Here is a 135,573-nt window from a genome sequence, read left to right on the forward strand (position 1 = left end):
TGTATGCAGACTGCATCCAGGGCTGCTCATCTGTACCTAACCACAGGTAATCGATCGATGTGCTATTACATGAAGACAGCTGCAGAGCCTCTCAGGCTGTCATTGATTTGTACCGGCTGAGCGGTCACAGCTGAATTTAAACACCACATGCTCTTATCTGGGTGGTGTATGACCATGAACGGCTGTTTAAATTAGCCCTTTTTCTTTAGAAAGCCTGGCACAACCCAAGTAGAAAGGATTCTCCCTTGCGAGCATGCTGTAGAGAAGGGCCCTTGCTCTGTGTGGAAGCAGCGGTCTCATTGCAGAGGTCCTGCACAACTCCTGAGTCAAATGGAGAGCGCTGCAATCAGAAAAGCTCATGCTTTGATTAGGAACTGTAACGCCGTGTACACGCGATCATTTTTCGGCATTAAAAAAAAACGAAATTTTTTAAAACGTCATTTAAAATGATCGTGTGTGGGCTTCACATCTTTTTTCGGCTTCTGAACATGCTGCATTTTTTCATGTCGTATTTCAAAATGTCGTTTTTTGTGTTGTAAAAAATGATCGTGTGTGGGCAAAAACGACGTTTTAAACCCGCGCATGCTCAGAAGCAAGTTATGAGACGGAAGCGCTCGTTCTGGTAAAACTACCGTTCATAATGGAGTAAGCACATTCATCACGCTGTAACAGACAGAAAAGCGCAAATCGTCTTTTACTAACACGGAATCAGCTAAAGCAGCCCAAAGGCAAATGGAACTTCCCCTTTATAGTGCCGTAGTACGTGTTGTACGTCACCGCGCTTTGCTAGATCATTTTTCAAAAACGATGGTGTGTGGGCAACATAGTTTTTAATGATGAAGTTGGAAAAACTTTGTTTTTTGGACATGCTGAAAAATTACATTTTTTTTTAATGCCGAAAAACGATCGTGTGTACGCGGCAAAGGGTCTACTATAGTGCCGTTGTACGTCACTTTGCTTTGCTAGATCATTTTTCAAAAACGATGGTGTGTGGGCAACATCGTGTTTAATGATGAAGTTGGAAAAATTTAGTTTTTTGGACATGCTGAAAAATAAAAAAATTTAATGCCGAAAAACGATCGTGTGTACGCGGCATAAGGGTCTTCTAACACAATTGAGACTGATGTACAGCGCAGTCCCAATACAGAGGCAAAAAGTCTTGTACCCTATCATTCGAGTTCTCATCAATGTGTTGGAGTGACGTGCAATGAAAAGTGCAGGATGATACAATCAAGGACGTCACTGTGCTATGGCCAGCAGAATGTAAATGTCACTTTGTGACTGGAAGGAATTGACAGTAGTGTTCCTAAACAGGTCTCTAGGGGCCAATGGCAGGGCTGCCACCGGGGGGGGGGGGGCAACTCATACAGCTGTAAAGGACACAAGTTGGCACCTCCCCTTTGTTTTACACTGACAAACTGGCTCTGGAGTCCCAGCCTCATGCTGGCCTCTGCTGTCAATTATTGGTTGCTAAGACTGCCTGGCATCCTAGCAACCAAGCGCATGAATTCACAGGCTCTGGTAGAGGAGGATATAACTTCCTATTGCCTGCTATCGCATACTGGTGCTCCCCCTCCTGGCTTCTGCCTTCCGTTCTCAGCAGCAGGACGGAACCGGAACTCTGATGAGGGGGACCCTCGGAGCACTCACTGAGTGCAGGAGATTGGTGGGCCTCAGAGGAGTGATGCTCGGCAGAGAGGCAGGCACTGCGGAATATTATATTAAGTTGTAAGAGTGTTCATATAAAAGTGGGTGCACTGAAGGACTCGGTGGGACGGCCAGTGGGTGGATTTGGTGGGACGGCCAGTGGGTAGACCTTGGGCAATGTTGGTGGTCAGATGAGATGGACAGATTTTTCTCATCGGGCTGTGGCTACTTCAGAGCAAACTGTAGTACTTTGTACATCTCTTTTTGTTTTGATGTACTGTGCTGATTTAAAGGGGTTGTAAAGGTAAAAAAAAAAATTCCTAAATGGCTTCCTTTACCTTAGTGCAGTCCTCCTTCACTTACCTCATCCTTCCATTTTTCTTTTAAATGTCCTTATTTCTTCTGAGAAATCCTCACTTCCTGTTCTTCTGTCTGTAACTCCACACAGTAATGCAAGGCTTTCTCCCCGGTGTGGAGTGTCGTGCTCGCCCCCTTCCCTGGAATACAGGAGAGTCAGGACGCTCTCTAAGGCCCTGTACACACGACCAAACAGTCCGCTGAAAACGGTCCGCCGGACCGTTTTCAGCGGACAGTCGTTTGCCCGATTTCTGTTTGATGTGTGTACTCACCATCAAACAGAAATCCGCGCGTACACAATACGCGGTGACGTGGCCGCGCCGCCGCCACGATTAAATACTTCCACGCATGCGTCGAATCACTTCGACGCATGCGAGGGCTTGGGGCCGAGCGGACATGTCCGGTGAGTCTGTACAGACGACCGAACATGTCCGACGGACAGGCTTCCAGCGGACATATTTCTTAGAATGCTAAGAAACATTTGTCCGCTGGAAAACGGTCGGCTGGACAAATGTCCGCTGGAAACCTGTCCGCTCGGCCGTACACACGACCGAACTTATCTGCTGAAACTGGTCCGCGGACAAGTATCAGCGGACAGATCCGGTCGTGTGTACGGGCCCTAACACACAGCTATTTTCTCTATCTGCAATGTAGAGAGCGTCCTGACTCTCCTGTAGTCCAGGGGAGGGGGCGAGCACGATACTCCACACCAGAGAGAAAGCCTTGCATTACTGTGTGTAGTTACAGACAGAAGAACAGAAAGGAAGCGATTTAGGAAAAAAAAATGTTACTTTTTTTTACCTTTACAACCCCTTTAGCCCTGGTTCACACTGGGCTGCGGGAGTGAAGCCGTGCAAGTTCAGCTGAACTCACACGATTTCACTCCCGCTGGCAGTCCCGATTTCGGGAAATCGCATAAAGTAGTACAGGAACTACTTTTTGAAATTGTTGCAGCGCCACAGATGCGGCGTTGCACCGATTAGGACGGTGTCATTGCCGACAATTGCCGCCGATTTGAGATGTGATTTGGCATGTGAAATCGCATCTCAAATCGTACCCAGTGTGAACCTGGGCTTAAAGTGAAAGTTCAGTACGGCTTTAAAGTGGATCTCCACCCTAATTACAACATTGCTTCATTGAGACTTGCGCTATATACAATCCTAAAAACTGATGTTTTGATTTAGTAAATACGTACAGTATCTGTACATTGCTGAGGCTTCCGGTCTGTATCCTTGCGGGAGATTGACGGGCATTGCGTCACTTCCCGTTCGATGCTGTGCACTGTGGGAGCTTCTCTCCATAGCTCCCTGTCTTCACTGCGCAGCCGTGATATCAAATCTCGCGCTATTTGCCGTTGTCATAGCAACACTGACGCTCCCCCCTCTCCTCCCCGTTGCTTGTGCGCATGCGCGAGATCGAGCGGTGGATGCTGGGACATCAGCATCCACCCGAACAAGGAAGTGCCTGCTTGTGGGCTTATGCCCACAGTAAAAATGGCAAATGATCAGAACGGGGAATATAACTACATATTTAGCACAGAATGGCAACGGAGCGGCCGCGGAAAAAAAGAGTTTAAACAATAACTGGCATTCACCATTTAAATGGCCCTTAAAAAAAAAATAGTTTTTCCGTGGGAGATCCGCTTTAAGAGAGTCTGCAATGGCAGCATTCATATGCTTCTCTGTACAGGAATCGTGAACATAAAAAAAATGCATTCTCGCTATGGAAAGTGTGAATGGGGCCTAAAACCCTCACCACAGTGCTGCACCTGTCTGCATTGCACGCGGTGATGGTGCAGCCCTATTTAGGTGCATGGGTTGTGGGTTTTAGTTTGAGTGATGTCAGGCAACTCATTCTTCATGAGCAGTTCATCAGGAATCGGTCATAATTTGAACAATACAAGGCCAGCTTTATCGTACCGTTATGTTTTTGTTGCAGTAACCCAAAGCACTGTAATGGGCTACATGCTTTAGTGCAGTGTCCTAATTATAGGGCTGCTGTGTATTGGCAACCAGTCAAATAAATGGGTTGCCCTAACACAAGTTAAAGGATAAATTCATGTTTGGAACATGTTACACCCATATTTTAGGGTGCTCCCCTCACCACCCCCAGCTGAGCACCCTTCTATACATTGACATTCTCCAGCTTTGTAAAAGAAAAGCCTGTACAGAGATCTGTTCATGAAAGCTGTAGGACTTTCTAGGGGAAAGAAATAATACATGCACATTTTTTTTTTTTACTGCACAAAATATGTGCATTTATAATTTTTTCCCTAAAGGTGAATTGGCCTTTATCACGCCCCATAACATGCGTCAGGCCTGATAGGAATGGGCCCTAAGAGAAAATAGATCCTTTACACACAATGTTTGTTCTCACCCTGAGTCATAGGTTTTTAGCTGTGACCTTCAGGGATGATTCTGTAGGATAGCTAGCAGTTCAATATCACTAAATACCTTCATGAGAATTTACTAAGGTGTCCTTTTATGAAGCAGTGAATTCTATTCACTGCTTCGTTTTCCGGCATTCACAGTGAAGATTTTTCTCCTCTGTGTGCCTGTTTATGAAGCGGAGAAGATCGCTTCACCCTCGGAGGAGTGAAGTGATCTTCCAACGCTTCAAACACTGGAGAACGGCCCCTGATACTGGAATCTCGTGAGACTTTACGAGATTACGGTACCAGAAATTCACAAAAAAAACGAGATGTCAGTTTATTGAGCAGTGATAAATTATCACAGCTCATTACATTGACAGACCGCGTGGTTAATGTAAATAAAATAACGAGTCCCCCTTCAGGCTGGGTTCACACTTGTCCGACAAACGGTCCTACATTGGGAGCTCATGTCGCATGACGTGTGAAAATCAATGTTTCCCTATGAGAGCCGTCTTAACTGGTCCGACACAAGTCGGTCCGACTTTGAAAATGCTCCCTGTATTTCTTTGGTCCTACATTGATTCTACTTCAGCCCATTGAATATCATTGAAGTCGGACCAAAGTAGGAGCCTTGTCCTAACCATCCGACTTTTGACATCCGACATGTGATTACAGCAGCAGTAAAAGTAATTTGTCTCACTCTGGGATTGTTTTGATTGGTCAAAGAACAAGTCAGACTATCACAAAGTCGGATCAAAGTAGTATGCTGTTCATGAAAGTGGGATGGATGTCTGACCAATGTAGGATCAATGTAGGACTGATGTCGTAGAGCAAGTAGGATGAAAGTAGTACTGCTGTCCTGTAGTATAGTGTGAACCCAGCCTCAAAATATATACACGTATACACACACATTGTGTATATATATATATATATATATATGTACACATTATATATATATATATATATATATATGTATACACATAAATATTACAGGGGGACATGGTTACAGTGTTGGGGGTCAGAACGAGGTAGAAGGAAGTTAAAAATGCTCCTCCTTCCTCTTCAGAACCCCGGGGATTCCCTCTTCACTCCCCGCTTCACCAGCTCTGAGATGGTAAATCTGGGAGTGTGAATTCTGACAGAGATCGCCAGTGAAGTGCTCAGATCACAGCTTCATAAACTGTCCGTTACTGTGTCAGTCTATGAGACTTCTCTGTGTGAAGAGATAATCAGCGGGAGAACAAATTCAAACACTTCTCCCCCCGATTATCTCTGTTTCATAAACTGTTTATGGGCTGTGATCAGTGGTGATCCCTGGGATCACCGCTGTTCACTGCTTCATAAACGGACACCTAAGACTGAAGTAGACAGAATCTGGAGCAGCGTCTAGCTTTCATAATCAAAGTTTAACCACTTTAAACCGTGTGAGAACGGGAAAGACGCATATTGGAGAGATACGATTGCTGCACATCCCGAAAATGGACAATGTAGGAAAATTCCCCCAAGGGGCTTTGTAAAACCACTTTAAACCGGGCCAATTATGACATTTCTCACATGCAAGATCAGTGGCGGCTGGTGGTCATTTTTTTGAGGGGGTGGAAAACGGTGCACCCTCCCCGGTTGGTTGGGTCCGGAGCACCAATCTATGGCGGGCATCACAGGCGGCTTCCCCTTTCCCTAATCTCCGTGGGCATCATGACAGCTTCCATCTCCTTCCTCCTCCTCGGGGGCCAATCAAACGCTTTTGCTTTCGGCCAATTTGGAAACAGGTCTCAGACCCGCTTCATGATTGGCGGAGAGGAGATTCAGTGTGAAAATAGAAAATATTCATACACTGTTGCCACACAACTGGGTGGGCTCGGTTTGCAGTGCCCAGAGCCCACCCTATTTTGAAGCCTATTAGAGCCTCTGGCTGTAATCACATGCCCCCCCCCCCCCTCTTATTGGAATTAATGCATCTCGCGTCCTGCATGGGGGCCAGATGCCCTTAATGAAAAAAAAATATGCATTTGTTTGCTAGAAAATTACTTATAACCCCCAAACAACATATATTATCTGAAATTGAAGTCCATAGGGAATAAATAGAAGGATGCTGCAATTTTTTATTTATTTTTTGTCACTCATTTTCAGGGCAAATACACTTTGGTAAATGTTAGTTCACGCAAACATTATAAAATACCTAATTTTTTGGTAAAATAAAAGAGATGATGTTATACCGAGTACATAGATGCCTAACATGTCATTCTTTAAAATACTATGTGCCCATGGAACAGCAACAGATTATAGTAGCTAAAAATCTCCAAAGGCACTTCTTTAAAAGCTCTGAGGCCCCGTACACACGGTCGGTTTGGTCCGATGAGAATGAACCGAAGTTCATTTTCATCAGACCAAACCGACCGTGTGTATAGGCTATCGGTCTGGTTTCCTTTGGTCCAAAATTTTAAAACATGCTTCAAAACTGAAACGATGGAAAAGAAAAGCATCGGTTCAAAACCCGCGCATGCTCAGAATCAAGTCGACACATGCTTGGAAGCATTGAACTTCGTTTTATTCAGCACGTCGTGTGTTTGACGTCACCGCGTTCTGACCCGATCGGATTTTGGACTGATGGTGTGTACACATATCAGGCCGTACGGCCACTTCAGAGGTGAACCGATAAAAACGGTCCGATGGGCCAGTCTCATCGGTTTGGTCCGACCGTGTGTACGCGGCCTTACAGGTTATCAGTTTAGAGCAGGGATCCTCAAACTATGGCCCTCCAGCTGTTGTAGAACTACACATCCCATGAGGCATTGTAACACTGACATTCGCAGACATGACTAGGCATGATGGGAAATGTAGTTCCTGAACAACTGGGGGGCCTTGGTTTGAAGACCCATGGTTTAGAGTTACACAAGGGGTCTGGCACTAGAATTCTAGTGGTTCAATGGTCAGCTTTTATTTATTTATGTAAAACTGTTATCCCAACAGTAACAAAACTGTTGCCGTAACTGCTTATAAAGTGTTAGATTAAGTCTGGCTTCAATTTGTAAGTGTATTTAAATCTGCTAGTGCAGCCAACATTCCTGTCCCACCCAGACTGACAATGTTGTCCAAAGGTGTCTCTGTTGCTCCTTCATCCAGCATGTAGGTACACTAAGGCTCCATTCACAACTGAACGCGGCGTATTGTACTGCGATTTGCCGCGACAAATTGCGGCGTTTTGTCCCGCGATTTGCCGCGACAAAACGCAGCGTTTTTTACCGCGGTTTTCGCTGGAGGGGTGATTTACACATTGTCGGCTATGGCCTTACGCCGAAGCCGCCTGAAAAAAAAAGGGTCAGGGACTTGTTTTGAGCTTCAGGTGTTCGGCGTGGAGATGTGAACCATCTCCATAGCTGACAATGTTAAATCACCCCTCCAGCGTATTTCAGGCTGCAATAGCTTCGGGCGTCGGGCGTAAAAACGCCTAGGTGTGAATGGAGCCTAATACAGAACGTGTCTCAGGTCACTATGTGAAAACAGGTAAAAAAGCCTACAAAAGAAAACAAATGCAGCCAACACATCTAATGATTGGTAAACTGCAATAAATACAATTTTTGGTTGTGTATTTAGTTGTATTAACTGACCCCCCCCCCCTTTCCTTATGTATGTTTAGAGAATAGCTCGTGCACACTAGGTAAAACAGTTTGTTGTATAAGCGGGTGCTATATTGTAAACTTTGAGATAAATCCTTTCACTTTGCAGGCCTTTTTCATGTGAGAAATAAGAGGTCATACATGGGAGATCACATAACCAATTCATCCTACCTGTATATCGTCCAGATGCTGGGAACTGGCAGATAATATGAAGAACATACAGATGTCTGAGGACTGCCGTTTGGCAGCAATATTATGTTATTCTGTGAAACCTCCATAAAACCGGGAAGATTCCACTCTCCGCATAGACCTGGCTGGAATGTAGTCTGCAGACAACAGTGACGGGAATGAAAAGTATTTTTAATGCAATCAACAGCATATGGGAGGCAACGCTGTATCTTAGCCTAAGCCAACAAGGCCCAGGCCTAGGGCAGCATTTTGCAGGGGGGCAGTATGAAGAGAGTCCCCTTCGGGTTATTAGATGGACTGGGCCGCAAGACAAATCGGTCTGGTGCCCCCATAAAGCGGCCGCACTACTGCCGGTATGATGGTGCAGACACAAGGGATACAGACATGGTCACCTATATCTGGCAGATACCGTATTTATCTAGGTATAGCGTGCACTGGCGTATAGCGCGCACCCAGTTTAAATGTCCCTCTTCGGTGTCTTGCCCGGCGTCCATCGGCGGCCTTGTCTGGTCCGGCGTCCGTCTTCGGCCCTCGTGGTGTCCTCCCCGCTTCTCCCGTGCTGTCTCCGAGGGCCGCCGACGACATATACCAAGCGCAGTACACTCGGCCACGCTCGGCTCCTCTCGCAGGGTGTGACCGCGAGCGGAGCTGAGCATAGCCGAGTGTACACGAGTGTACTGCGCTCGGTATATGTCGGCGGCGGCACTTAGACAGGGGATTGGCGTATAACGCGCACCCACGATTTCCCCCTGTTTTTAAGGGGAAAAAAGTGCGCGTTATACCGCTCCATGCTTTAGAGAGATGCACACAGACAGACAACCAAATTAGGAGAGAGTAGATCGCACACAGATTATAGGATGAGGCCTACTACAAACATACACCCAACATTATAAAAAGGATGAGTAGCATCCAGTAGGGTAGTTAGTGTAGGTCCTGCCCTAGAAGAGTCTACCTTGCCGTGGTGGGCAGGCTTGGAATCTCTTGGTCAAAAGTGTGTCAGTGAATGGGCGAGAGGATCACTAGATCTTCACTTCTGGCCAATTGGTTTTCCCAAACGACTCTTGGTTTATTTAGAGCAGGGCCATCTTAATGCAAGGGCACTCCTGGACACTTCCCAGGGATCCCAGGTACATGGGGGCCCCACAATCATTTTGCATTACTTGCCAACTGTTCCAGATTTGCTGGGACAGTCATGCTTTTTACTAAACTGTGCCAATATGGTGGTGTCCTGGGAAGCATCCCAGAACCTATACTGTGCCCTCCTGATCCCAGTATTGTGCCCTCCTGACCCCCCCCCCCCCCCCCTGTACTGTGCCCTTCTGCATTCCCCCCTGTACCTTGCCCTTTGTGTTGACTAGTCTTTGATTTATGGAATGTTTTCCTTTTGTAAAATCGATTTTATTCAAAGTACTAATGAATATATGATTATTTCTATCAACTATTTATACTTTATTTTTTTAAATTAGGTGTGCAAATTGGGGCCCATGATGCTATTAAGATGGCCCTGATTCAGAGTATATATAGTTGGAAAAGGAAAAAATGTGTATAGATCCATAATTCTACTTTCATAAAACGCACAATAAAAATTTGGTATATTTACATTTGAATTGCTTCTTCTTTTATTTAATCCTTTCATGACCACTTGGATGTATGGGCCACATTTGTAAGGCTGGAAGGGGCTCTGTGGCTACTTCTTCCACTTTTGGTGTGTGTAGGGATGTGTAATAGGTGTTTATGTATTTACGGTGTCCTAACCATGTATATATATATATATATATATATATATATATATATATATATATATATATATGTACTGACAAGCCCCTTATGTGACAGTAGTGACAACAAGGTCCTCTGAATGGAGACATCGGGGATCTTCTAGCTTCACCCCAAGAACAGGATATACAATTAAATCCTATAATGAAACATTCCCCTTAACTAGGAAAAGATATCAAGTTCTCAGGGAATTTTATACACATTTTTAATAAATATTATATTCCTACACATTCTCCTCACAAAATATATAGGGAATGCTTTCCTGTTATCCAGGGCTAGAGGATCTGCTATATTCAGAAGGAGTGTTTTTCTGCCCTCACAATCTATACTTTAGTATTAAGCCTTTCTCCAGTCTCCAATATAATTGTAAAATTCTCAATTTTAAAATCTCTTGCTTCCTGAAGTGACTGTAAAGCTTTACAATTTTTTCATTAAAATAATAAACGTGTTATACTTATCTGCTCTGCGTAATGGTTTTCACAGAGCAGCCCTGTTCCTCCTCTTCTCAGGTCTGCCGTCGGCGCTCCTGGCTCCTCCCCTTGCCTGCTATGGGGCACTTGTGCGTGCTTGATCCGGACACTTTAATTATAGTTGGGATTCAGGAATAAGACTATTTTTTTTCTATTTAGGTAATTATTAGATCTTGCATATGATAAATATTGCATTCTTATAAACATCAAGCATTTGGAGCTTTAGGCTGATTTTCACATTTCCCAAATTTTCGAACCTTAGATTAAAAAAGTCAATTTCACTCTTCTGCCTCCCTCCTTATCAATGGTTCTCAACCTGGGGGTTAGGACCCCCTCTGGGGTCAAATGATTATTTGCCAGGGGTCACCAAATCCTGGGCTGTTCCTGAAGCCCACACTGCTCACCCATCCTTTTCTCGGCCGTCCAGCTGGGCTGTTCCTGGAGCCTGTGGCAGCCCACTCAGCCCCTTCGCAGTCACCCATTTAGTTCACAGCATGGCTGGGGGGCAGAGACTAGAGGTCAGCTGACTGGTGAGGAATGTGAAGTGGGAGGGGCTGAAGGAGATCCTATCTCCTGATTTCGGCATAGGTGTCACTGCTATGAGACACCACAAAGCCAGAGACACAGTGAAGCCGGAGATACAGATGACCTTGATCAAGAGCACCTAAGTTGGCTGATCAGAACTCCCACCAGCACTGCCACTCATCCCATTCCCCCCACCAGCACTGCCACTCATCCCATTCCCCCCACCAGCACTGCCACTCATCCCATTCCCCCCACCAAGGAGTAATAGAAGGAATAAAAATAGAGAATACATTGAAGGGGGAGGAACAAAAGAAAAAGGGAGAGAAAGAACAAGACAGCTAGAGAGAGGGATGGGGAAAAAAACAAGAAATTAGGATGGAGAGAGAAAAAGGGGAAAGAAAAGAGAAGAAAGAGTGGCACATCCTAAAATGTACCATAAGGGGGTTTAATATTGGTCTCCACAACTTGGAAAATTTTATTAAGGGGTCACGGCACTAGAAAGGTTGAGAACCACTGCTCTATATGGTTCTCTTTAAGGATACAGTTAGGTTTAAGGATAAGTTCACCTTCTGTAACATTTTATATGTTAAACCCATATTCGGGTTCCCGCATTCCCCTGATCCCCTCTTTTGACAGCGAGCGATGGATCTTCTCCCCCTGCTCGCTGTCACTATCTAAAAAAAAACAGGACTGCGTGGGGCTCCGCCTGACCAGCCGCATTATGTATTCAGTGTTCTACGAATGTGAAAACTACAAGTATCGTCATCCTTTTCGGTTGAGCGCTCTTGTTTTTAGGCTTTTTTCCTTTATTTTCACCTGGTGATGAGGCAAGTAACACACGTCCTGTCTTTGGGTGTCTCCACTCTGGGTGGATGAGCAATGTGCTCACCTTGGACACCAGCTAGGGATTTTTACAGGGGGGGGGGGGGTTGAAGACATTATAAGTAGACCTTGCATTATATTTTAAGGTCCAATTTATTTAGAGATGGTTTTGTAAACGATTGTAGACAACCTCCACTTATGCAGTAAAATAGCCATAAATCCCATGTGTCCAGCCTCCTAATCGTGGTCACCTATGCAGGGCTCTCTGATTAGGTTGTGAATAAGCTATCAAAGGGGACTACATTTTTAGCCATTAATTTTTCATTACTAAGGCGTTAAATATTTAGTCATGTTTTAACCTTATGGAAGCTTAGCACAAGAGACTTCCATGACTGGGCTATAGTTTGCCTGGTGCACTGAATATAAAACCAATGATTTTTGCCATATTTCGTTGGATATCTATCATTGTTTTTTTGTTTTTTTTAAGTGGGCCTTGATAGGGTCTTTACGTAGATTACAATTCAAGAGTAATTCGGTAAAATACAAAAAAATGCAGCGCTGAAAATAAATAGTAAAAAGACCGTGATGTCTATGTTCAACATTCACTAGTATGAATGTAAAAAAATGAATCCATAAAATAAAAAGTGGTATCAAATATTATGGTGAAAGCACTATAGACCTTATTAAAAAGGCAGTGACTATATATGCATGAGTCCACAAAATTATACGTGAAAATGAAAGTCCATATACATAAACGTGGAAAAAATTTGAAATCATCAATGAGAGATCATAGTAACAAGACACCCACGGTGATTCTATTGGAATGTGATGATAGTGATAACACCCGCCACCAACAGGAGGCTTACCGGATGCGGTGGACCCAAGTGAGCTTATACCCAAAGGGTCAAATAGGCTTGTAAGCAGTGCAGATGAGATGGTACAGGAACACACCAATGCAAACGGACAACAAACAGCGATAGGATCTTCGCTTGGTATCAGGTGAAGAGGATACCTCAGCTAGGAGATGGCTCATACAGTGGGAAGAGCTTGCCCAAATTATGTGGAGGAAAACGAAAGGCACATAGCGTGATACCGTAAAAACAGAAACGTTTATTTATCGGTTAAAAACACTTACAATTTAGTGGATAAAAAAAGGACATCAATGTTTGTAAAGTGCATGGCAGCAGTAGAGTCCCGACATGTTTCGCTACAACTAGCATCGTCTGGGGTGAAACCCTACTGATGCCGCCATGCTTAAATTTGAAATCTGACCTCCTTGGAAACACACCCCTAGGGGATCATCCAATGGGAATGCACTTCCGGGTCGCCTCAGTAATCGTATATTGTTTGAGTGTGTAATAAACAAAACATATAGATTCTGTATTGCAATGAATATTAATGTTATTTGAGACCAATTTGTTAATTAAAATGCACTAACCTGGTCTGTTTGAAAATTGAGACAAACAGTCCATATTAATCCGGTGTAGTGGAATCACATAATATGATCGCATGTGAATCCAGGCTGGAGATCGGGGCCAATGGGATCAGTCAAGGTCACTATGTGAGGGACGTGGATCAATAGTTGATTCGATCGCTGTTACACATCCAGCCGGCATTTGGGTCACATGACCACGCTGAACGAAGGCGCATAAACAAACCGTCATACGACGCGCCGTTCTGCTCATTCGCTCAGCGTTACACAACCCGATAGAGTGACGTATGTGATGGGCGTGTTCTCACTGGTTCATAATGCGTGCATGCGTGTGCGCGTATACGTGCGTTGCGCTCCGCGTTAGACTGGATACAGTGCGCTGCGCTCCACTGTGCGTTCCGGGATACGGAAACAAACAAACAGCCCGGGCAGCCACAGATAATGTATATACGATAAAACAGGGAATAAACGCAGAAGTGACATGAAATTAAACTATCACTAAGACAGTAAAGTGTGTTGGAATAAAAATGTGTATATTTATTTACATACATAAAAATTGTAGAAGTGACTCATTTATTCAATAATAGGAGTCACATTGAGAGGCCAGAATACCAATGGGAAATTGTATATTGGCTATGAATGTCAATAAGCATCCACATTTGTAAAGGCATGACTAATGACCCCTAGAAAAAATAGTGTAAAACATATAGGGGATATGTTATAAAAAGGGGAGAAAATGAACATTGAATTTCCCCAATCCATTGGGTCTATGTCCAATTGGAAAATTTCATGTCTGAGCGTGTAAAACTACAAGGCCCAGGAAATGACACTCCCCTGAACAATCCCCTAGGCAAACTATAAAATTGAACGATAATATCTATGAACATATTGAGATTAATACAATACATACTGTTAAAAGTATACATAAAAATCTAAAACACTGATAAAACAAGTGTGAATGAAAGAAAAGAAATAAATATTGTCTAATGGGAACATACTATATGGACATAATAATATGTCTCAAATGGAACTGATGTATTAAAAAATTATAAAGCAGTAAATGAATGGTAGATAGGGACATCTGTGTATTTCCTAGGATTTGTTAATGAAAGAGTTGATGTCCCACTCTACATTAAGGCCCAATGGTGTGTGTGTGCCCAATTCGTATATCCAGAAAGTTTCGAGTTGAGACACCCCACGGGTTTTTGGACTACCTCTCCATGGCGCCACAAATTGATCTATAATGAGAAATTGTGTGCCAGTGGGGTTCTGGGCATGATATTTTTTGTAATGCCTGGGTACAGTATGGTAAATGTCACCGGCTAAAATAAGGGCTATATGCTCAGCAACTCTTACAGAGAATTTCCGGATAGTGCGGCCAACGTATTGCTGGCCACACGGACAAGTGATGAGGTACACAACGTACTTAGTTGAACAGGTACAAAACTGTTTAATAGGGTAAACTTTCCCGGTTGTTGTGGACCGAAACTCAAGGTTCTTAGTCCTGCCTGAGATGTTATACCTACATACCGTGCACCTCTTACAAGGATGGTAACCAACTAACTGGAAAAAGAAAGAAGGACGTATAGGGGGGTTGATAATATTCGGGGCTATTTTACTTTGGAGTGACGGTGCACCCCTGAATATAACTTTGGCTCGTTCGGGTAGAACGGACCCCAAAACTCGGTCATTTCTCAATATGTTCCAATGTTTGGAAACAATGGATTTGACCAGTTTATGTTGCATGGAGAAAGACGTGAGCAATGCCCATTTGAAACTCTCATCTTGTTCTCTTTTTGGTTTGGCCTCCAGTAGGGAACTTCTATCTACTTCAAGCGAAGATTTAAGAGCCAGTTCTATGTTGGCAGGATCATATCCTTTATCAATGAACCTGTGTTTGAGGATGTTAGCCTGTGTAGAAAAAGTGTCTAAATCTGTACAGTTCCTTCTCAACCTGAGGAACTGACTTCGGGGTATAGAGTTCAGCCATGACGGATGATGGCAGCTATCAATTGAAATGAAGCTGTTACGGTCAGTTTTTTTGAAAAATGTTTTAAACTGAAACCGGTTGTTTACAATGTTGATCTCCAGATCTAGAAATTGAATAGTATTTGAGCTGGCAGTATGGGTAAGAGAAATCCCCCTGTCATTGTTGTTCAAATGACTCATAAAAATCTCTAGTGTTTCCAAGCTACCATCCCATAGGAGGAGGATGTCGTCAATATACCTCGCCCAGAACACCAGTGAAGTGGTATTATAGGCATAGACGACATCCTCCTCCCATTTGGCCATGAACAAATTAGCGAGGCTTGGGGCGTATTTAGCCCCCATAGCCACGCCTCTTTGTTGTAAATAAAATTGTTCATTAAACCAAAAATAACTATGTTTGGTGGCAAATTTTAACAATTCCATGATATAATCTGTCTGGAATGTGGCTAATGTCTGATCTTTCTTTAAAAAATAATGTAGGGCTTCAAAACCTGTATCATGAGGGATGCACGTATAAAGTGACGCTACATCAGCTGTCACCATAATATAATTACCCTTTATTTCAACACTGTCCAATTTGTTTATGGTTGCCCTTGTATCTCGAAGATAGGAGGGAGTGCGTTGTACCAAGGGTTGTAAATAATTGTCAATGTAACGACCCACCCTGGAAGTAACAGAGTCGATCCCACTTAAAATGGGTCGACCAGGTGGGTGTACAGGGTCTTTATGGACCTTAGGAAGATAATATATGGTCGGTATCCTAGGGACCGTGGGAACTAAATATTTCTTTTCTTTTAAATTTAAAATCTTTCTTTCAAAACCACTATCTACTAGTGTTTGTAGCTCTGCTTTAAACCGGGATGTAGGATTGGCGGCCAATTTGGAATAAGTATTGGGCTCATCCAATAATCGGAACATCTCGGTTTCATAGTCGGATTTATCGAGGATGACTATGCCACCCCCTTTGTCCGCGGGACGGATAATAATGTCCTTGTTTTGACATAGGGATTTAAAACCGACACTAGACATCGGATGATTAGAATTACGTCTATCTGGTATCTCTGCTAGATCTTTCAAAACAAGATCTTTGAAAATATTAACTGCGGCTGCGGCTGGAACAGATGGATTAAACAATGAAGGGTTCCTCAACCCTGAATGTACTGTGCCAGAGGTAGCCGCTCTAGGTTCATTTATGATGGGGTTAGTAATTAGGTATCTTTGTATGTTAATTTTACGGATGTATTTTTGGATGTCAATGAAAGTCCCAAATTTGTCTAAACGTTTCGGAGGGGCAAATTTGAGGCCCTTATCCAAGACAGATAATTCATCCTGTGTGAAAACTTTAGTACTCAGATTAAAAACCCCTTGTCCTTTTATGTTCGTCTTCGTTTTCCGCTTCTGAACTCTCTTACCCCCTCGGGTACCTCTCTTAGATCGGAACCCCTTACATTTGTAACTTGGTCCTCGTGAAAATCCCGTTCAACATAGGTATCACGATGGGTAGGGGTGAAACTGCGATTAGATGGTTCGTGATGATCCCAGCTACGATTATAGTAGCTGTCATTACGCACCTCACCCAAAGGAGAAAACCTATTGTGAACAGGGATATGTTGGAACCCATAGTAGGGGGAGGGGTCTCTATAGGGACCTTGTCTCTCCCTATGTCTTGCGGGGGAAGGTCCATACAGTCTATCGTCATAGTTATAATGAGGATAAGATTGATGGGAATTGCCTCTGGATTGTCCTCTATTTCCTCTATTGCCTCTGGATCTACCCCTACCTCGATGGGGCTGACCAGAGACGCGAGGGGAAGAGTATTGAACCCTGGGTTGAGAAGAATGTGATTCAACCGCCCGGGACACCTGCATAGATGGTGCCCTTAGAGTACTTGTTGTGTTCTGACCAGTAGAAGGGCCTACATTCGAATTGGGAGCAATACTAGAGGAAGATGCTGAGACTGGAGTTGAGTCCATATCTGTACTAAATGATGTTGAAAAAAGTTTTTGCCAGTTGAAAACAGTATGATTTCTATAATCACCAGCATCCCTGGCATACTTTTTGTGTTTTTTTAACTTTTGGTCTCTGTCTTCTTTTTCCAAAAAAGACTGAAGGCTGGTTGAGAGGGAGATGTACTCTAGGGATTTCTTGTGTGAAAGCAATTTCTCTTTAAGTTCTTTTATCTCTTTATCAAGAGCAACCAATCTAGTCTTCTTTTTAGAGAGTAAGACCCCTAAAAATGCTATACCAGCATCATTGAAATACTTAAACCAGGAGTCTATTTCTAGATCTCCCTGTTGCGGTTGGACCTCCCACCTGAGACTCCTTGGTACCATTCGGTCAGTAATATACTGGTCCAAGAATACAAGGTCCCATTGGAGGTGCAACTCAGATGACATAACGTTTTTAAGTCTGGTGAACAAACCTCCTATCTCTGAGTCATTTCCTGTAATAGTGAACACCCCATCAGTGTCCACGGTACGGGAAGCTCTATATTCAAATATATCCATATGAAGATGTGTGCTCAGAGAAATAGATAGCAGCAAAAATAAAATCACAAAACAAGCAAGAAAAAAATAAAAAATAAATCTGCGCTATCAGGGTAACAAGCAGCTACATACAATCCAGTGAAACCAAGGAAAGAAATACAGACAAAATACAAAAAAATGCAGCGCTGAAAATAAATAGTAAAAAGACCGTGATGTCTATGTTCAACATTCACTAGTATGAATGTAAAAAAATGAATCCATAAAATAAAAAGTGGTATCAAATATTATGGTGAAAGCACTATAGACCTTATTAAAAAGGCACTGACTATATATGCATGAGTCCACAAAATTATACGTGAAAATGAAAGTCCATATACATAAACGTGGAAAAAATTTGAAATCATCAATGAGAGATCATAGTAACAAGACACCCACGGTGATTCTATTGGAATGTGATGATAGTGATAACACCCGCCACCAACAGGAGGCTTACCGGATGCGGTGGACCCAAGTGAGCTTATACCCAAAGGGTCAAATAGGCTTGTAAGCAGTGCAGATGAGATGGTACAGGAACACACCAATGCAAACGGACAACAAACAGCGATAGGATCTTCGCTTGGTATCAGGTGAAGAGGATACCTCAGCTAGGAGATGGCTCATACAGTGGGAAGAGCTTGCCCAAATTATGTGGAGGAAAACGAAAGGCACATAGCGTGATACCGTAAAAACAGAAACGTTTATTTATCGGTTAAAAACACTTACAATTTAGTGGATAAAAAAAGGACATCAATGTTTGTAAAGTGCATGGCAGCAGTAGAGTCCCGACATGTTTCGCTACAACTAGCATCGTCTGGGGTGAAACCCTACTGATGCCGCCATGCTTAAATTTGAAATCTGACCTCCTTGGAAACACACCCCTAGGGGATCATCCAATGGGAATGCACTTCCGGGTCGCCTCAGTAATCGTATATTGTTTGAGTGTGTAATAAACAAAACATATAGATTCTGTATTGCAATGAATATTAATGTTATTTGAGACCAATTTGTTAATTAAAATGCACTAACCTGGTCTGTTTGAAAATTGAGACAAACAGTCCATATTAATCCGGTGTAGTGGAATCACATAATATGATCGCATGTGAATCCAGGCTGGAGATCGGGGCCAATGGGATCAGTCAAGGTCACTATGTGAGGGACGTGGATCAATAGTTGATTCGATCGCTGTTACACATCCAGCCGGCATTTGGGTCACATGACCACGCTGAACGAAGGCGCATAAACAAACCGTCATACGACGCGCCGTTCTGCTCATTCGCTCAGCGTTACACAACCCGATAGAGTGACGTATGTGATGGGCGTGTTCTCACTGGTTCATAATGCGTGCATGCGTGTGCGCGTATACGTGCGTTGCGCTCCGCGTTAGACTGGATACAGTGCGCTGCGCTCCACTGTGCGTTCCGGGATACGGAAACAAACAAACAGCCCGGGCAGCCACAGATAATGTATATACGATAAAACAGGGAATAAACGCAGAAGTGACATGAAATTAAACTATCACTAAGACAGTAAAGTGTGTTGGAATAAAAATGTGTATATTTATTTACATACATAAAAATTGTAGAAGTGACTCATTTATTCAATAATAGGAGTCACATTGAGAGGCCAGAATACCAATGGGAAATTGTATATTGGCTATGAATGTCAATAAGCATCCACATTTGTAAAGGCATGACTAATGACCCCTAGAAAAAATAGTGTAAAACATATAGGGGATATGTTATAAAAAGGGGAGAAAATGAACATTGAATTTCCCCAATCCATTGGGTCTATGTCCAATTGGAAAATTTCATGTCTGAGCGTGTAAAACTACAAGGCCCAGGAAATGACACTCCCCTGAACAATCCCCTAGGCAAACTATAAAATTGAACGATAATATCTATGAACATATTGAGATTAATACAATACATACTGTTAAAAGTATACATAAAAATCTAAAACACTGATAAAACAAGTGTGAATGAAAGAAAAGAAATAAATATTGTCTAATGGGAACATACTATATGGACATAATAATATGTCTCAAATGGAACTGATGTATTAAAAAATTATAAAGCAGTAAATGAATGGTAGATAGGGACATCTGTGTATTTCCTAGGATTTGTTAATGAAAGAGTTGATGTCCCACTCTACATTAAGGCCCAATGGTGTGTGTGTGCCCAATTCGTATATCCAGAAAGTTTCGAGTTGAGACACCCCACGGGTTTTTGGACTACCTCTCCATGGCGCCACAAATTGATCTATAATGAGAAATTGTGTGCCAGTGGGGTTCTGGGCATGATATTTTTTGTAATGCCTGGGTACAGTATGGTAAATGTCACCGGCTAAAATAAGGGCTATATGCTCAGCAACTCTTACAGAGAATTTCCGGATAGTGCGGCCAACGTATTGCTGGCCACACGGACAAGTGATGAGGTACACAACGTACTTAGTTGAACAGGTACAAAACTGTTTAATAGGGTAAACTTTCCCGGTTGTTGTGGACCGAAACTCAAGGTTCTTAGTCCTGCCTGAGATGTTATACCTACATACCGTGCACCTCTTACAAGGATGGTAACCAACTAACTGGAAAAAGAAAGAAGGACGTATAGGGGGGTTGATAATATTCGGGGCTATTTTACTTTGGAGTGACGGTGCACCCCTGAATATAACTTTGGCTCGTTCGGGTAGAACGGACCCCAAAACTCGGTCATTTCTCAATATGTTCCAATGTTTGGAAACAATGGATTTGACCAGTTTATGTTGCATGGAGAAAGACGTGAGCAATGCCCATTTGAAACTCTCATCTTGTTCTCTTTTTGGTTTGGCCTCCAGTAGGGAACTTCTATCTACTTCAAGCGAAGATTTAAGAGCCAGTTCTATGTTGGCAGGATCATATCCTTTATCAATGAACCTGTGTTTGAGGATGTTAGCCTGTGTAGAAAAAGTGTCTAAATCTGTACAGTTCCTTCTCAACCTGAGGAACTGACTTCGGGGTATAGAGTTCAGCCATGACGGATGATGGCAGCTATCAATTGAAATGAAGCTGTTACGGTCAGTTTTTTTGAAAAATGTTTTAAACTGAAACCGGTTGTTTACAATGTTGATCTCCAGATCTAGAAATTGAATAGTATTTGAGCTGGCAGTATGGGTAAGAGAAATCCCCCTGTCATTGTTGTTCAAATGACTCATAAAAATCTCTAGTGTTTCCAAGCTACCATCCCATAGGAGGAGGATGTCGTCAATATACCTCGCCCAGAACACCAGTGAAGTGGTATTATAGGCATAGACGACATCCTCCTCCCATTTGGCCATGAACAAATTAGCGAGGCTTGGGGCGTATTTAGCCCCCATAGCCACGCCTCTTTGTTGTAAATAAAATTGTTCATTAAACCAAAAATAACTATGTTTGGTGGCAAATTTTAACAATTCCATGATATAATCTGTCTGGAATGTGGCTAATGTCTGATCTTTCTTTAAAAAATAATGTAGGGCTTCAAAACCTGTATCATGAGGGATGCACGTATAAAGTGACGCTACATCAGCTGTCACCATAATATAATTACCCTTTATTTCAACACTGTCCAATTTGTTTATGGTTGCCCTTGTATCTCGAAGATAGGAGGGAGTGCGTTGTACCAAGGGTTGTAAATAATTGTCAATGTAACGACCCACCCTGGAAGTAACAGAGTCGATCCCACTTAAAATGGGTCGACCAGGTGGGTGTACAGGGTCTTTATGGACCTTAGGAAGATAATATATGGTCGGTATCCTAGGGACCGTGGGAACTAAATATTTCTTTTCTTTTAAATTTAAAATCTTTCTTTCAAAACCACTATCTACTAGTGTTTGTAGCTCTGCTTTAAACCGGGATGTAGGATTGGCGGCCAATTTGGAATAAGTATTGGGCTCATCCAATAATCGGAACATCTCGGTTTCATAGTCGGATTTATCGAGGATGACTATGCCACCCCCTTTGTCCGCGGGACGGATAATAATGTCCTTGTTTTGACATAGGGATTTAAAACCGACACTAGACATCGGATGATTAGAATTACGTCTATCTGGTATCTCTGCTAGATCTTTCAAAACAAGATCTTTGAAAATATTAACTGCGGCTGCGGCTGGAACAGATGGATTAAACAATGAAGGGTTCCTCAACCCTGAATGTACTGTGCCAGAGGTAGCCGCTCTAGGTTCATTTATGATGGGGTTAGTAATTAGGTATCTTTGTATGTTAATTTTACGGATGTATTTTTGGATGTCAATGAAAGTCCCAAATTTGTCTAAACGTTTCGGAGGGGCAAATTTGAGGCCCTTATCCAAGACAGATAATTCATCCTGTGTGAAAACTTTAGTACTCAGATTAAAAACCCCTTGTCCTTTTATGTTCGTCTTCGTTTTCCGCTTCTGAACTCTCTTACCCCCTCGGGTACCTTAGATGGTTCGTGATGATCCCAGCTACGTAGCTGGGATCATCACGAACCATCTAATCGCAGTTTCACCCCTACCCATCGTGATACCTATGTTGAACGGGATTTTCACGAGGACCAAGTTACAAATGTAAGGGGTTCCGATCTAAGAGAGGTACCCGAGGGGGTAAGAGAGTTCAGAAGCGGAAAACGAAGATGAACATAAAAGGACAAGGGGTTTTTAATCTGAGTACTAAAGTTTTCACACAGGATGAATTATCTGTCTTGGATAAGGGCCTCAAATTTGCCCCTCCGAAACGTTTAGACAAATTTGGGACTTTCATTGACATCCAAAAATACATCCGTAAAATTAACATACAAAGATACCTAATTACTAACCCCATCATAAATGAACCTAGAGCGGCTACCTCTGGCACAGTACATTCAGGGTTGAGGAACCCTTCATTGTTTAATCCATCTGTTCCAGCCGCAGCCGCAGTTAATATTTTCAAAGATCTTGTTTTGAAAGATCTAGCAGAGATACCAGATAGACGTAATTCTAATCATCCGATGTCTAGTGTCGGTTTTAAATCCCTATGTCAAAACAAGGACATTATTATCCGTCCCGCGGACAAAGGGGGTGGCATAGTCATCCTCGATAAATCCGACTATGAAACCGAGATGTTCCGATTATTGGATGAGCCCAATACTTATTCCAAATTGGCCGCCAATCCTACATCCCGGTTTAAAGCAGAGCTACAAACACTAGTAGATAGTGGTTTTGAAAGAAAGATTTTAAATTTAAAAGAAAAGAAATATTTAGTTCCCACGGTCCCTAGGATACCGACCATATATTATCTTCCTAAGGTCCATAAAGACCCTGTACACCCACCTGGTCGACCCATTTTAAGTGGGATCGACTCTGTTACTTCCAGGGTGGGTCGTTACATTGACAATTATTTACAACCCTTGGTACAACGCACTCCCTCCTATCTTCGAGATACAAGGGCAACCATAAACAAATTGGACAGTGTTGAAATAAAGGGTAATTATATTATGGTGACAGCTGATGTAGCGTCACTTTATACGTGCATCCCTCATGATACAGGTTTTGAAGCTGTACATTATTTTTTAAAGAAAGATCAGACATTAGCCACATTCCAGACAGATTATATCATGGAATTGTTAAAATTTGCCACCAAACATAGTTATTTTTGGTTTAATGAACAATTTTATTTACAACAAAGAGGCGTGGCTATGGGGGCTAAATACGCCCCAAGCCTCGCTAATTTGTTCATGGCCAAATGGGAGGAGGATGTCGTCTATGCCTATAATACCACTTCACTGGTGTTCTGGGCGAGGTATATTGACGACATCCTCCTCCTATGGGATGGTAGCTTGGAAACACTAGAGATTTTTATGAGTCATTTGAACAACAATGACAGGGGGATTTCTCTTACCCATACTGCCAGCTCAAATACTATTCAATTTCTAGATCTGGAGATCAACATTGTAAACAACCGGTTTCAGTTTAAAATTTTTTTCAAAAAAACTGACCGTAACAGCTTCATTTCAATTGATAGCTGCCATCATCCGTCATGGCTGAACTCTATACCCCGAAGTCAGTTCCTCAGGTTGAGAAGGAACTGTACAGATTTAGACACTTTTTCTACACAGGCTAACATCCTCAAACACAGGTTCATTGATAAAGGATATGATCCTGCCAACATAGAACTGGCTCTTAAATCTTCGCTTGAAGTAGATAGAAGTTCCCTACTGGAGGTCAAACCAAAAAGAGAACAAGATGAGAGTTTCAAATGGGCATTGCTCACGTCTTTCTCCATGCAACATAAACTGGTCAAATCCATTGTTTCCAAACATTGGAACATATTGAGAAATGACCGAGTTTTGGGGTCCGTTCTACCCGAACGAGCCAAAGTTATATTCAGGGGTGCACCGTCACTCCAAAGTAAAATAGCCCCGAATATTATCAACCCCCCTATACGTCCTTCTTTCTTTTTCCAGTTAGTTGGTTACCATCCTTGTAAGAGGTGCACGGTATGTAGGTATAACATCTCAGGCAGGACTAAGAACCTTGAGTTTCGGTCCACAACAACCGGGAAAGTTTACCCTATTAAACAGTTTTGTACCTGTTCAACTAAGTACGTTGTGTACCTCATCACTTGTCCGTGTGGCCAGCAATACGTTGGCCGCACTATCCGGAAATTCTCTGTAAGAGTTGCTGAGCATATAGCCCTTATTTTAGCCGGTGACATTTACCATACTGTACCCAGGCATTACAAAAAATATCATGCCCAGAACCCCACTGGCACACAATTTCTCATTATAGATCAATTTGTGGCGCCATGGAGAGGTAGTCCAAAAACCCGTGGGGTGTCTCAACTCGAAACTTTCTGGATATACGAATTGGGCACACACACACCATTGGGCCTTAATGTAGAGTGGGACATCAACTCTTTCATTAACAAATCCTAGGAAATACACAGATGTCCCTATCTACCATTCATTTACTGCTTTATAATTTTTTAATACATCAGTTCCATTTGAGACATATTATTATGTCCATATAGTATGTTCCCATTAGACAATATTTATTTCTTTTCTTTCATTCACACTTGTTTTATCAGTGTTTTAGATTTTTATGTATACTTTTAACAGTATGTATTGTATTAATCTCAATATGTTCATAGATATTATCGTTCAATTTTATAGTTTGCCTAGGGGATTGTTCAGGGGAGTGTCATTTCCTGGGCCTTGTAGTTTTACACGCTCAGACATGAAATTTTCCAATTGGACATAGACCCAATGGATTGGGGAAATTCAATGTTCATTTTCTCCCCTTTTTATAACATATCCCCTATATGTTTTACACTATTTTTTCTAGGGGTCATTAGTCATGCCTTTACAAATGTGGATGCTTATTGACATTCATAGCCAATATACAATTTCCCATTGGTATTCTGGCCTCTCAATGTGACTCCTATTATTGAATAAATGAGTCACTTCTACAATTTTTATGTATGTAAATAAATATACACATTTTTATTCCAACACACTTTACTGTCTTAGTGATAGTTTAATTTCATGTCACTTCTGCGTTTATTCCCTGTTTTATCGTATATACATTATCTGTGGCTGCCCGGGCTGTTTGTTTGTTTCCGTATCCCGGAACGCACAGTGGAGCGCAGCGCACTGTATCCAGTCTAACGCGGAGCGCAACGCACGTATACGCGCACACGCATGCACGCATTATGAACCAGTGAGAACACGCCCATCACATACGTCACTCTATCGGGTTGTGTAACGCTGAGCGAATGAGCAGAACGGCGCGTCGTATGACGGTTTGTTTATGCGCCTTCGTTCAGCGTGGTCATGTGACCCAAATGCCGGCTGGATGTGTAACAGCGATCGAATCAACTATTGATCCACGTCCCTCACATAGTGACCTTGACTGATCCCATTGGCCCCGATCTCCAGCCTGGATTCACATGCGATCATATTATGTGATTCCACTACACCGGATTAATATGGACTGTTTGTCTCAATTTTCAAACAGACCAGGTTAGTGCATTTTAATTAACAAATTGGTCTCAAATAACATTAATATTCATTGCAATACAGAATCTATATGTTTTGTTTATTACACACTCAAACAATATACGATTACTGAGGCGACCCGGAAGTGCATTCCCATTGGATGATCCCCTAGGGGTGTGTTTCCAAGGAGGTCAGATTTCAAATTTAAGCATGGCGGCATCAGTAGGGTTTCACCCCAGACGATGCTAGTTGTAGCGAAACATGTCGGGACTCTACTGCTGCCATGCACTTTACAAACATTGATGTCCTTTTTTTATCCACTAAATTGTAAGTGTTTTTAACCGATAAATAAACGTTTCTGTTTTTACGGTATCACGCTATGTGCCTTTCGTTTTCCTCCACATAATTTGGGCAAGCTCTTCCCACTGTATGAGCCATCTCCTAGCTGAGGTATCCTCTTCACCTGATACCAAGCGAAGATCCTATCGCTGTTTGTTGTCCGTTTGCATTGGTGTGTTCCTGTACCATCTCATCTGCACTGCTTACAAGCCTATTTGACCCTTTGGGTATAAGCTCACTTGGGTCCACCGCATCCGGTAAGCCTCCTGTTGGTGGCGGGTGTTATCACTATCATCACATTCCAATAGAATCACCGTGGGTGTCTTGTTACTATGATCTCTCATTGATGATTTCAAATTTTTTCCACGTTTATGTATATGGACTTTCATTTTCACGTATAATTTTTGTGGACTCATGCATATATAGTCACTGCCTTTTTAATAAGGTCTATAGTGCTTTCACCATAATATTTGATACCACTTTTTATTTTATGGATTCATTTTTTTACATTCATACTAGTGAATGTTGAACATAGACATCACGGTCTTTTTACTATTTATTTTCAGCGCTGCATTTTTTTGTATTTTGTCTGTATTTCTTTCCTTGGTTTCACTGGATTGTATGTAGCTGCTTGTTACCCTGATAGCGCAGATTTATTTTTTATTTTTTTCAAGAGTAATTCGGTAGAAATTAGAAATACAAAGAGTTTCAAAGAGTGTTCCCTTACCTCCTCTTCTGGAATCCAATGCCGGTGACTTGTCCTTAAGGTTCCCCTAACGTGAAAGTTCCTCAAGGACTGCGCAGGCGCAAACTTGCCGACGGAAATCTCCGAACCACGCCCGGCATCCAGGCTCATTCTTTAACATCCCCGTGGATTGGAGGATGTTAAAAAAAGAGCCAGGAGGCCGAGCGAGCGTAGCGAGCCGTCCGAGCGAAGCGAGGACGTGAGGCCGACTGGCCACTTTCCTCGAAATCCACGTCGGCCTGGATGCCGGCCAAGGTTCGGAGATTTCCGTTGGCAAGTTTGCGCCTGCGCAGTCCTTAAAAGGAACTTTCTCGTTAGCCGGAACCATATCGGCAGATCAGATTGCGCCTGCGCAGGAACTTTCACATTAGCCGGAACCAGCTCGGCAGATCACCGGTGCTGTCTGGTTCTTCTCTTCTCGGGGTGCCCTCTCAGCAAGCGTGGCACACAGACACTCACAGCACCAGTAAGTCCTGGCCTTGAGGGGTAAGGACTCAGGTAAGTGTTTAGGAGGCAGGGGTTGACAGGTAGTGGGTCTTTTTTTTTTTTTTTTTTTACTTTAAAGTGATACTAAACACTGGCACTGTAATTATTGTAATAAAACAAAAAAATTACTTTAAGTACCTTTTTCCTAATCAATATACAGCTCTGTCCCAGCCTGTCTGCAGGAAAGATAAGCAGGACGCTTCCTAATGACGGCCTTTTCTATTGGCTGAAACGCATCGAGGCTTGATCGCATTATCATCATCACCCGCCCGAGGAATCAATCCAGGGAACCGAGCCAAAACTGCAATTTAGCGGTATCCAGTGAATGCCGGCTGGATTATTTCCCTTTAATACACACATGCTAAACACACCGGGTGCTAGGCTATAGGCACCAGAGCATGTGAGTGTACCTATGTTCGTTTGTTGTATTTTAATAAAAAAAAAAAAAAATTTTGCTATGGACTCCCCCCTCTATAATTTTTCTCCTTACCATTGGACGAGCAGCTGTAGTATGGCCGGCACCATCTAGGGGTTTCATTCCCCACTAAGCGCAAGTGACCACACTAGATATAGGTGGTCAACATGTAGGGTGAGTTTACATCCATGTGGGGTACCTGGTCTGATCACTGTGATCACTAAGCAGTGGACCACCGATTTGTCCATTTGGAATATAAGCACAAGTACTTTCTTTCACAATTGTGGGAATTTACTGGTATATATATTTATTTGTATTTCTGATCCATTTTTTGTTAATTTGGATTATTCATTCTCTACAAGCTAGCGAGGTCTCAGGGAATCCCTGCTAAAAATTATTATATATGTAGCTCATGGTACATTAGTAAGATCAGTAAGTTGTAGATATTCAAATAAAATAGCGATATAAACAATAAAACACTAATAGTGGCGCTTCGTCGATAGTCCCTGCAATTGACGGGCATTTATGTGTCAACCAAACAAGTTTTATTGTAGTTTTTATATATATTGTAGTTTTTTGCAAGCGCCACTACACCCACCCCTTATTTTAATATACTGTATATACTCAAGTATAACCCGAGGCATCTACACAAGGCACAAATAAACTGGGAAAACGTATCGACTCGAATATAAGTCTAGGGTGGGAAATTCAGCAGCTACTGTAAGTGGAAAAGAGGGTCAACAATGCCCATCTGCAGCCTCACTGTGCCCATTTACAGCCTCACTGTGCCCATCTGCAGCCTCACTGTGCCCATCTGCAGCCTTACTGTGCCCATCTGCAGCCTTACTGTGCACATCTGCAGCCTCACTGTGTCCATCTGCAGCCTCACTGTGCCCATCTGGAGCCTCACTGTGCCCATCTGGAGCCTCACTGTGCCCATCTGCTGCCTCATGTATCTTTGATCTCCCGCTGTGTCATGCAACTGCAGTGGGCGGCCGTTCACTGTAACAAAGCCCTGCCAACTCCTCATGATAGACGAAACACTGATTCAGTTTCCCAGCATTGTTATGAGGCCCCGTACACGCGACCGAGTTTCTCGGCAGAATTCAGCCAGAAACTCGGTCGGAGCTGGATTCTGCCGAGAAACTCGGTCGTGTGTACACTTTTCAGCGAGGAAGCCGACGAGGAACTTGATGTGTTTGGCACGTCGAGTTCCTCAGACGTGTGTACGGGGCCTCAGTGTTTAGTGTTCCATCTATCACCAACGAAGAGGAGTCCCACTCCCATAAGAGTTTACATTCACCAGAGATATAAATTTAACACGCCTTTGTTTATAGTGCTGTCCAATCAATCTCTCCTGGTTCACCCTCATCCAAAGAGATGCTGAAGCTTTATTCATATTAAACAGATTGTACCCAGTGGCTATAAAGAAGGCTGACCCTACCATTCAGAAATCAGTTTGAGAAAGGACATTGTGAAACAAATTGCAATTTCTTCAGAAGTGCAACCTAAAATTGGTATGGTCCTTGCCGTGTTTTATAAGGCTGGGTTCACACTAGTGCAAATTGGATGTGGTTTCTCCGCGTGCAAATTTGATGTGGTTTCTCCGCGTGCAAATTGGATGTGGTTTCCCCGCATCCAATTCGCATGACAGGAGATTGTGATCAGCTCTCTATGGAGACGGTTCACATATCGACAGGGTGGCTCCAGAGCAGCTTGCACAGGAATCCTGTGTATCTTTGGCGCTGTTTCAGGGCTGAATTCAGGCAAAAACACTTGTTTTACATCTCTTTATATTTACTAGAATATATTTCCTCACAATAGATTGGCCTAGAGATACACAAACTAGGACAGTCCACCCAGCAGCTGTAAATAGATAAGAGTATATTAGCTCCCAGGCTAAGCCGCGTACACACGATCATTTTTCGGGTTGTAAAAAACGAAGGACCAGATTCACAAAAGAGATACGACGGCGCATATATTTTTTATAGAATATTGGCATTTTCGGTATATTATTAGCACCCACATAGTTCTATCACTATTCTTTTTAGGACTTTTCCAATAACATTGAGAGAGTGGACTGTGGCCTTGACTCCTACATGCATGTGTCGTCAGTTTGGCTAATTAAATGTCCGGAGCCCACGAACTCAGAAAAAAGACCGGATAAAGATGGAAGCCCTGTCAGCAGTGGCAGCACGCTATTGGAGGGCTTTTTTTTTAGGGTAAGCCTTTCATAATGTGCTAGCATGCAACGCATACTAGCACATTATGCTCCTAAAGCGGTGTTCCAGCCTGGGGGAAAAAATGTCAACAGCTTCAAATACTATAGCTGCTCACTTTTAATATAAGGACACTTTCCTGTCCAGGGAATCTGCGATGTCGGCACCCCAAGCCGATCCGTCCATTGGCTTCGGGTGCAGACGCCGAAATTGCAAGCAAGGGAAACCGGCAGCTTTCAGGCTTCATAGCCGGTTTCCTACTGCACATGTGCGAGTCACACAGCGGTTTCTGAATAGTCCCATTGTCTTCTGGGACACACGCAGGTCCCAGAAGACAACGGGGGGGAAGAAGGAGGGCCGATAAAACCGCAGAAGTGACGTACCTTGCCGCAGCGACATGAAGAAAACATGCCAAAAGGTATCAAAAAAAATTATCCAAAATTGTTGTTTGAGTTCTCATTTTGCCTGGAACTCAGCTTTAATTTTCAGGCCAAACTTTTTTTTTTTGCGGGTAACTACCACTTAACTTTTCACACCACTGCACTGCAGTACCATAAATTACATGCAATGGGGTGCCATTCATTCTGAATATTACCCCAACCAACGAACCTGCATTGCAGTGCACCATAGCGTGGTAATACATGTTTCTGTGCTGCTGTGTGCCACAATAGCAAAAATGCAGTAGTTCGGTTTTTTATCTATTGTTGTGCATTAGGCAGACAATTTACATTGATAGGCTGCTTTCACAACTCACGTCAACATGCAATCTAACACGTGTGATAATGTAATAATTATAGCACACAATTAATAAACAAATGATAAAGCTGCAACTGAAGGGTGAACCAAACCAAAAAGACAAAAAACGTATACTATATTGCGCTAAGATCAACTAATTGTGTGATGAAGTACATCAGCAGTAACTGGGGATGGAGATCCTAATGATAAGCAGGGCCAGATTCAGGTAGCAGTGCGGCGGCGTAACGTATCGTAGATACGTTACACCGCCACAAGTTTTCATCGCAAGTGCTTTGTGAAAACTATGCCGGCGGCCTCCGGCGTAAGCCCGCGTAATTTAAATGGGCGTGTGCCATTTAAATTAGGCGCGCTCCCGCGCCGGGCCTACTGCGCATGCTCCGTTTTGGAATTCCCGCCGTGCTTTCCGCGCAGCGACGTAATTTTTACGAACGGTGACACGCGTAGTGTAATTCCGTATTCCCGGACGGCTTATGCAAACGACGTGAATTTTTAAATTTCGACGCGGTAACGACGGCCATACTTTATACAGCAATACGATTGCTGTGTAAAGTTAAGGCACCAAAAACGACGACTAGCGACGGGAAACTAGACTAGCGGCGACGTAGCGAACGCGAAAATCCATCGTGGATCGTCGTAACTCCTAATTTGCATACCCGACGCTGGTTTACGACCAAACTCCCCCCAGCGGCAGCCGCGGTACTGCATCCTAAGATCCGACAGTGTAAAACAATTACACCTGTCGGATCTTAGGGATATCTATGCGTAACTGATTCTATGAATCAGTCGCATAGATACTCTGAGAGATACGACGGAGTATCTGAGATACTCCGTCGTATCTCCGCTGTGAATCTGGCCCAGAGTTACCAATTCATGTTAGTAATACATTAGTCCCATTCACACTGAGATCATGGATTAGCTCAGCGGCACACTCCCACACCACACAGGCACTGTGTCTCGGGTGATCAGACTGATAATCACTTGCAATGATACCACCAAAAGTCAAGGATCAAGTCAGGGTGCGCGTTCCGCCAGCACTCAGATGCTCACAAGGTATATGCAGGAAAAAAGGAGAAAACCAACATAGCATAATACTGCATGAGTGAAGAAACAGCAAAAATGCAGTGATAGCACTCACGAATCCTGAGGCTATAAACGATGTGTATGCTGCTCAGTACATCAGGTTCCTCATTTGGCACATCCGTGCGTCCCGTCACTGAAGCTCCTTCCCAAAGCGTTGCGTCACTGGTCACGTGATTTACTTTTATACCTCCTCTACCTATAAATCTGTACAATGTCATTGCTGTTTCACCTAACACACTAGTGATCTGGCTGTCTGTTGCTTCTATACCGAGCCTTTGACCTACATGTATGGAGAAAATCAGCCACATTTCTACAACCGCCAATCTTTGGGTTATGAAGGAAGAACAAGTTCCAGTATGCAATGCCAGCCAAAGGCCTAGGGTTGCCACCTGTCCGGGATTCACCCGGACAGTTCGGGTTTGGAATCATGCGTCCAGGTTTCGGACTGTCTGAAACTCAGGCACGTTATACAGACAGGACTAGGGCTTCCAGATACATCTGGATGAGAGGGGCTGACTGCCAAAGGGGTGAGTGAGCTCACCATCCATCCCTGTCTGTGACTGAAGTCTCCCTCCTTCTCTCTCCTGCCTATGAATGAGTACACTAAGGTAAATCATTGTTCTCAGAGCTCCCCTTACATCAGAGTTCCCCTTTATATCAGATTCCACAGTGTTCCCCCTTGCATCAGAGTCTTCTCCGTACATCAGAGTTCTCAGTGTTCCCCCTTAAATCAGGGTTCCCAGACCATCCCTTATGTTAAAGGCCCCAGAGTTCTCCCTTACATCAGAGTCTGCAGAGTCCCCCCTTACAGTGAAAGGGAACTCTGTGAGTTCAGATGTAAAAAGGAGAACTCTGTGGACTCCGATGTAAAGGGGGACTCTTGTTATTAACTTCATATGATTAGAAATGTTATTTAATAGGAAAATATATGTATAGTTTATACTATAAAAAAAAAATTGCTGTGCGCCGCTAAAGTGTTTCGGTTTGACTTGAAGAAAAGGTGGCAACCCTACAAAGACCTGAAGGTCATTCCGAAAAGTAAAAAAAACACGCATGGGGTCAGGCGTGTCTGTACCCTGACTTCCTGAGAAGTATAAACTCATGCAGCAATAACCACAACTGGTGACACAACTTCCTCAGCAGCTGATAATAAAGCCTTCAACTTCCTCTTGAATTGTGGTCAGCCAGTCTATGGGTGCAGGAAAGTCCCACAACTCCTGCCGAACATTACAAGCAAATTTCTATTTCAGGGCATGGTCATACCGCTCACAGCTCTCTGGTGTGTGCTAGTTAAACTGTCAAATTACACAGCTTTCATTAGAAGAATGGATAGTGCATTTGTATACATCTTCTTTTTTATCATCCATTTAAATATGAAATAGGGCATTAAAAAAAATCAACAGGATCTCAAGATATAATTTACACACATGATTCTCATAACATACTCATCCCTTATCAGTGGACTCAGTTGAACATTTGAGTCAGATAGAGCTAGAAAACAGGCAAGTACCAACTACTGTGCTACCTCTTTAGCTAACCCATCGTGCACTGGGAATCCTATGTCATCTATTAAAAGAACACTAAAGTCACATTATTTACATTAAGTAATAATAAAGAGCATTGATTGGTGACTAAAACTGCTATATTAGTATTGTGTAAATATTTAATTTGTACTTTGAAAATGTGTGACTAAGGATATCTCAGCCCATCCCTGAAGCTGATTTTTTTTATATTTCCAGCTCAGTGATACATCAGTTTCCTGCTAATAGCAAAATGACATGGTTTCTTTCATGTTAATGTACTGCTGTTCCTTTAGGACCAGAGTGAAAGAACACATCCCTGGGCACCCTGAAGATGTGCATGTTCTAGAAAAGGAGATGGACACTGCATGAAGTCGACTTTAAAGCGGGGTTTTACCCGCCATTTTTTTTTTTAAAGTCAGCAGCTACAAACACTGTAGCTGCTGATTTTTAATAAGGACACTTACCTGTCCTAGGCGCCCGCGATGTCGGTCCCCCGAAGGCCGATCCCTCGATCGTTGCAGGTCCCGGCGCCACCATGCTCACTTAGGGAAACAGGCAGTGGAGCCTTGCGGCTTCACTGCCCATTTCCTACTGCACATGCGCGAGTCTCGTGGCGCTGTATGAATGGGCGGGTGCTCTCTGGGATACACACAGTTCCCAGAAGGCAGCACGGAACCTTTCCCCAGAAGACAACGCAAGGATGAAGACCAGCCATGGACTAGGAAGAGGCAGATTAGGAAGGTCCGCATAGCAACCGCAATTTCTGGTAAGTAAAACATTTTTTTTTTCAATTTTTTCTTCAATTTTGGTGTAATTTCTTTTTTTAGGGTGGACCTCCACTTTAACTTTACAGTCTGCCCATTAGTTGCTTGATTACATTCTCAGACCTGCTTCTGGAACAGTAGTCAAACAGCACAACACAGTGAAAGTCTGCACCATCCCAGGGAACCCACCCGCCATTGCCTCTCCACTATTTATGCTGCTCTGATCCGACTGGCATAGGCTTTGTTCCCGATTTCCTTTCCAAATGGGAATCTGATCTTGACATGCAGTTCACTGACTCTCAGAAAGAGGAAATCCTCCATTTTGCGCAGAAGTTCTCCATTGCCACCAAGGCCCAGGAGACCAGCTATAGGTTCTTGACCAGATGGTATAGGGTACCTACCACCCTGCACCGTATCTTTCTCTCGGTACCTGGTACGTGCTGGTGGTGTGGAGCTGAAGGTGGCACGATGCTGCATATTTTTGGGACTTGCCATTGTGGCAAGAGGTGACCAGCGTCATTAAGCAACTGACCAATGTTGATCTAGCTGGGAACCCTTTGGCATGCCTGTTGCACCTGTCAGAGCGCCCTAGTAAGAAATATAAGGTCTCCCTCACTATTCAGTTGCTAAACACATCTAAGGCGTGCATCCCACTATGTTGGAAGTCTGTGCACCCACCCTCGAAATCCCTTTAATTCTCCAAAGTCAATGAACTTTTGAAGATCTCGGAGGAGACTTTTCGTGACATATGGAGGCCCTGCAATACTTTGCGTACAGATGCCTATCTGTAGGAAGTTTCACAATCTGGATTATTTTGTGGGGTGCTTGCTGTCAAACCCCCGGGTGAGAGAGTCTGTTCTCAGAGTTACTTAGCTTTTCCCCTTTCTCTTAGTTAATGGTTGGGTTCCTGGTGCCCATCCTTTTTTTTTTTGCTTTCTCATACTCTCCTCGTGACCCGTGTCCATCCCTTTTCTGTATCTGTAGTCCTCTCTCCCTTTTCTCCCTCCATGGTCCCTTCCCGTATCCCTTGCAAAATGCTTGCCTAAAGGGTTGCTGGGGATATGTAATTTAATTTGGGCTCATCACTGGTCATGACTTCTACTTGTAGGGCTAGATTCAGATAGATCAGCGGATTTTTAGATCCGCGTAATCTATCTGATTTAAGATCCGCCGCCGCAAGTTTGAGAGGCAAGTGGGTAATTCACAAAACACTTACCTCCAAACTTGCGGCGGCGTATCTTAAATTCCCCGGCGGAATTCAAATTCCGCGGCTAGGTGGAGTGTAGCATTTAAATCAGGGGCGTCCCCGCGCCGATTTAAATGCGCATGCGCCGTCCGCGAATTTTCCCGGCGTGCATTGCTCCCAATGACGTCACTAGGACGTCATTGGTTTCGGCGTGAGCGTAACTTGCGACGAGCGGTTTTGTGAATCGACGTACGCAAACGACGTAAAAAAAAAAAATTTGACGCGGGAACGACGGCCATACTTAACATTGGCTGCGCCTCATAGAAGCAGGGGTAAGTATACGCCGGGAAAACGCTTACGTAAACGACGTAAAGTGACTGTGTCGGGCCCGCGTACGTTCGTGATTTGGCGTATCTCGCTGATTTACATATTCTCGGCGTAAATCAGCGAGAACGCCCCCAGCAGCCATTTTTAAATTGCAGTTAAGATCCAACGGTGTAACACAGTTACACCTGTCGGATCTTAGGCATATCTATGCGTAACTGATTCTATGAATCAGTCGCATAGATACGACCGGCCGAACTCAGAGATACGACGGTGTATCAGGAGATACACCGTCGTATCTCTATGTGAATCTAGCCCGTAGTTTCTGCTCTCAGTGCTACAAATGGAGATATTGAAAGAGCAGAAAGAATTGTATTTACTCACAGCTAAAAAGAAAATGAGCGCAGCTGGGGATCTCTGGATCGATTTCAAGGTATTCTGGGGACTAAATGTATACAGAATTGTAAAGACACAGGATGAAACAATTGAAACAAACTATATTTGTCATTTTTTTTACTGTAATTAGCTTTAAATGATGCAAAGGTTGTATTAAAAAAAAATCCTTTTATCATCTGTGCATAAAAAAAAAATCCTTTTATCATCTGTGCATAATACATACAAAAACAGTTTAAAGTGTATTGCATTTAAATGAGAAAATAAGATTTGATTCGCTGCTCCTGGTTAGTGAAATTTGTTGGAATCAGCAATAGGAAATGATAGCTTTTGAATTATAGTTATCTGTTGGACCTCATCATAGAAAATACTATGATTATATGAAATGGCACATGGGCATCCTGCTAATCAATGGCCATTGTGGTGCATGCAGAAAAAAGTCTGAAAGTATCAAGAATATTGTAGCATGCTTTGTTAGAAAATATGTTTTTCACATATATTAGCCTACATGCACAAACATAAAGACACATACAGCTGTAAAATACAGAAGAATATATTCCATCTCTGATCTGAGCTGTACTGTGACTAAGTGGCCCAGGATGAGTCGATGAATATAAAAGCCATAGAGCAGGAGCCAAAAGTGCAGAACTGCTGCTTGTCAACCTGTTCCCTGTGGCTAAAGGCTGAACTCATGAGGTTGCAGGTGTCACCCCAGGCACACAACAGCTAAATTTCATTCAATAAAAGACATTTAACATTAACAATAAAATTGGTCGTGTAGAAGAATACACCTTATAATTTAAATATCGTTGTCAGATTCATCACCAATAAAGAGTATCTAAACCCAGGATTGGGTTGGATTTGATTGGCTCATTGAATTTCCCAGAAGTCTGCAGTATGGAACATATTATTATGCCGCGTACACACGACCGCTTTTCATGACGACAAAAATGTAATTTTTTTAATTGGTCGTGAAAAACAGTCGTGTGTAGGCTCCAGAGCATTTTTTAAAAAAATAGGCATTTAGAACCTGCTTTATTTTTTCACGTCGTGAAAAACGGTCGTGTGTACACTTTAACAAAAAAACGCGCATGCTCAGAAGCAAGTTGTGAGACGGAAAATTAGCATAAGCAGCCCAAAGGGTGGCTCTATTGGAATGGAACTTCCCCTTTATAGTGCCGTCGTACGTGTTGTACGTCACCGCGCTTTGCTAGAGCATTTTTTATCACGATCGTGTGTATGCAAGGCAGGCTTGAGAGAGATCATGTCGAGAAAAACTTTGTTTTTTTCCATGACACGAATAACGGTCGTGTGTACGCGGTATTAGATTTTGTGCATCCCCTAAAACAAAAATGTAATTTTTGGTGAGATATCCCCAAAGGAAATCACATCTAAAGGGATGCAAACCCAGCCCTTTTCCTCATTAGAGCCCTGCAGCAGCTGATTGATAATTACAAAATCACTCCCATACAGACTCACTTGGACAAACAAACAGCTATTTCTCTAAAATAATAAAAAGGTAGGAATCTACAACAAAGTTTGTTACAATCCTTGCAATGTACATAGATCGTGCAGAGAGGAATATTTTTTTCTCAACAAAGGTGGAGTTACTCTTTAACCACTTCCGGACCGCCGCATGTACATTTACGTCGGCAGAATGGCACATCAACGTACCTGTACGTGCCTGCCTAGACGTGGGTCAGGGGTCCGATCGGAAACCCCCCCCCCCGTACATGCGGCGGTTCCCGTGGCTTCAGGAGCGATCCGGGATGAGGGCGCGGCTATTCGTTTCTAGCCGCCCCCTCGCGATCGCTCCCCGGAGCTGAAGAATCGGGAGAGCCGTATGTAAACACGGCTTCCCCGTGCTTCACTGTGGCGGCTGCATCGATCGTGTGATCACTTTTATAGGGAGACTCGATCAATGACATCAGACCTACAGCCACACCACCCTACAGTTGTAAACACACACTAGGTGAACCCTAACTCCTACAGCGCCCCCTGTGGTTAACTCCCAAACTGCAACTGTAATTTTCACAATAAAGAATGCAATTTAAATGCATTTTTTGCTGTGAAAATGACAATGGTCCCAAAAATGTGTCAAAATTGTCCGAAGTGTCCGCCATAATGTCGCAGTCACGAAAAAAAACGCTGATCGCCGCCATTAGTAGTAAAAAAATAATAATAATAAAACTATCCCCTATTTTGTAAACGCTATAAATTTTGCGCAAACCAATCGATAAACGCTTATTGCGATTTTTTTTTACCAAAAATAGGTAGAAGAATACATATTGGCCTAAACTGAGGAAAAAAAAATTATATATGTTTTTGGGGGATATTTATTATAGCAAAAAGAAAAAAATATTGCATTTTTTACAAAATTGTCGCTCTATTTTTGTTTATAGCGCAAAAAATAAAAACCGCAGAGGTGATCAAATACCACCAAAAGAAAGCTCTATTTGTGGGGAAAAAAGGACGCCAATTTTGTTTGGGAGCCACGTCCCACGACCGCGGAATTGTCTGTTAAAGCGACGCAGTGCCGAATTGTAACAACCCCTTGGGTCATTTAGCAGCATATTGGTCCGGTCTTTAGCCTAGGTTCACACTGCTGCGAATTCAAAATCGCAGTAAAATGTGCGATTTTACCGCGATTTCGCCGCGATTTCGGCCGCAATTTAATGTAAATCGCGGCCCGAAATCGCAAAAAGTAGTACAGGAACTACTTTTTGAAATCGCAGATGCGGCGTCGCACTGATTAGGACAGTGCCATTGCCGACAATTGCCGCCGATTTGAGATGCGATTTGACATGTCAAATCGCATCTCAAATCGTTCCAAATCGTACCCAGTGTGAACCAGGGCTCAAGTGGTTAATGTTATGACAAGTGGATCTTCTCACGTCGTTCTGAAACTCCATTTGGACTGACATATTTTAAGATGCACTAATGTGATAGGCTCACTTTATGTGTCAATTTTCCCAAATTTCCTTGTGCTTAAATGTATGTATATATTACAGGTACTTATATAGTGCTGTCAGTTTACACAGTGCTTTACATAGATGTTGTACATTCACATCAGATATTTAGAGTTAGTAAAATAATAGGTTAAGTTCCAGCTGGCATGTTAACAGAGTCATAAGGTCATAAAAGATTAGATAATGCTATAATTTATATCTCTTAGGAAAATAGGCAAACATGTATGCTACCTAAACTGTGTTTTCCTTCAGCTGCGCTAATCTAGTGTTTCTTCAGTAGAAAGTTTGGCCATGCCGCCATCGCAGCTGCTGACTTCTCACTATGTTCTAGCTTTTAATTTCATTCAAAAGTCAATAAAACTGCGGGAAGAGCCCCAGCTGCCGACGATTAATTGAGGTTAGAACAAAGCTACCAATTCCCAGAACTACCGAGCCAACAGTTCTCCTGAGATCCCATGGACGTTCTCTAATATCCTAAGCAGCCATTATTGGCATTATAGGTCATAGATCGTCTGTAGTTACTACTATAAAGTATTAATACACAGATGCACATATGTACTGTGTGTGTTTACAAATAGGGGCATGGAAACTGAACGGGGCAAAGAAAGAGGTATTTAAAGAATAACTCCCACTTTTGTTGAGAAAAAAACACTCCTCTCTGGGTGATCTATGTACATTGCAGGGATTCTAACAGACTTTGTTGTAGATTCCTACTGTTTGTTATTCTGAAGAATTTGCTGTTTGTTTGTCTGTGTCCATGTGCCAATTGAATCTAAAAAAAGTGACAGGGTCTGCATCTCTTTAGCTGTGATTTCCCGAGAGTATATAACCAAAAGAGAGACAATCACACAAGCATGACATTACATATCTGGGGGGGGGGGGGTGTTTTCTGTACTCCATCTGTGTACAGAATGCCTCCAGGCTGCCATATTGCATTGAAGGAAAGGTCATTTTTAATAACATTCAATTACAATATGACTTGTGTAGCAATAGTATATACTGTATTGTTTTTTGGTTTTCTATTTTTTTTCTCCACGAAAGTGGAGTTACCCTTAAAAACCTTAAAATCTAGAAACAATCTTTCCCCTTTAATAACACGAATGAGAAATAATCTCCAGACTTGGTCCAAGCCGCCTCTCAATCTCCAAAGCCGAATCAACATATTTAAAATGATTTACCTTCCCAAATTTTGATATATATTCTGGCATGTCCCAATTTATAGCCCCAAAAAACTGTTCACAGAAATAAATATGCTACACTCCTAATTTCTTTGGGGTTCTAGACCACCTAGGATCTCCCTCGAGATGTTACATTTGCCCATTAAAGCTGGTGTCTTGGCTTTACCGAATCTTCAATGATATTATTCAGCATCCCACCTAACATATATACATTGGTGGTTCTTTCCAAATCTAGAGGTTGCCTCTGTAGCTACTCAAGCTGCCATTGTTCACTCTTATGGGGCATTGATTAATGTTTTATATAGACATGGCCCATACCTCTCAGTTGGGGTGGATATTCTTAAACTTTCCCACAAAAATGTTTATGTCTGTAATAACAGAATAGGAGGTGCCCCTTTAAGCAACTCCCCCAATATTTGGCTTTGGAATAATCCCCAACTGATTGAAATACACAGGTATCCAGAAGGGACGTGCTGGGCAGGTGCGGATCCGGGGGGGGGGGGGACAACGGGGCAATTGCTCGCCCCGAGAAAATAGTGAGCGGACCGGGTGGCCGGCAGGTGAGTGGGCGGGTGGGCAGTCAGGTCAGTAGGCGGTCAGCAAGTGAGCGGAGCGGGCAAGCAGGCCAGTGAGCAGGCCGGAGGGTGAGCAGAGCGGGCAGGCAGTCATGCCACTAAGCAGGCCGGTGGTTGGAGGGGAAGGCAGTACAGTGAGCGGGGACTTAAAAATTAGTAAACACATTTTTTTAACTTGTACCTACAGGTAACCCTACATAAAAAGCTTACCTGTAGGTACACTGAAAATCTCCTAAACTTGTGATGTTTAGGAGATATTGACATTGGATGCAGCTGGTGACGTCACCTGACCATGCACTTTGAAGGTCCAGCATATCGTGTGGGAGCCAAGCAAATGCGTGAAAGTGACGTCATCGTGGCCCTGGCCACTCATACAGCTGGAGCCCATGAACCCGGAAGGAAGACCTGTGAAGATGGAACCCAGATAGCAAGCAGATGAGCTGCAAGTTGTAAACCCTTGTGTTTGTTAACCTTAAAGCATTCTATGCATTAAGGTGAAAAAACTTCTGACAGTGACCAGCCCCCCCAACCATGGGCGTCCGCTGAAATTTTTTCAGAGGGGGGCGCTTCCGCAGCGGTGATACACATTTAACCCTTTCATCAAACCCTAGCAGGGGTTAAAAGTGCCCCACTAGTGGCCGAATAGCGCAGCTAAAACGATGGTAAAGCGGCGCTTTACCGATAACGCAGCCAGTTGGCAGTGTGAAATAGCTATTGAGATAATTCAGCTTCACTCCATGCCCATATAAATATAGCCTAGAGAATGCACAGACCCCACCTTCAGCACAGACCCCACCTTCAGCACAGACCCCTCCATTCAGCACAGACCCCTCCATTCAGCACAAAACCCTCCATTCAGCACAGACCCCCCCATTCTGCACAGACCCTTTCATTCAGCACAGATGGACCCCCCCTTCAGCACAGCCCCCCATTCCGCACAGACCTCTCCATTCAGCACAGACCCCCCCTTCAGCACAGATAGACCGCCATTCAGCACAAACCCCCCTTTTAGCATAAATGGACCTCCCCTCCCCCCATCCCATTCAGTACCTCAGATCAGCCATCAGCATGGCTGGGTCACAGCAGGTTCCCTCCCCCTGTGTACACATAAACACTGGAGGGGGAGGCAGCTTCACTCTGCTCGCTGTGTCTGTGTGACATCCGGCACGGGACCGCTCAGACAGCCCGCGGCCGCAAAACTCTTCAACACCTTCTCGATTTTCCAGGGGGGGTCAATTGCCCCCCTTTGCCCTATGGAGCGGACGCCCATGCCCCCAACCCCCTGTTTTACTCACCTGACCCCCTTCGATCCCTCAGCGGAGATGAGCTATACCTCTCTGCCCGGGGTTCTTGGCTCTTGATTGGATAGATTGATATAAAAGGATAGAAAGTCGCGCTAAATATAATGAATGAAAACCCTGTGATGGCAAACAAACACAGGGGTGTGTATCTCAAGATACAAAATCCCTTGCTGGTATCAGTGATTAGTCTAAATTAATCAGGTGTGATTATCTAACTTGTATAAATGAATCGTAGTATCTGAATAGATCAAATGAAACATATAAACCACACTTAGTGAACATAATGTGAATCCTGAAGGTTCAAAATTGGGAAACAAAAATAATAATGATATACATAAGTAAGTATGACAACAGTGCAGCAAGTGTGAATTACCAAAAATGAGTAAAGATCATACACATAAACACATGAGTGCTCCCTGAAAAAAATGTATAAAATTGAATACAGTTCAATGGAAATAAGATGTGAAAAGGTCCAATTCTAAAGTAATTAAGGAAGGGAAGAAAAAAACTGTGTTGAAAGAAGGCAATAATGAAGATGACAGAAGTAAATCCACCAGCACCGCAGGTAAGGTTGCTCCCCGTGATGGACGTCAAATGAAATGGGTAACCTTACCAGATAAGATGGACCTCCGCTAGTGGCAAGGTCTACAGCGCATGCAGATACAACCCTCTGCAGGGTCTTGTGATGATCCCAGGATGTCACTGGATCAGTGTTTGATCCCCTCCTTAGCCTCTGATAACTTTTCTCTGTATGTTGGAAAGACAGGATCTCCTAATCTCTGCAGGGGCCAAATGCTTCTCCAATTGGGGATGCAGTAATAAAGAAATAAAAACTCGGATAGAGTACAGGCATACCCCGCTTTAAGTACACTCACTTTACATACACTCGCGAGTAAGGACATACCCGTAAGTGCCTTACAAGTACTGTACAGACATTTTGCAGCCGCGGTAGAAGGAGCTGAAGCTCAGAGAGCATAACCCGCCCTGTTTCAGTGTGCCCCCGGCACCCCCACTACAGCCCCTGAGACCTCAACTACAGCTCCTGACACCCCCACTACAGCCCCTGACACCCCCACTACTCCCTAGAAGTGAAAAAAGGTACGGTTTCACTTTAAGTACATTTTCGTTTTACATACATGCTCTGGTCCCATTGTGTACTTAAAAGTGGGGTATGCCTGTATTACCTCCAAGATGATGGATAATTTATTCCATTTAAAAAAAATACAAACATTAAAAAAAGCCGGCATAAAAATATTCCAAGCGTACACGTCAGTCGTTCTAAGGTAAGTATCTCATTATGTGCTAGTACTCATCTCATAATGTGCTAGCACACAATGCATACTAGCACATTATGCCATTGCCTTGCAGGGGATTTGTTTTCTTAAATGCACACTTTAATACCGCTTTAAGCTGCAAGGGCAGCGGATGGGGGTGTTCCCTGACTGTGGTGCCAACGATTTGAGCTTGTAGCAAAAATGGAATGCCCCTGTCATGCTTGGTGTGCAGTACCGCCGCAGAATGTACCCTGTTTAAATGAATGGGAAAGTGCCTCAAACTCACCGCAATCGTGGTATGTTGGTCCGGTATTTATGGGGTTAAATCAGGCTGTGAGAATGCATCATATCATCTTTTCACCACCTGCCAAACATCTCTGATAAGTGACCTGAACGTGGATCGCTTTGCAAAGGCATGGCAATTTAGCCGCACGTCTAAATGTAGTTTTAGTACAGATTTTCATTAAAGTGGAACTCCAGTCAAAACATTTTATTTAGGTTTAGTTAAAGCCTCTGTCCAGGTGTACTCACAGTATATAGCATGTGACGGCATTAAACTATTACAGTCTTAGAATTCAAATTTATTCTAAACAGATAATATTCAAATTATTTTATAGGAATTTTGTGTAATATTCCAAATATATATGAAATGTACAAAACCTACAGATTTTATCCTGTTGATCAAAATGTAATTATCAAAGTAATTATCTCCATTCAAATCCTATAATGCTGCCTTTAGCGGAGTATAATAGGAGGAAATGCTTGGCACAGTGGATTGAGATCCTTCCAGGATTACTATAATGTGATGCCTTTGTGCAGAGACTTATGAGAGAATGACCCCTGCTGGATATCATGTGCATTACACCTACCAGAATTCTAGGGTGCAATTATTTGGGTCATTTACTGAATTGTCAGCTTTCTGCTGTAGATGCAGAGTGTCATTAGAAAAGGCAATAGAAAAACTAATGAATTAATGAATAAAGACAGCTTTAATCGTTGTCTGCACTATACCATTATATCCTTGCAAGAAAATGCCAACGGTTCCACTACTTTGAATTAATAGAGGGCTCCATATTTGTTTTGTCCTCTGAATAGTGACCCGCAGTGGATCACTCTTCAAAGGGCATTTAACAGGTGGTAAAGAGGTGCTTATGTTGTCTCCTCAACACCTGTTTTAACCGCCAAAAGCCTATAGAACTGCCCTGCGGCGTGGCCCTATTCAGGTGAATGGGTTGCATTCAGTGGGTGGTACTGCCACGTCATGTGTGCACTTCCATCTGCTGCCTTTGCAGCTGAAGAAGAAGTCGGGCCAAAGCTCTCTTGACTATACTTATCCTGTGGGTCACAGGAGTGCAATTTTTGTTCTGCACCCCTGTGATCCAAATTCAGCTGACAGCAGGCTAAAGTTTGCTGTTGGCTGATGTCACAGAGCTTGCCCAGACTCTGCAGGGATCCCAACAATATTGTTGGGATCTGCCCAGATGACTGACCAGCATCTGGCTCAGCCTCTCAGCCAGTGGCGGCTGGTGTTTTTTTTTGGGGCATATCAAACCCCCCATCACCCGCCCACTCGCTGACTTACCCCATCTAGGTGGCAGGTGGTGGGCATTGGCAGCGGGCATCTCCTCCATCCAATAGGACTGTGAGAAAAATGTGGGGGAAAACTGCGCTAAACCAAAACAAATGTGTAGCTGCTAACACTCAAACAAACAAATAGTGTAGCGCTAAAAAAATCGCATGAAATAAAACCATCTGTACACTGGAAGAGTACAGTAGTAAAAGACATAAAAATGAATAAACTGAATAGTAAATGGAGCCATATAAATGCATAAATGAGTATGAGTCCACTCCAAAATATGGAAAAATATATAATAATAAAAATCCCCCAAATTTTGGAGTGGACTCATACTCCGGGTGAGCTGTCTCTCTGAAGACCAAGAACTGAGCAATCGGTGGTCTTTGATCTCTCAGTTCCCGATGTTGAGGCAGCTGGGGACAGATGCAGTTATGGATCAATGCTGCATTTACATAGGCAAGTATGAATGTATATATATATTTTTTTTAAATTGTAGCTCAAACGCGTGTTTTTACTGTCGCTCAACCACAAGTGTAAATGAGGCCTTAAGGCTCATACACACGGTAGGACATCCAACAAAATTTCCCTTGGATTTTTGTCCTAATTGATTTGTCCTGCCACACCCATAGCATACACACGCTCTGACTTTTCTGCAAACTTTTCTAAAAGTTTCCTAACATCACGTGTTTTTTTTTGCTCTTTTCTGCTCTTTACCGCCACCCTTTGGTTAACTTCTGCTATTGTTTGTTGCTTTTAACATTGGTTTTCAGCATTCGTATTTGCACTTTGTCCAAAAGTTGGTTGGATTGCTGTACACACAGTCACACAAAGCACCATCGGACTTTTGTTGCCGAAAAGTTGGTCCGTTCGCAGACCCAACTTTTTGTCGGATGAAACCAGAAAAAGTTGGTCCGATGGAGCGTACACACGGTCGGACAAATTTGAAAAGTTGCAGATTTTGAAGTTGGTTGGCCAAAAGTCCGACCGTGTGTACGGGGCTTTACTCAGAAATTAGGTAAGCCAAAGGAGCAGCATAATAGCCAGTCAACTGCCATTTTCAGGTCAGTAATCTGTTTCGTTTAGTACTTACCTGGCAGGGGAGACACCATGATCATGAAGGTGGTTCTCCCAGGGCGAGGCACGGCTATTGCACACTCTAGGCCGTGCTGATCGTGGTTGTCTTCCCTGCCGCTTCTCGGCCTTTTGGCTGGGACTGGGTGTGGTATCTGTCCTTATCAGTTGTCAGCGGAGCGCTGAAGCACCTCCTACATGGGGAGGGTGGATGCAATCCAATGACGTCATTGCACCTGGAAGGATGGTTTCAGCAGGGACTACGCTGTGCTGCCCGATAGAATACTGGGGGCCAGCCCATGGTTGAGTCTGAGCCATCTGGAAGGGTGCTCCTGGTGAGGATGGGTACTGCGCTTGGTCTTGGTCTTTTTGCCGAGTTCTAGTCTGGCCTTCTGGCTGGCTGGTGTAAGTGCTATGTCTGTCAGCGATCCGGTAGGAGGAGCTGGTAATGCCCTGGGATAAGACGGGGCAGCACCATGCAAATCCGCTGGGTTGGCTGGCAGGGGTGGAGGGCTGCACTGGTCGGTCGGGGGGTCGGATATGGAACGAAAAGCCTATGGTGCATGTGCCCCTGGAGTGGCAGTCCAGGGGTATCTGAAGATCACTGTGTGTGAGGGACACATTGATTTAAGGATACCACGGTCACTGCACCAGATACACGCTTTTTTTAGCACCTGCCTCCTGGGCCGGGCCTTTTGGCTAGGACCGGAGGAATTTTTTATTCCTGGCCGGAGGGCCTGGTCATTGTTTCACCACAATGGCCACTTCTTTCACTCTCCTCTCCACTATCCCTTCCCCCACTTTATTTTATTTAAGCCTGTGTTTGTCACTTTTTTGTCTTTTTTTGTTGTGCACGTTTTGTCACTGTGTGATTAGTAGGGTGCGGGTCCTCTGGCCAGCCCTGAACGTCTTGGGAGTGGGTGGACATGGCCTTCTGGCTTAGTTCGCCTGCTCTCATGGGGTCTCCCTTCGGGGGAGCCCCACCTAGTACTGGGAGGGTTCTGTTTCGGCAGTCCCTCCGAGGAAGTTGGGTCCGTGTCGGCTTCGGTTGCTCGGACCACAGTACCTCAGTCCCCGTCTGGAGCCTAACGCCCCGGGGGATCAGGGTTTGGGTCCCTCTTCACAGGAGGACCACTTGACGTTGCATCCGTCTGCACGTTTTTGTGAACACTCTTTATGTGTGTGCACATTTTTTCTGCACCGGGTGGAGTTTTTTGGGTGTGTTCACACGCCATAGGCTTTTCAAAAAAAAAAAAAAAATCTGTTTCTTTTAGTAAAGGTGTACTGTAACTTTTGGATAAAATGGGGTTACTTCCTTTGTAAGGCTTTTGTTGCCGTGTGTCCCTAATGAGATTGTTCTGAATTTCCGCTCCCAGCTATACACAGAGGATTTCTATGATCTACACCTTTCTGTTTATAGTATTTGAGGTGTATTCCCTGGACAATCCAGCAGGGGATGGTGCAAGTGCCATTGGAGTCCTGCTTTAGGCTGGGTTCACACTATTAATGCGGAATCTCCGCATCCAATTCGCAATGGCAGGAGAATGTGAATGGCTCTCTATGGAGTCGGTTCACATATCTCTGATGCAGCTTCGGGAGCCCTGTGTATCTTTTGGTCCGTTTTAGGTCCAAATTCAGCCAACAATTCGATCTGAAATCAGACCTGAAACGGTTAACCAGGACCCGCATCGGTATTAGGTGTGAACGTAGCCTAAGATCCTCTAGCTAGATTCAGAAAGAGTTAAGCCGGCGTATCAGTAGATACGCCGTCGTAACTCTGAATCTGCGCCGTCGTACATTTAATTGTATTCTTAAATTGAGATACACTTAAAATGTAGCTAAGATACGACAGCCTGCGCCGTCGTATCTTAGCTGTCTAGTTCCGCCAGCCGCTAGGGGCGTGAACGCTGATTTACGCCTAGAATGCATAAATCAGCGAGATACGCCTATTCACGAACGTACGCAGTAAAGATACTCCGTTTACGTAAGGCGTTTTCAGGCGTAAAGTTAGTCCAACAAAAAGCCGGCCTAGCCAATGTTAAGTATGGACGTCGTTCCCGCGTCGAATTTTGAAAATTTTACGTCGTTTGCGTAAGTCGTCCGTGAATGGGGCTGGACGTAATTTACGTTCACGTCTAAACCAATAAGTCCTTGCGGCGTACTTTGGAGCAATGCTCACTGGGATATGTCCACGGACAGCGCATGCACCGCTCGATAAAAACGTCAACCACTTCGGGTCATGGTTTATTTACATAAAACACGCCCACCTCTTCACAATATGAATTAGGCGCGCTTACGCCGGCCCATTTACGCTACGCCGCTGTAACTTAGGAGGCAAGTGCTTTGTGAATACAGCACTTGCCTCTCTGACTTACGGCAGCGTAGCGTAAATACGATACGCCGCCTGAAACATACGCCACCCTACGTGAATCCAGCTACTCGTTTGCAACTGTGTTAGTATTTAACCGCATCTCTGAAAAGTAATCTGCAGTGAAGGGCATCAGCTTCCAGGCTTTGAAGAGGTAATACTACGGTCTGTTTTGCTTTTTTTTTTGTTTTGTCAATGGGGCGATTTTCTGCAGCATGCTCCTATTGACGTCAATGAACAATTCTGACAGGCAATCATACCCCCTGTCGCTGTGCGGTGATCGAGGGGTTAAATCAGGCGTTAACCACTTCCCGACCTCCTCATGTACATTTACGTCAGCAGAATGGCACGGACAGGCACAATCACGTACCTGTACGTCCTCTGCTAGACGTGGGTGGGGGGTCCGATCGGGACCCCCCCCCCCCCGGTACATGCGGAGGTCGGGTCCGCATGTACCGGGGGGGGGGTACATGCGGAGGTCGCGATCGCTCCCCGGAGCTGAAGAACGGGGAGAGCCGTGTGTAAACACAGCTTCCCCGTGCTTCACTGTGGCGGCGCATCGATCGAGTGATCCCTTTTATAGGGGAGATCCGATCGATGATGTCAATCCTACAGCCACACCCCCCTACACTAGTAAACACACACACAGTGATCCCTAAATGTTACAGCGCCCCCTGTGTTTAACTCCCAAACTGCAACTGTCATTTTCACAATAAAGAATGCAATTTAAATGCATTTTTTGCTGTGAAAATGACAATTGTCCCAAAAATGTGTCAAAATTGTCCGAAGTGTCCGCCATAATGTCGCAGTCACGAAAAAAATCGCTGATCGCCGCCATTAGTAGTAAAAAAAAAAAAAAATAAAAAAAAAAAACTATCCCCTATTTTGTAAACGCTATAAATTTTGCGCAAACCAACCGATAAACGATTATTGCGTTTTTTTTTACCAAAAATAGGTAGAATAGGAGGAAATTTTTTTTTTATATATGTTTTTGGGGGATATTTATTACAGCAAAAAGTAAAAAATATTGCATTTTTTTCCAAATTGTCGCTCTATTTTTGTTTATAGCGCAAAAAATTAAAACCGCAGAGGTGATCAAATACCACCAAAATAAAGCTCTATTTGTGGGGAAAAAAGGACGCCAATTTTGTTTGGGAGCCACGTCGCACGACCGCGCAATTGTCTGTTAAAGCGACGCAGTCCCGAACTGTAAAAACCCCTTGGGTCTTTAGGCAGCAATATGGTCCGGGGCTTAAGTGGTTAAGGAGGAGATACAATGCCTCTTCGCTGCCTGTCAAGATGACTAATGACACCACTGAGTTCCAGCACTGGATTGTGTATTCTGAGACTCGTCACTTTGCCTTCCTTCTGACATGTGACGGGGTAGATGAGGCCGACAGGCCGCTATCCTATAGAAGTACATCTGGACTCCACTTTACACTGCCATGAATTTACCAAGCAATCGATCATAGAACACATTCCCATCTGGAGCAATCTGATGCCAGCAGTTACTGTACCAATACACAGACCAACCAGGCAGGAAAGAAGAGATTTTTATTTAGGGGTGTTTTGACAGAGACAATAAAAACACAATCAGTTACATTGAAATGTGATAGTGACATCATAACTTTATAAAACACTATTTTTCTAAGATTAACATTTAATTATTAAAATTATTTTAGATTTGGATCATGGGGCTAGAAGCACTGCCTGGTTTTTATTGCTATCTGTGTCCCCACTGGGAAGATCTCTCCAATCGTCCTGATCACCAATGTAACCAGGACTCAAGCCTCGTACACACGGGCAAGAATCTCGTCAGAAAAAAAAACGTTGTTTTTCCCAACGAGATTCTTGGCAAGAATCTCTTGCCGCCCGAGTGTACAGACAGACCTTTCAAAAGCAAGAACGCGGTGGCGTCATCACGTACAACGAGCATGCGCTTGTCACATTCGATGCCATCGTCGCCATCTTGCTTCACCCTACCTATGTCGTGGAAGCTACCGCGCATGCGTCAAAATCATTTTGAGCATGCGCAGGTTTCCACGGCGACCAGGTAAGTATACACACTCTGGGGTTTCTCTCTCACGACGAGAAAATAGAGAGCAGGTTCTCTATTTTTCTTGTCTAGATTCTGGGCAGTTTCCTTGTCGAGAATCCTGAAAGCCTCGTACACACGCATGGTATACTCGGAAGTAAGCTCTGCCAGCAGTTTTCTTGCTGGTTCTTGCCGAGTAAACCGAGCGTGTGTACAAGGCTTCAGAGTGAGAGGTGATCTAAAATTAAGAGTTGCCACCATAACATCAATAGAGGGGAGATGTTCCATTGGGGGACAGGTGTTCCAGAGAAAAATCTCAAAGTGGGGATTTCCCTCAAATAGGAAAGATATCCTCTCACTTCCTGTTAAAGTGTTACTATACCCAGGACCTGCATTCACTATATCTGGAATCCCACAGAACATGGAAATGCGATTATTTTAGTAAATATAAACTGCTAAATACCTTTTCTCATCAGCAGTATATGGCAGTCTTGTGGCTTCTATCAGTGTCTGGTTAAAGCTTATAGGAGGAGTTTTCATTCTTCCCTATGAGGCTAAATGACCCCTGACCCTCTGTCTGGACAGTGTCGATTGGCCCTGTGCTGATCACAACCACCCTCCCCCCCAAAAAAAAAAAAACCTCTAGCAATACACACCAAACTGAGCATGTGCAGAGTGTCCTTATGGCTCTGTTCTATCAGCAGATGGATTGGGGACTGTGGAAGAAGGCGAGGATCACAGAAGACTGGATCAAAAGCCCTTTTACACAATGCAGAGGATTAACCCCTTGGGTTCTACAGTGCATATAACAAGCATGTTTCACTGCATATACGGACTGCTTTTACTGTTGTGGGTTTAGTAACTTTTTAAATTTACAGGACAGGAAGGAAAAGGAAATCTCCCTGAGACGCAGGTCGTTTTTTTTTTTGCTGACAGCAGTCGTAGCCCTTCCCTGTTTTAAAATGAAAATAAAAAGTATATTCTTTAAAAGAGAAGTATAGGATTCGTGAAATAAATTATACTCACCTAGGTGGATGCTACATGTGCCCCCCGCCGGCTCCAGACTGAGAACTGAGCAATCAAACATCGCTGATCGCTCAGCCTTTAATCTTCAGAGAGCTGGTGATTGTCAGTCACTGAATCTCTGCTCTCCCCTCCAGCACTCACTGGAGTGCTGGGCTGTGGAAGGGGCAAGAGGAACTGGCTCAGGCTCTCAGAGGCTTTTTTTTTTGTATGTGTATTCATATTTTTTCCTTTAAAGTTGAAATTATTCTTTAACACTTAACCTTAGGTTGACGTCATATGACATCCTGCAGGCATCATTCACATATCGTTTTTTTCTGCCGTCTGGTGCTTCTCCCGGCTTGCCCGTGTGATCAAGGAGCCAGAGAATAATTTGAATGAATATGGCAGCGGCAATTTACCATAGAGCTGACCGGGGACCAGATGGTCCCCCGCCATCTCTTTGACCTTTGGAGGCCAGGAGCGATGTCATGGTATCAATTCTGGCTCCGGCAGATGTAAATACTGCTGTTTTTTTAGCTGGAAAGCCTAAGATCTCAGACTTTCCAGCCTAGAGGAGAGATGTAGGGACTTATAGACCCCAGATCTCTTTGTAAAGAAGACCTGTCATGCCCTATTCCTATTACAACGGATATTTACATTTTGTGTAATAGGAATAAAAGTGAAAAAAAAAAAATTAAAAGGGAAAATAAAAAATAAAATAAACAACAAAAAAATTAAAGCACCCCCCTCCCTGCGTGCTTGCACGCAGAAGCAAACGCATACGTAGGTCGCACCCGCATGTGTAAACGGTGACTAAACCACACAAGTAAGGTATCGCCGCGAAGGTTAGAGCGAGAGCAATAATTTTAGTGCAAGACCTCCTCTCTAAACTGGTAACCTGTATACATTTTGAAAGCGTCGCCTATGGAGATTTTTAAGTATCAAAGTTTGGCGCCATTTTACGAGTGTGCGCAATTTTAAAGCTTAACATGTTGGGTATCTACTTGGCGTATCATCTTTCACATTATAGCAATAATTAAGCTACCATTAGTGGGGGTTTTTTTTGCCCCAAAAAATCACTATTGAAACATTTCTGCGAAAATACCATGACATTGCAACAACTGACATTTTATTCTCTAGGGCAGGGTTCGACAAAATCTGTGCGCCAGGTCGCAATTGCGACTAGAATTAGCGACCAGGCGCCCGGGGAAGGAAGCATAGGCCTACAGAAGGCTGCAAAGCCGCGGCCTCAATTACCGGCCGCAGCGGGGGAGGTGGGGATCGCACGGAGACACAGGATACCCCATCCTGTCTCGTGCACCCTCACCTCCTCCTCCGCGCGATCGCGTTGGGCCGCACCAGCCAGTAATTGAGGCCATGGCTTTGCAGCCTTCTGCAGGCCTATGCTTCCTTCTGTGATCTGGTGCCATCTTGTGGTGGCTGTTGGCATGACAAGTAAGCCAGCAATGCTAATGGTATTCCCCAGTGTTTTCACTGCCATCTCCTTCCCTCTAATTAAACCCCCAGACATTATATATATTTTTTATTATAACACCCTAGAGAATAAAATGGCGGTCAATGCAATACTTTCTGTCACACCGTATTTGCGCAGCGGTCTTACAAGCGCACTTTTTTGGGGAAAAATACACTTTTTTAAATAAAAAAATAAGATAACAGTAAAGTTAGCCCAATTTTTTTTATATTGTGAAAGATAATGTTACGCCGAGTAAATTGATACCCAACATGTTACGCTTCAAAATTGCATCCGCTCCTGGAATGGCGACAAACTTTTACCCTTTAAAATCTCCATAGGCGACGTTGAAAAAATTCTACAGGTTGCATGTTTTGAGTTACAGAGAGGTCTAGGGCTAGAATTACTGCTCTCGCTCTACCAATCGCGGCAATACCTCACATGTGTGGTTTGAACACCGCTTACATATGCGGGCGCTACTCACGTATGTGTTCGCTTTTGCACGCGAGCTCAGCGGGACGGGGCGTGCTTTATGGCTCCTAACTTTTTTAGCTGGCTCCTAGGGCCAGATTCACGTAGACTAGTGGCGGCGTAACGTATCGTAGATATGTTACACCGCCGCAAGTTTTCATTGCAAGTGCCTGATTCACAGAGCACTTGCAATGAAAACCTACGCCGGCGACCTCCGGCGTAAGCCCGCGTAATTTAAATGGGCGTGTGCCATTTAAATTAGGCGCGCTCCCGCACCGGACCTACTGCTCATGCTCCGTTTCGCAATTCCTGTTGTGCTTTGCGCGCAGTGACATCATTTTTTCGAACGGCGACGCGTGTAGCGTAATTCCGTATTCCCGGACGGCTTACGCAAACGACGTTCATTTTTAAATTTCGTCGCAGGAACGACGGCCATACTTTATACAGCAATACGATTGCTGTGTAAAGTTAAGGCAGGTCAAATACTGACTAACTTTGCGACAGGAAACTAGACTAGCGGCAACGTAGCGAACGCGAAAATCCGTCGTGAATCGCCGTAACTCCTAATTTGCATACCCAACGCTGGTTTACGACGCGAACTCCCCCTAACGGCGGCCGCGGTACTGCATCCTAAGATCCGACAGTGTAAAACAATTACACCTGTCAGATCTTATGGCTATCTATGCGTAACTGATTCTATGAATCAGTCGCATAGATAGAAACAGGGATACGACAGCGTATCAGGAGATACACCGTCGTATCTCTTTTGTGAATCTGGCACCTAGATTCCAAGCAAATTTGTCAAACCCTGCTCTAGGGTCTTTGCTAAAAAAACATATATAATGTTTGGGGGTTCTGAGGAACTTATTATGATTTTTAGGAAAGGAATGCTAGAATTGGCTTGGACTGGAAGTGGCTAATAACCAAAGGTCCCTGAAGGACCTATATATATTTTGGGCACTGTATACTGGTTTGCAGGGCACTGTACCATACATAGTTTAGAGGGCCCTGAATGTTTCCAAGTCCCACCTCACTGCAGATTTATTTGTGTATATATATTCCCTAGACAGCTAGGGGATTGACGATCTGCAGTGGCAAAACCAGAACTAGATTACTGGGGCCTTCCCCACACAAAACATCGTTTTTATTACCCCACCATTATAACATTCCTTATTACTGCAGGCTACTGCTTATTACTGCAAGCTCCATGCTTGTCCATGATGAAGAACAAGTCCTGTTATGAGCTTACACATGACTAACTTGGTGATAAAACGATACACAAACCACCTACATCAGTCATGTCAATCTAGGCCTAAACCTATGAGGCCTGCCCCCAATCCAGGCTTTAACTAAAGTAGTTCTAGTAAAGCAGGACCTAGAAATGTAAAGTTCTGTACTCTAAACTGGTAGACCTGCGGTATGATGGGACAAGCCTCACCACACACCAAAGTAGATCAATGGACGTCTTTAAAGTTTTATAAAATTCAGTAGATGGTGTGAACCTGAGTATCTTTGAAATTCACACAATATTGCTTCTGTACCCCTGAGTATAGATGTCAGCTGGTGCCATTACTTCATATTACTTCACATGTGTGAGCACACTTGGCTTTAGCAATGACCATTTCTCCTTTAAACGCGATTTGATATCGTTGGGTGCAAAAATGTAATCAATCGCTTGAGCTGAAAGATCCCATACTTGATGAGGGCTCAGATTAAATGTATTAGCAGCAATCTCATACTCCAAAGAAAGATCCGTGGAAAAGACACCTTTGTCGTCTGTCTGTTAAATAAAAAACAAAAAGTTTCTGTTACAGTTGTAATCAATTCCAAAACTCACCAATCCTCAATCAGTGTTAATTTCATAGACATTTTATTTGACTAACGTAACACCACTTTAGTTGACTAAAATACGACTAAAAATAAATCAATTGAGATGACTAAAATACGACTAAAACTAAAATGGCATTTTAGTCAAAATGAGTGAGTAGGCTTTTCCATGCACCGCAATGTAATCTGGGCGTTCGCCCAGATGATTGATGTCTATCAGAAAATGTCCCCCCCGGCGGATAAGGCCCCGCCCCCTGTATTGCGTAGGCGCGTCACAGAGTTTCCGAAAGGAGCCGAACAGGTAAAGCTGCGAGTCGGCTCTATACCGCGCCTGCGCGGTCAGCTCTACACGGCTCCTAGTCTGTGCACAGGTGTCGTGTAGAGCCGACTCGCCCCTTTATATGTTACATGGTAGCCTCACCGTGCCTACCACTGCAGCCTCACCGTGCGTCCATTGCCCATCATTGCAACATGAACTGTGCCCATCATTGCAGCTTCACTGTGCCCACCATTGCAGACTCACTGTGCCCACCATTGCAAACTCACCTTGCCCATAATTGCAGCCTCACTGTGCCCCCATTGCAGCCTCACTGTGTCCCCATTGCAGCCTCACCGTGTCCCCATTGCAGCCTCACCGTGTCCCCATTGCAGCCTCACCGTGTCCCCATTGCAGCCTCACCGTGCCCCCATTGCAGCCTCACCGTGCCCCCATTGCAGCCTCACCGTGCCCCCATTGCAGCCTCACCGTGCCCCCATTGCAGACTCACTGTGCCCCCATTGCAGACTCACCGTGCCCCCATTGCAGACTCACCGTGCCCCCATTGCAGACTCACTGTGCCCAACATTGCAGCCTCTCCAGGGGGTGGAGGAAGAGAGAGGGTGGTTGGATCATGACTGGAGGAAGAGGAGAGCCACGGCAAATAGCACGCTGTTACAGCTTACATTACAATTGTCTCCACTTTGTTCGCCGTCACACACAGCCTCGCCTCCTCCTGACCCCGCGCCTGTGATAGGCAGAACACATCTAGAACACATCCCGGCATTCTGTCTATCACAGGGCGGGGTTAGGAGGTAGGGCTGTGTGTGACAGCGAGCAGAGCAAAGGCAATTTCAATGTAAGCTGTTCCGGCGTGCTATACCGCTCAGTGATCCCGTGGCTATCCTCTTCCTCCATGCTCTCTTCGTTGGAAGAATGGCTTCTAATCAACCCCGCCCGCTGGGGTGCTTGCCCCCCCCCCCACACTCCCAGGCAGCCTAGCTCCTCGCCATGTGAAAATATGTGCATTTTAACTGAAACCTTAACCACTTGACGACCGCCGCACGACGATATACGTCGACAGAATGGCACCGCTGGGCATAAGGGCGTACAAGCATGTCCCCTTTAAGATGCAACCCGGTCGTGAGCTCCGTGACCATCCCCACGGGACCCGTGAACCCGATCGCCGCCGGCGTCCCGCGATCGGGTCACAGAGCTGAAGAACGGGGAGAGGTAAGTGTAAACAAACATCTCCCCGTTCTTCCTAGTGACACTGACACTGTCAGTGATCGTCTGTACCCTGGAACAGTGATCAGTGACGTGTCACGCCAAGCCACGCCCCCTAACCGTTATAATCACTCCCTAGGTCACACTTAACCCCTTCAGCGCCCCCTACAGGTTAACCCCTTCACTGCCAGTGTCATTTTTACAGTAATCAGAGCATTTTTATAGAACCGATCGCTGTAAAAATGACAATGGTCCCAAAATGGTGTCAAAAGTGTCCGATGTGTCCACCATAATGTCGCAGTCACGATAAAAATCGCTGATCACCGCCATTACTAGTAAAAATAAATATTAATAAAAATGCCATAAAACTATCCCCTATTTTGTAGACGCTATAACTTTTGCGCAAACCAATCAATAATCGCTTATTGCGATTTTTTTTTTACCAAAAATATGTAGAAGAATACATATCGGCCTAAAATGAGGGAAAAAAAATGTTATATATATTTTCTGGGCATACTTATTATAGCAAAACGTAAAAAATATTGAATTGTTTTTAAAAATTGTCCATTTATCATTGTTTATAGCACAACAAATAAAAACCACAGAGGTGATCAAATACCACCAAAAGAAAGCTCTATTTCTGGGGGGAAAAAAGGACATAAATTTTGTTTGGGAGCCACGTCGCACGACTGCGCAATTGTCAGTTAAAGCGACGCAGTGCCAAATCGCAAAAAGGGGCCTGGTCTTTGACCAGCGAAATGGTCCGGGGCTGAAGTGGTTAAAAAACATTGTAAAGCTACTTACACACAGTACAGACGGATGACCCAAGTTGTACCAGAAGCCAAAATGATGCTTGTCATAGGAGGGAACAGTCTGTCCTTTGAAATTTGAAGTAATGCAGAGCTCTAAACAGAGAAAACGACACACATTATTACAAGCCGACTATCACGATGAATATTCCTTTCATGCTAATATTTAACTTTACCTTGTAGATGAACTAATGCATGGCATGGAACAAATTGTTAACATCTAAAAATATCTGGCCAGGCAGCCTCCTTATTATTTCACATTCATGAATAAATAGCGGCTTGAAATTCAGCCCTGATTTACATTCTAAACAGAAAGGGACGTGGCTGTTCAACAGAAATGATTATAACGCAGCACCTGAGTCACTGGTCCACATGCCCGCAAGGCCGACGCAATGCCCTAGGTGGGTTCAGGGTAAATCCTTCCTTCTCCAGTATACAACCTAGTGTGTGTGTATATATATACAGTGAGGAAAATAAGTATTTGAACACCCTGCTATTTTGCAAGTTCTCCCACTTGGAAATCATGGAGGGGTCTGAAATTGTCATCATAGGTGCATGTCCACTGTGAGAGACATAATCAAAAAAAAAAATTCCAGAAATCACAATTTATGATTTTTTAACTGTTTATTTGTATGATACAGCTGCAAATAAGTATTTGAACACCTGTCTATCAGCTAGAATTCTGACCCTCAAAGACCTGTTAGTCTGCCTTTAAAATGTCCACCTCCACTCCATTTATTATCCTAAATTAGATGCACCTGTTTGAGGTCATTAGCTGCATAAAGACACCTGTCCACCCCATACAATCAGTAAGAATCCAACTACTAACATGGCCAAGACCAAAGAGCTGTCCAAAGACACTAGAGACAAAATTGTACACCTCCACAAGGCTGGAAAGGGCTACGGGGAAATTGCCAAGCAGCTTGGTGAAAAAAGGTCCACTGTTGGAGCAATCATTAGAAAATGGAAGAAGCTAAACATGACTGTCAATCTCCCTCGGACTGGGGCTCCATGCAAAATCTCACCTCGTGGGGTCTCAATGATCCTAAGAAAGGTGAGAAATCAGCCCAGGACTACACTGGAGGAGCTGGTCAATGACCTGAAAAGAGCTGGGACCACCGTTTCCAAGGTTACTGTTGGTAATACACTAAGACGTCATGGTTTGAAATCATGCATGGCACGGAAGGTTCCCCTGCTTAAACCAGCACATGTCAAGGCCCGTCTTAAGTTTGCCAATGACCATTTGGATGATCCAGAGGAGTCATGGGAGAAAGTCATGTGGTCAGATGAGACCAAAAAAGAACTTTTTGGTCATAATTCCACTAACCGTGTTTGGAGGAAGAAGAATGATGAGTACCATCCCAAGAACACCATCCCTACTGTGAAGCATGGGGGTGGTAGCATCATGCTTTGGGGGTGTTTTTCTGCACATGGGACAGGGCGACTGCACTGTATTAAGGAGAGGATGACCGGGGCCATGTATTGCAAGATTTTGGGCAACAACCTCCTTCCCTCAGTTAGAGCTTTGAAGATGGGTCGAGGCTGGGTCTTCCAACATGACAATGACCCGAAGCACACAGCCAGGATAACCAAGGAGTGGCTCTGTAAGAAGCATATCAAGGTTCTGGCGTGGCCTAGCCAGTCTCCAGACCTAAACCCAAATAGAGAATCTTTGGAGGGAGCTCAAACTCCGTGTTTCTCAGCGACAGCCCAGAAACCTGACTGATCTAGAGAAGATCTGTGTGGAGGAGTGGGCCAAAATCCCTCCTCCAGTGTGTGCAAACCTGGTGAAAAACTACAAGAAACGTTTGACCTCTGTAATTGCAAACAAAGGCTACTGTACCAAATATTAACATTGATTTTCTCAGGTGTTCAAATACTTATTTGCAGCTGTATCATACAAATAAATAGTTAAAAAAATCATACATTGTGATTTCTGGATTTTTTTTTTGATTATGTCTCTCAGGCCTCGTACACACGACAGAGTTTCTCGGCAGAATTCGGCGAGAAACTCGGTCAGAGCCAGATTCTGCCGAGAAACTCTGTCGTCTGTACACTTTTGGCCCGATGGAGCCGCCGAGGAACTCGTCGAGAAAATAGAGAACATGTTCTCTATTTTCTCGTTGTTCTATGGGAGAAGGCGGCCCGCCGAGCTCCTCGGCGGCTTCATCCCTGAACTCGACGTGTTTGGCACGTCGAGTTCCTCGGCCGTGTGTACGAGGCCTCACAGTGGACATGCACCTACGATAACAATTTCAGACCCCTCCATGATTTCCAAGTGGGAGAACTTGCAAAATAGCAGGGTGTTCAAATACTTAATTTTCATCACTGTATATACAGTGAGGAAAATAAGTATTCGAACACCCTGCTATTTTGCAAGTTCTCCCACTTGGAAATCATGGAGGGGTCTGAAATTGTTATCGTAGGTGCATGTCCACTGTGAGAGACATAATCAAAAAAAAAATCCAGAAATAACAATGTATGATTTTTTTAACTATTTATTTGTATGATACAGCTGCAAATAAGTATTTGAACACCTGAGAAAATCAATGTTAATATTTGGTACAGTAGCCTTTGTTTGCAATTACAGAGGTCAAACGTTTCTTGTAGTTTTTCACCAGGTTTGCACACACTGGAGGAGGGATTTTGGCCCACTCCTCCACACAGATCTTCTCTAAATCAGTCAGGTTTCTGGGCTGTCGCTGAGAAACACGGAGTTTGAGCTCCCTCCAAAGATTCTCTATTGGGTTTAGGTCTGGAGACTGGCTAGGCCACGCCAGAACCTTGATATGCTTCTTACAGAGCCACTTCTTGGTTATCCTGGCTGTGTGCTTCGGGTCATTGTCATGTTGGAAGACCCAGCCTCGACCCATCTTCAAAGCTCTAACTGAGGGAAGGAGGTTGTTGCCCAAAATCTCGCAATACATGGCCCCGGTCATCCTCTCCTTAATACAGTGCAGTCGCCCTGTCCCATGTGCAGAAAAACACCCCCAAAGCATGATGCTACCACCCCCATGCTTCACAGTAGGGATGGTGTTCTTGGGATGGTACTCATCATTCTTCTTCCTCCAAACACGGTTAGTGGAATTATGACCAAAAAGTTCTATTTTGGTCTCATCTGACCACATGACTTTCTCCCATGACTCCTCTGGATCATCCAAATGGTCATTGGCAAACTTAAGACGGGCCTTGACATGTGCTGGTTTAAGCAGGGGAACCTTCCGTGCCATGCATGATTTCAAACCATGACGTCTTAGTGTATTACCAACAGTAACCTTGGAAACGGTGGTCCCAGCTCTTTTCAGGTCATTGACCAGCTCCTCCCGTGTAGTCCTGGGCTGATTTCTCACCTTTCTTAGGATCATTGAGACCCCACGAGGTGAGATTTTGCATGGAGCCCCAGTCCGAGGGAGATTGACAGTCATGTTTAGCTTCTTCCATTTTCTAATGATTGCTCCAACAGTGGACCTTTTTTCACCAAGCTGCTTGGCAATTTCCCCGTAGCCCTTTCCAGCCTTGTGGAGGTGTACAGTTTTGTCTCTAGTGTCTTTGGACAGCTCTTTGGTCTTGGCCATGTTAGTAGTTGGATTCTTACTGATTGTATGGGGTGGACAGGTGTCTTTATGCAGCTAATGACCTCAAACAGGTGCATCTAATTTAGGATAATAAATGGAGTGGAAGTGGACATTTTAAAGGCAGACTAACAGGTCTTTGAGGGTCAGAATTCTAGCTGATAGACAGGTGTTCAAATACTTATTTGCAGCTGTATCATACAAATAAATAGTTAAAAAATCATAAATTGTGATTTCTGGAAAAAAAAAATTTGATTATGTCTCTCACAGTGGACATGCACCTACGATGACAATTTCAGACCCCTCCATGATTTCCAAGTGGGAGAACTTGCAAAATAGCAGGGTGTTCAAATACTTATTTTCCTCACTGTATATATATATATATATATATATATATATATATATATATATATATATATATATTAGGGCTGGGGAAATTAAATATTAATTCCTCGATTAATCTTTAATTTTTTTGATCGATCAAAATTCTTGACGTCACCGGACAGCCTGCACAGTGAGACTTACCCTGCTGAATGTGAGCAAACTGCACCCATTGGATTGAGGTACCTTTGCATCTGTGGAGCAGGAGGATGCATCAGGCTCCATCAGGGGAAGGGGGCAAAAATAACCATTTTCCTGTCCTAAGCAGTTTTGTGCAGACAATTCTTTGTGTATCGGCATCATCTGTTCCGTGCGAAAGACTGTTCAGTTCTTCAGGGTATATTGTCAATAAAAATCGATCATGTCTGCTTCCAGAAAATTTAAAACACTCTGGTATGTCTGCGTGACTGGCTAAAGTGATGCCTACTTGCCTACTATAAAGTGACAGTCAATATACTAGATAAGTTTTATAAATTAATTAAACTAACTTTCTATGTTTTTTTTAAAGTTTAATAAGAAAAAATGACTTACGTCAGTGCTACAGTTTGAATTTAAAACGTATTTGTGTAAACTGTGAAGTTAAGTCATGGATTGTGGAAACTAATTAGTGTCGGGTGATTGTACATAGTGTATACCACGTTTACTACTGACTAATGCAGAGTTGCAATGCAAGGAGGTAAAAGTAGTTGGATCTGTATGTGTATTATAATTAATCGAAATTAGTCGATTAAAAAAAAAATTGATTAATCGAACACGAAATTGTAATCAGTAACAGCCCTAATCTTTCTCTCTCTCTCTCTCTCTCTCTCTCTCTCTCTATATATATATTTACACCTTTCCCACTTAGGGAACCAGGCAGTGAAGACTTTCACTCCTAGTTCCCTACTGCTCATGCGCGAGGCGTGCTGCACTTTCTAATTGGCCCAAAGGCGGGTGTAGGAGGAGGGGAGCCGAACTTCCGGGTGATCAGGCCGCAGCTCATCTCCAAAAACAGGTCCCCCGTTCCCCCCCTGAAAGGTGCCACCGGAGGAGGGAAGGAAACATTTAAGTGAGAGTTCCACTTTTGGGAACTCTGCTCTAAGGACCATGCTACATGGTACACCTACTACACCCGTATTTACTTTCTTCTCACTCGTGGTAGCTGTCACATTTGAAATCATACAACCATTTAATTTACAGAGATCTGTGAAGGAATAAACTACTGCACCACTGTGGCAGATGGACTTGTAGTGATCACCATACTCATAGTCCATTGTCTTTCAGCCCAATACTCAGTATGGACAGAGAGCTGGAGAAAGAGCCAGCAGGTATTGCACCCACAATCCATTGATGACAGTTTCGATGCTTATAAGGCTTGTTTACAAAAAACAATAATAATAATAATAGTAGTAATAAATGTTTATTTATTTCTGCAAATATTGGTGATTTTTTCCCCCCCAAAAGGTGGAGTTAACCTTTAACCACTTCCATACAGGGCATTTTCACCCACTTCCTGCCCAGACCAATTTTTAGTTTTCAGCGCTGTTGCACTTTGAATGACAATTGCGCGGTCATGCAACACTGTACCCAAATGAAATCTTTATGTTTTCCCCCCCACAAATAGAGATTTCGTTTGGTGGTATTTTATCATCTCTGCGGTTTTAATATTTTGCGCTATAAACAAAAGAACAGCAAAAATTTTGAAAAAACACCATCGCCCGGATTCAGAAAGAAGTTATGCTGGCGTATCTATTGATACGCCGCGTAACTTCTAGTATGCTCCGGCGTATCTTTTTTCTGTATTCAGAAAACAAGATACGCCGGAATTTAGCTAAGACTAAGTCTCTTACGCCATCGTATCTTAGTTGCATATTTACGCTGGCCGCTTGGTGGTGCTTCCGTCGCATTTTTTTACGTTGTTTACGCTCTGCTTTTTCCGGCGTAAAGTTATCCCTGCTATATGAGGGGTATCCTATGTTAAGTATGGATGTCGTTCCCGCGTCAAATTTTGAAAATTTTACGTCGTTTGCGTAAGTCGTTCGCGAATAGGGCTGTACGTAAGTTACGTTCACGTCTAAAGCAATGACAATTTGCAGCGTAATTTCGAGCATGCGCACTGGGATTCTTTCACGAACGGCGCATGCACCATTCGTAAAAAACTTCAGATACGCGGGGTCACATGAAATTTAAATAAAACACGCCCACATCATCCACATTTGAATTAAGCGGGCTTATGCTGGACCACATACGTTACGTCGCCGTAACTTAGGGTGCAAGTTCTTTCTGAATACGGAACTTGCGCCCTAATTTACAGCGGCGTAACGTATCCGAGATACGTTACGCCCGCCAATAGATACACCAATGTATCTGAATCCGGGCCCATATTTTTTACTTTTTGATTTAATAAATATCAATTTAAAAAAAAAAAAAAATGTTTTCCTCAGTTTAGACCGATACGTATTCTTCTACATATTTTTGGTAAAAAAAAAAAAAAAAAAAATCGCAATAAGCGTATATTGATTGGTTTGCACACAAGTTATAGCGTCTACAAAATAGGGGATAGATTTATGGCATTTTTTTTTTTTTTTACTAGTAATGGCGGCGATCTGCGATTTTTATTGTGACCGTGACATTGTGGCGGACATATTGGACACTTTTGACACATTTTTGGGACCATTCACAATTATACAGTGATTAGTGCTATAAAACTGCACAGATTACTGTGTAAATGTGACTGGCAGGGAAGGGGTTAACACTAGGGAGCGCTGAAGGGGTTAATATGTTCCTTGGGAGTGATTTCTAACTGTAGGGGGAGGGGGACTCACAAAGGAAGGAGACCAATCTGTGTTCCTCTGTTCTGGGAACACACATCGGTCTCCTCACCTCTGACAGGAGGTGGATCTGTGTGTTTACACACAGAGATCCACACTCCTGCCATGTTTGCCGGCAAGCGCGTGTCCCCCGGGCCGCGAGCTTTGACGCGGGCGCGCGCCCCCTAGCGGCCACAATGCACAGGACGTCATATGACGTCCACTCTGAAAGACACACAGTTCCTGCCGACGTCATATTATTATGGCTCGGTAGGAAACTGGTTAAGCAGGAAAAAAAATTGGGTTTTCGGAAAAAAATTTATAAAGTCTAAGCTGTATCAATAAATTAACTTTGTTATTATCCTGCAAACATTGCATTAGCGAAAAGGCTTATGCCGCGTACACACAATCGGAATTTCCGACAAGAAAAGTTCTATGTGAGCTTTTGGTTGGAAATTCTGAAATCTTGCTCCATTGGACAAAAATTTGAGAGCTGGTTCTCAAAATTTCAGACTGGAAAAGTTCTTGTCAGAAATTCCGATAGTCTGTATGCAATTCCGACGCACAAAAAAACATGCATGCTCGGAATCAAATCGACGCATGCTCGGAATCATTGAACTTCTAATAATTTTTCTCGGCTCGCTGTAGTGTTGTTCGTCACCACGTTCTTGACGGTCGGAATTTCAGACAACATTTGTGTGACCGTGTGTGTAGGCAACACAAGTTTGAGACAAAATTCAGTCGGAAAAAAACACACGTTTTTCTTGTCGGAATTTTCGATTGTGTGTACGTGGCATCAGTGTGTATGTAATTGTGGAGAAAAAATATAAAGACATGTGAAATAGTAAAAATAATTGATGTACTGAATGCTACTATCATAGGTTATTATCAGTTTCCAGAATGTGATATTTTTGCTATAGTGGTTTTTCAAACCCACAGGCATTTAGAGTGGAGATTGTGGTTTCTTCTGGCTCACTTCACCATAACCTGACCGGTTATAAAAGTCACCCTGTAATTTGTTTGTGGGCCTTGAAAACCTCAGGATGCAATCTCGGAGATATGGCTGCTGTGCTCCTTGTTATTTGTGTCATTTCACATGAATTGCCAAGATATTTACCATTGTCTGTTTACAACAGGCAGGACATCAATGTCAGTTTAAATGGCCAAGTTCATAGAAGTTGCATTTTCTGGAATACATTGAAATGCGCGATCTCTGTTCACACTCGTCATTGTATCCTAGCTACCATTGTTTTCCACTATGTACGAGGGGCACTCAAGTCAAACTGGGACTTTTGAGTTTATATAATAAAAGACAAATTTCAAGGAGTGAAAACTGCATTTATTTTTAAACATACTCCCCTGCTACATTTATACACTTATCCATTGGTGGCCCCTCTATTGGGGGTGCAGGGGCCTAATCCAGGCACACAGGGGCAGATTCAGATAGAGATACGACGGCGTATCTCCTGATACGCCGTCGTATCTCTGAGATCCGACGGTCGGATCTATGCGCCTGATTCATAGAATCAGGTTCCGCATAGATCTCCCTGAGATCCGACAGGTGTAAGTGACTTACACCGTCGGATCTTAGGCTGCAATTCCCGGCCGGCCGCTAGGTGGCGCTTCGTTTTTTTACGCGACGAATATGCAAATGCCGATTTCCGCCGATTCAGAAACGAACGCCTGCCCGTCGCTTTTTTTTTACGTCGCTTGCGTTTGGCTTTTTCCGGCGTATAGTTACCCCTGCTATGTGAGGAGTATCCTATGTTAAGTATGGCCGTCGTTCCCGCGCCGAGTTTTTAATTTTTACGTTGTTTTCGTAAGTCGATTCAGAAAAGCGCTGGACGCAAGTTACGCTCACGCCGAAACCAATGACGTCCTAGCGACGTCATTGGGAGCAATGCACGCCGTGAAAATTTGCGGACGAAGCATGAGCAGTTAAATTGGCGTGGGGACGCGCCTGATTTAAATACTACACTCCCCCTAGCCGCGGAATTTGAATTCCGCCGGGGGATTTACGATACGCTGCCGCAAGTTTTGAGGTAAGTGCTTTCTGAATACAGCACTAGCCTCTCAAACTGGCGCCGGCGGATCATAAATCAGATAGATTACGTGGATCTAAAGATCCGCTGATCTATCTGAATCTACCCCCCAGTCTCTAACCTCCACGCAGGGCGCCGGTCGCATTAATTTCTATGTTGTTTTTTTTAGCACGTAATTAGAGCCAGAGGCACCCCGAGCCCACCCACTTGTGTGACATTAGCAAATTAATATCCGCTAATGTCTTCCTACTGCTCCTCCCGGCCAATCAGAAAGCGGCTCCTGAGACGCAATTGGCCAGGAGTCTTGGGACAGGTCTCAGGACCCGCCTCCTGTTCGGCTTGGAGAAGAAGCATCAGCTCCAGCAGCAGCCTACTCTGGATTCAGCAGTGCACTGCCACCTCATCCTCCTCCCCGCACCTCTACCGCAGTATAAGGTAAGGCCACTGATTGCGTGGAGAGGGAAGCGGCGGCTTTAGTGTGTGAGGATCGCCGATATGATCGACCAATTGATTGAGAACCACGGGGGGGGAAGGGGGGAGGATGCTAGTGCGAGGGTCAGGTCTGTTTGGCGCCCCCCCCACAAAAAAAAAAAAAACAACGTTGACCAGCCACCACTGCATTTATCCCTGTGTTTAATTAAGCTTTGGCAGATTTGTCAGTACGCCTGAACCATCCTAGGACAGCCTGCTTCACTTTGGCACCATCCCCTGCCCTATTTAGGGCTCTTAATGGCAGGAGTTGTAGAGGAGTCATTTGGTTCTGGCCCAATGAACCCCTCATTCCTGGACACACCTAAATACAAGGCCATCGGGTCCAACATTGTAGATTTGGGGTAAGTGTTCGATACTGGTTTATTTTCGTGTTAGGGTTGATTATCTTTACCAGGGCTTTACAATAATCCCTTTCTATTGCAAGAGACCATATGTAGTAAGAGTGATCCTAGTACACAGTGGGGGAAAAAAAGGATTAATGCCGCGTACACACGGTCGTTTTTTGTGATGAAAAAAAAACGACATTTTTAAAAACGTCATTTAAAATGACCGTGTGTGGGGAAAACTTTGTTTTAGGTCTTCTGAAAAACGACAAAAAAAAATATTCGAGCATGCTTCAATTTTTTATGTCGTTTTTCCAAACGTCGTTTTTTTGTGTCATAAAAAATGACCATGTGTAGCTAAAACAATGTTTAAAACAAAGTTTTTAAGGCCGCGCATGCTCAGAAGCAAGTTAGGACGCAAGCTTGAAAGGAACAGAGTGCCGCCGTACGTGCTGAACGTAACCGCGCTTTGCTAGAGCTTTTGGAAAAAACGATGGTGTGTATGCTCCGTCGTTTTTTTAAATGAAGTTTGAAAAACTACGTTTTTTTTCATGATAAAAAACGTCGTTTTTTTTTCATCACAAAAAACGACCGTCTGTACACGGCATTAGTCAGCCACCAATTGTTCTCCCACTTAAAAAGATGGGAGAGGCCTGTAATTGTCATCTTAGGTATACCTCAACTATGAGAGACAAAATGTGGAAACAAATCCAGACAATCACATGTCTGATTTGGAAAGAATTTATTTGCAAATTATGGTGGAAAATAAGTATTTGGTCACCTACAAACAAGCACAATTTCTGGCTCTCACAGACCTGTATCTTCTTCTTTAAGAGGCTCCTCTGTCCTCCACTCATTACCTGTATTAATGGCACCTGTTTGAACTTGTTATCAGTATTAGAGCCCTTTCACACTGGTGTGTTTTTGCCACGTTTTTTGCCGCGTATTTTTAGCACCGATCACTGTAATAATGTCACTGGTTCCCATAAGGCCCCTTTAGACGTCCGCTCCGTCTGTCCGTTCATTACAAGTCCGTTAACGGACTTGTAATGAATCCCTATGGGGACGCGTCCGTTAGCGGATGGAGCATCCGCTAGCGTCCGCGTCCGTCGGGATCCGCTTTTCCGAACGGAAGAAACCCTATTTTTCTTCCGTTCGGCGGAGCGGAACTGATGCAGACGGACAGACGGTCCGTCTGCATCAGGTTCCCCATAGGGGACAGCGGAGCAGAGACAGGGCGGTCCCTGTACTGTGTGGATCCCCGCTGAGCCGACGGAGACACACCGAGCGGACCCGGAAACTGTGAAAGAGCCCTAAAAGTGTCAAAAATGTCAGTTATGTGTCCGATCTGTCTGTCACAATGTCGTAGTCCCGCTAAAAATCACAGATCACCGCCATTACTAGTAAAAATAAAATAGAAATGCCATAAATCTATCCCCTATTTTGTAGACGCTATAGCTTTTGCGCAAACCAATCAATAAATTCTCTATTGCGATTTTACCAAAAATATGTAGAAGAATATATATCGGCCTAAACTGATGAAGAAATTATTATTGTATTTTAAATTTGGGGATATTTATTATAGCAAAAAATTTTAAATAATTTATTTTTTCAAAACTGTTGCTCTTTTTTTTTCTTATAGAGCAAAAAAAAAAAAAACAGCAGAGGTGATCAAATACCACCAAAAAAAGCTTTATTTGTGGAAAAACAAGGACGTCAATTTTGTTTGGGTACCACATCGCACGTCTGCGCAATTGTCAGTTAAAGCGACGCAGTGCCGTATCGCAAAAAATGGCCTGGTTATTTAGGGGGCAAATTTTTCCAGGGCTGAAGTGGTGAAATATGGTTTCTGGTTTGCAGTGTAGTTGCACTTTAAAAGGACCACATCTCAAATACTGGGGGGAATATACCTGTCGTCTAGGACACATTTCTGGTGTTCTGAACAAGCTATATCAACTAGAGGAATGTGATCATTATATAAAATACCCCGAAGGCTAATTAAAGATACACTATAGTCAGAATCCCTGGAGTATCTATAACAAGAGTTTTAGTACCTATAGGGATATTCTTTTCTTTCACCATTTCCACTGCACCTGGGGAATTACACAGAAATGTTCCATGTCCGATTCTGTCTGGGGGAATAGTAAGCAGAAGTTCCGTCTCCTCTCTCTGGGTTGGGATCTGGAAAAAAGTGCAAATGTTATAATATTTTCTTTTCCAGGTCAAGGCAACTGCAATACAGATCAATAATCTACTACTTTATAGAGGATATATAGGATGTATATAGCTGCCACAGCTCATCAGTAACTAAACAAGCATTACATGACCAGTATGATAGATGAAGTCATACGACAATTGCATCTCTCACTTCTATTGTGGTCAAATGTTTGCACCGTCCAGGTTTGGCCTACACGGAGTATGGCAATATGGGTGCTGGCCCACTATTAGTGGAACAATTTCATCTGCTGCTGTAATTTCTTTTATGAGTGATAAAATGTCCTAAGGGGCGACATACTAATAAGATCTTATCTGGGGATCATGTGTTGATAGACATAAGAGGCAGCCTTCAGGCACTTGTGCCAGTTGCATTGTGCCAACCTTTGTGTAAGCCCTATGGAGGATGGCTGAAGAGGCACACTAATGACCTTCAAGCACCAGTTATTTGGGGGAACACAAAAGCAATACATCAAAGTTTTCCAACATTTCTGATCACTTCTACGAACAAGCTTTAGCTGGCGGTGCATGGGCGTCCGCTGACATTTTTTCAGGGGGGGGCCGCTTCAGCAGCGGCGATACACAGTCGCATTTAACCCTTTCTTCAAACGCTAGCGGGGGTTAAAAGTGCCCCTCTAACGGCCGAATTGCGCAGCTAAAACGATGGTAAAGTGCCGCTTTACCGATAACTCCGCCAGCTGAAATAGCTCTTGAGATAATTGAGCTTCACTCCATGTCCATATAAATATAGCCTAGAGAATGTACAGACCTCCCCTTCAGCACAGATGAACCCCTCCTTCAGCACAGACCCCCCCTTCAGCACAGACCCCTCTCCATTCAGCACAGATGGACCCCCCTTCAGCACAGACCCCCCCATTCTGCACAGACCCCTCCATTCAGCACAGATGGACCCCCCATTCTGCAAAGACCTCTCCATTCAGCACAGATGTACTCCCTTTAAGCACATACCCCCCCCCCTTCAGCACATACCCCCTTCAGTACAGACCCCCCTTCAGCACAGATGGACCCCCTATTCAGCACAAACCCCCTTCTTCAGCACAGAAGGACCCCCCTCCCCATTTCAATTCAGTACCTCAGATCCAACATCAGCGCGGCACAGGCAGAGCAGGTTCCCTCCCCCTGTGTACACATAAACACCGAAGGGGGAGGCAGCTTCACTCTGCTCGCTGTGCCTGTGTGACATCCGGCCCGGGACCGCTCTGACAGCTCAAACACCTTCTCGATTTTCCAGGGGGGGTCAATTGCCCCCCCTTGCCCTATGGAGCGGACGCCCATGTGGCGGTGTCTCCTTGTGCCCTATACACTTAAACCATCTCCCAATCAGGTCAAACATGGCTGGGTTGAAAGAAAATAATCGTGTCCAAAGGCAATGTATAAGTGTATACATGTGTCACGTGTTTAAAGAGAGATTATTGGCCTGATCAGGCATGTGACCACAGACTTGTTTTGTAGAAGTACGTTACATGTACAGTAAGTAACAAGCTAATATGGCTGTCTACTGTACATATAATAATATTACAAATTATAAAGTGACACAGGGTATTTGTGATTTACAGTATATTGATATTACTATGTATATTCATATGAATAGATAAATGCATATATTTTGAAAAAATATTATTACCTATTTAATTCAGGTATATAAACTTAAAGTGGTTGTAAACATCAGACATGAAATATGAACAAAGCATATCCCTCTATAGTGTGTACTATAGTTTAAATTAAAAGCACATGTAATTTCAGTTAGCTGCTTCATTCCTCTGCTATCAGCATGAATCACCTTTGACAAGTTTTCCTGACACCAAGAAAAAAAAGGTGACAGGTGAGCGGTCTCCAACTGAATGAGAGCCTCAGCTCTGTTCCTATGTGCTGTGTGGAGGAGGGGGGGAGGGGGTTCCCTTCCCTCCAATCAGCTCTCAGAGCTCTCCTCCCTGAGCTCTGCAGATTGTAACTTCAGCTCTTTGTCCCCTGTTTTCTGACAGCTCAGACGAGCTTTATACATTCTGGACTTTAAATGGCTGTAGAAGAGAGAAGACTGCAGACAAAGAGGTACAACTTATGTAGGAGAATCTGTTTCATCTGTGTGTGTCACTTGAGGACAGTCATGTCACTTGGTATTTTTAAAGGGTTTACAACCATCTTAAAGGAAGCTTGTGCCGGCACAAATTTGATGGCTGTCATAGCTTACCTTCTTCTGAAAATGCCAGTATCCTGGCTATCTTTGACCTTAATACTTTATGTAATTACTTTTTAGCTTGAAACTGAAAGGAAAGTGGGGTTACCCCTTTGTTTTGGGTGGTCTGGTCTGATATAGGAACAAGGGAGTATTGGCCTTTATTTTTCCTATTAGATTGAATCATTTTAAATTCTTTTATATTACAAATTCTCGTTTGTGAGAGCACAGGAAACTTAAAGCTTGTGGCTAAGCAATGTGTGAAATATTCTTTACAAAAAAGAGTATATGGTCAGACATGTGTGAAGTTTTATAAACATTTAAAGAAATAAGATGAGCTATGTGAGACAATGGTCAGATGAGTAATATCTCTGAACTAATTGTGTATTTTAAGAAATCTACTAATATGGTATTAGAAGAAAATGTGAGCAATTTTGATATAAGATATATACTGTAAGAAATATTGTAACCTGATTGGCTAGTCCACGAAGAGAGGATGTACCTCAATTTTTAATGAAACCAGCCGAATCCCAGAAATAAATTGTATTTTTGCTACATGATACATGTGTCAGTGTCTTGCTGATTACCCGATCGATCATAGGACTCTTCGTACCCAGAGCAGAAAAATAGCGGACCTTACAAATGGTACCAGTGGAAGTGGGGTGTGCCGTGTTTCAGCAGGTTACATAGTTACATAGTTAGTCAGGTTGAAAAAAGACACAAGTCCATCCAGTTCAACCACAAAAAATAAAAAAAACAAAATAAAAAACACAGTACAATCCTATACACCCAACTCCATACCCACAGTTGATCCAGAGGAAGGCAAAAAAAAAACCCAGCAGAGCATGATCCAATTTGCTACAGCAGGGGAAAAAATTCCTTCCTGATCCCCTGAGAGGCAATCGGATTTACCCTGGATCAACTTTACCTACAAATCTTAGTACTCAGTTATATTCTGTACATTTAGGAAAGAATCCAGGCCTTTCTTAAAGCAATCTACTGAGCTGGCCAGAACCACCTCTGGAGGGAGTCTGTTCCACATTTTCACAGCTCTTACTGTGAAAAAAAACTTTCCGTATTTGGAGGTGAAATCTCTTTTCCTCTAGACGTAAAGAGTGCCCCCTTGTCCTCAGTGTTGACCGTAAAGTGAATAACTCAACACCAAGTTCACTGTATGGACCTCTTATATATTTGTACATGTTGATCATATCCCCCCTTATTCTCCTCTTCTCAAGAGTGAATAAATTTAGTTCTTCTAATCTTTCCTCATAGCTGAGCTCCTCCATTCCTCTTATCAGTTTGGTTGCCCTTCTCTGCACTTTCTCCAGTTCTCCGATATCCTTTTTGAGAACTGGTAAGTGTAAAACCTCTACAATTTATTTTCTCATAAGAGAATATTTGTATGAAGGTTGCACTTGTCTCTGATCTGGTACTAGAACTAGGAAACTAGAATATGATATAACATAATATACTTGACTGAAGTATTTTTTAATATTTATTTATGTCTTGAGGAAGCTAGGTTGGCTTACCTGGGACTGGTTTTTAGAAAATTATCTTGCTATGGTAGCTTACCGGGGCTAATTAATATTAGGAAAATAGAAAATTATCTCGCGGAAGCTAGGATGGCTTACCGGGGCTAATTAATATTAGAAAGGGATAGAAAATTATCTCGCGGAAGCTAGGCTGGCTTGCCGGGGGCAATTAGGAAATTAGGGACCTCCTGTAATAGAGAGGACCATACGGGACCCTCTCTCGCTCAGGGGACGAACAAGGGTGCGAGGATATCCAAACCTAAATATCTGAAAACCGGTTTATATGTGTTTACATTGTTTGTCTGGTTGTCTGTGCACAATATTTTTGTCTGGTTATCCTGTTGATAGTATTGTCTGGTTTGGTGTTTTGCAGTACTATATGTATTCTGATGTTTAGAGTTATCATATTATGTGAAATACTTTAAGATCTATGTCGTAATTTTCTGTAATACAAAATTGTCTGCCTTGTTTGACAGGATTGTTATTTGTATGTACTAAAACATTTACTCGTTTGGCGGCCACTGTTCCAGGGGGTTATCACAGCAAATTGGGAAGGGGTCCGTATTTTAGAAACAGGACACCTAATTGTCCAGTGTCGCAGGTATAATTTGCACAATTCTGGAGAGTTCCCTTTGGGAAGAGATTGTGCGAATTATAAAGACTATATATATATATATATATATATATATATATATATAGAGATATTTGTGTAGTCTGCCCTAAATCTTGGGAATACGTGAAACCCTCAGACGTTGGCCTATAATGGGTAATAAGCTGGGGAAGGCGGCTCTTGAAGGTGAGCAAGAACAGCCAACCCCATATGATTTTGTTAAAGGTACCTGTGGTTTAAATTATGTCGAACCATATTGGCAGAATGTTCAAAAACGTGCCCACCAGTAACAATTGTCAGGCATAAGTCCCATGGGACCCTGCTCTGCTGAGCAGTGAGAGGAGGTTAAAAAAATTTGTGGGGCACACCCTCGACATAATTATCCACCGGATAACTGGGATGATGCATATATGTTGAAATGTTGTAAGAAATGGGAAAAAAGTTTAAAGGAATATAGAAACATATTTCCCTTATCAGATCCTGGTACTGGAAAATTGCCTAGGGTTTTGATACTAATATATTAGTTCCCTCTTGTCCCTCACCCCCAATTTTAATACCCCCAATACTCTCCCCTACAACAAGTATCCCCACACCTTCAATCTTTTTTCCTTGAGCTCCCCCGCCTTCTCCATCATCAACTGTAGAGCAGTCATTATTATCTCCATCATATTTTATGACTAAAAAGGAAAAGAGTACACAGCTAATATTTACCACTAAAAGCGGTGTATTCCCACTTCTTCCCCCTATTACTCCCATTCCAGAACCAAATATAGGTTCGGATAGTTTAATGCTTTACCAAAATAACCAGGGACTGAATAATTTTCCATCAAGGAGGGGAGGTTTAAATAATCGGCAACAGGTAGCAGCCCAGTACAATCAATATTATCAGCAAGGATGTTTTACTTGTGGGAGTTTAGATCACTGCAAATCAGATTGTCCACGTGTAGGAAATAGGAACCCTGGGCCAAATTCTCAAAAGAGATACGCAGACTTAACTGCTGTTCAGCCTGCGTATCCCTGTGCCTAACTTTGGAAACGATTCTCAAAAGGCTTTTTCCAAAGTTAGGCAGAAAATCTGACATGTGTAAGACACTTACACGATCAGATTTTAGGATGCAGTACCGCATCCGCCACTGGGGGCATTTCTCATTGAAATGCAGCTTTGCGTATGCAAATGAGGACTTAAGCAGATTTTCAAAGCATTTCAGCACTTTGATTTCTGCCTAAGTTCCGAATTTGCCGGCGCAAAACTAGGGCTGGTTTTATAATGTAGAAAGTTAGCCAAACCTTGTAAAGGCCCATTCCAGCGACGGCATTTGGTATGCATTCCTGAGGGAGAACTCCACGGCAATTTTAAAATTCAAAACCGGCATGGGTTCCCCCCCAGGAGCATACCAGGCCCTTAGGTCTGGTATGGGTTGTAAGGAGACCCCCCCACGCCAAAAAATTGACGTAGGGGGTCCCCCTACAATCCATACCAGACCCGTATCCAAAGCACGCTACCCGGCCGGTCAGGAATGGGAGTGGGGACGAGCGAGCGTCCCCCCCCCTCCTGAGCCGTGCCAGGCCGCATGCCCTCAACATGGGGGGGTTGGGTGCTCTGGGGCAGGGGGGCGCACTGCGGGCCCCCCCACCCCAGAGCACCCTGTCCCCATGTTGATGAGGACAGGACCTCTTCCCGACAACCCTTGCCATTGGTTGTCGGGGTATGCGGGCGGGGGCTTATCGGAATCTGGGAGTCCCCTTTAATAAGGGGGCCCCCAGATACCGGCCCCCCACCCTAAGTGAATGGATATGGGGTACATCGTACCCCTATCCATTCACCTGGAGGCAAAAAGTAAAATGTAGTAAACACACAACACAAGGCTTTTTAAAATAATTTATTATTCTGCTCCGGATGCCCCCCCTGTCTTCGTTATTAGCTCAATTACCAGGGGGGGCTTCTTCTTCCACTCTCCGGGGGTCTTCTCCGCTCTCCGGGGGGGGGATTATTCTTCCGCTCTCCGGGGGGGGGCTTCTCCGGACTCCGGGGGGCTTCTTCCATCTTCTCCCCTCTTCTGCTGTTGACTCGGCGAACCCCGGTTCTTCTGCAGCTCTCCGGTGCCTTCTTCTTCAGCGCTGGCTGCCTGCTATGTTTGTGTGTTAGCTCGATTTCAAACAGGCAGCCGGCGCAGTCTTCTGTGACGTCAGGGTCTTCTGGTCTTCTCCCCTCTTCCGATGTTGCCTCGTCGCCTGTTGTCGCTGTAATGATGGAAGCGCGCCTTGCATCACATTTATATAGGCATCACCGTCCCATCATGCTCCGGTAGGTACCCACGTGGTGGGTGCCTACCCACGTGCACCCACCACGTGGGTACCTGCCGGAGCATGATGGGACGGTGATGCCTATATAAATGGGATGCAAGGCGCGCTTCCATCATTACAGCGACAACAGGCGACGAGGCAACATCGGTAGGACAGAAGACCAGAAGACCCTGGCGTCACAGAAGACCGCGCCGGCTGCCTGTTTGAAATCGAGCTAACACACAAACATAGCAGGCAGCCAGTGCTGAAGAAGAAGGCACCGGAGAGCTGCAGAAGAACCGGGGTTCGCCGAGTCAACAGCGGAAGAGGGGAGAAGATGGAAGAAGCCCCCCGGAGTCCGGAGAAGCCCCCCCCGGAGAGCGGAAGAAGAAACCCCCCCCCCGGAGAGCGGAGAAGACCCCCGGAGAGTGGAAGAAGAAGCCCCCCCTGGTAATTGAGCTAATAACGAAGACAGGGGGGGCATCCGGAGCAGAATAATAAATTATTTTAAAAAGCCTTGTGTTGTGTGTTTACTACATTTTACTTTTTGCCTCCAGGTGAATGGATAGGGGTACGATGTACCCCATATCCATTCACTTAGGGTGGGGGGCCGGTATCTGGGGGCCCCCTTATTAAAGGGGACTCCCAGATTCCGATAAGCCCCCGCCCGCATACCCCGACAACCAATGGCAAGGGTTGTCGGGAAGAGGTCCTGTCCTCATCAACATGGGGACAGGGTGCTCTGGGGTGGGGGGGCCCGCAGTGCGCCCCCCTGCCCCAGAGCACCCAACCCCCCCATGTTGAGGGCATGCGGCCTGGCACGGCTCAGGAGAGGGGGGGAAGGTTGCTCGTCCCCACTCCCATTCCTGACCGGCCGGGTAGCGTGCTTTGGATACGGGTCTGGTATGGATTGTAGGGGGACCCCCTACGTCAATTTTTCGGCGTGGGGGGGTCTCCTTACAACCCATACCAGACCTAAGGGCCTGGTATGCTCCTGGGGGGGGGAACCCATGCCGTTTTTTTCTTTGAAAATTGGCATGGAGTTCTCCCTCTCAGGAATGCATGCTGAGCGACGCTGACATTTTTTTTATAATTATTTGTTTTCCCGGCGCGTCTTTTTTTTTCACCCGTCGCAACTTTAGTGTCCCGTCGAAATTCTCAAAGCCGACCGGCGTTAATTACGTTCGCGCGCTGCACGTCGGGAAAATTACGTCACACGCATGCGCAGTACGGCCGGCGCGGGAGCGCGCCTCATTTAAATTTTAAACGCCCCCAGGAGAGGAGGACCGCCTTACGACGGCGGCACTTAAGTTACACAGCGTGTAATTTCTACCTAAGTGCTTTGACGATCAGGCACTTAGGTAGAAATTTTAAGTCAGTGTAACTTAACTGCTGAAATTTAAGTTACGCAGACTTTTTGAGAATTTGGCCCCCTAATTATAGAAGTCCCAATTACATAAATCGCCCCCGATTTGAGTCCCCTCAAGTACAATGGAGAAGGGAATCACCCAGAGGGGGACAATATGAAAAGAAAAAACACTCAGACCTCTATCCTTTTCCTGTTGTGTGATAAATATAAAAGGAACTGTTTGTTTGTAAGGGTAATATTGATTTAAAATGAATGAAGTGACTGTTTGTGATTATGTGAAGATACATGAAAGTCTTGTACCTCCAATATGAAAACTTATATAACTTCTAATAGTAAAGGTCAATTGAGATCCCAGGCCGATGAGTGAACCCCGCTTTTGGCAAAAGAGCGGCCGCAATGACGAACGTTATGTCATTAAATTTTGTTACCAGTGGTCAATAACTAATCGGTGTCTGGAGTTCATTGGCTAATACAAAAATAAAATAAAGTGTTGAGTGTGAGTGAAGTTCTGCAGGAGTTCTCTGTGAATGAGTTAAAAGTATCCTGTGTGGCCGGGTTGATTGAGCATGCCTGAATATTTAAAGGAACTTTTGTATTTATTATTTGTATTGTTATATTGCTAGTGCACAAACGGTGACATTTCCGACAGTCCCAAATGCCCCTATGGAGGAGATAAAACATGCCACTCAAGAACGGATCCCCTGTCCGGAACAAACAGCAGAATCAGATTTATTACTATTTTCTGGGGGGAGTCAAAAGAAAGTTAGATTGTATGCAAATTTAGGGGATAAAGACCGTTAGTGAGTACAGCCGTTATAGTGCAGCCGTTTTGAGGGGGACAGTAGAGAACAACTAGCATTAGAAAAAAAAGGAAAACACAAAAAGATCTGCACCTTTAGTGCTATGTTTTATCCCTAGAACGTATCCTCAAATTTTGAAGATTAACCAAGAATTAGTAGGAGCACTGAAACACCACGAGTTGTGTAACCGATCCCAAATTTATCACTGCAGAATATACTGAGGGTTGCTCAATGGGAATGAATAAATGGGAATGAATAAATGGGACTGATGTAATACATAAGATAACACCACTCCTTGAAGTTTCCTATATAGAAGGAACATTTTAACACAGTTAATTTTTGCAGTATTACCTGCTTGTTCAGTTCCCCTTATGGGAAGGGATCTAGTGTCCCAACTACAGATTATCATTATCTTTGACAAAGAGGGTGACCTTCGAGCCAGATCCCCCATTTGCAAACTGACAAACTCAAAGTATCAAGACTGGACATTACATGTTACTCCCTGCAGACATTGAAACACATCCCGTATGGGCACAATCTAAATCCTCTGTAGAACTGATTAATTGCACACCATATGTCCCAATACTACACTTGTAGTACAGACCTTGTTTTCACAAACAATACCCATTTACAGGAAAAAAGGGAAGGGGATAGAACCCTTAATTCAGCAATACATAGGGAGGGTATTTTAAGGCACACAGTTAGCCAACACACCAATTCAAAGAGTACCTGGAGATTGGTACAGTATCTCAGGGCAGTTATGCCCCTACCTCCCCTGGTTGCAGATATCATTGCAATTTTTGAAGCATTACCCCCAAACTTCACAGTGTTGCACAGTCGGGGGCAATTGGCATGGACTGGGTTTCTCCTTTTTTTTTCAAGGCTTTGGGGACAGTCCAACCGCTTTCTTAATGGTTTTGAAAAGGTCATTAGATGACTGGGAACCTAAGGAGGGATCCACTTGCTGCAATATGGAGGAGAAGAGAGATGACCTACTACTGGTGTGTACTGAGAGCAAGGAAAATTGTGAGGTAGACTCTAGGCACATGTTAGACCGCCTCGTCTCGAAAGATCACTTCGCGTTTTGGGTAAAGACGCAGTGGTGCAGGATTGAGGTGGAATACTTGGGGTGTATCATGGCACAAGGAAAAAGGTAGAGTATAGTATCACCCGCCAGAGTCAGAGCATTAGCCTCCCTCACACTCGGCAACAAAGGCAGCACTCCTGTCTTTCCTTGTCTTTATTGTCTACTATCGACCGTGGATCCATCCCCAATTGTTCCCACTTTGACTCCATTTTGAGGCAGGTCACTTTAATGACCTCCCCTAAGACTGTAGAATGGACCGAGTCTATGTTGGAAGCTTTTAATTATTTAATTATGGCCCTAGTCTCTGCTCCAGCACTAGGTTTGCCTTCATATTAAAAAAAAAGGAACCTTTTGTTACACTGTGTAGTCTCGGGGATGCTTTTGCTGTTTTAGCACAAGATCATGGTGGGAGCCAGAGAGGCCAGTGGCATACCTGTCAAATAAATTGCCCAATCAGGTGCAGGGGATGCCCAGTTGATTGCAGGCCTTGGCAGTTAGTGCCGTGCCAGTAAAATAAGGGAACACCTCACATTAGGAACACCTCTTACTCTGTACACAACACGCTCAGTCACTTTTTTTACAAAATATATCTACCCGACATATGACAGCACAACGGATGAGTGGATATGAAATAGTTTTGATGAACACAGCCAGTTTGACAGTAAAATCTTGTTCAGATATATGTTACACTCCCCATTAAGAATGACAGGGAACATGCAAACACTACCCATACAACACGATTATAGCCAGACACTGCATGACACCACATCCATCCATATCACCTAGAAACAATCTCACTGATAAATAATTTTCAAGATGAAGCACACGGGAGACATGGACATTTACCCCCACCTAGAACTTACATATCGATTTCACCCATATGCCAAAACAAATATGAAATATCTTTTGGTAATAGTGGACAAATTTACAGGATGGACAAAAGTAATTCCTGCAACAGGAGAAACAGCAGGAATCACAGCCAGAGCTTTTATGAATCATTAGGTATGGTCCACAGGTCATATCATCGGACCAAAGTCCAGTTTTTACTTCCAAACTTACTCAAGAATTAACAAAGCTTTTGGGTTTTCAAAGGCTTATCACCCCCAAAGCTCAGGAATAGTAGAACGTTAGAACCATAATATATAGGATAAAAATTAATAAATAAATAGATAAAAAAAATAAAAAAAAGCCATCTTAGGCATCTTAAATTTTTTGATGCACTTCCTACCGGGAGTGCTCTTTCAGATCCGTACCACCCCTAACCGAAAAAAAAAAAAACAGGCTTATGCCCCTACGCAGTTCTTATAAATTTTTACGGGAAGACCTGCCCAGAAGTGACAGTGCAAGGAGGGGAGAATAATAATAACCTTTATTTTCACCAGGAGGAACGCATAAGGTAAGTGCACATACAGAAAATTATGATAAGGTTGCTGTCACTTTTTCTCCTCTTTCCACAGATCCAACTCACCCTTTTCTACAAAGACAAAGTGCTGGAAAAGAATTTATTCTGCTCCAGGGTCCTGTGCACTGTGTCTACAGGGAGAACTCTATATTGATGTTCCTAGTAAAGAGATATGTATTGGCTTTTTACGTCAAATTCTGCTGAACACAATTTGTCTTTCATGACGTTCAGTGAGAAGTGACAATCTTCTTTAGATCATTTACATATATTGGGGCACAAGAAAAATGCACTACACTGTCTTACGCAGGGCTTTTTTTCAGGGGGAACTTGGGGGAACTCAGTTCCACCACCTTTGGCTCAGACCCTTTGGTGCCGGTGATCTGCCGTGCTGGTTCCAGGTATCATGGAAGTTCCAGCGCATGCGCGAACTGATGCGCTGAGATGGTTCCAGCCATCGGGAAAGTTCCTTCAAGCACTGCGCAGGTGCAAACTTGCTGACGGAAATCCCCGAACGGCGGCCGGCATCCAGGGCGACGTGGATTTTGAGGTAAGTGGCCAGTCGGCCTCACGTCCTCGCTGCGCTCGAACGGCTCGCTTCGCTCGCTCGGCCTCCTGGCTCTTTTTTTTAACATCCTCCAATCCACGGGGATGTTAAAGAATGAGCCTGGATGCCGGGCGAGGTTCGGGGATTTCCGTCGGGAAGTTTGCGCCTGCGCAGTCAGTGGAGGAACTTCCCCCATAAGGGAACATTGAGGACAAGTCACCGGCTCAAACACAGAAGTCCAGTTTCTGTGTTCACAAGTGACAGCTCTGCACTCTGCGTGTAACCCCCTGAACTCTGCACTCTGTATGTAATGCAATCCTGATATTTAATGCCCCTTTAATACCCTTCTACTGTTTGTGAAATCTGAACGGGGTCGTGGTTGAGTTCCTGCACCTATTTTCTGAGAAAAAAAGCTCTGGTCTTACGTATAGGAGAGTTGTGTTACAATAGGAGAGTTGTGTTCGTTTCCAGTAATTCAGTGAGGCTCTGTTAACATCTAGGCATTGCTATTTTACAGTCGTTTTTTGGGCATTTTTTTCAGGCATTTTTGCACCGTTTTTTTACAGGTGTTTTGAAGTTCAAAGGTCACCAGTGTAAAACGCCTTTAATCTGACAAAAAAGAAGCTTGGTGTACTTTTTTGGGTGACAGCTTTTTGCTTTAGGTGACAGAACGCTCAGATGTGAAGAGCCATTGAAATTAATGGGATTTGTCTTGTTGGGAGTTTTTAGATCACGATCGTTATTCCTGTCATGGAAAAAACAACGTATTTCTCGATGCGATTTCTCTCAAGCTTGCCTTGCATACACACGATTGTGATAAAAAATGCTCGAGCAAAGCGTGGTGACGTACAACACGTACAACGGCACAATTAAGGGGAAGTTCCATTCAAATGGCACCACCCTTTGGGCTGATAATGCTAATTTCCCGTCTCATAACTTGCTTTTGAGCATGCGTGTTTCCCCCCCCCCCTCGTTAAAGCCTACACATGACCGTTTTTCACAACAAGAAAAACGACGACATGAAAAACGATGAGAAAAAATAGAGCAGGTTCTAAATTTTTATTGGCCATTTTTCTCGTCGAGAAAAATGCTCTGGGGCATACACATGACCGTTTTTCGCGACCAATTTAAAAAATGGCATTTTTCTAGTCATGAAAAACGGTTGTGTGTACGCGGCATAAGAGCAGAAAAATGCCCAAAAACGCCTAGGTGCGAACAGAGACCGAGGGAAAAAAGTATTTGATCCCCTGCTGATTTTGTACATTTGCCCACTGACAAAGAAATGATCAGTCTATAATTTTAATGGTAGGTTTATTTTAACAGTAAAAGACAGAATAACAACAAAAAAATAAAAAAAGTAAAAAATTGATTTGAAGTTTGATGAGTGAAATAAGTATTTGATACCAGCAAGCTTTCTGGCTCCCAGGTGTCTTCTATACATGTAACAAGCTGAGATTAGGAGCACTCTCTTAAAGGGAGTGCTCCTAATCTCAGCTTGTTACCTGTATAAAAGACACCTGTCTACAGAAGCAATCAGATTCCAATCTCTCTACCATGGCCAAGAACAAAGAGCTGTCCAAAGATGTCAGGGACAAGATTGTAGACCTACACAAGACTGGAATGGGCTACAAGACCATTGCTAAGCAGCTTGGTGAGAGGGTGACAAAAGTTGGTCTGATTATTCGCAAATGGAAGAAATACAAACTAGGGGCCATATCCTCAAAAGGGATACGCCGGCGTATCTACTGATACGCCGTCGTATCCCAGTTTCTATCTTTGGAACTGATCCACAGAATCAGTTTCCAAAAGATAGGCAGAAGATCCGACATGTGTAAGGCCGGGTACACACGAACAAACATGTATGGTGAAAGCGGTCCGTCGGACCGTTTTCACCATACATGTCTGCCAGAGGGCTTCTGTACGATGGTTGTACACACCATCGTACAGAAGTCCGCGCGTAAACAATACGCGGGGCGTGTCCGCGTCGTCGCCGCGACGATGACGCGGCGATGATGCGGAGACGTGGGCGGGCCTGCCATTTAAAGGCTTCCACGCATGCGTCGAAGTCATTCGACGCATGCGAGGGACGGCGGGCGCCTGGACATGTACGGTAGGTCTGTACTGACGACCGTACATGTCCGAGCGGGCAGGATTCCAGCGGACGGTTTTAAAACACGTCCAGGAATATTTGCCTGCTGGGAAAAGGCCCGGCGGGCAAATGTTTGCTGGAATTCGGCCCGCTCGCGCCCACACACGACCGAACATGTATGCTGAAACTGGCCCGCGGACCAGTTTCAGCATACATGTTTGGTCGTGTGTACGGGGCCTAAGGGACTTACACTGCCGGATCTTAGGATGCAGTACCGCAGTCGCCGCTGGGGGCATTTCGTGTCGAAATGCCGCTTCGGGTATGCAAATTAGCACTTACGGAGATCCACAAAGCTTTTATGCTTCGTTTTTTCTCCGTAAGTATTAAGTTGCATGTGTAAAATTAGGGCTGCTTTTACAAAGTGTAAACTGTTTACACCTTGTAAAAGTAGACCCTTCTTACCCGCAACGCTGTTATTTTTTTTTTTCCCCGCCGTATCTTTTTTTTTTCCCCGACTCAATTTTTTTGACCTGGCACGATTCACGAAGCGCGGCGTAACGTAATTTCGCGCTATGCACGTCGGGAGAATGACGTCACGAGCATGCGCAGTACGTCCGGCGCGGGAGTGCGCCTAATTTAAATGGGACTCGCCCCCATTTGAATAGGAACGCCTTGCGCCGGCGGAATTTAAGTTACACACCCGAAAATTTCTAGGTAAGTGCTTTGTGGATCGGGCACTTAGGTAGAAATTTTCCGGCAGTGTAACTTAAATGGGAAAAGATAAGTTACGGCGGCTGGCTGTGGATCTGGCCCTAGCTGTCAATCTTCCTCGGTCTTGGGCTGCATGCAAGATCTCACCTCATGGAGTTTCAATGATCATGAGAACGGTGAGAAATCAGCCCAGAACTACACAGGAGAATCTTGTCAATTATCTCCAGGTATCTGGGACCAAAGTCTCCAAGAAAACAATTGGTAAAAAGGCTACGCTGTGAAGGACTGAAATCCTGAAGCACCCGCAAGGTCCCCCTGCTCAAGAAAGAACATGTACAGGTACAGGCCCATCTGAAGTTTGCTAATGAACACCTGAATGATTCAGAGGAGAACTGGGTGAAAGTGTTGTGGTCAGATGACTCCAAAAATGAGCTCTTTGGCATCAACTCAACTTGCCGTGTTTGGAGGAGGAGGGATGCTGCCTATAACCCCAAGAACACCATCCCCACCATCAAACGTGGAGGTGGAAACATTAGGCTTTGTTTTTTTTTTCTGCTAAGGGGACAGGCCAACTTCACCACATCAAAGGGATGATGGACAGGCCATGTACCGTCAAATCTTGGGGTGAGAACCTCCCTCCCTCAGCCAGGGCATTGAAAATGGGTCGTAGATGGGATTTCCAGCATGACAATGACCCAAAACACACAAGCAAGGCAACAAAGGAGTGGCTCAAGAAGAAGCACAATAAGGTCCTGGAGTGGCCTAGCCAGTCTCCAGACCTTAATCCCATAGAAAATATGTGGAGGGAGCTAAAGGTTTGAGTTACCAAACATCAGCTTCGAAAACCTTAATGACTTATAAAGGATCTGCAACGAGGGTAGGACAAAGCCCCTCATGAGATGTGTGTAAACCTGGTGGGCAACTACAAGAAACGTCCGACCTCTGTCATTGCCAACAAGGGTTTTGCCACCAAGTCATGTTTTGTGAAGGGGTCAAATACTTATTTCACTCATAAAATGCAAATCAATTTATAACTTTTTTGAAATGCCTTTTTCTGGATATTATTGTTATTCTGTCTCTCACTGTTAAAATAAAACTACCATTCAAATTATAGATTGATCATTTCTTTGTCAGTGGGCAAATGTACAAAATCAACAGGGGAACAAATACTTTTTTCCCCTCACTGTAACCAGTGGATTTAGAGATATTGTAAACTCCTAACAAAATACAGTGCTATACATAAAAACAAATGTAGTGTTCTACCTCTCAGAACTAGATGGAATAGATACAGTTTCACTTGCATTCAGTCTACTAATCCCTGAACGCAGCACAGTGGCTAAAAGGTTAGCACTTCCGCGTAGCAACACTAGACCAAGGTCGTTGCTTCAAATCCCAACCACGGCACTACCTGCCTGGAGTTTGCATGTTCTCCCTGTGCCTGCGTTGGTTTCCTCCCACACTCCAAAGACATGCTGGTAGGTTCATTGGCCCCCAGTATGTGTATGTATGAATGTGAGTTAGGGACCCTAAAAATTGTAAGCTCCTTGAGGGCAGAGACTGATGTGAATGTACAATATATATGTAAAGTGCTGCGCAAATTGACAGTGCAATACATGTAAGTGGAAGTGTGGGGGCGCTAGAGAGCTAATAACAAACTCTGAGATAACACACAAACTGATTGTTAAACCCTATCCACATAGGGTGATATGAACATTAATCATATATATATAAGCTATAATTAATAAGTGGTAAAACAGTGCAAACAAATTTAATCAAATGTGAACTGTTGCTGGTGATACAGAATGATAACATAAGTCCATATGCAATAATGTGCAAAAATTGAATAATTCCTTAGTGAACTTTGTGACCAGTCCATAAACAATGGTAAATGAGAACCAGTAGTTTACCGTTGTTTATGGACTGGTCACAAAGTTCACTAAGGAATTATTCAATTTATGCACATTATTGCATATGGACTTATGTTATCATTCTGAATCACCAGCAACAGTTCACATTTTATAAAAAAAATTTGCACTGTTTTACCATTTATAAATTATAGCCTATATCAGGGGTCCTCAAACTACGGCCGGCGGGCCGGACACAAGATGAGAAACACGACAGGTCCGGACAAAAGGCGGGTCTTTTGAGTTAAGCAGCGGGGTGGTTTCAGCAATGAAACACCTGCCTTTCACTAGCAGTCCTATGCTTTATCCGACCTGTCATGCTTTGCGTGTAATATCGATGGGGGGATATGTGATAGGGGGAGATCTGTGATAGGGGGGGAGATCTATGATAGGGAGGGAGATCTGTCATAGGGGGGGAGATCTGTGATAGGGAGGGAGATCTGTGATAGGGAGGGAGATCTGTGATAGGGAGGGAGATCTGTGATGGGGGATCTGCTATGGGGGGGACCTGATATGGGGGGAATCTGTGATGGAGAGGAGTCTGTGATGGGGGATCTGTTATGGGGGTCTGTGATGGGGGGGGGTCTGTTATTCTGGGCTTTGTGATGGAGAGGAGTTTGTGTTGGGGGGGCTTAATGATGGGGAGGATCTGTTATTGGGGGCTTTGTGATATAGAGGAGTTTGTGTTGGGGGGCTTTGTGAAGAGGGGGGTTCAGTTATTGGGGGCTTTGTGTTGGAGAGAAGTTTGTGATGGGGGGCCTAATATGGTGGGGATCTGTGATGGAGAGGAATCTGTGATGGGGGGGTCTGTGAAATACTAATAATTTTATGGTTGATTAAAATTGTTCTTTTTTTAAAATATTGTATTGTTTTTTCCTGTTATTTTTGGCCTTCAAATAAGATGTGTGCATAGGTTCATTAGTTTTTTAAACTATAGTCGGGCCCCCACAACAGTCTGAGGGACCGTGAACTGGCCCCCTGTTTAAAAAGTTTGAGGACCCCTGGCCTATATATATATATATGAATAATGTTCTTATCACCCTATGTGGATATTGTTTAACAATCAGTTTGTGTGTTATCTTAGAGTTTTTTATTAGCTCTCTAGCGCCCCCCACACTATAACTTCCATAATTGCACTATTGGTATCTCCACTTAGTATTTTGGGGAGCAGCTTTTATTTACTTTTCATTTATTTCCACTATAATTGGCGCAAGATACTTTTTCTTTCATAGTGCAATACATGTACCTGTAATACCACTTTATATGCACAGATGAGCAAAATGATTTGCAAAGCAGGCAGATTTGGCTAAGTCTTGAATATACACATGCAGATTTGTTCAGTTTGCAGAACATAATCTAATTTATGAATTGTGAATACTTGGATTCCTAAATGACATGACTCTTCCCAGGTCTGATAGTTTTGCATGGCAAGATTAGCAAATGTCAGATTCACTGTACCTCTGACAAATGGAGAGCCAATTTCAGGCCAGAATTCTTAGCCTCCGTGAGAGTTTCCATGAAGTCTTTTCCATGTCCAACCTATAAAAATAAAAACATTAACATCCATAACCAGCCAAAAATGTTATCTTACGTTCATATAATGTGAAGCATTAGCAGAATCCGTCCGAACCCCATATACTACACCTTCCAATTCAGTGACTCCCCTTAGTGGACTCCATCCATGAGTCAAACAAAGGCCGTCATATGATGCAAACACAGAGCGCGCCGCCTGTGCCCCGCAGCAGGCACGATCACGGGAAGCCATCATATGATGGCCTTCCAGAACTAGAAGGCCCCTCTCTAGCTGTCATTCGGCTATAGCGCGGTCGGCAAGTGGTTAAGCTGCAATAGGCAGTAGATGGGGTCGTCTACATGTCACGGGAGCGCAGTGAAGCATTGCAGCATGTCCACACCCCATGTATATCCGACATGTAGCTTGCCGCCCGCCGAACACGATAAATGCATGCATATTGGGAAGCGCCGCAAACGCCATACAACCGTTTGCAATGCATACAGTTTTGAAGCATTTGTCTGCAAAATGGGTTTAAAACAGGTGGTAGGGAGGTGTCACAGAGCTTCCTCACCACCTGTCAGTAGGCTCTGAAATGCGATCAAAATGTGAATCAGGCTTCAGAGGAAAAAGAGATGTAGACACACGTCTAGATCTACCCTTAGGCCCCTTTCACACTGCCGCAACTTGAAAGTCGCGTAATTTTGATGCGATTTTAGGGAATGCCTGCGTAAACTTGAGGTCTACGGACCTCAACTCGCATCAAAGTCGGACCAAAGTAGTACAGGGACTACTTTGAAGTCGGTCTGACTTGAAGTCACACAGATATGAATGGTTATCATTGAGAATCATGGGGTATGACTTGTCATGAGACGCTGATGTCCAAAGTCGCAGGAAAAGTCACACAAGTGTGACAGGGCCCTTAGTTTCCTAAAAAAAAATGTTTTATTGGTAATAAAACACTTGTGTTTCTCTATTTTTCCTTTTTTTGTAGCATCTCAGTGCTGTTGATTTTCTGCAGCCTGTTTGCAGCCATTTCTTGTTTACACACCAGCGATAACTGCATGCCATTTCTCAGGGTGCCTTTTCTAATGGTGACAACAAGGGACAATGCCTGTATGGCCATCTCCATGGTGCAGTGGCAAATGAGGGGAGAGCGTTGTCACTCCTCAGAAAACGGCCTGAACCTGGACCTTCATGGCAGGATTGTAATGAAAGCTGTAGACCTTTATGTTAAAGTGACTTGTGAAATGCCATAAATATAAAAGATTTTAGTGTCTGGGTTTATGTTTATGTATGCTTTAACATATGGGGATCATATGTGAAAAACACTCTTACATATCCATATTACCTCAGATAAGGATTTTCAGAGAAATCGATGTGTGCCGTATATCCCACACCCAGAGGATCAGACACAGGTCACACGTATTCATAAACAACTACGTCAGCCCAGAAACAGTGTTTGTTCCTCCATATTATCTCACTAATCCTATATTCCCAGAACAGATGGTACATAGGAGATAAGGCCCTTTTTTTGTCATGAAGGCTCCCGACGTCATCAGGCCACATAACAGAGGCCCCCTCAAGGTTATTGCCTCATCCATATAGCACACTGTCTACATTTAGAGGAAAATAAAGGGATCGTGTCTCGTTCACTTGAAAAATTCACTGCAGCAAGTATCTACATTTCATCTATGTAGTTCATCATTCTGCATTTGTAATGAGGTAAAGTGCATGTCCAGACAATTTTTTTTTTTAGTTTTGCATAGTGTGGGTAAGGATTAGAACTCCTGATGGTTTTTTACAACTATCCAGGTTTTGGTTTGAGAGATTTCCCTTCACTTCCTGTCCTGCTGACAATGGCGTCACCAGACAGGAAGTGAGGGAAAATCTGCAACAGGGACACAAGCAAAAATGAAAAACCTGAATGGGGTTCTAGCCTTCCCTTACTGTAGTAAAAAATAGCATGTTATTTCTGTTTGCGTCTCTGCTGCAGATACCCCCCCCCCCCCACTTCCTGTCTAGTGAAGCCATTGTCAGCAGGACAGGAAGTAAAGCCAAATCTCTCAAACCAAGACCTGGATAGCTATAAAAAAAAGCATTGTTCAGAGCCCAACGTAGCATTAAATAAAACCTGACAGGGGCTCTAATGCTTCCCCACTCTATCAAAAACTATACATCTGATCTCCATACTGTCTCTTCAGGGCCTGTATGTACTGTCCCTTCTATTTCCTTATCCTGCACATTAACCCCCCTCATCTCCATCCTACACTATAATGCCCCTTTCACACGGGGCAGATTTATTTGCGATCAGTAGGGGGTCTGTGAGCTGATCCCCCACTGACTGGAGCAGAGCGGGCGTATAATACATCTGTGTCTACCCAGTATCTGCAGAGCGGAGCTGGGCAGAGCCCGCTCTTCACTAAAGGTGGGCGGCAGTAAACAGACGTCGCTGTCTGTTTACACCAGGCTAACTTCGATCCACTTTGTCTAAACGGATAAGGACAGAGTCCACTCCTGTTTTTTTAGCGGTCCTGAGGTAGGCAGGTGTACACAGACACAAGTTTACACCAGCCTGTCCATAGCCATGAATGGACCTTCCAATCTGGTACGCCTAAAAAACTGACAGGACAAAAGATTATAACGCACACATACAAAAATGTCATTAAAATCCTACAAGTCTATTTAACCACTTGCCGACCGTCTCACGCCAATATACGTTGGCAGAATGGCTCTCCTGCGCAAACTGACGTACCTGTAAGTCAGTCCGTAAAAGCAGAATAGTGGGCGCACGAGCGTGCCCGTGGGTCCCGCAATCACAGCGAGGAGAGGCAGAACGGGTAACTATGTAAACAAGGCATTTCCTCGTTCTGCCTAGTCACATGACATGGATCTACTGCTTCCAGTAATCGGGAGCAGTGATCTCTGTCATGTTTCAGTAAGCCCATCCCACCTACCATTAGAACACCCTGAGGGAACACACTTAACCCCTTGATCGCCCCCTAGTGTTAACCCCTTCCATACCAGTGTCATTTTTACATTGATCAGTGCATTTTTATAGCACTGATCAATGTAATAATGTCACTGGTCTCCAAAGTTTTTTTATTTGGGGTCAGATTTGTCCGCCACAATGTCGCAGTCCCGCTAAAAATTGCAGATCGACGCCATTACCAGTAAAAACAATAAAAAAATATAAAAGTCCCTAAAATCGATTGCGTAGTTTGTAGACGCGATAACTTTTGTGCAAACTAATCAATATATGCCTATTGCAATATTTTTTACCAACAATATGTACAAGAATATATATCAGTCTAAACTGATGACTAAATTCGTTTTTTTATTTTATTTTATTTGGGATATGTATTATAGCAAAACGTTTTTTTTTTTTAATTGCCACTCTGTTTTGGTTTATAGCACAAAAAAAAAAAAAACAACCAGGGCTCAACAAAACCCAGGAGCTAGGTCGCAATGGCGACTGGAAATTGCGTCCTGGCACCTGGGCTACACCGCATCAACTGGGATCCCCACCCCCCGTGGGTATGCAGACCTCGGCCTGGACCTGGCCAAAATTGAGGCCACGGATTTGCGGCCTGCTGGAGCAGGATACACGCTTTTTGTGAACCAGTGCCCTCTGGTGGACGGTGCTGTGATGAGCACGGTTCGCTCTCACTGCCCGCCCACCTCCGACATTATCTTCCCAATTTAACAGCTGGGGTTGAGGTTGCGGGGTTGATCGGTGGCCCGTTCCTTAACGCCGTTGTGGACGGGGAGTGCTGCTTGTAAGTGCCACCTGTCAGTGCCATCTCAGTGCTGCCTGTCAGTCCCACCTGTCAGTGCCATCTCAGTGCTGCCTGTCAGTCCCACCTGTCAGTGGCATCTCAATGTCACAACCCCAATCGAGTTCTGCGATCCACCAACCAAAATCTACTCCAGATACCCAAAGCCAGATACAAGTCCAAAGGAGAACGAAGATTTGAAATCCAAGGACCTAGACTATGGAACACTCTACCAACCAGCATCCGGTTGGAGGTGAATCACCTGGCCTTCAGAAAAAAACTCAAAACCCATCTTTTCTGAGGGCAAAAGTACAGTAGGGAAAGGATACTAAGCGCCCAGAGGCGATTCAGTTCGCATTTGTTGCGCTATATAAGTTTCTCACTCATCTCAGTGCTGCCTGTCAGTGCCATTTTAGTGCCACCTGTCAGTGCCATCTCATCAGTGCCCCTTAGTGCAGCCTATCAGCGCACATCAGTGAAGGAGAAAAATAACTTATTTGCAAAATCTTATAACAATTCTGTGTTTTTCCGCTTAGGATCAGGCGTGAGCAATTCTTATTGCCAAACCCCCCCGGGCATGCAGTTCTGGGCGCTGGGCAGCTGATTTAAAAAACTGGCTCCTAACTTTTTCATCTGGCTCCTAGATTCTAAGCAAATGTGTCAAGCTCTGTAAACTACTATAGACATAGGTAGACAAGTGTTGACATCCTTCCGCGTAAAGGATGTCTTACATACAAGAGGCCTCACAGTAAAAATAAAAAAATATAAATTTTACTGATGCCTTACTACAGTATCCAAAATGTCACATAGATGAACCATTACTGAATAAAGATTTGTTTGCTGAACTCACTCTTGGGTCCCCACTGAGGTCCAAACCTAGAACCAGGTCATTGGTGGCATGGAAATATTCTTCGGCAAGCTTGACAGTTTCTTTTGCAACAGTTGGACCCCCTCTTCTATCAATGGCCAACAAGAATCTGTAAAAGAGAATGTATGTACTCTGCAGCCAGGCTATAAGAATCAGACATTTACTAACATGTGTCTAATTTCAACACTCCTATCTTTCATTTACAAAAACATGATCTATTGTGTTTGTGGGAAGTTCAAATGTAAAGGAACATTTTTTTTTTTAATTCTTAAAAAGTTTTTATTAGTATTAAAATGGTAACAAAGGCATGCATCTGTGTTGTACGTTGTATATATTCAAGGGACAGATAATACAAGGTCTTTGCAGTGCTTATGCCGCGTACAGACGGTCGTTTTTTGTGATGAAAAAAAACGACGTTTTAAAAAACGTCATTTAAAATGATCGTGTGTGGGCAAAACGTCGTTTTATGTCTTCAAAAAAACGACCAAAAAAAAATTCGAACATGCTCGAATTTTTTGTGTCGTTTTTCAAAACGTCGTTTTTGTTTCACAGAAATTGACCGTGTGTAGCAAAAAACGACGTATAAAACGACGTTTTTAAACCCGCGCATGCCCAGAAGTTAGTTATGAAGTGAGCTTCAATGGAAAAAAGTGGTGAAACGTAACCTCGCTTTGCTAGAGCATTGTGAAAAAACGATGGTGTGTAGGCAACATCGTTTTTGAAAATGATGTTTCAAAAACGTTGTTTTATTTCATGATTTAAAACGTCGTTTTTTTTCATCACAAAAAACGACCGTCTGTATGCGGCATTAGAAGGAATGTATTACAGACCATTTGCAACTGATAAAATTGCGGAGAGAAATTAAGTGAGAGTCCTAACCAAAAACTGTTTACAGAATTACAGTGGGGAAAGTAATTATTTGATCTCCTGCAGATTTTGCCAACTTACAAAGAAATGAAGGGTGAATCATTTTTTACCATACCCGAAAATTAGCCTGGGTCTTATATTAATTTTGGCAACAAAAGACACAGTAGGGCTTATTTTCGGGGTAGGTCTTACCATGTAATGTGCTTCTCTCCCCCTGCTTGTAAAATCCTATAATCAACTCTATTGCAGTAGTATATAATGTATAATGTGTGTGTTTCTGTAATATAATTGTAGGAGCTGCGGTGGCTCAACGCGATTGGCACTGCACTGACAAGCCATTCACCTCTACATGTGAATTGAGTTTGGTGGTCTCAGCCCGGCTCCCGGTGGGTGTGCTATGCAAGGTAAGCCTGCGCTTAGTACGCCCACCCCCCTCCCACAAAAAACCACCACACTTACACGCACTCGAAATTGAGTTAACATGCACGCACTTTGACCACGCGGTCTCTAAAAAGAGAGGCGACGGACTAACAGGGCTGGTTGAGCGGGCTAGATCCTCTCACTCCCTTGTAGGGAGTCCCTCTGCCCCGTTGGGCTTCAAAGCGGAGCAGGTAGGGTGGGCTGTGTGGGAGGACCCCCTCACACACCTGCCATTGCCACCCGGGGCATGGAGAAAGGTGGCAGATTGCCTCTGGGGGAGGCCTGTCTACTCCCAACTCCTGCAGTCCGGCTCCTCTCTCGAGTACACGCACAAAATACACTTTAAAAAAAAAAAAAATATATAATTGTGCCAAATAACTTCCTTATAGCGCCATTCTGCGCTTCTGTGTCCCGCCGGAGCTCTCTTCCCCACAATTATATTACAGAAACACACACATTGTACATTATATACTAATAGAGTGGATTATAGGATGTTACAAACATTTAAACTAGGGCTTATTTTCGGGGTAGGGCTTATATTGCAGCCCTCCTGGAAAATAATGCTAGGTCTTATTTTCGGGGTAGGTCTTATTTTCGGGGAAACACGGTAGATGCATTTCAAATGATAGAAACAGAATATCAACCAAAAAAATATATACAAATGTTATAAATAAAAAGAGCTGTCAAAAGACGTCAGTGACAAGATTGTAGACCTGCACAAGGCTGGAATGAGCCACAAGACCATCAGCTCGATTCAGAAGCTTGGTGAGAGGGAGACAACTGTTGGAGCAATTATTCGCAAATGGAAGAAATACAAAATAACCATCAACCGCCCTCGGGTCTGGAGGTCCATGCAAGGTTTTGCCTCAAGGGGCAAGGATGATGATGAGAAAAGTGAGGGGTCAACCCAGAACTACACGGAAGGAGTTTGTGAATGATCTCAAGGCAGTTGGGACCACATTCACCAAACAAACCATTTGTAACACAATACGCCGCCATGGATTAAAATCCTTGGGGATTAAATACTTATTTTACTCACTGAACTGCATCTCAATTTAGAACATGTGTATCATGTTTTTTCTGGATTTTTGGTTCATATTCTGTCTCTATCATTTAAAATACACCTATGATAAAAATTATAAACCCTTCATTTCTTTGTGAGTGGGCAAACTTACAAAATCTGCAGGGGGATCAAGTAATTATTTTCCCCACTCTAAATTCAAAATAATATAGCAAAGCACATAGAAGAGTATAGCAAGTTGAGCAACTATAAAAACCGAAGACAAAAGTGTTGTGTGTCGTCGGATATTTGGAAACAATTAGTATCTTAAGGCGTCATTTACACTTGGGGATTTGGAATCGCATTGGCACATTTGGGTGCCAAAATAGGGATATTTGGAACTAAGTAGTTAATTAACTACAGTAAAACCTTGGTTTGCAAGCATACTTCATTCCAGAAACATGCTTGTAATCCAAAGCACTTGTATATCAAAGCATTTTTTTAAAAGGATATAAAAGAGAAGAGAGGCACCTCTAAGTGTAGCAATAAGTTGCTAAATGTTGTACCTTCATTACATGTAACCATATTGCTCCACTTAGAGGTTCCTCTCTTCTTTTTTATACTCAGTTGTGACATGACGCTACTCTTATATCAAGACATCACTTGTATATCAAGGCAAAATTTATTAAAACATTTTGCTTGTCTTGCAAAACGCTCTCAAACCAAGATTTTACTGTATTTTAACCCCTATGCCGCTAGCCTTAGTAAATACCGTATTTATTGCGGTATACCGCGCTCCCCCGTATACCGCGCACCCCTAAAGTGGCCCCCAGTCAAAATGATGTCATACATCCCAGGAGTTTTTTTTTTCATCTGAAAGAACACCTTCCTGCCTGCAGGCCTGAGCTAAGGGCAGATGGATTTCAGGAAATAAATGCTACATGAATGATCTGTCCTTACTCCGCAACTGGAAATTATGGGGGGGGGTGTTTTTCACAGTGATTTCTCAACAAAAATCAAGCATTGAGACATGGATGGAGGGAAGAGTACATTTGCTTTGAATATTAAAAATAAATTAAATTGTGTTTTGGGTTTGTGGTGCTCAGATAAGTTAAGTTCCTCTTTAATTTTATCAGAAAATGTTAATTCTGAAAATATGATATTATAATCAGTGTCCGTGTTTTTTGATTTATTATTAACGTAATAAAATCTTAGTGAATAAGGCAAGTTAGCCACCAAGATACACACAATCGTACCTCACATCAATGTCCACTTCCTCCTCTTTACATTGTTTTATGCCTTCAAGCACCGTCTCTACATAAGATCTCTTCGTCATCCCTGCAAGGAAAAGCCAAAATAAATTTAACATTTGTATGACAGATGGAAAAATATGGTATACGAGTGATACTCGAAAAATTTGAATATCATGCAAAAGTTCATTTATTTCACGAATGCAACTTAAAAGGTGAAACTAATATATGAGATAGATTCATTACGTGCAAAGCTAGATAGTTCAAGCTGTGATTTGTCATAATTGTGATGATTATGGCTTACAGCTCATAAAAACACCAAATCCACAATCTCAGAAAATTAGAATATTGTAAAACGGTGCAATATTCTAGGCTCAAAGTGTCCCACTCTAATCAGCTAATTAAGCCATAACACCTGCAAAGGGTTACTGAGCCTTTTAATGGTCCCTCAGTCTGGTTCAGTAGGAATCACAATCATGGGAAAGACTGCTGACCTGACAGTTGTGCAGAAAACCATCATTGACACCCTCCAAAGGAGGGAAAGCCTCAAAAGGTAATTACAAAAGAAGTTGGATGTTCCCAAAGTGCTGTATCAAAGCACATTAATAGAAAGTTATGTGGAAGGGAAAAGTGTGGAAGAAAAAGGTGCACAAGCAGCAGAGATGACCACGGCCTGGAGAGGGTTGTCAGGAAAAGGCCATTCAAAAGTGTTGGGGACTTTCACAAGGAGTGGACTGAGGCTGGAGTCAGTGCATTAAGAGCCGCCACACACACACGGATCCTGGACATGGGCTTCAAATGTCGTATTCCACTTGTCAAGCCTCCTGAACAACAAACAATGTCAGAAGTGTCTTACCCGGGCTAAAGAAAAACACACCTGGTCTGTTCTCAGTGGTCCAAAGTTCTCTCTTCTGATGAGAGCAAATTTTGCATCTCATTTGGAAACCATGGAGCCGGAGTATGGAGGAAGAATGGAGAGGCACACTGCAAGATGCTTGAAGTCCAGTGGGAAGTTTTCACAGTCTGTGATGATTTGGGTTGGCTTGAGTTCCCTGGTCCATACCTTTGCATGGGTTGCGCCTCATATATGGGGAATAACTTTACGCCGGACGTACGACTTACGCAAACCGCGTATATTATGCGCCGGGCGCAAGTACGTTCGTGAATCGGCGTATCTCCCTCATATGTGCATAGAAAATCCATGGGAGCGCCAAATACGTCCAGCGTAAATATGCGCCCACTCTCCGCCGGCGTAGGCAAGTAACGTCGGTCGGAGGCCTAAGCATATAAGTCAGCTGGATAGTATATATATATATATATATATATATATATATATATATATATATATATATATATATACCGTATATACTCAAGTATTATCTTATCCGACCCGAATATAAGCCGAAGGCACCTAATTTTACCACAAGAAATGGGAAAACGTATTGACTCGAGTATAAGCCTAGGGTGTCCATGTGCATGCCTCACTGTGCCCATGCCTCACTGTGCCTATTACTAGACTGACATTTAACATGGGAGTCTATGGACCGGCCGGTACCGGGTCCCCAAAGTCACCGGAAAAATGACCGTTTAACATGGGAGTCTATGGAAGGGGTGCCCGGCTTTGAAAAACCTGTGATCCCCGGCCGTAGGTCCCCCAACAACAAACTTTGAACTTGTAGAGGAAGAGTGGCTCTACATGTGTGCCAAGTTTGGGGTCCAGGGGACCTATAGCCGGCCGGTACCGGGTCCCCAAAGTCCGAGAGATCAGACGTAAAAAGGTGACTCAAGTATAAGCCGAGGGGGGCATTTTCAGCACAAAAAACTTGGCTTATACTCGAGTATTATATACGGTATATTTATTATATAGGACAGAAATGGCAAAGAATGTGTACCAAGTGTACATAGCCAAACCTGCCGATAACTGACATATTTTACTACACAGGTACCTCTGCAGGATAAGGTCATATGTATTCTATCAGTGTATGGAAATGGCTAATGATATATCATAGACTTGAGAATAGTATATATAGCATCTAGCACAAGAGACAGATGAGGCACACTAACAGGGTTTTTGGCAAACTTTTGCTTATACATAAGGATTTTTATTTTAAAGGGTAAGTTCACCTTTACAGAAAAACTGTAAGGTAACCCTACACTGTGTTTATACCCATGTGATTTGGTTCAGGTAAAATGCTTTTGGGGTGTCGTTAACTTTCCATTGACACCCGCAGCAGATCGCAGAACAGAGTGCGACTGCTATGCGGTGTAGGAAACAAACACGAATTGCTGTGTTTACCGCATCAGTGTGAACAGGAGCTTAGAAAATTGCATCGCAATGCACAGGACCCTTTTTAAAAATGCATTGCACTCGGACTGCATATATGTGAACGGTCACCATAGAAAACTATGTTATTTCACTTCGCAATTCCATGCGTTCTGGAATGCATACAAAATCGCATCTGTGTGAACCAGGGCTTATGGTCTCTCAGGAACTCCACAGCTGTGTTTGCTGAAGATCTCACTGATGGAGCCCAATAGGTGTAGGGCAGTTGGGGTTTAGGCCCACCAGGATGCTGCCCAATCATCAGTCACATGCTCACACCCTTATAGGCGATAATAATATAACTAGGTTTGCATATAAAAGAGAAGCAGAGAAGATGTATACCTGTGGAGGTCTCTCTCGGCGTGCTTCTTAACTCCAAGTATTTAACACCGTCCGCAGCAAACTCTTTAATAACATCTTTTGTGACCTGCATTGCCAATACATCAACAGGCAAAAATCAAAACAAACTAGAGCTGCACCATTCTGGCTAAAATGAGAATCAAAATGCTAACATCATCTTTCACATTATACAAATAAATTGGGCTAACTTTACTGTTTATTTTTTTTAAATTCATTAAAGTGTACTTTTTCCAAAAATATTGCATTTGAAAGACCAGTGTGACATAGAATATTGCAACAACCGCTATTTTATTCTCTAGGCTCTCTGCTAAAATATATATTTATGTATATAATGTTTGGGGGTTCTAAGTCATTTTCTAGCAACAAAACACAGATTTTAACTTGTAAACAACAAGTGTCAGAAAAAGGTTTAGGGCCATATTCTGAGTAGAGTTACGACGGAGTATCTCAGGAAACTCCGTCGTATCTCTCTTTTTTGACCCGCGTATCTATGCGAGTGATTCCTAGAATCATTTTCGCATAGATACGCTGTAGATCCGACAGGTGTAAGTCACTTACACTGTCGGATCTTAAATGTAATTCGCCACCCAGCCGCTAGGTGGCGTTTACGTTCAGGTCTCATTTGTTTATGCAAATGAGCCTGATACGCCGATTCCCGAACGAATTTGCGTCGCATAACCGTCGTTTACGTCGTTTGCGTAAGCGTAAGGTTACCCCTGCTATATGAGGGGTAACCTTACACCAGTCTCACGTATGCCATGTTAAGTATGGCGTCAGGTCCGCGTCGTCTTTTCCTGTCAGGTACGTCGTTTTCCTAAGTCGTTCTTGAATACGACTTTACGTCAATGACGCACACGTCAGCGTCATTGACGTTTTCCGCCGAGAACTGGAGCATGCGCACTGGGCTATTTTTAGCCCGGCGCATGCGCAGTTCGATCGAAACGGGGGCGCGCTTAATTTAAATATAAGCCGCCCCCTTTGAAATACGCGGGGATACGCCGGGCCTTTTACACTACGCCTCCGCAAACTACGGAGCAAGTGCTTGAGGAATACGGCACTTGCTCCAGTAAGTTGCGGCGGCGTAGTGTAAATGGCTTACGCAAGGCCGCCGCAGAATATTGGAGAATCTGGTCCTTAGTCTTTAAGTGGTTAAAGTGACTGTAAGCCTTCGTATTTTTTTTTTTTAAAATAGCAAACATATCATACTTACCTCCACTGTGCAGTTTGTTTTGCACAGTGTGGCCCGATCATTGTCTTCTGGGCTCCCTCGGCGGCTCTCACTGCTCCTCCTCACATCGTCTAACCCCCCTAGGAGAAGCGCTCTTCTGGGGGGTTACCTTGCGGGCATGCTCCTGAGTCCAGTATTCCGCGTCCATAGACACCAAATGTAGGACTCAGCCCCGCCCCCAGCGTCACTGGATTTAATCAACAGGCAGTGGGAGACAATGGTTGCGCTGCTATCTATCTATCCAATCAGGAGCCGAGAACCATGGCAGAGGAAGAGTGCATCTCCCCCGAGGGAAATTAAACGGGGGGGGGGGGTGCTATTTGGGGCTAGGGGGGCGGTCGCTAGAAGTTTAGTTTTGTCATAGGATGTATTAAGGCAAGGGTGTCAAACTCAATTTCATTGTGGGCCGCATCAGCATTGTGATTGTTCTCTAAAGGGCCGTTGTATCTGTAAGATTAGATGTCCAGCGCATCCTCTCCCCTTACATTAGATGTCAAGAGCCACCCCACCATCAGAAGTTGAGTCCCCCACTCTCCCTTCCATCACAGTGCACCCCCTTTCCTTATGCTGCTGCTGGGAAGAAGCTGGACGCATTGCTTGAAAGCAGAACATAGGGGTCTGGAGGAGGATCAGAAGAGCAGCTGCAGGAGAGGTGCGAGGGCCACATGAAATGACCTGGAGGGCCGGATTCGGCCCGCGGGCCTTGTGTTTGACACCTGTGCATTAAGGTGAAAAAACATGAGGCTTTACAACCCCTTTAAACTGCCCTCATCTACAGATAGAAGTTCATTCCTTTGATCTAAAAGAAGGAAATGTTACAATGTTTCTCTTTATCTCGATTGAGCGATGTTGTGATAAACTTGGCAGGCTGCCTGTTTGTTTTTTTGAAAGCTGTTGGCTTGAGCAAAGAACCCTCTGCACTGAACGCACTGTGTTCCGATTACGAGGGGGTAGAATCGCGATCTCGAATATTTAACAATTAATCGCGCAGCTCAAAAACAAACCCAGTTCTGTTTTAGGGCTCATTCGTAGATTATAGTCTAATAGGTAGATTCAGGTACAAGAGCCTACAGTTACGGCGGCGTAGCCTAGCGTGTTTAGGCTACGCCGCCGTAAGTTAGCTAGGCAAGTACATGATTCTCAATGTACTTGCCTGCTAATATACGGCGGCGTAGCCTAAAGCGGGCGGGAGTAAGCACGCCGAATTCAAATGTGTTGGAGGGGGGCGTGTTGTATGGATGATGAGGCTTGACCTCACGTTTTTTACGTTTTCTTTAAAATGCGCACGAGCCGGGCGCCTACATTTCCCAGTGTGTATTGCGGCTAAGTACGCCGCACGGGCCTATTGATTTTGACGTGGATGTAAACTACGTAAATCCCGATTCGTGGACGACTTACGCAAACGACGTAAAAGATTTGAATCTCGCGGCGGGAACGGCGGCCATACTTGACATTACTATTCCACTAGGGCTAAGCTCTAACTTTAGGCGGCCTATCTCTTTCATAAACTGCGTAAAAGTACTGCGTCGGCTGGGCGTACGTTCGTGAATCGGCGTATCAACTCATTTACATATTCTACGCCGACCGCAATGGAAGCGCCACCTAGCGGCCATCCAAAAAATTGCAACCTAAGATAGGACGGCGCAAGCCGTCTTATCTTAGATATGTTTAAGCGTATCTCTGTTTGAGCATACGCTTAAACATAAGTCGGCGTAGATTCTGAGTTATGTCGACTTATCTAGTGATAAGCCGGCCTAACTCTACCTAAATCTACCTATATGCAGATAAATGCAAGCTTGACACAAGGGCACATAGAAAGCAACATAGACGAGGCACAAAAAAAAGTGAAAATACCATCCACAAAATGTATATACCAATAATATGTCTTCAGCTGTATCCGTTATCTGGTGGATTATTTTAAACATCTGAAAACATCTGCAAAGCAAATTATAATGCATTATGAATGAGATGTAAAAAAAATACAATGACATCAAATTTGCATAGTAATGTATTTCCTATTTTTAGCCCTGTATATAAGTAAACGTAGCTAAATATGGATATTTCATGATGCCACAATAGTTCTCTGTAATGTGAAGTATTTATAATCAGACATACATTATACATTTTTAGTGTCTTAGCAATCAGATTTAGTATATTATAACAAAAAAGGAAATTCGGTGTTCTTAGCTACGAAACATAAAAAAAATGGCGTCCAGTGAAGGACCAATGCAGCACATCAAAAGTGGAAAAGAGACATACTCCTCTAAGGTCCTTTTCTGTCCCTTTTCTATCATGGTCGTCCCATTTTCCACATGAAGATGAGGTTTTTGAGCCATCAGTTTCTTCATGGTGGCAGAACTTATTGACCCATTTAGATGGGCATGGAGCTCCTACAACAAAAACAGAGATCACCAATAAATCGAGGCTTTAGACTAGAAATGTCAAACTCAAATGTTAAAGCGGAACTAAATTGTTTCTGAGAACCACAATCTGAAAATGCGATTTTAATACATTTTTAAACAGCCGACCGCAATAAGTATATACACGATGTCACCGGGATTATGGCTGAAGAAGATATCAGCCATGACCATGGGTGTCCGCTCCATAGGGCAAGGGGGGGGGCAATTGACCCCCCCTGGAAAACCGAGAAGGTGTTGAAGAGTCTTGCGGTCGTGGGCTGTCTGAAGGGGGGTATGTGCTGAAGGGGGAGTCCATCTGTGCTGAAGGGGAGGTCTGTGTTTAAAAGAGGGTCCATCTGTGCTGAAGGAGGGGGTCTGTGCTGAATGAAGGGGCCTGTGTGGAATGGGGGGGGTCTGTGCTGAAGGGGGGGTCCATCTGTGCTGAATGGAGGGGTCTGTGCAGAATAGGGGGGTCTGTGCAGAATAGGGGGCGGTCTGTGCTGAAGGGGGGGTCTATGCTAAAGGGGGGGGGGGGGGTCCATCTGTGCTGAAGGGGGGTCTGTACAGAATGGGGCTATATTTATATGGGCATGGAGTGTAGCTGAATTATCTCAAGAGCTATCTCACACTGCCAGCTGGCCGTGTTAAATGCGACTGTGTATCGCCGATCCTGAAGCGCCCCCCCCCCCCCTGAAAAAGTTTCAGCGGACGCCCATGGCCTATTTTTTACTGCAGGCGACCGGCTTTCTTGTGAAACTGATCTGAGCACCTCTTGAGCCACAGGAACGCTTTTCAAAGCTGCGGAAGGGGACATGACCCCCCCCCCTCACCTTCCCGCAGCTCACCAGTGTTTCTTGGGCTTACCCATTTTGCTGGTTCCCCGAGAAACGAACTGACCAGTTCACACTTTTTGATCGAATCTATGACCTTGGAGGACCAGGGCGACATCATGAACTCACTTCTGGTCCAGGGTGGAAGAAAATAACCGTTTTCTTTTTTTAACAACTTTCCGCCTGCGCTATAGCTGAAAAATGGCAACAGCGAGGCTTCCAGTGCCGGTGACTTGTCGTTAAGGTTCCCCTATCGAGATGGTTCCTTGGTTCCTGTAAGGACTGCGCAGGTGCAATCCTTGCCGTCGAAAATCTCCGAACCTCGGCCGGCATCCAGGCTCATTCCTTAACATCCCCGTGGACTGGAGGATGTTAAAAAGCCAGGTGGCCGAGCGAGCGGAGCGAGCCATCCGAGAAAAGCGATGACGTGAGGCCGACTGGCCACTTTCTCTTAAATTCCACATTGCCCTGAATGCGGGCCGAGGTTCGGAGATTTCCATCGGCAAGGATTGCACCTGCGCAGTCCTTACAGGAACCATCTCGATAGCCGGAACCATATCGTCAGATCACCGGGAGTATATCCATAGAAGTCCACCCTCCCATGATCGCGCTCCTCGCACGCCCCCTGCAGCGAGCGGGCGGTGCACTCTGTGATCGTGGAGTCCTTAGGACTCGGCTGATCACGGATTGGGGTAAAAGGCCAATGACAGCAGATCTTTACAATCTGGTCAGCTGTCAAGCAATGACAGCTGATCACGGAATTAAACATAAGCCGGTTATCGGCTTTTTTCTCCTCATGCTAAGAGCGTAAGGAGAAAAGAAGAAAGCCGATAACCTGTTTCTTTAAGGCCCCTTGCACACTGGGGCGTTTTTCATGCGGTTCAGCGCTAAAAACAGCGCTGCTATACCGCATGAAAAATCATGCCCTGTAGTGTTCAATGTGAAAGCCCGAAGGCTTTCACACTGAAGCGGTGCGCTAGCAGGAGCGCTCCAAAAGTCCTGCTAGCCGCATCTTTACCGCTGCTCCTATACCATTGAAAGCAATGGGAAAGCGCAGTAATACCGCGGTATTAACCCTTTTTCGGCCGCTAGCGGGGGTTAAAACCTCACCGCTAGCGCCCGAATATCGCAGTAAATACGACGGTATAGCCGCGCTACAAATAGCGCGGCTATACCGTCTCCGCGGCTGCACGCCTCAATGTGAAAGCAGCCTTACGGGGAAATCGGTCCCAGCAGTGACGCTAATTAGTGCCCACCAGTGCCACCTATCAGTGCCCACCAGCGCTGCCAATCAATGCCACCTATCATTTCCCATCAGTACTGCTAATCAGTGCCCATCAGTGCCTCACCAGCATTGCCCATCAGTTCAGCCTATCAATGCCCATCAGTGCCTCCTCATCAGCGAACAACAGTGAAGGAGAAAAAATACCTGTTTGTAAAATTTTATGACAAACTATAAAAACATTTTTTTTTTCAAAATTGTCTTTCTACCAAAAAATTCAAAACTCAGTGGTCATTAAAAAGCTCTATTTGTGTGAAAAAAATAGGAAAAATCAGTTTGGGTACAGTGTTGTATGAACGCGCAAATTGTCATTCAAAGTGCGACAGTACTGAAAGCTGAAAATTGGCCTGGGTAGGAAGGGGTATAAGTGCCCAGTAAGCAAGTGGTTAAAGCGAAAGATCAGAAAAAAAATGTCATGAAGACTCCTGCGATTTATGACATCATTTTGACCCAGGCCAGAAACCAGGAAGCAACTGAAGAAGTTTAAAAAACTAAAATCAGAGTGCCCCCTTACACCAACTGTTCCCATCAGAGTGCCCCCTTACATCAACTGTTCCCATCAGAGTGCCCCCTTACATCAACTGTTCCCATCAGAGTGCCCCTTACACCAACTGTTCCCATCAGAGTGCCCCCTTACATCAACTGTTCCCATCAGAGTGCCCCCTTACATCAACTGTTCCCATCAGAGTGCCCCCTTACATCAACTGTTCCCATCAGAGTGCCCCCTTACACCAACTGTTCCTAGCAGAGTGCCCCCTTACATCAACTGTTCCCATCAGAGTGCCCCCTTACACCAACTGTTCCTAGCAGAGTGCCCCTTACATCAAATGTTCCCATCAGAGTGCCCCCTTACACCAACTGTTCCCATCAGAGTGCCCCCTTACACCAACTGTTCCCATCAGAGTGCCCCCCTACATAAATGGTTCCCATCAGAGTGCCCCCCCCTACATCAACTGTTCCCATCAGAGAGCCCCCCTACATCAAATGTTCCCATCAGAGTTCCCCCCTACATCAAATGTTCCCATCAGAGTGCCCCCTTACACCAACTGTTCCCATCAGAGTGCCCCCTTACATCAACTGTTTCCATCAGAGTGCCCCCTTACATCAACTGTTCCCATCAGAGTGCCCCCTTACATCAACTGTTCCAATCAGAGTGCCCCTTACACCAACTGTTCCCATCAGAGTGCCCCCTTACATCAACTGTTCCCATCAGAGTGCCCCCTTACATCAACTGTTCCCATCAGAGTGCCCCTTACACCAACTGTTCCCATCAGAGTGCCCCCTTACATCAACTGTTCCCATCAGAGTGCCCCCTTACATCAACTGTTCCCATCAGAGTGCCCCCTTACATCAACTGTTCCCATCAGAGTGCCCCCTTACACCAACTGTTCCTAGCAGAGTGCCCCCTTACATCAACTGTTCCCATCAGAGTGCCCCCTTACACCAACTGTTCCTAGCAGAGTGCCCCTTACATCAAATGTTCCCATCAGAGTGCCCCCTTACACCAACTGTTCCCATCAGAGTGCCCCCTTACATCAACTGTTCCTCATCAGAGTGCCCCCTTACACCAACTGTTCCCATCAGAGTGCCCCCCTACATAAATGGTTCCCATCAGAGTGCCCCCCCCTACATCAACTGTTCCCATCAGAGAGCCCCCCTACATCAAATGTTCCCATCAGAGTTCCCCCCTACATCAAATGTTCCCATCAGAGTGCCCCCTTACACCAACTGTTCCCATCAGAGTGCCCCCTTACATCAACTGTTTCCATCAGAGTGCCCCCTTACATCAACTGTTCCCATCAGAGTGCCCCCTTACATCAACTGTTCCAATCAGAGTGCCCCTTACACCAACTGTTCCCATCAGAGTGCCCCCTTACATCAACTGTTCCCATCAGAGTGCCCCCTTACATCAACTGTTCCCATCAGAGTGCCCCCTTACATCAACTGTTCCCATCAGAGTGCCCCCTTACACCAACTGTTCCTAGCAGAGTGCCCCCTTACATCAACTGTTCCCATCAGAGTGCCCCCTTACACCAACTGTTCCTAGCAGAGTGCCCCTTACATCAAATGTTCCCATCAGAGTGCCCCCTTACACCAACTGTTCCCATCAGAGTGCCCCCTTACATCAACTGTTCCTCATCAGAGTGCCCCCTTACACCAACTGTTCCCATCAGAGTGCCCCCCTACATAAATGGTTCCCATCAGAGTGCCCCCCCTACATCAACTGTTCCCATCAGAGAGCCCCCTTACATCAAATGTTCCCATCAGAGTTCCCCCTACATCAAATGTTCCCATCAGAGTGCCCCCTTACACCAACTGTTTCCATCAGAGTGCCCCCTTACATCAACGGTTTCCATCAGAGTGCCCCCCTACATCACATGTTCCCATCAGAGTTCCCCCCTACATCAAATGTTCCCATCAGAGTGCCCCCTTACATCAAATGTTCCCATCAGAGTGCCCCCTTACATAAACTGTTTCCATCAGAGTGCCCCCTTACATCAAATGTTCCCATCAGAGTTCCCCCTTACATCAAATGTTCCCATCAGAGTGCCCCCTTACATCAAATGTTCCCATCAGAGTTCCCCCTTACATCAAATGTTCCCATCAGAGTGCCCCCTTACATAAACTGTTTCCATCAGAGTGCCCCCTTACATCAAATGTTCCCATCAGAGTTCCCCCTTACATCAAATGTTCCCATCAGAGTTCCCCCTTACCTCAAATGTTCCCATCAGAGTGCCCCCTTACATCAAATGTTCCCATCAGAGTTCCCCCTTACATCAAATGTTCCCATTAGAGGGCCCCCTTACATAAACTGTTTCCATCAGAGTGCCCCCTTACATCAAATGTTCCCATCAGAGTGCCCCCTTACATCAAATGTTCCCATTAGAGTGCCCCCTTACATTAATTGCCCCATCAGACTGACTCATGTATCAGTGAGTGCACTCTTAGGCCTCGTACACACTATAGGATAGCCAGAGGACAACGGTCTGGTGGACCGTTGTCTTAGGTTAACCGATGAAGCTGACTGATGGTCCGTCGTGCCTACACACCATCAGTTAAAAAAACGATTGTGTCAGAACACGGTGACGTAAAACACAACCTTCGCCAGGATCTGGGTGAGGCCGAGGATTTGCTGCCCTGGATTGATAAAGCCAACATAATTCTGTTGTGTTGTTCAGACTCAGAACAACCTTTACCCGGGACCTCCAAAGTAAGGGCAGCGGGCCAATCACAGAGGACTACTGCTGCCAAGTGTGTGTTGATCAACTCTATACAGCACCATTGCTCCGTGTATGCAACTAAACAAATTACATATATATTATACAATAAAGTGCAAAAAAAATGGACCAATAGCGCTGTAAAGAGTTGGTTAATATGCGCTCACCGGCCACTTTATTAGGTACACCTTGCTAGTACCGGGTTGGACCTCCTTTTGCCTTCAGAACCGTAATTCTTTGTGGCATAGATCCAACCAGGTGTTGGAAACATTCCCTCAGATTTTGATCCATATTGATATGATAGCTTTACACAGTTGCTGCAGATTAGTCGGCTGCATATCCATTATGCAAATCTCCCATTCCACCACATCCCAAATGTGGTCTATTGGATTGAGATATGGTGACTGTGGAGGCCATTGGAATACAGTGAACTCCATAATGAATGTGTGGTAGTTGTGTGCTGCCCCCTAGTGGTGTGTGACTGATGAGTGCCAATAAACGCAGAAAATAAGTGACACTGGCCTAGATTCAAGAAGAAATTGCGCCTATGTAACCATAGGTTACACAGCGCAATTGCTTACTTGCCCCGGCGTAACGAATGCTCCTGATTCAGGAACCTCGTTACGCCGACTGCAGCCTAAGATCTGCGCGGCATAAGGCTCTTATGCCCGCATATCTTAGGCTGCATTCTTGCGGTGGACGCTAGGTGGCGTTCCCGTTGTGCTCAGCGTATAGTATGCAAATTGCATACTAACACCGATTCACAACATTGCGCGAGCCCTCCATACGCAATTTACGTCGTTTACGTACGGCGGTTTTCGCGCAAGGCTGTTAGCAGGGGCAGCCCATGTTACGTATACCCGTCGTTTCCGCGTCGCGAAATTAGAATTTTACGTAGTTTGCGTAAGTGAATCGTGAATGGCGCTGGAAGCCATTCACGTTCACTTTGAAGCAAATGACGTCCTTGCGATGTCATTTGCCGCAATGCACGTCGGGAAAGTTTCCCGACGGAGCACGCGCTCTACGATCGGCGCGGGAACGCACCTAATTTAAATGATTCCCGCCCCCTACGGGATCATTTAAATTGCGTGCTCTTGCGCCGGGCATTTTGCCGGCGCGCCCGCGCAATTTACGGAGCTTCTGCTCCGTGAATCGAGGGCAGCGCAAAAAAATTGCGGGGGCGCTGGGCAAAATCGTTGCCCTGCGCCTCCGTAATAAATGCGCAAATCTACTTGAATCCGGCCCACTGGAAATATGCAATTAATAAAGCTGCTGATGTCACCAGGATGTTATCACAAACAACAATAGATAAATACACTCACATTTATTTTAATATAAACAGCATATAACATGTTTAAAATCCAACAGGTCTGACGAATGTCACTGCCAGGCTCTACCTCTATGCCAATGGTGTCAAACTCATTTCATCGTGGGCCGCATCAGCATTATGACTGCCATCAAAAGGGCCGGTTGTATCTGTAAGATTAGATGTCCAGCACATCCCCTCCCCTTACATTAGATGTTAAGAGCCACCCCACCATCAGAAGTTGAGTCTCCCACTCTCCCTTACATCACAGTGCATCCCATTTCCTTATGCTGCTGCTGGGAAGAAGCTGGATGCATTGCTTAAAAGCAGAAATTAAGGGTCTTGAGGAGGACTGGAGAAGTGCGAGTGCCACATGAAATGGCCTGGAGGCCCGGATTTGGTCCACGGGCCTAGTGTTTGAAACCTGTGCTCTACGCGTTACGTCACCATTCACGTGGCTTCAAACAAGTTTCCCCTCCAGATGAAACCCTGTGGATGGTGGCGTAACGCGTAGAGGTAGAGCCTGGCGGTGACATACGTGTGACCTGTTGGATTTTAATCATGTTGTTTGTATCTAAATAAATGTGAGTGTAATTTATGAGGCTGGGTTGGCGAGGATTCATTCATTCCATGTAACACCCGGTACTGCACTATTGGAAGAACTTTATATTTTTGCATGTCAAGACTTATCAGACCAGGAAACGTTTTTCCAATCTTCTATTGTCCAATTTTGGGGAGCCTGTGCAAATTGTAGCCTCAGTTTCCTGTGCTTAGCTGACAGGAGTGGCACCCGTTGTGGTCTTCTGCTGCTGTAGCCCATCTGCTTCAAGGCTCAATGTGTTGTGCGTTCAGAGATGGTATTCTGCATACCTTGGTTGTAACAAAGATTTTTTGAGTTACTGTTGCCTTTCTATCACTTCTCCTCTGACCTCTGACATCAACAAGGAATTTTCATCCACACAACTGGCCCTTGCAGAATTTTTCCTTTCACTGATACAAGACACTATTGCTCCCACTGATACTAATGATGGGGCATTATTTCTACCATTGACGCCAGCAATGGGGCACTATTAATCCCACTAACCCCAACAATGGGGGGACTATTCCTCCCATTGACACCAATAATGGGGCACAATTAATCCCAATGACACCAGCAATAGGGCACTATTCAGCCCACTGACACCAGTGATGGGGCACTATTTCACCCCTTAATACCAAAAATGCATTGTTCACTCTGATGCCAGTATACTTTTTACTCCCAATGACCACAGTTTGGCCCTCCTAAAGTCTGGCGGATATTAAACTGGCCCTTTGTTTAGAAAGTTTGGAGACCCCTGCTCTAAACCCTAGAAGGCTGTGTGTGAAAATCCCAGTAGATCAGCAGTTTTTCAAATACTCAGACCAGCCCGTCTGGCACCAACAACCATGCCACGTCCAAAGTCACTTAAATCCCCTTTCTGATGCTCGGTTTGAACTTCAACAAGTTGTCTTCACCACATTTAGATGCCTAAATGCATTGAGTTGCTGCCATGCGCTTGGCCGATTCGAAATTTGTGTTACCAAGCAATTGAGCAGGTGTACCTAAATAGGGGGCCTGTAAGTATATATTCTAATAGCTAGATTCAGGTAGCCGGGCGCATCTTTGAGGCGGCATAGCGTATCGTATTTACGCTACGCCGCCGTAAGTCAGTGAGGCAAGTGCTGTATTCACAAAGCACTTGCCTCTTAAGTTACGGCGGCGTAGCGTAAATGGGACCGGCGTAAGCGCGCCTAATTCAAATGAGGATGAGGGAGCGCGTTTTATGTAAATGAATCGTGACCCGACGTGATTGACGTTTTTCACAAATGGCGCATGCGCCGTCCGTGGACATATCCCAGTGTGCATTGCTCCAAAGTACGCCGCAAGGACGTATTGGTTTCGACGTGAACGTAAATTACGTCCAGCCCCATTCACGGAAGACTTACGCAAACAACGTAAAATTTTCAAATTTCGACGCGGGAACAACGTCCATACTTAACATAGGATACGCCTCATATAGCAGGGGTAACTTTACGCCAGAAAAAGCCTAACGTAAACGACGTAAAAAAATGCGCCGGGCGGACGTACGTTTCTGAATCGGCGTATCTACCTAATTTGCATATTCCTTGCGCAAATCGACGGAAGCGCCACCTAGCGGCCAGCGTAAATATGCAACTAAGATACGACGGCGTAAGAGACTTACGCCAGTCGGTTCTTAGCCAAATTCCGAATTCCGGCGTATCTTGTTTTGTGAATACAGAAAAAAGATACGCCGGAGCATCCTAGAAGTTATGCCGCGTATCAATAGATACACCAGCGTAACTTCTTTATGAATCTACCCCAAAGTGCATATATTGCATTTTGGATAGAGCAGTTTTGGTGTTTTTCTAGAAGAACTGGAGGTATTAGAGTTCAAGTGTGTGTTGCTCTTCCTATTGAAGATTACAAACATTCCACTCCCATTGCTGAGACACGTCTGATGCTTGGAGAGAGATAGGCTGGGCATGCAAGGCCATTGCACAAGGTCATTGTTTTGGTTGAAAGTGCTGCAGATTATCTCACTTGTAGCCTTGTAATGGGGGTAAGGAAAGTATGTTTTCCATCTTTTCAGTATTAGGTTTAGTAAAAGTCATCTAAGACAAAGCAATGTAATGCCAGCCCCTGCAGCAGCACACTTGCCTTGCCGTTGCTCCCCTGCAACTGCTTCCAGCCTCTAGCAACAAGGAGAATACCGGCCTCTTCCGGCTGCATTCATATTTTGAAAACGCACACAAAATCGCAAAGCGTTTTTACACAACAAATGTGCACGTGTTTAGGGTGCCACTAACAGTGAATGGAAACACAAGTGTGACCGACCTTTTTCACGTGTTTTTACACGCGTTCATGAACTGCTAAAGTGTGAATGCAGCCTCAGGGTACAGGGGAGCAAGTGACTTCTGCTGGCCATACATGGCTGAAAACGTTGGCCAAACCCTGCTAATGGTGGCCGCTCAGGCTCGTGCACACGGTTGTGTGAAAAAAAAAAAAGTGGCTCTTCCCGGTTCTCCTGTCCCACCGGGAGACCCGAGCCACCACCCGGTGCGTCCGCCGCCTAGGCTGAGACCCGAACAAAGCTGGATTCAGCTCTCCGATGTAAAATCCCAGAAGCAACATCACAAAGTCATTTCCAGTTTACTCGGCTGCCAATTGCGCCGAAAAAATAAATAAATTACATTATTCAGAATCGACAATTATGGCGATCTGAAAACTCTGAAATGCAAAAGAGCGATTTGGGGTCTTTAAGGACCCCCGATCCCTCCATAAAGAGTACCTGTCACCAGGGGCGAACTGACCATTAGGGCACTGCCCGAGGGCCCCCGAGGCCAGTATGGGGCCCCATGAGCAGGGACAGTCACACTCTTTAAGAAGGTGTTCCGTTACAGCTCAATCCCAGGGTTTGTCATTGCTTGTAAATACATATACTGCCTGGCGGTGTATGTATTTAGAAGTTCAGAGTCTTCTTTCTGTCTTCCCCTTCAGTTTTCTCCTGCACACTTGCTCTGTGTTTCCCTCAGTCAGATCCCCCCTTCAGTGTCATGTGATGGGAGAACCCGGAGAAGGGGCATAGCTACTGCCGACTACTGCCGGTGATCTGCCAATATGGTTCCGGCTATCCAAATGGTTCCTGTAAGGACTGTGCAGGCGCAATCCTTGCTGACGGAAATCTCTGAACCTCGGCCCGGCATCCAGGACGACGTGGAATTTGAGGAAAGTGGCCAGTCGGCCTCACGTCCTCGCTTCGCTCGGCCTCCTGGCTCTTTTTTTAACATCCTCCAATCCACAGGGATGTTAAGGAATGAGCCTGGATGCCGGCCGAGGTTCGGAGATTTCCGTCGGCAAGGATTGCGCCTGCGCAGTCCTTACAGGAACCATCTGGATAGGGGAACCATAACGACAAGTCACCGGACTTTCAGAGCCCATGCTGTTAAGTTGGCACTGCCCACGTGAGGTTCCAAGTAGATTTATTGGGTCACCAGCTTTAAGTTTCCTGCCACTCTTCATGTCATTAAGCTAGGTGCCCCTCCACAAAGGCGGTGCCGCATTAATGTTGCGTCAGAAAGATGGCTGCTTACTGGTGGCCATCTTTAAACCTGGGGGCCCCATGATCCCCTAGTGCCCTGGGGCCCCATGAGTTGTCAGTCCGCCCCTGCCTGTCACCACCTATTAGGCTACTTTCACACGAGGCGGACTCAGCGGGAGATATCTCCGCTGAGGCGGTGGATGACAAGTCCCTCTCTGCTCACTGAGTGGGGAGGGGCTTGTGCAGCGCCGCTGTCTCCTATGGAGAGATCTGATAAAAATCGACAGCATGTCTGTTTTCATCAGATCTCACCCGATCCAATCCGTATTGGGACGCATCGCCATACGTCTGATTTTGGCTGATTGGGTCGGATGTCAGCGGACATGTTTCCGCTGACATCCGACGCTCCATAGGGATGCATGGAGTGGCCGTTCAGGTCCGCCGACAAAACTGACAGGCGGACCTGAACTGTCCGATCGTGTGAAAGGGGCCTAACTGACACAAATAATGTTTACATTCCTTGTGACAGCTATAAAAGACACCCCCTTTTTTTTTTAAAGGGCCAATGTAAAAAATACAATAAAAATTAAAATAAATAAGAAAAAATTTAATATTTTTTTTTTTTTAAAAGCGCTCCCGTCCCCGCGTGCTCGCACAACAAAGAAAACGCATACATAAGTCGCGCCCACAAATGTAGACTGTGTTTAAAAGGTATCTCCACAATCAATAGAACGAGAGCAAAAATTCTGGGAAAAGACCTCCTCTGAAACTCTAAGACCCCTTTCACACTGAGGAGTTTTTCAGGCGGTACAGCGCTAAAAATAGCGCTGCTATACCGCCTGAAAAACTCCTTCCCAGCAACCTCAATGAAGGGCGTTCACACTGAGGCGATGCGCTGGCAGGAGAGAAAAAAATCTCCTGCTAGCAGCATCTTTGAAGCGGTGAGAGGAGCGGTGTGTATACCACTCCTTCCCATTTAAAACAATGGGAAACCGCGGCAATACCGCCCACAATGCGCCTCTGCAGAGGCGCATTGCGGGCGGTATTAACCCTTTATCGGCCGCTAGCGGGGGTTAATACCGCACCGCTAGTGGCCGAATCCCGCGGCAATTTCGACGGTATAGCGCCGCTATTTTTATATACCGCCACCGCGCCTCCCGCCCCAGTGTGAAAGGGGCCTAACCTGGTAACCGTTACATTTTTAAAAGCTTCGCCTATGGCGATTTTTAGGTACCGTAATTTGTCGCCATTCCACGCGTGCGTGCAATTTCAAAGCATGACATGTTAGGTATCTATTTACTCTGCGCAACACCATCTTTCACATTATATTAAAAAATTGGGCTAACTTTACTGTTTAGTTTTTTTTTTATTCATGAAAGTGTATTCCCCCCCCCCCCCCGCCCCCCAAAAAAAAAAAAAAAAAACATTTGAAAGTCTGCTGTGCAAATACAGTGTGACATAAAATATTCCAACGATCACCATTTTATTCTCGAAGGTCTCTGCTAATATATATAATGTTTGCGGGGTATAAGTAATTTTCTGGCAAAAATAAATAAATACTGATTTTAACTTGTAAGCAACATATGTCAGAAATAGGCTTAGTCATGAAAGGGTTAAAGAAAAGAAAACAATCCACTGCATTGCATACTAGCACATTAGGAGAGACTTACTTTAGAAGGAAGCCCTCCAGTAGTGTGCTGTCACCACTGACAGAGCTTCCATCTTCCCTCCGGGTTCGCGGGCTCCGGCTCTATGTGTGTTCTGCTTTGCATTTGTTTACTGGAAAAACACCACAAGCTCCATGATCGGAAAGATTTTGGGGCATTTGTCGCACGTAGGGCAGCCAATAGAAGTGAGAAAGCTGCCCAATATGTGACACGTGTTAACATTAGAGTTACACCAATACCGTTTTTTTGCCGGTGGGTACGAGTACTGATACTGTCGGTCAAGTACTCGCCGATACCTTCGCGGTGCGATTTGAGCCCAAACAAAAAGACTGACGGAGTCGAATTGCATGCTGCTGCTGTGTAAACCCAGAGTAAAGTCACACAGGAGCGTTGGGGGAACCGCATGTGATTCGGCCAGGAATCGCACCACATTCCATTCCTGTTCAAATCGCATGCAATTTAAGCCATTTATTTTGTATGTGCTCAAATCCTCCTGCAAAGGTATCAGTAAGGCTGCATTCACACCTGAGCGTAGTTCGTTCGGTCGGTCCGCGCGTATTCATGCTTATTTGCGCGTTTGCATACAGCGCCGTCCGACGTTTTTGTACTTCGACATTTTTTATTTTAGCCAATAGGAAAAATGATCATCTTTTCATCACTTGTTGCTATGTTGGTAGATTTTTTTTTATCTTCTGCCTGGGAGAAATGTTCTATTGATTAAAGCGACAAAACGCCCGTAGAAAACGCTCGTTGTCGCGCTAGTCGCTTGAATCGAGCGTTTCCATTACTTTCTATGGGAAATAGAAACGCTCAAAAACTACCAAACCGCCCGTTACGTGCGACAAAAAAGGGTCCGAAACTTGTTTGGGCTTCAGGCGTTCGGCGTCAGGCGTTTTGGAGTGGAGATGTGAACCATCTCCATACGGAATAATGTCTTTTTTCCCCTGTAGCGTTTCTGAGCATCGCGCTTCAGGCGACAAAACGCTCAGGTGTGAATGCAGCCTAACCAGTATTGGAGTGTTTGCACGACTACTCCTGTAAATGCCGAATATCTGCACTGATAGCGGAGCAACTTTTAACATGTAAAAAAAGAAAAACACAACAACAAAACAAAAGAAAAACACAACAACAAAACAATTAGGGTTTCAGGTGTGAATGGGGGCCACAAAGTGACCAGAAGGGAACGCCCACTTCCCATCTGCAGCCAATGAAATGCTGCCAATGCTGTCAATTCTGCCCGGCGTGCTCTGTGCGCACACTCCTCTTCCTCATTCACCTGTACATTGGATATTACAGAGAATACACAGGCCGATCAGAGGAGAGGGATCCGATCCCTTCTATAGAAGATGATCTGCAGAACAAACACCAATGACAGGCGGACACACACAATCCTGATTGGCGCCCCCGGGGAGTGGGCGGAGCCGTAATAATATAGAGTAATATGGAGGATCTCACCACTTTAGGAAGGAGCTGATAGAAGGTGTGCGGATCCTCCCCGGACATCTTCCCTCCGATCAGCCCGGACTCTGCACTCCTCTCCTCCGCCTTATTACTTAAAGAGCAGCGAGGGAAGGCGGCCGCTCATTGGTCTCCTCTATCCACCTCCTTATAGGCTGAGAGCGCTAGTCCCGCCCAGCCTCCTGCTGATACTGGAGAAGCGCAGATCATCTTAGGACACACTCTCCTCCTCCTCCTCCTGTGTATACATATATGTGTATACACTGATCGATACATCCCAATTACAAGAAAACGAAAGAAACATCATTGTTGCTCGTAGTATCATTCAGGATTTATATAGCACCGAGATTTTGCGCAGCACTTAATAAAATGAATGTGATTGGATGAGGGAAGTCAGCAGAGCTTCCCCTCATTTACTAAGCTCTGGAGCAACTGTACAGTCTACTTGCCTTTAGTAAACCAACCCCAATCGTGACTGTGGGGGTCATTTACGAAAGGCAAATCCACTCTGCACTACAAGTTCACATGGAAGTGCAGTCGCTGTAAATCTGAGGGGAATATCTGAAATGAGGGGAAGCTCTGTTGATTTTATCATCCAATCACGTGCAAGCTAAAATTATGTTTTTTTATTTTCCTTGCATGTCTCCCTCAGATCTACAGTGACTGTACTCTCAGTGCAATTTCAAGTGCAGTTTGCACTTATAGTGCAAAGTGGATTTGCCTTTTGTAAATAACCCCCTATAAAGTTCTGCTCTACAGCACACATTTAGCCTAGGTTCACACTAATGCAACGTGGGAATCCATATGCATTTCCCGCACTGCATTAATCACTTAACGACCCCTTCACGCCGATATACGTCGGCAGAATGGCACATCAAAGTATAGGTATGTTGTCCTTTAAGCCCGGTCGCGGCGCGCTCCCGTGACCCGATCGCCGCTGGAATCCCGCGATCGGTCCCCGGAGCTGAAGAACGGGGAGAGCCGTGTGTAAACACGGCTTCCCTGTTCTTCACTGTGGCGGCGTCATCGATCGTGTCATCCCTTTTATAGGGATACACAATCGATGACGTCACACCTACAGCCACACCCCCCCTACAGTTGTAAACACACTTCAGGTCACACATAACCCCTTCAGCACCCCCTTGTGGTTAACTCCCAAACTGCAATTGTCATTTTCACAATAAACAATGCATTTTTTTGCTGTGAAAATGACAATGGTCCCAAAAATGTGTCAAAATTGTCCGAAGTGTCCGCCATAATGTCGCAGTCACGAAAAACATCGCGCATTGCCGCCATTTGTAGTAAAACATTTTTTTTATAAAAATGCAATAAAAAAAACTATCCCCTTTTTTGTAAACGCTATAAATTTTGCGCAAATCAACCGGTAAACGCTTATTGCAATTTTTTTTTACCATAAATAGGTAGAAGAATACGTATCGGCCTAAACTGGGGAAATTTTTTAATGTTTTTTTAGATATTTTTGGGGGATATTTATTACAGCAAAAAATATTGATTTTTTTTCAAAATTGTCGCTCTATTTTTGTTTATAGCGCAAAAAATTAAAACCGCCGAGGTGATCAAATACCACCAAAAGAAAGCTCTATTTGTGGGAAAAAAAGGACGCCAATTTTGTTTGGGAGCCACGTCGCACGACCGCGCAATTGTCAGTTAAAGCAACGCAGTGCCGAATCGCAAAAAGGGGCAAGGTCCTTTAGCTGCATTTTGGTCCAGGTCTTAAGTGGTTAAGGGAACTTTTACACTAGGGCGGGGATCCATTAGCAGTAGTTTTAGTGGCGCTTTTTGGCTGCTAGCGAGGTGCTTTTAACCCCAGCTAGCGGCCAAAGAAAGGGTTAAAAGCGCCCCTGTTGCAGCGCTTCGGAAGCACTGCCCATTCATTTCAATAGGCAGGGGTGGCGTTACACACCGCCTGAAAAACTGCTTGCAGGATTTATTTATTTTTTCCTGTCCTGCAAGCGTATCGCCCCCTTGTGTTTCACGCTGGGGAGGCATGAGAGGCGCTTTTCAGACACTATTTTTAGCACTAAAAACGCCTGAAAAGCACCTCAGTGTGAAAGGGTCGAATATTACACTGCCCATGCACTCTGCAGCGGGTGTCTGTGCATTTTTCCCTGGTTGCAGTGCAGACTTTGGTGCAATTTGAGCCCTTTGAAAATTAATAGGCTCTAATCACACAGAACTCACACGTGAATTGAACAGGAATGTGCTGTGGCTCCTGTGCAATTCACATGCGCTTCTTAGTGTGAACCAAGGCTTTACGCATGCGCATCCCCCTTGCCTCTGAAGTCTAATCCACGCTCAGATCACGCTCCAGAGGCTACCATGAGGCGGGGAGGAAGCTTCACCATTTACTTGAATGTGTGTAGTGTTCAGCCACCCACTGATCGCCACATGTCAGGTGAGAAGTGAAGCATCGCACCTGCAGCATGTAGAAATCCCTGTCCACTATCTGCTGCAGCTTAAAGGGGGGGGGCGACCTAAAAAGAAGCTTTAAAGTGAAAGTTTACTGTAGAAATACTCTGAAGATTAACCCTCGCACTGCCAGAGCAGTTTTGTCTACAGGTTAAAAAAGTAAATAGATACCCAACATGTCAAACCCCTAAAAAAAAAAAAAAAAAATCTCACTTGTCCTCCAACGAAGTTAATGGAACACAGGTCACATTCCATCAGGCTCTTGCCCAACACTAGCTGGGGTAAGAGAGACAGGAACCCAGAAACTAAATGTTTAATAGTAAGGGGAAGCTAAACAGATGTTTGCTCTCTACCCCAGCGGCACCCGCCATGCCCCATTTGGGTCCACGGAGCCTGGGTGTGTGGAAGCAATTGGGTGGCTGCACAGCCATCCAAATAACTTCCATCTCACTGCTGGCAGGTGGCTCGTCAGATATGTACACACTCCCAGTGGCTGGCGTGTACTTCAGTAGGCACCTCCAGGACGAATATCAAATTACAAAAAAGGAACACAAAGGGGGCGCCAGCTAAGTGCAGAACCAATGGGTTTATTATGAATAAAAAGCCAAATACACTCACAGAAATATAATATAAAGAGTTTATTTGCAGCCATGGCAGATTAGATGGAAGCCGTTCGCCGGAAGAGCCGATTGTGACAGCAAACAGCGCGATCTCAGTGAGGAAACCAAGTCCAACGATCCAGGAAGTGAAGAGAGCCACGGTGGAACACAAAGCAGGATGTGACGTCACACCTGGGGCGGGCTGGTTGCTTTGGTAACGCGTTTCAAAGCACCTATTGGCTCCTTTTTCCAAACCAACCCAAAAGCAGCCAATAGGTGCTCCAAAAAAACATTACAACAGCAACCAGCCCCAGTCATAATTGTAATAAACCCATTGATGCTGCACTTAGCTGGCGTCCCCCTATGTGTATCTAAAGCTTCTGTTTAATGTATCCATCCTAGAATTACCCAATTTAGGACCTAAATGGACAACAACAAAAAACAAAACAAAGGCACACTGTAGTTGTATTTACATTAAATATTTATTTTCAAGTATTCTTTTGCATATACAAGTGTAACAGAGAAAAGGGCTCTTGGAAAGGACAGAGGTTTGGTTGCATTCTGGAAAAGCTGTATGAAAAAACAAAAAAAAAAACAAAGTCAAGATTGGTTTTGTTGTTGATCCAACCCGGAGCTCCCAAGAACAAACACCAGCCATTTGTTGGACGCCCACAACTCTAAAGTATGGGGACCAATATCTCTCCTTACCATGTAACAGATAGTCAGACGTTTACTTATTATAAACTTGTGTTACAAATAATGAAGCAGCCATTTACATTAAAAAGGATAATTATAAAAAAAATTATATATATATATATATATATATATATATATATATATATATATATATATATATATATATATATATATATATATATATATATATATATATTACACATACACACACACATACACACATTTTTATAAATGATCCTTTTTAATGTAAGTGGCTGCTATAATATATATATATATATATATATATATATATATATATATATATATATACACACACACACACACACACACACACACACACAGGTTGACAAATTTGCTTGGAATCTAGGAGCCAGCTAAAAAAGTTAGGAGCCAGAAAACGCACCCCGTCCCAACGAGCTTGCGCGCAGAAGCGAACACATACGTGAGCAGCGCCCGCATATGTAAACGGTGTTCAAACGCAATTTTGAAGCGTGATATGTTGGGTATGAATTTAGTCGGCGTAACATTATCTTTCATAATATTAAAAAAAAATGGGGATAACTTTACTGTTGTCTTATTTTTTTTTAATTAAAAAAAAGTGTAAATTTTTCCCAAAAAAGTGCGCTTGAAAGACCACTGCGCAAATACAGCGTGACAGAAAGTATTGCAATGATCGCCATTTTATTCTCTAGGGTGTTAGGATAAAAAATATATATAAATGTTTGGGGGTTCTAATTAGAGGGAAGAAGATGGCAGTGAAAATAGTGAAAAATTACATTAGAATTGCTGTTTAACTTGTAATACCAACGGCTCACCACCAGATGGCACCAGCTCACCAAAAAAAAAAAAAAAAATGTTTTTTTGCCCACCTTCCAAACCAAGTCGCCAGGACACTATTTCTAGTCGCCATGGCGACCTGGCGCCCGGGATTTGTCGATAGATATATATATAGTTGTATTTTTGCCAACCATGGGCTCAATCAGACGTGTAGCCAGGGGGCAGTAAAAGCATGCAGCTGAGCAGCAGTTTTAGCGCCCCCCTTGACCACCCACCTGATTATAAACAGGCAACGGCTGTTGTGGCAAAAACCCATTCAAGCTGGCGAGGCTGCAGTACAACTGTGTACAAAGGACAGAATTGCAATGCAGTGGTTTGGCGTTTTGAGGGTTAAAAACGGGGCGACATATCGCTACACAGCTGCCCTCGAACCGGCCTCTGAAAAGAGATCTATTGCAGATAGATTTCAGAGGAGCAGCAAATCGCTGCCATACGTCTGAACGAGTCTTATGTGGTTATTACAAGTATTGAAAGCATTCAGAACATTTTTTTTTTTTTTAGTATTTTGCACATCTTTATTTAAATATTCCACCACATTTAAATGGGGGACAAACCTGTCTAGCAAGAGTGACAGCAGAATGATTTGGTACGTCCAGGGGTGGATTAGCAGGTACAGTCACCTTATATTGTTTAAAAGATTTCAATAATAGGTAACCGATGCAAGAACACCCTTGTAGGGTCAGTTTGTCCCAAACCCTTTTGCTGGAGGAAAAGTATAAATGAAGGGGGTGGTAAAATTAAAAGGACCTCATATACTGAATGCTAGCCATACAAGTGTTCATTATATACAATTATTGATGTGATGGTGTACCTTGGCACAGAATATAAGATCTCTCTCCAGCTATACACAAAACACTGGCTCACTCACCAACCAGGCCAAGCATTGTTCATGGAGCTCCCGGCTAGAGACACAGCCATCTATACTGCACTAGAAGGAAAGTAGAAGATACAAATCTGAAGAAAAAGAAGCATCAAGTGGCAATACATAAAGTAGAAAGCCGTGTACAATAGCCTGCTGTACTTGTATTAGTCAGGGCTAAAGAGGTCAGACATAAAATAAAACTGGTATCCTCCATTCTATAGCAGTAATACATTTTATGGACCTGCAGTGTGTTCTCCGTGCCATTTCATTAGACCGTTAAAGTGGTTGTTAACCCTCCCATATACCCAGTCAAGTGATTAGCCTCAGGTAATACACAGACATGAAACAAACCCGCCTACATAGGTTGTACCCGTTTATCTGCAGTCTCCTGATCTCTACATCTGTTTAAAGTCTAGAATTTACAAAGCTTGTGTGAGCAGTCAGAAAAAAGGGGGCAGAGAGCTGAAACTACACTCTCCAGAGCTCAGTGAGGAGAGTTCTGACAGCCGACTGGAGGGAAGGGAAGCAACCCCTCCACACAGGAGCTGAGGCTGTCGATCAGCTGGAGATCTCTCCTGTCACCATTTTTCTCTTGGTGTCAGAAAAACTTGTCTGAAGCGATTCATGCTGTTAGCAAAGGAACAAAGCAGCAGACAGACAGAAATTACACTTAGGCCCCATACAGACGAGCGGACTGTCCGCTGAAATCGGTCCACCAGACCGTTTTCAGCGGACATTTCCGCCCGGAGATTTCTGTCTGATGGTTGTACACACCATCAGACAGAAATCCGCGTGGACAGACAGCGCGGGGACGTGCGTGACCCTGGAAGGTTAATGCTTCGACGCATGCGAGGGATGGCAGCCGATTAGACATGTCCGGTGAGTCTGTACAGACGACCGAACATGTCCCACGGACAGGCTTCCAGCGGACATGTTTCTTAGCATGCTAAGAAACATTTGTCCGCTGGAAACCTGTCTGGTCGGCCATACAGACGACCAAACATGTCTGCTGAAACTGGTCAGCGGACCAGTTTCAGCAGACATGTTCAGTCGTGTGTACGAGGCCTTAGTGCTCTTACCAGAGACAAGTACACACTATATAAAGCGATATTCTTTGTTCATATTTCATGTCTGAGGATTTACAACTACTTTATTATGTAGAACTTTAAACATTAAAAAAAAAAAAAAGGGAAGCCGTCATAAAACAAAAGCATATAGGCCATCATCACTGGCTACTCTGAAAATGCTAGTTTCCCAGCTGTCATGTTCACTATTTTGCTGCAATACTTTGAGACCGTGGGCTAGTTGTCGGTTATGCTGGCTCACTGGCTTCAGTTATTTTAGTAAATGACCTTTAAGTATACAGACCAGGAAAGTCCCAGAAACTCCAGACATTCTTTTCTGCATACTTGTTTTGGGGCACTAGGGTCGATTTACTAAAAGGAAAATGGCATTTCATTTTGCAAGGTCATTATAACAAGAGGTTAGTGATTGAGGTGAAGCTCTGCTGACCTCCATCATCCAGTCACATAAAAGCAAAACAAAATGCTGTGTTTTTCGTTTTTTTTCCTTTCCCGTTATTTTTTCCTTATACACGCACATCAGTCCCTACAATCTAAAAGGTCCCCAACGCACATTCATACACATACTAGGGCCAAGTTATACAGGAGCCAAGTAAAGTGATAGTAAAGCCTCCCCCCCCCCCCCCCACTTGTACCTACAGATAAGCCTATAATAAGGATTTCCTGTACGTACAGTAAATATCTCCTTGCACTGCTTAGGAGATATTCACACTGCATACAACCAGCGACGTCATCGGCGCATGCGCTCTGAAGAGACAGCATACCTGTGCCGTCCCTTCAGAGCCATGTGCCGCGGCCATGCCTCCCGCATGCATGTCATTGCAACTCAACCAATCAGACCAACAAGCATGCAAACCCAGAAGGAGGACCAAGTGAAGATGGAAGCCCTGACAGCACGCCGCTGGAGGGCTTCGTTCCAAGGTAAGCATTTAATAATGTGCTAGTATGTGATGCATACTAGCAAATTATGCCATGGTCTTGCAGGTTAATAAATTAAATATATATATATATATATATATATATATATATATATATATATATATATATATATATATATATATATATATATATATATATATATATATATATATACACACATATACATATATATACACACACACACATATATATATATATATATATATATATATAATTATTGTTATTATAATAAATATTATTATTATAATAATAGAAAGATGCAGTTTACTACCGCTTTAACCTCCCAGCATGTCTGGGAGGAAACCCACACATTCTCTACAAACTGAAATATTACCACATTTACTAAGCTCTGGGGAAAAATTCCCTTGCAAAGGGTATAGCCCATTTACCTTCAGTAAAAAAAAACAAAAAAAAACAAAAAACTTAAACCCAAAACAAGCAAGCAAAAAAGAATGTCTGGCTTTTCTATGACTTTCCTGATCTGCATATTTGATGCCGGCCTTTGGACGTCAACAACTGAAGCCAGCAGAACAACTAGCATTTTCAGAAGAAAGTCAGCAAAAGCAGCTTCCATATTTATCTCATAACAGGTTCTATGTGTATAGCTCATACATACACAATATATTAGGGCTGTGGAAATTAAAGATTAATTCCTCGATTAATCGTACATTTTTTGGAGCGATCAAAATTCTTTTGAGCAGTATTAGTGGTGCAACGGATCGTAAATGATCCGTGATCCGCACGGGTCACCATATGTGGATCGGCACACCACATGATCCGATGTCTGTGGATATTACAGTGGGGACTATATATGGTGGTGATCCGAAAAAAAAAAAAATAATTATAACGCACATACATTTTTTTGGGGATCACCACCATCAGGGCCGATCCACCCTATAGGCTCACTATGGGCCCCGCAAAGCTGCAGGGCCCCCCCCCCCAAATTACTAGAGGCCCCACCTGGTGAGAAGTCATTTTTGGTCCCTCCCCCCGCTTCTCAACTCGCTGGCTGCATGGGAGAAGAGGTAAGAAGTCAGCACCCCTGCCTTCTCACTTTAATGTAAGATGTCAGTTCTGATAGCAGAACACCCCCTCCTTCTCAACTTTAATATTTAATGTGACATGTCACTGTTGGCAGTGCCCCCCCCCCCCCTTCTCAACTTTAATGAGACATGTCATTTTGCTTAAGGCCCCAGGGAGGTCAGGATCGGCACTGACCACCATATATAGTCCCCACTGCAATAGCCAGATAACTCCCCCACTGTAATATCTACAGACATTGAATCATGTTGTGTGCCGATCCGCATATGGTGACCCGTGCGGATCACTTACGATCCGTTGCACCACTAGTACCGATCAAAAATAAATAAAAAATTAACGATTAATCAAGGAATTAATCTTTAATTTTCACAGCCCTAATATATATATATATATATATATATATATATATATATATATATATATATATATATATTAGTGCTGTCAGTTAAACGCGTTATTAACGGCGTTAACACAGACCCATTTTAACGCCGTCAATTTTTTTATCGCGCGATTAAGGAGGTTCACCCTTTAAAATTTTTTTTTTTTTTGTCAGCACGTACCTCTTAATCCCGATTTTCACCTGACGGCGATCCCGCGGGAGTGGGCGTTCCCAAGCACTGCCTGTGATTGACAGGCTTCCGAACGGCGCATACTGCGCGTCACAGGTTGCCGGAAAAACCCGAACGTCGGTGCGGCTCTATACGGCGCATGCGCACCGACGTTCGGGTTCTGTCAGCAACCTGTGACGCGCAGTAAGCGCCGTTCGGAAGCCTGTCAATCACAGGCAGTGCTTGGGAACGCCCACTCCCGCGGGATCGCCGTCAGGTGAAAAATCGGGATTAAGAGGTACGTGCTGACAAAAAAAAAAAGTTATCTACCTGGGTCATATCTTAGCAGAAAGTATAGCCACAGATCCAACGAAGTTGGGAACGGTCACGACGTGGCCTAGGCCAAGAACGGTGACTGAACTGAAATCATTTCTGGGATTTTTCACCTATTATCAGAGACTTGTAGTGAACTTATATATATATATATTACATACACACAAACACACACACACACACACCTCTGCCGTCACTTTGGTTGGTTTCCATTTCTGTGTACTATGTCCCTTTGTGCTCAGCTCTGTTCCCATCTAAATGTTGCAGGATATCTTGGCATTCAATCATGTTTGCTTGATTTCAGTACCAATGGTTAGTCAATTGACACTAAATGCCAACTATTGTGACCCCTCCCTAGGATTCTACCGCCTTTAGCGGCAGAACCAGCTCACCTCTAGTCATTCAGTTATGAACTCATGTGAAAGCAAAATGAAGCTGGGGTTGCGTTCCTTCCCTCCAGTACTGTGGATGAGAAGCATTGCAAGGTGATCATGCATATACATGTATACTGGGCATTACAATTACATTCTACCATTCCCTAATTCCATGCAACGTGGAAGAGGCCTAAAAACATCAGAAGTAACAATGTTTTTTTTTTTTCTAGTTTTTGTATTTGGTAACTCTAAGCTAATAAACAGAAGAAGGTTCATTCTGACACACATAGATGTCATCATTTGAACACATACTGAGCTCAGAAAGTCCCATCAGTTCGCTGTGAAAACAGTCTATTGTAGATTTCAAAGAAAGGAAAAGCAGAATCTTTTAACTAAAGTTCCAGGAAACATCAAAGTTCTTTGAGTCAATTTGACCTTAATGAAAAGGCAGATCAAGTACAGATACTGTACATTATGTAAAATATACAAATCAGAACAAACTTGTCGCATTGTGGAAAAGCTGGGGCTTGTTCTCTCTTTTGGAGCCAAGAAGCTAAATATAAAGAGATCCATCTGCAGGTCCAACATATCCAACACAAATTAAAAACACGTCTATCAAAGTCCAAATTCCCAGGCCTCCGAAACTGAACAACTTTCCTAGTCCTTCTCTCCACTGGCCCAAGTAAAAGCGATCGGCACCAAATCCTCCGAGAGTGATACTGCAAGATACAAGAATGCAAACATAAGATCTGTAAAACATACTGCATCTGTGAATAGAATCCGATACAGATCCTAGGCTACAGCATACTGAAATATTACCTTCTACAGATCCATTGGTATGCAATAGACCTAGAGGTGCCTTCTAAGAGCTATGGGCATGAAAGTACACTCGTTAGGATAGGAATATGGGGGCTGACATTGCTGGCCGGCTTATAAAAAAAAAAAAAAAAAAAAAAAAAAAAAAAAAAATCGGATAATCTGACGGCACACATCTGTTGGAAAATTTGAGAGCATGACCATCCAACATTTGTTGTTGGAAATTCTGACAACAATTGTCTGATGGAGCGTAGAAACGGTCAGATTTTCCCACAAAAACCCTGCCATCAGACAATTGTTGTCGGAAAATCGATAGTGTGTACGAGGCTTAAGAATAAGGCAAGTCATCATTCATTATCTCCGTGCTTGCTCAAGGTTAGTCACTAAAGTATTGAACCAGAGCATCTATACGACAACCAAGCAATTAGAATTCATGAGAAGTCAGTAATGGTGGCCTCCATTTGTCTTTAATGATACTTTAACCACTTCAATACCCAGCCATAGTAATATGACGTCCACAGATGGTATCTACCATCCTGGGTGGACGTCATATGACATCCTGGGCTTTGTGGGGGGATATCTGAATGATGCCTGCAGCTAGAGGCATCATTCAGATATCCTTCTCTTCTGCCGGCGATTCTGCACATGATAAGAACAATCTTAGCGGCAGTTCCGCCGCTTGATTGTTCTTATAGGAGGGGGAGGGCACCCCCCTGCCCCCATCTTCTCCGGGCTCTCCCCTATCATGGGGGGCCCGAAGAAAGAATTGTCCGGCGCCGATGTCTCGTCACATGACGAGCATAGAGATGACTGGTGACCAGATGTGATTCCATGAGTGTGCGCAATTTTAAAGTACGACATGTTAGGTATCCATTTACCCGGCATAACATCTTTCATATTTTACAAAAAAAATAATATAATAGGGCTAACTTTACTGTTTTGTTATTTTTTAAATTCATGAAACCATTCCCCCCCCCCCCCAAAAATAAATAAATAAGGAGCTTGAAAAAATTATTGCGCAAATACCGTGCAAGATAAAAAGTTGCAATGACCGATTTTATTCCCTAGGGTGTCTGCTAAAAAAAACCATTTATAATGTTTGGGGGTTCCGAGTAATTTTCTAGCAAAAAAATGATGATTTGTACATGGAGAGAAGTGCCAGAATAGGCTGGGTATGGAGGTGGATATAAAAGCCCTGTATTGAAGTGGTTAAAGAGACCCCGTCACCAAAATAAAATGTTATTGGTAGTTGCAGGAAAAAAAAAAAACCCACACACACACGAAATTTAAAGCCCAATTCCAAGCAACTAAAAAAAAAGGGCTGTGCTAGGGTCCTGACATCATCAGGACCAGTATAGGGTCCATAACACCGTACTGGACATGAGGACCCCGAGGCACAGACCACTGTCAGATCGTGAAAGAGCAGGGCCTTCGTGAAAACACAAACATCAGGGGAGTTAGATGTGCCAAAATGGAGCATAAATGTGCCTTATTTGCAGATGACCTTTTACTGTTTTTGACCACTCCAGATACATCCCTACCGGAATTATATTCTCTTTTAGACAAATTTTCTATGGTTTCAGGTCTAACTGTGAATATGGCCAAGTCTAGGGCCCTCAATGTTTCTCTCTCTGAATCCACGGTTTCTCTACTGAAGGAAAATTATGGATTCAAATGGGACACCTCTTATATCAAATACCTGGGTATCTATTTGACCCCCAACATCCAAAACTTGTATTTGGCCAATTATCCACCTATGTATAGAAAACTTGAGAAAGATTTGAGAGATTGGGGGACTCAGAATATAGGTTGGATTGGTAGAATTAACTCGGTTAAGATGACTCTTCTCCCTAGGCTTTTGTATCTTTTTAGATCATTACCCATACCGATAATTAAAAGTCATCTAAAATCCTTTCAAGGAAAGATTATCAAGTTTATTTGGAACAATAAGGGTCCACGCCTTCCATCTCGCACTCTCTATAACTTGCCTGAACAGGGGGGTCTGGGGGTACCCAACTTATTATGGTACTATCAATCAGCAAGATTGGCACAGTTATCGGAAACTTTTCTTAAACATGAACGTCCTGACTGGTTAGATATAGAAGAGCAGGCGACCCTGAATCTAACGATAGAGGAGTTAATGTGGAGTCCTACCAAGAATAGGCCTTCTATTTTATCTCCGACTCTTTCTCAAACCTTTGTTTTATGGGATTCACTTAAAAACAATCCCTCTCTAATTTCTAAAGGCAGACCTTTATCGAGTGTTTTTCTAGACCCACTCTTTGTTTCTAAAATTGAAGTAGATTCTTTCGAATGGTGGCATGACAAAGGGTTGTATCGTATAGGCCGTTTTTTTTCGCGCTCGGGTCCACTTCCTGAACAACACTTCATTGACAAGCTAGGTCTTCCTGTCTCAGAAAAAATAAGATTTTCTCAACTACATGACTATGCACAAAGCCTATGGGATAGTGGCTCGATCTCTGGACTATTGACACCTTATGAAAGTAATTGCGATCAGGGTTTGATCAGGAAGGGGAATATTTCAATCATATATCAATCGCTTGCTAATAACTGCACCAAATTACCTCATATGCTGGCCTGGGAAAGGGAACTTAATAACAATTGGGATTTATCTGACTGGTGTAGTAATTATACTAGATCCATTAAAGGATATGTGAATATATCCCTTGTAGAGGCTAATGTAAAAATTTATACTAGGTGGTATTTAGTTCCCGTTAAACTGGCTTCCATGTATCCGTCAACTTCGCCCCTTTGCTTCAGAGGTTGTCAGGGATTGGGGTCTATGGTACATATATGGTGGGAATGTCCCAAAATACGTGGATACTGGAATAAGGTGTTCAACATAATAAGGCGTGTCACAGGCTGTAATTTGCATCAATCCCCCACTATCGCTTTACTTCACGGGATGTTACCCCAAATCTCCAAGGTTACTAGAAAACTCATCCTATACATTCTGACAGGTGCCAGGATCACAATTGCAGCTGCGTGGAAAAAGTCTACTGTCTCCATCCGGTATATGAAACAAAAGGTTACATGGATTATGGAACAAGAAAAGAGGGTCTGTTCCATGTTGGATATGTCTACTCTTTTCCATGAAATATGGGAACCGTGGATGAAATTTATGGGAATATCGTTTTCCCCCATAAAGGCTGTGGTGATATTTATATCCTTAGGACGATGTTGTTCGTTGGCAGGCAGGCTGCCATTTCTTTTTCCTTTTACTTTCCCCTGATCTTCTTCGTACTTTCTTTTTTGCTCATCTTTTTTTTTTTCTTTTTCTCTTCTTTTCATTGATTGTTCTTTGATTTGATAATTTTGTTTTTTATACGAGGATAAAATCCTTGTTATTTCTCATTCTCAGAGTGTTATGTTTAGAAAAAAAAAAAGATATATATATAAACATTTGTATTAGCCTATGTTTAGGTTGTCAAAAGATTCCACCAAATTTTTGGGGATGTTAGGTATGTTAAGGGTTTTGAGAATATATATTTACAGATACTGGTGGGTATTGGTGATAATTATTGGAGGGAGGGAGGGGGGATTGAAAGGTTTGCTTAACCTCTTGGACACAGACAGTTCCCAGTGGGGGTGTCAGAGAGGTCATTGTTATCCAGAAATCCTATCCTTTATTTGTTCCATGAAATTAGATCCAGTACACACATGGGGTTTTTTATTGTGTGACAACAATAACCCTAAGGAATTATATAGTATATGGAAATATCCTTTTATTTATTTAATTATAAATTATTGGTTAAACCTAGCTTTTCTTCTTAGCTATTACAAACTGTTATACTCTTACCGTATGGTGATAGCATATGATATGGCTGTATATGATAGACAGTTTCTACGACAAGACCATCTACTATGTAAAGCAATGCATTTGATTTATTATTTTCTGTGTATTACTGACTTGTATACTGCTGTTATAGTACAAATGTATGTACTTTTATTGAAAATAAACTTAAATTTGAATGAAAAAAAAGAAAGAGCAGGGCCTGCTGAAGATCATGCAAGTAAGCCGAGCCAAAGATGGTTCGAATCTCAGCCGGTTCAGCAGGAGCCAACCAAGATTCAAACCATGTATGGGCAGGCTGAATGTGCCAAGTTGATCGATCAGCCTGACGGATTTTACATGCGATTATCACTAGCGGCTAATATAGCTGCTAGCAATGATCACTATTTTCTCCCATCAGGAATGGCTCAGGAACGGCTTCCCCACGCCAGAAAAAAAATATTCTGTTTTCTTTACAAGGGTTGTGCATCACATAATAACTGGAAGCTATTTAGACTGTCATTAAGGACTCTTAAGCTATACTATACTTTTTAGCTAAACTTTGCTAAATTAAATTGTATGTGTTTATTTTTCATACCTGCCATTCTATAAATGTTCTAAGAAGAATAAGCCATATGCAGCAGTAGTTTCAAAAACACAAAGTGCAGCCATTACCTTAGTGCAAGTGCCGTGGACCATTTGTAACCCCCAGTCCAGTTACAATATAACATCTTTGGGAACACACGCCTACCTGCAAAATAAACATGACATAACTACAATCAGTCATACCAACTTCAACAAAGATGTCACAGAACTAAAAAAAATAAAAATAAAAATCTACCACACACCTTTTGCTACAATACACAGCATCTGTCCCCCGGTACCTCTAACACAGAGCCAAGCAATCAAACATTGCTCGGTTCTCACAGCTCTTTGCTCTGCCCCCTTCTCGCTCACTGGATTGCCGAGCTGGGGAGGGGGCGGGAGCGAACCATCTCAGGCTCTCAGTGGCTTGCTGAGAGGCTGAGCCAGGTGCTGGTCCAAGCATGTGGGCGGATCCTGACTATGGTCATGATTACGCCCGAGCCTGGAACAACTCTGTGACGTCAGCAGAGAGTGGACTTCAGCACGCTGTCTGCTGAAAACAGGTCACTGGAGTGCAAAATTAACTTCACTCCTGTGAAATGAGCTTTGGCTGTACTTCTCCTTTAACTTACATAAAAAGTATATATAAAAAAGGACATATTAGTAAGCTAAAATACATGTTACCATGTTTAATCAAATGTGAAATTCAGCAGCTTCCCTGGACTTTAGTCTAGAACAGGAGTGCCCAAACTTTTTTCAAAGAGGGCCAGGTTTGATGAAGAGAACATGCGTGAGGGCCGACCATTTTGTCTGACATTCTTTAAACCATTAAAATTCGGTCTAAGTCTGTTCGTCTGAGCACCAATACACTGCCCAATAAGAATTCTCTTGCCTGTGTGTGGTGAAGAGATGATCTCATGCGTGTTATTTGAATATACCTTATTTATCGTGTTATAACATGCACCTTAACTTTAAAAAGGCAGTTTCAGGAAAAAAATTTTTTAAAGAAAGAACTGTGAAGCAAAATAAAGGTCAGCGCCCATCAATGCAGCCTCACAAGTGCCATGAATGCAGCAGCACTCCCATTGTCATCAGTGCAGCCTGATTCATGCCCATCTGCGGCCTTGGAGGAGACAGGGAGGGGGCGGGACGAGCGCAACAGACCTACAGGAGAAACTCCTGTTTCTCGGAGGCCTCTTTAACCACTAGCCGACCGCCCACCGCCGTTCTACGTCGGCAAGTTGGCAAGTTGGCTCGGCTGGGCGAGAGCACGTAGTATAACGTCCTCTCTCCCAGCCGCCACTAGGGGCACGCCAATTTTGTTTGGGAGCCACGTCGCACGACCGCGCAATTGTCTGTTAAAGCGACGCAGTCCCGAATCGCAAAAAGTACTCTGGTCTTTGGGCAGCAATATGGTCCGGGGGTTAAGTAGTTAATAGAAAGTCCGAGACAGGAAATACTCCTCTCCTGTATGTACAGCACTCGTCCCGTCCCCTACAAGGCAGCCAGCATATATATCTTTTGTGGCCCACAGCGCTCAGGGATTCGTTGGGGGGCAGAAAAGATATACATGTCAAAATTACTAGGCGGGCCGTCCGAAATCGGAACGTGGGCCGGACTTTGGACACGCCTGGTCTAGAAGGTTACTAGAAAATAGTCTCTAAAGTATTTGAAAGCTTGGATATTAAATACATAACTTAATATGATTAGATTAATGGCACATGCCAAGTTCTTTAATACATACAAATGCTTGGCGAAGTGTTACTGCAATGTTACGATGTGTAAAAATGGAAATGCACACCAATTTTCCAAATCTGACACAGCAACGTTCTTCATTTGTAGGATTCCTATGGGCAGACCATATGTCTACCAGAAAGCTTGGTGCCAGGGCTGATGCTACTGTCTTTACACAAGCACTGCATACTCCATCACACGTCTGTGTGTGCCAATCCTTATGACAGAACCCTGACAGCGCCTTCACATACCTAAACAATGCACATGGTCCTTTACAGTACAGTTGGCATTGTAACGTTGTCGAGGACAGGCCACAGTCTTGCAGATGCTAGAATTAGATTTACTACATTCGTAGTTAGAAGGAGGGAGCTGCCAGCAAAACTGACAGGTCATAGTGATAGTGAAGTTTTCCTGTTTTTGATGGTGGTCGTCCTGTGCACAAAACAATAAGGAAGAAGGTGAGACACGCAGCCAATTAAGCCCTTGAGGACAATAATCACATCATTTATGTAGTTATAAAACTATGAACAAATCTGTAACAAAAGGATTTTTGGCATATCATTACACAGTAGGGTTCATTTACTAACACTGCAAAATCTGGGGCAGCTCTGCATAGAAACAATCAGCTTCCAGGTTTTATTGTCAAAGCTTAATTGAACAAGCTGAAGTTAGAAGCAGATTGGCTACCATGCACAGCTGCACCAGGTTTTGCACTCTCCTAGTCTGTCACCAGCAGCAATAAGGTTATTTAATGCCCTCTCTTATTCTTATTTAACCCCTTAACGCCCGCCGCATGACTATTTACGTCCGCACAATGGCACGGACAGGCAGAAGGACGTATATATACGTCCTTGTCTTTCCGCGGGTCCGATCAGGAACCCCCCCCCCCCCCTGCTGCGTGCGGATTCCCTCGGGGATCGATCAGGGACGACGGCGCGGCTATTCGTTTATAGCCGCTCCGTCACGATCGCTCCCCGGAGCTGAAGAACGGGGAGAGCCGTATGTAAACACGGCGCATCGATCGTGTCATCCCCTTTATAGGGGAGACACAATTGATGACGTCAGTCCTACAGCCACACCCCCCTACTGTTGTAAACACACACTAGGTGAAGCCTAACACGTTCAGCGCCCCCTGTGGTTAACTCCCAAACTGCAACTGTCATTTTCACAATAAAGAATGCAATTTAAATGCATTTTTTGCTGTGAAAATGACAATGGTCCCAAAAATGTGTCAAAATTGTCCGAAGTGTCCGCCATAATGTCGCAGTCACGAAAAAAAAAAAAAAAAAAAACACCGCTGATCGCCGCCATTAGTAGTACATTTTTTTTTATAAAATTGCAATAAAAATATCCCCTATTTTGTAAACGCTATAAATTTTGCGCAAACCAAATCGATAAACGCTTATTGCGTTTTTTTTTACCAAAAATAGGTAGAAGAATACGTATCGGCCTAAACTGAGGAAAAAATAAATAAATGTTATATATGTTTTTAGGGGATATTTATTACAACAAAAAGTAAAAAATATTGCATTTTTTTCAAAGTTGTCGCTCTACTTTTGTTTATAAAGCAAAAACTAAAAACCGGAGAGGTGATCAAATACCACCAAAAGAAAGCTCTATTTGTGGGGAAAAAAGGACGTCAATTTTGTTTGGGAGCCACGTCGCACGAGCGCGCAATTGTCTGTTAAAGCGACGCAGTGCCGAATTGTAAAAACGCCTTTGGGCATTTAGCAGCATATTGGTCCGGGGCTTAAAGCGGTTCTCCACCCTAAAGTGGAGTCCCGCTGATCGGAACCCTTCCCCCCTCCGGTGTCACATTTGACACCTTTCAGGGGGAGGGGGGTGCAGATACCTGTCTAAAGACAGGTATTTGCACCCACTTCCGGCCACACGCTACGGGCAAAAGACGGGTTTTTCTGACTTCCCGTCTGTCGCCCGTTGTGTGCTGGGAACACTCGGCTCCCAGCACACAGCGTGTGAGCCAATCGGCGGGCGCAGCGCGACTCGCGCATGCGCCGTAGGGAACCGGGCAGTGAAGCCGCAGCGCTTCACTTCCTGGTTCCCTCAGCGTGGATGGCGGGGGGAGCAGCAGAGAGACGAGCGATCGCTCGTCCTCTGCTGCGATCGGCGCTGGACTCCAGGACAGGTAAGTGTCCTAATATTAAAAGTCAGCAGCTGCAGTATTTGTAGCTGCTGGCTTTTAATATTTTTTTCCCATGGCACATCCGCTTTAAGTGGTTAAAGTGCAACTACCCCCCCTTTTTTTTTTCTCAACAAAAACACCATTCCCCTCTGGGTTATCTATACATTACAAGGATTTTAACAACCGTTGTTGCAGATTCCTACTTTTTGTTATTCTAAAGAAATCCCTGTGCCCATGTTCTGAGTAAATCTAATGGGGGTGGTTTCATAAATTATCAACCAGCTGCTGCAACTGCAAAGCTCTAATGAGATAAATTGCAGGGTCCGCATCCCTTTAGCCTTAGTTCACACTGGTACCACTGTGGATCCGACTTTGCCCTGCGACTTGAAGTCCAACTTTAATGAACAGGATCCGACTTTGGTTTTTGACAAAGTAATTTATTAAAGCAGCTCTGGCGTTTCTTCTCCTTCCGGTTCAGTTCTTCTCCCTGCCGCTAATGTCTTCTTCTGCTGCCAGTTCTCCTCCGTCCCGCTGTAATGCTAGGTCCGTGTGCCATTACTTATATAGCCATGGCCACCCGGTGATGTCATCCGAGTCCCCGCCCCCTTGTGGCTTTGCCACCCTATCATGCCATGGGTGGTGACATCACAAGGGGGTGGGGCCTCCGGATGTCACGCCCCATGGCTATACAAGTAATGGCACACAGCGGACCGAGGATCACAGCGGGAGAAGATCAGTGGAAGAACAGACAGAGAAGACAGCGGAGAGAGGAGAACCGGCAGTGGAAGACATCAGCAGAGGGAGACGAGACGCCAGAGCTGCTTTAATAAATTATTTTATCAAAAGACCTGTGTACTCTTTTTTTACACTTTTTTTTTTAGGGTGAATGTGTAGTGTACAATACCATATACTTATACACATAGGATGGGGGCCCGGGATTTGGCCCACCGCCTTGTTAAAGGAGGGCTTACAGATTCCAATAAGCCCCCCCCCCCCCGGAGACCCCGACAATCACCAACCAATGTTGTCTGGAAAAGGCCCTTGTCCCCACCAACAAGAGGACAAGGTGTTTTGGGGTGGGGGCTGCCCATGTTGAGGGCATGTGGCCTGGAGTGGTCCAGGAAGGTTTCCAAGTGTGTTGATCCTGCCAGTGCAGCTGCTGTGGCCTCATTTCCTGCATCAGGCCAACAACAATTCTGTTGCTGTACCTGCAGTGTCATCATCCCTCCAATCCTTTCTTCCCAATTGGCTA

The 135,573-nt window shown here is 44.0% G+C and overlaps 2 protein-coding genes, 1 long non-coding RNA gene and 1 other non-coding gene across 4 annotated transcripts in view; 1 reads left to right on the top strand and 3 right to left on the bottom strand.

The window, feature by feature from the left end:
- The first annotated feature begins 45,872 nt into the window (after window positions 1–45,872).
- On the top strand, window positions 45,873–46,031 carry LOC120933897. Its single transcript, XR_005748154.1, has one exon. It is a non-coding gene; the product is annotated as a U1 spliceosomal RNA (small nuclear RNA).
- Window positions 46,032–53,994: 7,963 nt separating this feature from the next.
- On the bottom strand, window positions 53,995–115,625 carry ADAL (adenosine deaminase like). Its single transcript, XM_040342793.1, has 10 exons — window positions 115,507–115,625; window positions 101,530–101,660; window positions 101,145–101,205; window positions 98,025–98,109; window positions 95,366–95,447; window positions 91,805–91,931; window positions 87,127–87,207; window positions 68,984–69,110; window positions 57,326–57,426; window positions 53,995–54,991 (listed from the first exon to the last, which is right to left on the bottom strand). The coding sequence occupies exons 1-10, from the start codon at window positions 115,552–115,554 to the stop codon at window positions 54,791–54,793; spliced, it is 1,044 nt and encodes a 347-aa protein (XP_040198727.1). The 5' UTR covers window positions 115,555–115,625; the 3' UTR covers window positions 53,995–54,790.
- A 3,376-nt stretch (window positions 115,626–119,001) lies between these two features.
- Window positions 119,002–121,631, bottom strand: LOC120930297. Its single transcript, XR_005747693.1, has 2 exons — window positions 120,883–121,631; window positions 119,002–119,108 (listed from the first exon to the last, which is right to left on the bottom strand). It is a non-coding gene; the product is annotated as an uncharacterized LOC120930297 (long non-coding RNA).
- Window positions 121,632–125,220: 3,589 nt separating this feature from the next.
- TM2D3 (TM2 domain containing 3) overlaps window positions 125,221–135,573 on the bottom strand; it is an 18,777-nt gene continuing 8,424 nt past the window's right edge. Inside the window, exons 4-6 of the mRNA XM_040342794.1 lie at window positions 132,430–132,610; window positions 130,535–130,610; window positions 125,221–125,969 (exon numbers count right to left, since the gene is read on the bottom strand). Of these exons, the coding sequence (XP_040198728.1) occupies window positions 125,804–125,969; window positions 130,535–130,610; window positions 132,430–132,610 (423 nt within the window). The 3' untranslated portion in view covers window positions 125,221–125,803. The remainder of the gene's footprint in view (window positions 125,970–130,534; window positions 130,611–132,429; window positions 132,611–135,573) is intronic.

The sequence above is a fragment of the Rana temporaria genome, chromosome 3 (genome assembly GCF_905171775.1).
Source record: "Rana temporaria chromosome 3, aRanTem1.1, whole genome shotgun sequence".
NCBI classification, from domain to species: domain Eukaryota; kingdom Metazoa; phylum Chordata; class Amphibia; order Anura; family Ranidae; genus Rana; species Rana temporaria.

Coding starts and splice junctions, on each gene's coding strand:
- ADAL (XM_040342793.1), bottom strand. CDS start 115,554: ATGTCCGGGGAGGATCCGCACACCTTCTATCAGCTCCTTCCTAAAGTG. Junction 57,427..68,983: donor AGAAAAGAATATCCCTATAG/GTACTAAAACTC, acceptor TTCTCTGTTTAG/AGCTCTGCATTACTTCAAAT. Junction 54,992..57,325: donor GTCATCCGTCTGTACTGTGT/GTAAGTAGCTTT, acceptor TTTATTTAACAG/ACAGACGACAAAGGTGTCTT.